Genomic DNA, 144179 nt, shown 5'->3' with positions numbered 1-144179 from the left:
TTAAAGCTAACACACCACTCTTTAACCAAAAAAAATGAAAGAGAGGGGTGGGGTGAGCAGTAGCTCATTATCAATTAAAGAGACATGCAACAAAAGGGCGTTGTTTTACACGACCATTGAGGATTTTTAACCAAAGTATGTTGCAGCCATTCCATTAAGACCTTAAAGAATCATAACAACTTGTGGAAAAGGGTCATCCTAAGTCCCCTTTAACAACTTTTGGTTAGACTTAGTTTAGGTGTAGGCCATTAATCTTTAATCACTCACTGGACATTTGATTTCCAAATTGGCACTTTTCATTAAAAAATCACTCATGGGACATTTCATTTTGAAAGTGTTTTGAAACTTTCAAGAAGCCACTTAATATAATTTAGCAAAAATGCTGCCACAGGTATATATATCTTTCCAGTCAACCCGAGTTGTGGAATTGACTGTTCTAATTGGTGGATCCACTAGGTGGCAACACTCTACCCAGCAAAAAGCTTTTAAAAAATTGTCAAAAAAATAGTTGGAAAACCAATGAAAACAAAACAAGGCAAAAAGGACATAGCAAAAAAGAAAAGCCATGCAAGATGGTCAAAAGGTATTTACAACAATATGATCCAACCATTGTTTCGAGTCCAAAATGTTGCCAATTTCTGGCTGAAAGAACTTTTAATTTGTACTCCATTCCGTGCCTCTTTAAATGTGCAAAACTTATGATTCATTAGCCACTATAAAATGATAAGAAAAAGAAAGTGCAATAAACACTAGAAGTATATGCGCTACAAAGCATATATATTCAAAAGAGCACGAAAAGCTACAATGCTTTAAGGTGGAAAAACAAAGGATGCAGGCTTACAGTAAGAGGACAGGCTGACAAGACTCCTTTACATAAGCAGCAGTCTGTGTGCAATTAATCATTCCCAACTCTCTCATTAATAATGTCACACTTTCTTTGGGAACTCATAACATGACCTTCACCTCATGTAACACCACATTAGAAGGCTGTAGAAGAGTCTGCAGTGTGTGTTGTGGAGTATGCATGTCGATGTCTACATTTCCTTGTTTCTCACTGCTGTCATCTCTCTGAGAAGCTCAGGCACATTGACACCAGCGCCCACGTTACATGTAGCTAAGGTTTGTTTCTGAAGTCTGCTACTTGTAATGACACATGTCACTGAGTATAAGCAGAGACATGATGCTGCATTCTGTAGTGGCTGGCATGAATTGCTCCTCATCTTGACCGCTCCAGTCAGCTTTGTGTAATGCCACTGAGTTACCGAGCATCTGCCCCGTTCTGAATGGGAGGAGTCACCTTGTGTAATTCTTCTGTGTGTACTGAAGCAGATTCTCTGCTCACTCCTGTAGTCTGTCAGAAGACATCAGGCTCACAGCTGACACCAGACTCACTCAGTCAACCTGCTGACTGCAACCTTGCAGGATTTGCCTGCTGCACATTAGTCTAGTCAAGTCTGTTTCACACTGATCCACAGCTAAAAAGACAATGACAGAAGATTCACATTTTGGTGCATCTTTTCAATACTATGTGAAAGCAGCTTAACTTCTGTTTTTTTTTTTTTTTTTTTTTTTTTTTACAGAAAAAAGAAAAACAAACCAACAAATAAACAAACAAAAAACACTGCAGTTAATATGTGGAAATTTATTCCTGGTAGTTGTGAATCTACATCAAACCTGTAAAAATATTAAATTTGCTGCTATGTGCCAAAACTTTGGATTAAAAAAAAAATGTTTTGTGGACTTTTAGAAACTTAACTTTTTAGAAACTAAACTAAAACAGTTTCCACACTCTTGTTAGTTTATTTTAAAATATCTCAAATTATATACAGTATTTATAGTGTTTTGTGCAAGAAATTACAGTGATGGGAAAAATATATACATTTTAAACAGTTTTGGACTGAAATGGCTGAATATTATGTCAGATCTGTTTATTTGTACAATAGATTACAAGTGATCATTTTATTTATTTTTTATTTAAATATCACATGTCGTATTTGATCTAAAGCATGCTTTTGTCTCACACTTGGCCTAAAGAGCTCAACGTGCTGCAAATTTGAAAATTTAGAAAACATCTTAATTGTTGTGCAAATGCTCACAACACAACAAAATAAAGAAAAACACTGCAGATAGGATTTTTGAGAGAATGTTTGCTCTGAAAGGTGAGATTACATATATATATATATATATATATATATATATATATATATATATATATATATATATATGTGTGTGTGTGTGTGTGTGTGTGAGATAAAGTCCTACTACAAACCCAGAGCCCAGCCAGCCATCCCCCCACTGCATGGAGAAGGGAGCATCTTTGTTGATCCTGGAACAACATTCCAATCAACCAATCAGAACTGAGGGATAACTTTACAGGAAATATCTGTTTTAAGCTTAAGATCAGGATTACGTGGGATTGGGTTAAGTCTATATATTTGGACAGTAATGTTGATCCAGGATCAACAAAAGATGTTGATCCAGGAACAAGTCTGTCTTGGCAAAATACAGTGGCCATGTGGAGGATCAGCTAAAACCCGCCATGCACGAGCCATCGTCAACGAAAGCTACAGAGCTGAGAAACGCCCCGGAGCCAAAGCCTCACACGAAGTTTGACCAGGTGCGAAAGCCGGCAAAAATGCACACAATGGTGGAAGAAACTATGGAGAGTGAGGGCATGAATGAATGCCCTGTCCACTGGACCAGCGCTGAGGGTGAGCTAAGGCAGTAACTCCGGAGATTTAATAGATTTGTTCAGAAATACTCAGTCTTCATCTGTCATCATTTGAACTTGCATTCTGCCCTGAAATATTTGTCTGTCCCATCATGTATATAAACACCTGCAGTTAACTTATTGAAAGTCTCTAACTGTCTGTCATCCCTGTCATTCCCCTGTTTGAAGCACTCCCTGTGTTGGGAGTCACAATTTGGTGTGTTTGGGCAGCATACACCATCCTTGAAACTCTGAGAATCATGATTTTCACTACCAACCTCCCTCTCTCGCCTCAAGTGTCCTCTGCCTACTTCTGCCCCACTGCCGCTGCTTCTTGGGAGCCCCTCTGTTCACCATCTGTGCAGTGGAATCGCTGCATGTTAAACTGGTGTCTGTGCAGTTTGAGTTTGTCAGGTCTTGCGTTAAATATCTGTATGTGTCACCAGCCTTCCCTTCTAGATTAACCTTTAGCGTATTTATTAAAGACCGTCAGCCTTCATTGTTTGTGTGCATGTAAATCGACACAGACCGTTACACACACATATGTAAATATTGTCTTTTACATTTATTTTTGTCCTGCTCTGGTTTCTAAAACATTTTCAACCCCAAAAGGCCAAAGCTATTGTTAATGCTGTGTCCCTATGGTCACAGTCGGAAATAAAAGACCCTAAATTTAAGTTTGCCTGTGTTTTGGACCTTTCATTCCTTTGACAGCAAGCGGAAAGGCGGCAACATATATATGATAATAGCCTAAATAAGCTGACAAAATGCGCAGTTACTGCAAATTAAATTATTTTATTTTTCTTACTTTTACTACTACCCTTACGCAAATTAACCATAGGATAGCCTATGGATTTACTATTAAAGTTAATTAATTGATGAATACATTTATTGTATAAAAACAAAAAATGTTTACTAGTTAAACCATGGTGGCCATGGATTTAACCATGGATTCACTACACTAACTATAGTTTAACCATGGTAGGCTATCTGTACAGCTGTATTATACAAATGATAATCAATATGCCAATAATAATAATAATACTAATAAATAAATAAATAATAATAATATTTTTTGTTTTGTTGGGTTAATTTTGTTGTGGTCTGTGCTACTTTTAATATGATGTTGCTGAAAATAACATTATATGCGTTTATGCTTCTTAAGTTAAAAAACAAAAAAAAATCATTATTTTTCACATAATGTACATAATTTTTCTCTTCTATGCCCCGCCTTACTGAAAAGTGTCTATTTTTTTTTTTTTTTTTGTACAAAGCTCATCAGTCTGAAAAGCGAGGTGTGCTCTGATTGGCCAGCTATCCAGTGCTTTGTGATTGACTCAATTCCACAAGCATGTGATGGAACTGTTATGCCCCTTGTCATACTGTGATGCATGTCCCGGTCAGAAAACCGGCACAACAAGAAAAAACAAACAAACAATAAAACTCTTTACAAACGAGAAATTTTTTGCATCCAGTGGGGGACATAATAACGTCTTAAAATGAATAATTCTTTGTTTTTTATGCGTTATGTTGCATCATGCAACATAAAAACCATGTCTGCATTTTTGATCGGAGAAATGACAAACAAGTGTTACACTACACTGCTCAACATTCATGTTTGAATCATCAGTGGCAAATCCGTTACATATGTAAATATACTTACAGACTGAGTCAGAACAGGCAGCATTGTAGTCTACTCTCCCAGGATCAGGAAACAGTCCTCCATAAAATGCATTGCACACATCTAAATATTTGGGTTGAACTGTTCTGGAACAGTGTTGTAAATACAACTTAAACACTGATTTCTTCAGTAGTTGTGTCCTCCTTTGGAGGCCAGCTTGTAACACTCCAAAGAGAAAGGGGAACTTGAAATCGCATCATATGACCCTTTTAAAAAATTTCAGTAAAACTTTATAATAACTTTCTATTAAATGAAAAATGCCTTTAAAACATTTATCTTCTTTTCAATAAATTATTCAAATCAAAAGTTTAATCTAATATTAAATGGAGTGGCTTTATTCAAATATGAGGAAAAAAAGTATGAAAAATAACTATTTTGGGCCTCTGCTTACACATGTAAAAAAATATATATATTTATATAAGTAAGGAAGGAAGGAAAGTTGAAATTGCCACAGCTAATAAAAAGTTTAGAGTTTGTCAACAATAGCACTTTTTTGTTGCAAATTTGGCAAATGTAAGTGTTTGCCATGACTGGAAAACATTTTTAGGCAACATCTTTTGCAAATAAAAATGTTGAATCTGAGACAACAATGACAACTTTGGCACTTCTGGCAGACAGTTTCAATCATTGGTAAATATGCAGTAAATGCCAGAAAACAAGAGACTTGCTGAAAAGTGCACTGTAACTCATGGCTTTGTGGATGGTTGTGTTTAATGCCAAAATAATTGAAAGAGCTGTGGGCGCCTCTGTTTCATGTAGACAATGGCAGCTTTATGCCAACTGACAGTCCGTCTTCATCAGTTGGCTGAAGCATCAGGGCCAGATGAACCGCACACATGGGGTGTAATCAAAAAGTCAGGGTGGTTCTGACAATCACTGGAACAACCCCACATTCCAGTAGTTTTAGAAAGAGCTTTCACATTACATCTGTGGGTGGAATAGATGGAGGACCTCGGTTTTCCATTTCATTCACCTTCAAGACATCAGGTTCTATCATACCAAAAGTGCATGACAAATGGTGAAGATGATCCAAACAATCCATTAGTTCAGTTCTGTTCATCTTATGTTAATACAGACAGAAGACTGTCGGTAGTTGACAATCTTGTTTAAAGGCTTCCTTGTGATTTCCCAAATGTCACGCTGTAGAAGGCCAGTTTAGATGGATCAGTAATGAAACTCTGCATATCCCTTTCACCCCTCCGTTTTGACAGACATCCACTGTGACAACTGCCTCTGGTGACTGGACAAGCTTCCACGTTTCTGATAGAAAGACAGTTTAAGAGGAAGAAACATCTTAGGGCAGTTTGGGGGTGAGCTGCACATACTAACACATGCTAATGTTCATAATAATACGTCTAAAACTGATGTGGTTAGGTTATGGCTTTGTGATATCCTGTCGCATGATTTAATTTTTGTTCATTGTTTGGACCAATATGAATATATTGCCTAAATATAATTTCTAACAGAAAACAGCAAAAAGTAAAAATGTGCCATGTTCTTAAAAATCTGTCTAATGATTTGGATGTTTTTGCATGTTGTTTGGACCACATTCATTTTTGAGACAAACATGTTCAATTATTAATAAGCTAAATATTTTTTATTCTTTTAACCCTCACACATTTCAACACAATAGTACTGATTTCACTGGTGTATATAGTGCCCATGACTTGGACCATTCAGTGGTGATAACTGGATGCAAAGGGGCAGCATGCTAAAAGGTTTTCTCTTCTTTTTAAAGATAGCAAGTGTGAAAGAACTTAAGCTGATTCCTGTACAGAGAGGAGCTTTTGCCTCAAGCAGAAAGGACCGTGTGTGTGTGTGTGAATGCTACAGTGTTTGTCTGAGTCTTTCTGCTAGTCAGGAAACCTACAGCAAAAAATGAGCTTTCTCATGCCTGGAAAAACTCATTATGTGTGCTGTTTCATGTGAAAACCAGAGAGTCATGGTCAGATGCAAAAGTAACTTCAGCAAGGGAAGCTGCAGCACTATTGAGTGAAAACGTAACATTCAAACAACTCCCATGTAACAGAAAGAATGCCACTGAATGGAATAAAAGTCACAGTTAAACATTTTACTGGTCTGCATATTGTGTTGTGTTAATTTGATTAAAATATTGGATTAAAAAGTATTATTTTATGTAAAGCATTTTGTTCAGATCCTATATATGTGTATTTTCAAAGGAAAGTAATTCTTTGTTGATGTTTGGCCCGCTGTTACAGCAGTGGCTGAACTGACACATTTTAACATGAATGACATTTTTTCCCTTGATTTTTACAATATTGCCACTGCTTATTAATAAATGAACAATATTTTTTTTCTCACACAAATGATGATTACAGGGGATAGACTATTGATTAGTAAAGGCTTATTTTTGTGTGGTTATTTACACAATAGGATGTTATGACCTCAAGATGCTTTTGTGTCATTCCATGTCAAATCAACCAAATTCCACAGGTCAAGTTGTTTTGACAGAGGGAAACGAGATTCATTTCTAGTTTCAAGGTTATTTGTTCTTCAGACATTCCTCTTTAAAAGAAAAATGTTATCATATTTTTGCAAACTGACTGAGATTGGGTTTTTGACCACTGAAAATGCATAGAATTCAACAATTTACCCCGGGAGCCATACTGACATTCCAAAATCTCAGCAACGAACCGTGTAAAGGGTATTAAAAATTAAGATGCCAAAAGGAAAGCTTGTTGAGACCCAAAATCTAAAAGGACGCTAAGATATCTTAAATACTTCTTGAGTTACACGCATGCAGACTTTGGAGTAAAAACTTATTTTTGAATGGTCATCATTGTCATATAATGTAACAAAGACTGCTAAAGTCAACAGATTTTACAAACAGACCTACCAATCTCTGTGTAAAATAACATTATGAAATTTTTTTACCCCCTTGTAATCTGGCTCTGAATCTCAGTTTAAAATTTTCATTTTGACCACCCCCCCCCCCCCCCCCCCCCTGCAAAATAGTCGATTACTCATTAAATATACATCCATGACATTTAATATTTTGGCTTTCATCACTATACATGTCTGTCTTTCTTTAGTAAAAAAACATTAGCAAAATCTAAAATTTGAGCCAGGGACCTCTGGTTGAATTGAATTGTAATGACTTTTTAACATAATTTGCATAATTTGTAAACTAATACATTTTGATGATTGCATCACATAACCAGCTCCATATGTAAGCTTTTTCAAACACAAGTTTTTTGTAAACTTGCTCGAAAGCACACCTGGTATAGCAATGTGCTTGTGATGGAAAGTGCTTTAGTATGAGTCCCGAGAACCACAAATCATTATAAACCCATCAGCCACAGTACGTCTATGTAACGTCACATTGACATTGGACATGACATCAGATAGACGTTGCATTTTGGTTGAACATTTTAATCGGGTTGATGTCAATATTTGACATCAATTTGACATTGACTTAACATTGGATTTTGGCTACACAACCTAAAAAACAACAAAATATCAATGTCAGCTGACGTAGGTATTGGACATCAATTTAACATTAACATTAGACATTGAATTTACATTGAATTTTGGTCACCCGGCGTCGTAACTGAAATTTAACCAATTTTGTGCCTGCTGAGAAAGAGCACAGAAACATGTAGAAGCAACCTAAAATGACATGGTTACTCAACCTAATGTATTTTCAATCCCATATTTACTTTTGTTAACACTATCAGTCAGGTTTACTGTAGGTGGTACATAATTTTAAAATGCCATAGACCATTAACATTTTAGTGTCACCCACGGGATATTTTATTTCTGAACTGCCTCGAAATGAATGGGATTTTGGAAAATAATATAATTTTGCCAGATTCATGTTCCACTGTTTTGGATAAAACTGAATCAGTTTTTAGCATAACTCACAGGGAATTGCACTTTGAAAGTGCCAGTAAACGTGTAAAAAGCAGCATAATATTATTTTGAAGTAATTTTGCCACAGGCACGTTTTTTTTTTCCAATTAGCCTGGTTTGAGTAAACACCTTTTTTCTAGGCCAATGATATGTCTTTTTTTTTTTTTTTTCATGTGAGTGTTGTATAAAATTTGTTTTTCATAACAGAATTTGCATACATATTTTAAAGCATGATGCAATTTTATCAACATGAACTAAACTGCAGTTTAATACACAGAGAGCTAAGGCATTTGATTCTGTTATTGTTAAAAATACATGCTTCACCTTTAAGCTCTGTAAAAAATAATTTAAGTGTGTATTATACTCTGGAGAGAAATTAGCATCTCCATTATTCAAAATCAAGAGCACAGCAGGCATACGATCCTGCCTGATTTAAACTCTGGCCATATTACCAAAGCATACAGGGAAATTTAATTGATTGGGTGCAGACCATTGTTCAGTGTGTTTGGCTCTTTTACTGTTTAAACTTAGAAAGTTCACTGAAAAATTAAAAAGAAAAATTTAAGTATCTTAGACCCACTCTTTCCTGGGATGGATAGCTCAGGCAAAAAAATACAGTTTTGTCATAATTTAGTCACATATTTCTTTCTTCATGAATGGAGATGTTTTGAAGATTGTTCACTTTGACATTATGACTTTCGGCTGTCAAACTCCAAAACTGACAAAAGGCATCACAATACTAGTCCATATTCACTATTGTTATTTCGAAAATCAGAAAACTGTAGCAGCATTCACTTTCACTGTTTGGTAGAGAGCAGCATAAGCCACATTCAAGAAATAAACAGTCATACAGGTTTGGGACTAACAGAGAGTTTTCTTGTACTTGCTCTGTTCTAAAAGTAAAAAATAAAATGTGACTCATTCATGGATGTGAAATCTTTTTTTTTTTTTTTTTTTTTGCAATTTTTAAACATGTGCGGCTTATATTCAGGTGTGACTTATTTTCCAGATAACAAGGTAACCCTTAAAGGCATCTAGCCTGTTACCAATTGAATTTATTTCAGCGATTTAAGGTTGATGAGCCATGTTTAAAAGTTTGGAAAGTTTCTTAACTCCATTCCTCCAGTGGCTTGTCTTTCCTTTTTTACTTGCCTTTGTGCAGTCACTGTATAATTGATTTTGCTGTGTCTTTGCTCCAGGAGACAATTAACAGCAGATTAGCCCTTTTTTTCTTAAATAGTGCAACTTCTCCCGAGTCGTTATTAAATCCATCACAACAGAAGAGGCGTGCAAACATTATTATATGGGGGAAAAAATGTGTTTTAATATAATAAGCTTTATGAAAAAGCTAGACTGATGAAATCTTGGTTGATCTACACTTTAATGTGCTTTATTGTCAGTGGCGTTGTTGAATGTCAAATATTAATATTCACCTGGAAATAAAGCAGAAGACTGACACTCGACCTGACATTTAGACATACAGCTGATTGAATTTCTATTAAAATGAATGAATTGTTGTTGCCTAATGACACCTCCATTGCAGATTTCTACAAAGGATCCTCCATATGCCCTCAGAATACCTGTGAGCCACTCAGTCACCGAGATGTCATGCTTCAAGATGAGCATAATACTAAGGTTGTCTCTTTTTTTGTGCTTTGATACTACAGACAGACAGGAAGAGTGGGAGGCCGGAGATCTCCACTGGGATCTCTGACTGTCTTTGGCAATTTAGACAGTACAGAAGTGCAAGACCAACGATTCCAATCAAAACCTCGAATGCTACAATACCGCCAGAGGCATTTCAGAGAAAGCACAAACAGAAAAGAAATGGTACAAAAGTGCAACATGTTTTGATATTTTTATAATTTCATAACCTTTCCTTCTGTACCACACTGACTTCTTCCACACTTCCGACTGATATGATTAGCACTTCAAACAGACTCGGCATCTGCTGCAGTTCTTCTTAAGGACATCATCAGAGAGTACAAGACTAACCCTTAATATTTGATGCTATTTGGGTCAGTCCAGTGTTTTTCTCAACAGTGGCATGACAGATTTTTGGAGACAGATGAGAGGATAGTTGACATCTTGGCAGAGACTGGCATTTTGATGGATGGCACTGTAAATTGTGGTGTGTTTTCACAGAGGCTGGTCATCTTTTTTGGTCATGGCTCTGGGATGGGTTCTTATTACAGTCACTCGGTTCACAAAAATCGAAATGCAAAATGTGTAGTTCTGTTTCAAAACCCTTTAGTATTGGTACCAATTCTCACTATTTAAGGGGTCATATGATGTTGCTAAAAATAACATTATTTTATTATTGTATTTGGTGTAATGAAATGTGTTCATTTTTTTTTTAAAAACACATAATTTTCCACTGCACATACTGTGCATTATTGTTTCTCCTCTTTGCCCTGCCTTTCTGAAATGTGTAGATTTTTTCAAAGCTCCTCTGAAAAGCGAGGTGGGCTCTGATTGGCCAGCTATCCAGTGTGTTGTGACTGTCAGAATGCCTCAAGCATGTGACGAAAATGTTACGCCCCTCACCATACTGTGATGTCATCTCCCAGCACGACCAGAGAAAAACCAATAAAACCTATTACAATCGAGGCATTTGATGCATCCAGTGGGGACATAATTAATTATTATAAACTGACTTTAAAATGACTGTCACGCCACGTAAACAATAAACCATGTCTGCATTTGTGGTAGGAGGAATAACAAACTACAAGCGCTACTCTACACTGGTCAAAACTTGAATCATCATTAGAAAATTATTTCGATATAAAAAAAAAAAACTTACAGTCTGTGAGTCAGAACAGCCAGAAGATCAGGAAACTGTCCTACATAAAATGCGCTGCACACATCTGTGTATTCTGGAACAGTGTTGTAAATACAACTTAACCACTGATTTCTAGTCTTCTCCTCTTTTGGAAGGCCAAACAAAGTAGTTTTGCTTTCACAATGAAACATGGTGTCACACTGTGTTTACAGATTTTTTTTATATATACCAAGAACTTGAAAAAATTTAAATCCCATCATATGACCCTTTTAACAAGATGCTTATTAGCATGCCCAAAATTAACATATTGACTGTTTATTAAAACTTATGAACAGGGGTGCCGGACTGGTGGTAAAACCAGTACTGATTACCAGGGCCCCAAAGGAAGAGAGGGCCCTTGAAAAGTCTTGAATATATATTTCCAAGGGGCGGGGGGGTGGTCATTAGTACTAATACTGCCCATGTATAGGTCCCGGGATCTTGTGCAGCGCCCCTGCTTATGAAGCTTACAAACAGTAATTGTTTGATTTTAACTGTGTTCAACAAAACTACAGTATTATGCTCACCCTAATCAAAATTTTAAGTCAGTTAAGAGTTTAGATAAATGTTTCATTGCAACTACCACACTGAAATGCATTAAAGGAATAGCTCACCCCAAAATGGAATGGACTCACCATCAGGCCATCCAAGATTTAGAAGAATTTGTTTCTTTATTGGAACGGGTTTGGATAAATTTTGCATTACTTCACTTGCTCACCAGTGGATTTATGTATTGCTTTATTTGAGAATAAATCTAATGCCATTTTTTGTATTCTTATTTAGAATGAGCATTATGTAATATTCTGTGTGACATTTGTGTTATTGGCTCTGCTAGATATATTTTAATTCATTATACAGTGATTCCATAATCTGTAATAGAGAAAAAAGAGGGACGATGGGAATGTAAAAAAAAAAAAAAAAAAAAAACAGAGGGAGAAAGAAGGCAAAAGAGGCCTGTCACTGTATAATATGCATTAATACCACAATATTTCTTAATTCATACATGTAGTTGTATACGTGTGTATGTGTGTGCTGCTCAGTGTGTGGGAGAATGTGCTGTTGGCTTGCATGGAAATGTGAACTGAAACAATGAGCCTAAGCGGAGATGTGTTTGGAGAAATTCCAATTACAGCTGCAGCTTGCAAAGGAAGGCTTAACCTGAAATGGTCATGTTGATGGTGGATTTATCATATATAAGACTTAGATCACACATAGAACAATGGAAATGTATTAGTCCACCCACATGTAGCAGGAGTGTTTTTGTGCATGTGTTTGACTGGTAAGCAGTGCAAGGTTATTAACATAAGGCATATTACATTTAAAAAATGAAAAAGGTACAAGTAATTTTCTGCCAAAAAAACATTTAAAAGTTTACAGACATTCCTTTTAATGGTATATTACATAAATATATATATATAAAAATAAATAATAATAATAATAATAATAATAAAAATTACATCCAATTTGTAAATGCATTTATTTCTTCGTCAGAAAAAGATTTGGAAAAATTCAGCTTTCCAGCCCTTGCCCGCCAATGGATCCTCTGCAGTGAATGGGTGCAGTCAGAGTGAGAGTCCAAACATCTGATAAAAACCACAAAAATCCACAAGTAATCCACACACCAGTCTATCAGTTAATACCTTTTAATGTGAAACGGTGCATCTTTGTGATAAACAAATCCTTCAAGACGTTTTTAACGTTTTAACTTTGCTTCCAGGTAACTTCCAGTCCTCCATCTAAAATATTGCATGAGTCGCTTGAATCAGGTGAGACATATGCACAGATCAACCACAGTTTACAAAACTGTTCTAAGCAAATGTTGTGAAAGTGGCTCAGAAGTTAGTTCTAAAAAAAGGTCTAGCATTTGTTTGCTGATAATTGGTTTGACATTTTATCTATTAAATGAAATTCATACATTTTTTTGTGTGTTTTAAATGTCTTAATAGCTCTTGGGGCCATTGTATCTAATGCAGAGTAACTGTTGAGCAAAATTTTCATTTCATTAATAAGTGTGCTAATTGCATTATTTGTAATGTTGGGAAAAACTTTTGCTGAACATTCACTGCATCTGTCTCTTAAATTGGCACAGAGCTGCAAAACACACACTCAACTACTGCGGTCTTCATCTGTGGCCTTCTCTCTGTGCCAGTTATATCACAAAATAAAATGTAAGAAAATGCACCCATGCTCTTGATATACAGTACACTGCATACATCAGCTAATTTTATTTAAAATTAAATAAATAACCTTCAAATATGCCCAATTTTATGAGTGATTGATTGATATTTATTTTTTGTCCAGACATGAATTATGTACACTAGTTAAATAGATCAAATTCTGTTCTAGATCAACTATATAAAAGGGAGAGAAGGTATATTATTGTAAAACTGGCTGGGAATTCTTGTACTTGCTGACTGGATACTCTAGTAGCTTTGATTAATTTGTTTTGTTTGGTCATTTGTTGTTTTCAGTGTCTAGTTATCCAACACACTAAAGCTGTGTTCGTGAATTGCTCATGCATCTATTGTGAGTGAATGAGCATGGCATCATTGTGATCTCACTTCTCTTTTCTGAAAAGAGAGGCACCCTCTGTCATTACCCATCCCGGTCTCTCTAGCTCCGCCGGGCCAGCCCCCACGGACCTCTTACTCCTCATGCAGTGATTGTCCGGTTCAGCTCCCGAGTGACTTTGCTGGCCTGCCTCATGGCGGTCCCAGCATTTCATCTGATGTGCCACCAGAATATCATATGTGGATCACAGCATCGGGGGATGGGCTATTGTCCTCAGAGGATAAAGTTTCATGGGGGCTAGCCGCCTCGGGTGTTGTGACTGCCGCCGAATTGGAGCCGGAGCTAGATTTGTTTTGTTTCTGTTGAGCCAGCGGTAGCCTCATTGTCAAAGAAATAACAATTTCCTTTTTCTCCGGGTTCTCAGGCCTGCGGGCCGACAGTGTGCAACACACTGCCTTCTCACTCACGCCCACAACACCCGCTTTTGCCAACGGTCAAGAGACTGCAGCTGGGAGAAGAAGTGCCTCTCCACGCATCTCTGGTCAGTCCTCCCTTTGGACTTAGTGAGTTCTGCGAGGATGAGTCAGAACACAATGCCTTCTATACCATCCAGCTCTACAGTCCTCTGCTGCACCAGTGCGGGTATGTTGTATGTAAGTTGGTTGTTCCTTTGGTGCCTGGGTGTACAGTGTCTGGGGCCATGGCTAATGCTGCCCAGCCCCTCTCGCTGGCTCATTCGCACAATTAGACTCAGCTATGCGATTCAGTTCACCAGGCGACCTGGTGTTCAGCTTTAGCTGCTTTCTCAGGGCTTTGGTGTCAGTCAGTCAGAGACACTCCTGTCTTATGCGAGGAGATTGCTTACAATTGAGCTGGTCCCTCCAGCCAAAATGAGGTATGGGTTTAACATCCCCTACTTCATCGTACCTAAGAAAGGCAGTGGCCTTCAGCCAATCCTGGATCTGCAAATCTTTAATCAGGCCCTTCACAAGCTTCTGCTCAAGACGTTGACACAGAAGTGCATCATCAGATGCATCCAGCTCCAAAATTTCCCTGTCCCTCCACGTCTTTACGAAAGTTGCGGAAGGTGCCTTTGCACCATTATGGGAAATGGGCATCAGGATCCTCAACTATCTCAGCGTCTGGCTCATCATGGCCATGTCATGAGAGTAGTTGTGCGATCACAGGTACTTGGTGCTCTGGCACCTCAGCCAGTTGGGGTTTCAGCTCAACTGGGTAATCCTCTGTGCAGAGGATCTCTTTTCACGATGTGGAGTTGGACTTGGTGAGTTTGACAGAGCATCTCACCAACGAGCATGCTCAGTCAGTGCTGGACTGCCTGAGTTCCTTCAAAGGCAGGATGGTGTTTCCGCTGAACAATTTCAGAGGCTCCTGAGACATATGGCATACGGAGCTGAAGTCACACTGCTTGGGTTGCTCCATTTAAGACCTCTTCAGCACTGGTTACACTCCTGGGTCCTGATATGGGCATGGCGCCACAGGACATATCGTGTGACCTTCATATCGATGTGTTGCTGCTTCTTCCGCCCCTGATTGTACCTTGCTTTTCTACAGGCCAGGGACCCTGGGAACAAGTGTCCCGGCACGTTGTTGTTTTCAAAACAGATTTATCCAGTACGGACTGGTGCACTACATGCAACAAGCAGACAGCATCGGGGTCCTGCAGGGGCCTCAGCTTCTTTGGAAAACCTACTGCCTGGAGTTCTTGGCAGTGCACCTTGCCATGCGGCAAGTTCTGGCCACTGCTACAAGGCAAGCACGTGTTGATCCGCATGGACAACACAGTGGCTGTGTTGTACATCAACGGGGAGGTCTACGTTCACGTCCCATGTCACAACTCATCTCCTCCTCTGGAGTCAGACGCTGCAAAAACTATTGTGGTGAATTTAGTGGTTATTATTAAGGCATGCACAGAAATATTAACACTCAAAATACAAAACTCAACAATTGTGTAAAAAAAAAAAAAGAAAAGTTGAATATCTCAAGTATGTAACTAAAGTCTGGAACACGCTACACTCTTAAAAAATAAAGGTGCTTCACGATGACATAGAAGAACCATTTTTGCCTAAATGGTTCCATGAAGAACCTTTAACACCTCAAGAACCTTTCTGTTTCACAAAAGGTTCTTTGTGGTGAAAGCAGATTATTAGAAGGTAAGAAAGAGATGGTTCTTTAAAAAAAAACTTTGAATGAATGGTTCTTTGTGGAACCAAAAATGCTTCTTCTATGGCATCGCTGTAAAGAACCACTTAAGCACGTTTATTTTTAAGAGTGTCTATGGAATACGAATCTGTACAGACCATTATACACTAAACGAATGAGGATCATACACTACCAGACTTTAAAGCCATTCCAATCACAAGCAGAAATGTGTGCTTTGTTGCTAGGAGAAAACAAATTAACAAAATATGACAAATAAAAATGTGTTCTAAAATCTGTTAAAAATAGGCTATTACACATGTTTGAGATCCTTTGATTGGATGAAATACAAAATCAAAGTCTGCGACCATCATACACTAGATGATTTTCTATTAAATCTGTCAGTTTAAATCTGCAGGCTGGCTCTGGTTGTAAGAAACTAGCGTCAACGTTTTCTGACTGTAAACCAGGGAAAAATCTGAGCAAAAATCATGCAGTGTATTCCAACCTTATGTGTGCACAGCAACCGACTAACCACAGCAAGTTGCAATAAATGTACTGTGAAAGTACAGCAACTAGTAGTCAACAATATACTGTAAATTCAAATATTTTTAACATTTACAGTTATCAGAGAGAAATATCCTAGGCCAAGATGGATCTGGGGGCATTATAACTCCTCCCGGAGCCTCATGGAATCACAGGCTAGAGGATGATAAGAGCTGCAATGCAGGGGCTAATATCATCAGGGAGCAATTGAGCAGATTCACACTGAGCCTAATCAGCACAGGGAACACTCGCTTTCCTCTTGCCCATTCTCAGTTTCTTAATATTACAGAGGCACAATGCTGAGATACCAATGCCCAGATTTAATTTCAATGATTATAGTTCATTGTGAGGTGGGACAGGTCCATCTTGACGGACACTTGTATAGCTGGCCTGTAAATTAAGATTCACTCAAACACACTAAAGTACTCTGTTAAGCACTAGCTACGGAGGTTAATTCTGCAGTGCTCCAATCACACACTGATTAGCATGATCGTATTATCACCTACGATAAGAGCAGACAAATGCTTCCTGATACATTCCTCATTTTATTCTCCAATTACCCTCGGAGACCTTAATTCAGTTTGAGACGTGTGATGGAGATGAAGCTCGACTTTGACGTTCTGAGTCCGAGGCTCATCGTTGTTGAGTGTCTGTGAGGCTATTCTTGAAATATTGCAGTATGTTTCCTTTAAAGACTGGTTTCTGCCACCATTGCTGAAACAGACAGTTTTACCTTTGATGGGAAGCTTCAATTTAATTTAAATGTAAGTACATAAGGACACAATATTGAGCAAGTCTGTTGTATTAATATCAGCATTTATAATTTTTTTAAGATCAAATGTTGTATTAATTAGATCATTTTCTAAGAAAGAAAAATCTAAAAAGAAAAATATATTTAGAGAGAGACAGAGATTATATGAATATGTTGTTTGCCTTTAATACATATATAAATATTAATATTGAAATCAATATTAACATCTAATATTTAAATTATTTTTTATTGCTGAACTTTTACCATATTTTCAGAATGATCATGGAAAAATAATATTGAGAAAAAAAATTATATGGTTCATTATGGTTCATGGAAATATTTAACTGATTGCATCAGTGATTGTGTCAGTCTCTGATTAAATGTGCAGGTTTTCAGCCATTTTTTTTTTTTTTTTTTTGCATTTGTTTTTTTGCCTCCCTGAGCCCTGGAGTCTTCTGCAGTATATTAGATCAAACAGATGAGGTGGAACTAGAAAAAAAAAATCCAACAACATATGATTATGAAACAGCATTTTTTAAAAATTAAAAATATGTTAATATGACTAATTACACAGCCCAGATACTCATGACAAACAAAAATAATAATAATAAAAAAAGAGTCAAACTTTAATTTAATTTAGTTCTGCAAGACAGTGATTGCATCTTTGTTATTACAAACATCAATGGTTTCTAATTAAGTTTTGGAGAGAATTGCTCTTCCATAACAAAAATAAAACAAACAATTACTTATCTTTAAACTAAAGGAAAGAAAGTATGAAAAGTATGAAATGACTTATAGTACACTCATTTTTGATAATGTTTCAATAGCTGACATACACTCACATAAAGGATTATTAGGAACACCATACTAATGCTGTGTTTGACCCACTTGCGCCTTCAGAACTGCCTTAATTCTATGTGGCATTGATTCAATAAGGAGCTGAAAGCATTCTTTAGAAATGTTGGCCCATATTGATAGGACAGCATCTTGCAGTTGATGGAGATTTGTGGGATGCACATTCAGGGTACGAAGCTCCCGTTCCACCACATCCCAAAGATGCTCTATTGGGTTGAGATCTGGTGACTGTGGGTGGCATTTTAGTACAGTGAACTCACTGTCATGTTCAAGAAACCAATTTGAAATGATTCAAGCTTTGTGACATGGTGCTTTACCCTGCTGGAAGCAGCCGTCAGAGGATGGGTACATTGTAGTAACGATCAAGTGGTCAGCGGCAGACAGTTAATCTATGTTTTTTATTTATTTATTTATTTTTTTTTTTTTTTTAGAATTTTGTATACAAGTAACAAAAGAAAAAACAGGCAGGAAAAAATATACAGAATAGAAACCACAAGCAAAACAGAACACAGACACCAAAAAAAAAAAAAAAAAAAAAAAAAAACACAAACAGAGCATATTTAAAAACAACAATAATTAAGTACACTGCTGCACCACTGACATTAGAATCTCAACACAAGTACTAAACAGAGATGGCAAATGTGGTTGGCACTCTATGAACTCCCTTGCTGCTCCAACTCAGTGTTATATTTGTCAAGGTGAGCCAAAAATAGCTCCCAAATATCTGAAAATTTATTAAGATTGTCCATCATGCCATAGCGGACCTTCTCCATATGCAATATACCAATGAGCTCACTTAACCAGATCCTAAACTGAGGCGCAGTATCTGACTTCCAAAGTTTTAAAATCATTTTCTTTGCAACTACCATTCCATACATAATTGTGCTTTGCATCGAAACTCTGTGATTAAGTAAAGAAGGAGAAACCCCAAACAATGCAATCATTGGGTCAGGTTCAAATATACAGCTGTACATGTCAGAGAACCACTTAAATATGCTACACCAAAAATTATTCAGTTTCGGGCATGTCCAAAAGGTGTGAGTCAGGGAGCCCTCTGCAGATTTACATCGGTCACAAAGTGATGAAATGGTGGGAAAAATTCTGTGCAATTTGGTCTTTGAGTAGTGAAGCCTGTGCATCACCTTAAATTGGATTAACTGATGTCTGGTGCTAATAGAACAAGATCGGATCCTAGCAAGACCCTCCCTCCAAACATCATCGCCAATCTGCATTCCCAGCTCCTCCTCCCAGGAGTTTTTCAAAAAGTGTGTAGCATAAACTGTTCGTTCAGAGAATATATTTACAAAGCCAGAGACAAATTTTCTAGAATCAAGTGGGCCCAACAAAAGCTTATAGATCATTTTATCTTCCGGAAGAGACTCAAAGTTAGGCACACATTGACGAACATAATTCCTAATCTGCAAATATCTGAAAAAATGTGTTGCGGGAAGAGAAAACGTATTTTGTAACTGTGCAAATGTGGCAAACTTTTTATTAACATACATGTCTTTCAAAGTGACCACACCCTTTAGCCTCCAACTGTTAAAAGACCCGTCCGAGAGGGATGGAGAGAATGCATGATTGCGATATACTGGAGCATGGATAGAAGTGCCTGGTAGTCGGCAGTCTTTCCTAATTTGCTGCCATATTTTTAAGCAATTAAAGATAATCATATTATCCATCTTAACAGTTGCAGGAGGTCTGGGTGTTGAGAAAAGAAGTGCTGGAAGAGAGCTATTTTTGACATCACTCATTTCAATGGCAACCCATGGGGGAGTCTCGGCAGATACCTCCATATTATATCCTTCCTGCCAATAAACCAGGGCTCTAGCATTCGCTGCCCAGTAATAATGCAGAAAATTCGGCAGTCCTAACCCACCCATTTTCCCAGGTTTATGTAAATGAGTTTTTGAAATTCTGTGTGCTTTAAAGCCCCAAATAAAAGGAAGAATTATCGAATCCAACGATTTGAAAAAAGATCGTGCCAAAAAAATAGGTAAATTTTGAAAGAGATACAAGAACCTCGGCAGGGAAACCATCTTAATGGCATTTATACGACCCACCATAGAAATAGGGAGAGTCCTCCATTTTTCAATGTCCCTCCTCAGTTTCTCCAGTTTCTCAAGAAAATTCATCTTAAAAATTAGTTTCGGGTCTTTCGGCAAAACTACACCAAGATACTTCAGCCTGTTTGTAATTTTGATCGGGAGATTATGCAAAAATTCAGTGTTGAGATCCGCGCCCAGTGACATGAACTCACTCTTCTGCCAGTTAATTGTGTATCCGGAAACCTCACCAAATGTTTTAATAAGATCCAGCAATACAGGAACTGATTTTTCTGGTTGTGATATAAAAAGAACAACATCGTCCGCGTATAGGGAAATATGGTGATCCACATTACCCAGTCGGATGGGTTCAATAGAAGGGTGATTCCTGATACTAATGGCAAGAGGCTCAATGGCAATGGCAAAGAGCAATGGGCTGAGGGGGCAGCCCTGGCGTGTCCCGCGGTGTAATCGGAACGGCAATGATCTTTCTTGATTCGTGAGAATGGAGGAAGATGGATGCGCATATAGCATTGTAATCCACGATACAAATTGACGACCAAATCCAAACTCCTCCAGGGCCTTTACCATATATTTCCATTCTACTTGATCGAATGCCTTTTCCGCATCTAGGCAAAGGGCAGCCACCTTCGAGCCCTTACTATACTTATGATACATTATATTCATCAATCTTCTGACATTAAAAAAGGAATATCTATTTGGTACAAAGCCAGTTTGATCAGTGTGAATGATGGATGATATATATTTATTTAACCTGTTTGCTAGTAACTTGGTAAAAATTTTAATGTCTGAGTTCAGTAGTGCGATAGGACGAAACGATGAAGGTTCAGCTTCGTCCCTACCTTCTTTTAATAACAATGAAATATTAGCTTCATACAATGTGGGCGGAAATTTCTGGATTCCAAATGAATGATTGAACATCCTCAAAAGAAGAGGAGCAATCTTCATAGAAAATTTTTTATACAGTTCAATTCCAAAACCATCTGGGCCAGCAGCCTTACCATTGGGAAATGATTTTAAAGCATCCAAAATCTCCTGCGTGGTAATGTCAGAATTCAAAGCTTCACAAGCAGCCGCACTTAATTTAGGGAGTCTTAGATGCTCCATCCAGTCAGAAACATTCCCTTTTGCTTTCGACATATATAACTCTTCATAATATTCCCTAAAACGATCGTTTATCTTTTTAGGATCAATAACTAGATCTCCAGTCTTTGATTTAATCTTATGAATCTACTAGCTTGCAAGCCTCTCAACTGTTGGGCCAACAATTTATGGGGCTTATCCCCCAACTCAAAATGTTTCTGCCTGATCTTAAACAATTGATCGCATATCTGATTGGAAAGTATAGTGTTATATTCATATTTGAGTTTAAGAATATTTTGTAAGGTGGAAGGGCTGGAGCTCATGCTGGATAGTAATACATCATTTGGAACTGTAAAGGGTTTACTTTTATGTGTGTGCACTTACAATATCAACAATATATTGTGATTTTATAAAATAAAGAAAACAAACATGATGTGCTTTCTGCCGTCTCGGTCTTGAACAGGAGCACTATAAAAAAATGATCTGAAACTCAGCGAATATAGCCTACAGTACATGCCTCACAGACATGACAAATATTTCTATAGGAAGCTTTAAATTACTTCTCAATGAAACAAAACAAATCCAAAACATATACTCTTATTATAATCATAATCCAATTTTAGAGTGGCCTTTTATTGTGGCCAGCCTAAGGCACACCTGTGCAATAATCATGCTGTCTAATCAGCATCTTGATATGCCACACCTGTGAGGTTGATAGATTATCTCGGCAAAGGAGAAATGCTCACTAACACAGATTTAGACAGATTTGTGAACAATATTTGAGAAAAATGGGCATTTTGCGTACATAGAATAAGTCTTAGATCTTTGAGTTCAGCTCGTGAAAAATGGGGGCAAAAGCTAAAGTGTTGTGTTTATAATTTTGTTCAGTGTATTTCCCAGTGACACATTCATGGACAATTAATTTTGCTGGGGCTTTGCAGCAAGCTTTAGCCTATTGGGTGCGTTTGAACGCAGAACTCTTCAGCTGTGCTGATGGCACGCATGCTGCTCCTGCTGGCGGGACACTAAACACCTTCGAGCCGCTCTTGACAGTCACGGTAGCATGGTCTCATGTTGTTTCTACCAGTGCAGCTTTTTTTTTTTCATCACTAATTGTTGGTTGTCTAAAATATAAAAATAAGGACAATCTTTAAACAGGCCCGGGCCATATGGACGTAAAAAACGCCTGGAATGCAGGGCTCTAATATACGTATATATAATACTGTATATGTACAGTACAGACCAAAAGTTTGGACACACCTTCTCAATCAAAGAGTTTTCTTTATTTTCATGACTATGAAAATTGTAGATTCACACTGAAGGCATCAAAACTATGAATTAACACATGTGAAATTATATATGGAATTATATACATGACAAAAAAGTGTGAAACAACTGAACATATGTCATATTCTAGGTTCTTCAAAGTAGCCACTTTTTGCTTTGATTACTGCTTTGCACAATCTTGGCATTCTCTTGATGAGCTTCAAGAGGTAGTCACCTGAAATGGTCTTCCAACAGCCTTGAAGGAGTTCCCTGAGAGATGCTTAGCACTTGTTGGCCCTTTTGCCTTCTGTCTGCGGTCCAGCTCACCCCTAAACCATCTGGATTGGGTTCAGGTCCGGTGACTGTGGAGGCCAGGTCATCTGGCGCAGCACCCCATCACTCTCCTTCTTGCTCAAATAGCCCTTGATGCCTTCAGTGTGACTCGACAATTTTCATAGTCATGAAAATAAAGAAAACTCTTTGAATGAGAAGCTGTGTCCAAACTTTTGGTCTGTACAGTATATATAGTGTAAAGAGTTTTCAAGGTTAATTAAAATGTTCTTTACACTAAGAAAAACAGCAGAACATTGGAGCAGCATTTTACCCTGGCAAGCTGGCTCCTGGAGGGCCATACAGTACATATGGTTTGTGAACATGGAAAAGGCTTATGAGTGTATTCTCTAGGGTGTCTTCTGTAGGCACTTTGGGAGTATGAGGTAACAGAGCAATTGGTGCTTGCCCTATACAGCCAGTGTGAAGGCTCATTTGCATTCTCAGCAGTAAGTCAAGATTGTTCCCAGTGAGTGCTGTACTCTGCTAGGATTGTCCCTTGTCTCCGACCCTCTATGTAATATTCATACAGGATTTCGATGTGCAGACAGGGGGGCTGAGGGTGTCCAGTTTGGGGTCCTTAGAGTGGTATCTCTGCATGATGTTTTCCTTATGGCCTCCTCGCGCTGTGTCCTTCGGTGCTTTATTAGGTGGTTTGACGGTGAGTTACACCATATAAACATATACAGTGGTGGGAATGAGGGTCAGCACCCACATATCCAAGGTTGTGGTTTTCCAGATGGAAAATTGTGGATTGCTCATTTCGGATAGTGAGTGATTCACTTTGAAATATTGGAATTCAAGCATCTTGGTTTCTTAACCATGAGTTAGGGTAGGTTGGAGCATAAGATCGATGGGCAGATCAGTGCAACCGTAATGCAATCACTGTACCAGATCATGAAGAGTGAGCTGAACCTGCACAAAACTGTTGATTTACAGATTGATCTATGTTCTAACCCTCGCCTATGATCATGAGGTTTGGGTAGTGACTGAAAGAACAAGATAGCAGATACAAGTGGCCAAAATGAGTTTTGTTCACATGGATTCTAGATTATACACGTGGTTTAAAATTTTTTAATTTGCTATCATATTTGTTTAGCTTAAATGTTTTTGTAAATATCATTTATTTTATTCAGAAAAGGAGCTCTTTCGGTTTTTAAGAGTTTCTTAAGGCAAGGTAGTAGGTACGCACATCCCCCTGTGCACAAGATCAACTTAGCTGATTGAGGAAATGCTGCCTGAAAGTCCTCCACTGTCAGTTTGAGGTGAGGACTTCTGAATTACTGAGGGAAAGTAAGATTAATGTGCCACTCAAGTTTAAATGTCTTATCTCTCTAGAGCACATTTGGCAAGACTGTCCACTCAGACCTAAACTTGTAATATGTTTTTTAATTAGTACCTGATGACGATAATGAGGCTTGACATGAATACCTCTAAAATAACAATGATTAATGAGATGGAATCAGGTCAGTAGAAAACAAATATAGAAGCAGTTTTAACTTTAGTTTAAGAATAGTTAATGCATGGCCTAGCAGTGATACCAATGAGCCGTTATGCTGCCTCAAGTTCAATTCTAGCTTGCAACATTTCCAAAGCACTCCCCATAAAAAATAAAAATAAAAAAATAAAATAAAATTAAGTGAATACAATTTGTTAAAATAACCAAAAACCTAAATAAAATAAAAATATGTAGTAAAAAGTATTTAAAATTTTAAAAGTAAAAATACTTGTTAACAACAACAACAACAAAAAAGACTAAACAAAAGAAGTTAAAATCCTTTGTATTTACAGTACAGTGGGCTGTACTTTTCTTAGAGTGCATTTAGTTTTTTCCAAATGAGCTTTCATTAAAGAACAGTTATTAAAATAACAGTTTTGCCGTTTTTTTTTTTAATAAAAATGTTTGGATTTTTTTTAAACCTTTTTTGGAATGGAAATGTACCATAGATTTAATAAGAATAAGCTTCATATTTAACAGTGTACACCAACAAAAGTAGTTTTAAGATTTGAATTTTTGTCAAATCAATAAAATGTTTAAACATCTTTTAGTATATTTATCTGCAATATACTGTATCTTACTAACATATACTGAACCGCCAGCAAATTAATATGGAGATGAATGACTTTCCCATGACTTAAATTTCAGCAGTCTAATTCAGACAATGCTGTAATTCTCAGACTATGTATTCTGACTGAATCTGTCTTCTCTAAGCCTCAAAGATGGCTTCAGAAGCTCATTCTCTGACAATGTTGAATTAATCATTACAGAAATGTATATTTTCCTCCACTGCAGTTCATTAATATATTCTAGTTGTTATGAGACTATGCTTTAACAGCTAAGTACAACTCTGTGCCTGTGATTTAGTTCTGTCATTCATAACAGCTCTGACAGAGTAAAAAATGTTATCTTCACCATTTTGCTGATTGGTGGGTGGGTCAATATATTTTTACAAAAACTATTATTATTATTATTATTATTATTATTAGTAGTAGTAGTAGTAGTAGTAGTAGTAGTAGTAGTATATATGATTTCTGTCTTTGTGCATGGAGTCTCACTTTGAATCAAATTGTGTAGTCAAACTAAAATGATTTTTATGGGCATGGAGGAATATAATATATTAAAGGATAGCTAATGCATATATGCATATGCTTTACATTTAAAGCCCAGAGCACTAGCTCCATTATTAAGTATTTTGAAGTACTGCAGAAGACAAAGGCAATAATTTATACAGTTTGCTTTACATAATCAACAATGGAATACAAATTAAGGCACAGGGATATATTTACACTGCAAAACAAGTCATAACAAATAAAAGCATTGCTTGATTAATGGTTCACAGTGGTTACAACAACCAGGCATATTATACATTCTCATGAATTTCTAATGAAAAGGACAATGGACAATGTAGCATCAATCAAAACTCATATACAGTACAGCCATCCATCTCCAAAACAATTTTCATATAAGCAAATCTTTGGAATATGTATCGTACTAATGCAAAACCAAAGTAATCATGGGAACGTGCACATTCCTTCTTTTACCAAAATCAAAGAGGCATAAAATAAAGTAATTTTTGACAATTATGAAAATCTAGTTAAATGACAGTTTTCACAGAGAAAGGTTACTGATCACCCATTTATAAAGATTAAAGACATTATGGATCAAGCTCATGAAAATGTTGTTCCAAATCCTTTTCAAGAGTTTAATGTCTTGACACAAATGCCTTTATTTACATATATTACACATTCAAAAGGCCAAAGGTTAATGTGGGTGTTCAAACAAAGTTGCAAAAAGGAAGATCAAAGTTGGCACTTCACAGCTCCAAAAGCAAAAAAAAAAAAAAAAAATTCTCACCACTGGTGACGTTTAGAGCCTAAATCTCTTCATCAGAGATTTTATTCACACGTAAACTTTGATCAATGAATGTAAACAAACCTCACTGGTGTTTTCAGAAGATCAAACACGTTGGGATAACAAGTGAGAATAAAGCTCATTGGAGCGTGCTTGAGCTTGCCAAATTTGAACGCTGTAAATATTGTTAGCTGATCAATGTTTATATGTGAAAAAAGGCCTAAATTAAATGATCTCTAGGTTACGTATGTAACCCTAGTTCCTCGAGGAACAAGGGTACTAGAGACGTTCCTCTTCAGGAACTGGAGCTGCGTCGAACAACGCTTTGGGGAACGAGTACCAACGCTGCCAGACTACCAAACCCCTGCCTAGTGTGTATCCGAAGAGCACAGCTTAGGACGAGAGGACTGAAGTGCCTGGAGTGACTGGCATGTCTAAGCCATAGAATCTTGCAAAAGTAGGAGGCGTGGACCACCCCGCAGCATTGTAGATGTCCAGCATGGACACACCTGCCAGAAAGGCTTTGGAGGCCGCCATACCCCGTGTAGAGTGAGCCTTGGCTCCCGACAGCAGGGGACGACCAGAGGGCTCAAAGTGGCGTTGATAGTCTCAACTATCCAACGACTAAAGGTCTGCTTAGAAGCAAGAAACCCCTCTTGGGGGTACCACAGCATACAAGCAATTGGTCCGTTTTTCTTCACAGGGCAGCTCTGTGGACGTATGCATCCAGCCCTTGAGCTGGATACACACAATTTAGATTATCTTGGTCGGGCTCCCGAAAGGGAGGAGGACAGAAGGCCTGCAGCACTACAGGTTGTGGTGTGATAGAGGGCACCTTAAGAACATATCCCACTCGAGGGTATATGAACACTTTGGTCATACCAGGTGCAAAATCAAGATAGGGTAGGGGCCACTGAGAGGGCCTGTAAATCTCCTACCTAGAGAGGTATTGGCCAACAGAAAGGCGGTTTTAAGAGTCAGATGTCTGCAAGATATCTTGAATCGGTTTGAATGGAGATTTGCAGAGAGCCTCTAACACCACACCCAAGTCCCTAAGGGTGTCTTCCCAAAGATTGGCCATCGAGAAGGGCGTGGTAGGCCGCAATGGCCGCCACGTAAACCTTCAACGTGGAGTGGGTCAACCCTGCAGAGACCCCCTCAGGGGCCACACCACTGCTTCCACAACTCCAGGCGAGGGTGAATTATCGTGCCCTGCGCCTGTGAGAGTAGGTCTGTCCTGATCAGTATCTCCCATGGAGAGCCATAGAGGAGCGAGACCAGGTCTGCGAACCATACTCGGCCCGGCCAGAACGAGGCCACTATTAACAGACAGACCCCGTTCCGGCGTACTCTCGCCAGAACTCCTGGGAGCAGAGCAATAGGGGGAAAGGTGTACAGACGAAGCCTCAACCAGGTCTGTACCATAGTGTCCAGTCCCAGAGGAGCTGGATGAACTAGAGAGAACTAAAGGGGACATTGTGATGTCTCTTGAGTCGCAAAAAGGTCTACTTGAGCCCTGCCAAAAACTCCCCATATCTGCTTCACCACCTCGGGTGAAGCCTCCATTCCCTGGGCCTCTGCCCCTGCCTCGACAGTATGTCTGCTCCCACATTTAGTTTTCAAGTAATATGTACTGCTCTTAACGAGAGGAGTTTGCTCTGGGACCACATAAGGATCTGGTGCACCAGCTTGTACAAGGGGCGCAAACACAGACCTCCCTGGTGGTTGATGTAAAAGACCACTGATGTGTTGTCGGTGCGCACCAACACACGGTGACCCCTTAGTCGTGAATATAAGGCTTTTACCTATTTTCATTTCATGGGGCTTCTACAGTGGAGGAACACAGAGCAAGGAATGAGGAAACCAAGAGTTCCGATTCAAGTAGTTTACTCAACATATATAGTAGGGAATCACATGTAGCACATGGGGATGACATATGCAATACCAAACAGAGAACTAGTACCTGGGAACAATATTTAAAGGCATGACTAGATAAGGGGAGGATGAGGAACACCTGGGACTTATGAACACAAATGGGGAACACCTGGAATCAAATCAAGAAACAACATAACTAAGGAACAGGAAGGACCAAATAAGGACATACAGGAACTCAAAACATGAAACATAGACGTGACACAATTATGGTGATAAAAAAGATTTGGCGCACTAGTGAAACAACATGAGACCGTGCTACCACCACTGTCAAGAGCAGCTCGGCTGGTGTTTAGTTAATGGAAGAGGGTATATTTGAGTTATTTATTAATAAACTAGTTTTTTCTGAGTCAGTTTGGCATAGGTGAAGTTGATGATCCTGAATCACCATCTCCTTATTGGAAGCACCTTTAGAGAAAAAAATTATCTTTATGGATAACAAAATGAAAGAGTTTTTGTTTCAGATTTGAATAATCTCATTTTAAAGTAGGCCTAGTAATTTAAAGCCTTCTATAGGTATATTTCTCATGTCTGTGGGGCCACTGAGCTTTGGTTTATTTTTGTGAAGTACTCCTGTTCAAGACTGAAACGGCAGAAAGCATATCTTGAATTTTTTTTATTTATTTTTTTATTTTTATTTTTTTACAAAAGTACAACATTTCACTGATATTGTGAGTGCACACAAATAAAAGTAGACCCTTTACAGCAGAGGTCCCCAACCACCAGGTCTCGACCCACTACTGGACCCTGGAAGAGCTGCTACCGGGTCGCAAGAACATTCTGGGAAAACGTGCATAGATATGACGCTCTGTTATTTATTGCGCATTCATGATTGTTCTTATTATGATCTATTCTTGTTGTATGCGATAGATATGGAGTAGCAATTTGATGATTTCAGTACAAGTACAAGTGACTAAACCACAAGAAGAAGAAATAAAGAGATGCATTACTCACATGCTGTTCTCACAAACAGCCAAAGCGCGCACAAGCATAGAGACGTTTCAGACAGCGTTTGAATACCAAATTGATTCCTCTTTCTCATCTCCTTGCATTTGAAATGCATAAAATTATGTAAAAAAAAAAAAAAACCTTCACAGTAGGCTCATTATTATTCTTTTTTTCCTGTTTAAATCATCTGATATGTGACTCAAAAACCATATGATCCATTAATATGTATATTGGTGTAAAATTGGTTGGAGACCCCATGCTTTACAGTTAATTATGATGTATTACCCCTAACTTTATGAGCAAAATTGACAGCATATTTTAAGTTGTTTCCACTGTTATTAGGAAAAAATGCAAGTGATATCCTGCAAAGCACGTTTTAGCTTCCACTCTCTGCACAAATGTTGGATATGTACCTAATAGCACACATTTGTCTAGGTTAAACATTTAAACTGTGATATGCTTTAAGTGTTTTATATGTATAGATTTTATTTTAGGCAAGTTCTTTGGTTAAACTTTATTTTACAGTACGTGTACTTACATGTACTTATAGTGTACTTACAGTGTATTTATCTAAGAAAGTTCTGGTAATACAAGGTAACTACAATGGGGTAGGGTTAGGTTTAGGGGTAGGTTCAGGGTTACTACCTAGTTATTACATAGTTATTGTAATTACTATCATTAGTACGTAGTATGTACATGGGGAACAGGAATGTAAAATAAAATGCTACCAGTTTTTTTAGGCCCGTCTAGGGCTCTAATCTCTCATATTTTGTTAAGAAATCTTAATTTTTATTCTCTCTATTTTATTTTATTAATTTTTATTCTCTTATTGAACAAAAGCTTTACAGGATTGCAACAACATGAGCGTGAGTAAATGATGACAGAATTTCCAGTTTTGGGTGAACTAACCCTAGTTTAAGCTCTCTTGTTTGCCACTTTGCTGTTCCATGTCATTGGTTTTCTTGTTTAGTTCCTCATCTAGAATTAAGTTCATAGTTTACATTTTGGATCTTCACAGTTGTAAATAACACTTATAATATATAAGAGTCGAATTAGAATTCAAGCACAGAGCTGTCAACACTGCAGTAATTGCGATGCATTCTGCCAAGCATATTTTTAAATGCTTAGGGCTGGAGTCTCAGGTGCATTTGACTGCTCTACAAAACACCCTCCTTCCCCCATCAGCACCTGTAACATACCTGCCGAATGGAAAACAAAGAGAGCCTCTGTTCTGCCCCCACGGCTTTGGATTCCACTGGGAATCATGTCCATTCTCAGCTCAGATTATACCTTGATTCGCTCCATATGCTAACCTGAGCCCTCCTATTCCCCATTGTCATATTGCACTTACTTTGCGCCAGGAATACCTGGTCAGGTTTCTTTTTTTTTTTACTCCTGCTGAATCAGGAACAGAGCTGCTATGTATGTAGGTATATGTGTTAGATTATGGACACGGTTTCATTGGCCCCATCCCCAAAGAGAGATACCTGAATAATAGATATGGGCAAGGGCGGAAAACTGTCATCTACTCGCAGGGGAGGAACAACAGCACTTCATCCAGTTTATTGCATCTGTTTCCCTCTGCAGAAACGAGAAGCCAGCAGCACATGAATCCTTCAAGCAAAACCCACCCAACCTCTGAGAAACGTAAGTATACTGGACCTCCCATGAGTTCAAAATATAAATACTTAATAATATCCACAGACCGTGACCCACACACAAATGCAACACACAAAGTCTACATTTAGAAAATTCACAGATATGGTTCATCTTTCCCCGACTCATCTCATGAGTTTATGATTTGCGTCAGGGCATAAACACACTTGTCAACAAATTCATAGGCCGATCTGACCTGCGCATGAAAAGTGTTGTATAAAACACAGCAGAAGGATCATTTTACAGGGTTGAATAGTTAATTTTACAACCAAACTAAACTAAAATTTTAAATGTGTGTATATATATATATATATATATATATATATATATATATATATATATATATAAATTTCCAGCGAAAAATTTGTTATATGGATTTTGCTGAGTTTATTTTCTTAAATATTAACTCATTTTTGCCTCAAAAAGGTCATCCACAAGCAAGGTCAAAGCTGAAATCACTTTAACTTTGAGTTTTGACAGCAATGTTTCACTCAATAGAGTTCAATGCTTTGAGTAATGATATGAATTTCAGAATAGTAGTAGTTCTGCAGTGCAGTGCTAAAATAAGTAACAGTTCCTCAACAGTGGTTTTGCATGAGTAGGCTGATGTAATGTCATTTCTATTTTGAAAACCAAAAAAAGCTTTGGCTTTGATCATGTTTGGATGGGAGAAGGACACATTGAGCCAGGACACTGCCAACTGAGCGTCTGAATGGAATATTGATCTGAGTGACTCCTATTTAACCATAAGATAAGAGAGACGTGTTGACCTTGTGCTTTGCTGCCCTATGTTTAAAATTAAAGTAAAGATCATATTTTTTTAGAGAATCTAAAGACTGATATGGGTGCACGAATAGGTATCAGCTGACGTTCTTGAAGCAGCGTGTGTGGTTTTGTCAATGATTTGCTATGCACTGTTAAGTTGTAAACCTTTTGAGTTGTATTTTTACTACATGCATAAGATCGTTGCAAATGCAAATATTTCCCAGACTTTTGTGGCATTGTGAGGGTGGTAGAAGTGGATGTGCATGTATATTTAATGGCAAACATCCCTCTGGCCCAGCAGGACTGTAGATGCTAATGAGGACTGGCAAGTTGAGAACAGAAAGTGCCACTCGTCTCTTCCCTTGATACACACCAGAGAGAGAGAGAGAGTGGGAAAGAGTTTAAAGAAAACATCTATCGATGCACACAACTCCCACTACAGGGAGGATCCAGATATCTTTTGAGAATAAAATCTTTGACACGTGAACAGCAAGCTGTTTACCACCACACATGTAGCAACAGTATCAATGGAGTCTTTAAAAGGGATCATTCATCTAAGAATTAAATTTCTGTATGGTATCTGACATGACTTTAAATCATTTAACTTTCTTTTATCCTTGGAAAATGTCTAAGCTGGCTCTTTCCATACAAAGCATACAGTGATCAGGTGCTCCAAAAACACCATAATAAACACCAGAAGGGTTTGCATTCATATTCAGATGTGACGCATCACAACTCATCATGCCAGGTTTGATATCAGTGATTCTAAAGCCACTGGTTGTTTTATCGTGACTGGTCATGATGTGCCAGTTCTGAATATGTAAAACTGCAAATTAGATTTGAGACCTACAGCAGAAGGTGAGATTTTCAATGAATAATAACATAATAACAGATTATGGTTATGGAAATTATGGTCAAATTGTGGAGGAAAATACAGTAACTCATTAGTTTAGTGGCCAATTCTCAATATTAACTAGTTTCTTATTAACATGCATATTACTAGCATATTGGCTGTTTATTAGCACTTATAAAACACAAATGAACACTCTAAAAACTGCTGGGTTGAAAACAACCCAATTTGGGTTATTTTGACAACCCAGCGCTGGGTCAAAAAGGGACGAACCCAGCGCTGGGTTGTTTTAACCCAACCAGTTGGGTTATCATATTTAACCCAGCCTGCTGGGTTGCCTTTTTTATGGTTTAAAATGACTATATTGCAGGGTTTAAAAAAACAGAGCGGGTGTTTTTTTTATCACTGTATTTCAGAAGGAAAACTACTGTATTTAGAAAATGTTCGATATCATTTCGCATGTTCTTGATAAGGCAGCGTTTGTGAGCTCAGTACCGCTCTGCAGCCGTTACCGGAGAAACCTACCTCTCCCGCTCTTAGCGCCTCCTGCTGGCAGAAAATGAACTCGCAGAGTGCAGCCATGTGGGGAAACAATGCATTTCTACGTTAAAATTAACCCACATTGAGCTAGGCATTAAACCTACAAATGTTGTTCATTTTAAATATCACTTTTACACACAAACAATAATTACCAAAAGGAAAATATTTATTAAAAACAAGAGAAAAGTCAAAAAGTAACATGTTAGAAGAAATGCAGAAAAGGATGGCATTAACAGCTACAGAGTTCATAAACAAAGCATTGAACATTTGATGAATATAACTTAAGATCAAATTGGACTTTGTTCAATTGTATATATTGTATAAAAATATACGAAAACACATACAATAAATTTACAATTAGTTAGTTTTTTTTCCAACTATTCTGGCATGACAGTACACAAATAAATCACAACATTAACTTTGATATTATAACCTTTAACAGACGCATGTGTGTGTGTTTGTGTGTGTGTGAAAGAATGTGAGCAGGTGTATGAATGACAGAGTGTAAACTCTTCTACTAAACAACACAGAAAAAGCATTTAACTTTTTTTTTTTTAACAAATTATACACTTACAGTTTGTTTCATTGTCCATGAATACAGATCATGCATCACGGTCAATTTTCATGATCTCTTTAGCATAACTGATGTAATCATGAAGAAACCCCATCAGCACAGCATCTGACATCTTCTACATCATCCAGGGCAGCGTCCTCCTTTAAAACCAGTGCTGTTTAGAGGAAAGAAGATTCTCCTCTATGACCAGCATTCATCCCAGTCACCGCCTGCTCTTCATCAGTGGCCTAAGAGAAACACATTTGAAAAAATTAAACATTTAATTAAACTATTCATTTTCAGGTAGAGGTGTATTCACATCCGTAAGGATAGGTAAATAATCGGTTTTAAAGTTTCAACACTTTGTGCGGTTGTTTAATGTCTCAGTCCACCACAGCGCTCCAGAATGCTATAATGGCAGCACTAGTGTGACATGCGATATTGTTTGAATAAATATTGCTTTCAGAAATCTTCTTTACTGAAACATTAAAACAGACATGACATTCACATACCTCACAATATTCATGTACATGGAGGGCTGCTCTTCAAACCGTTAGTTCACCAAATAATTAAAATGTTTATAATTTACTCTCCCTATGTTTTTCCAGACTCATACAAACTCTGTTCATTTTTTGGAAAACATATGAATATATTTAATATTCTCTTTTTGTGTCCTCCATTGCTGGTCTGGGAGACCAATATTTTATTTTGAACATACATGTTTGCTATCATATAATTTAAGATGTATTCATATATAAATATCAGAATTTACTTCTACAATAACTCTATATTTATGAAGCTTGAAAATACTGATTATCTAAACTATAAATAGATTAACAAATATTATGAGAAAACTAAAAATATATTAATTTATGTTGTAAAGACAAACAAAAGTCTTATAGGTTTGGAATGACTTGAGGGCAAGTAAATGATTTTTTGTGTGAACTTTACCTCTAAGAGCGCAGACCAAGAACTCCAAAGTTGGTTTGAGTTCTGCAATGAAAAACACAGACATCAATGGTCTTAATGAAATGAGCACGTAATCACACTGTTGTTGCATCAAAATGTGAAGTAAACTGGCAGGAGACAACAGAAAAATTTATTTTCTAAAAATAACTTACATAAAATCTCAAAGGAATGATGATCTCCCATGTCTCTTGCTTTTAACATCTACAAAAACAAAAAACAAACATTATTTTACTCTTAGTAAAAAAACAACAACTGATAACATGAAATTATGAAGTTTACTTGCCTTAAACGATCTTTCCCTCTCTTCAGAAGAAGCTGAGAAAACCACCTCCTCACACAAGCAGACTTGTGTGTCCTTAACTCCAGTTAGTTTGAGTTCTGCAAAGAGGGACATCAATGGTTTCAATAAAATATTAACATATACATACATACATATATAAAATCACACTGTTTTTGCATCAAAATGTGAAGTTAACAGGCAGGACACAACAGAAACATAAATTTTCTAAAAAAAAAAAAAAAAGTAATAATAATTTAACTTACATCAGTCTCAAAAGAATGAAGTTATCTTGTCTCTGGATTTCAACATCTAAAAAAAACACACACATTATTTTAGTCTTAGTAAAAATAAAGATAACTTGATGTTATTCTGAAGTTTACTCTCCTTAAACAGTCTGTCCCTCTCTTCAGAAGAACAGCTCCTCCTCATCCTCACACAGGTCTGTGACTCCTCACACAAACAGCTTCTGTGTCTTTAACTCTCAGCGCGAGGACAATGAAGACAGGAGCTCGACAAGTCTGAAACATTACATGTAAAACATACTTTTAACAGTTACCACTTCAACAGCCTCAAAATAATTATGCTAGTCTTTACTACACAATGCCGTTTCCTTTAGGAGACAAACATACATTCAGTTTAACCGCGAAAAAAAAAGACAAATTCACATGAGCGTAACCGTGACCATAACCGTCTGTTAACGCCTCAAAGAGAACAGATAATGTAAAATCTTATGTAAATATGACAAAATACATTCACAGATGTTATATTAAAAGTGCATCCTCCGTTCAGTAACGTTACATGAGGCAGTTAAGACCTCCGTGTCCGAGGCGAAAACCGCGTCCGTTTTTTTTTATATAACGTTAGATATAACGTTAAGCTCCTTTGTTTCCGCCTTTCATAAAACCTTCCGCCTTTCATACAACCGGGTAAACAATAAAAGATAACTTTACATTTTGAATATTTAACGTTACTTACCATAGTCTTTCACTCGCTTCAATCACGCTGAGAAAATGGCGGCTGCTCGCACTGGAGAGACGTACGATTTTGACGTGACGTGCGTGCTCTCCTTCACGTCCGCGTCCTCAACCCACCTCCGCTGGGTTAAAAAAGATAGTTATTTTCAACCCAAACTTGGGTTAAAACATCCCAAAGTCCTATCCAACGGCCTCAACCCAGCAGTTGGGTTGAAAAAACAACCCAGCGTTTTTTAGAGTGAATGCCTTATTCTGCCTGGTCATATTTTAGATCCCTTAATTCTACCCCATCTCTAAACTTCACAACTACATTACTAACTAACTATTAATAATTAGCAGAATAGATGTTTATTGAGGCATTTGTAGTTAATAGTGGAAATTGGTCCCCACAATAAAGTGTGACCAAAAATACAATACTGCTGTATTATATTCATTATTTTGAATTATGCTTCTGATGCAAAGCATTATCATTATTATCACCACACACGTTGCCTCTTCTTCAGTACAAAATTATGGCATCTACCTCATGCACCATTTGTCGTACACCCATGAATGAAACTGTACTCTGAATAGAATACTGATATTACTTTTTTTTTTACCTTGTGGCAACTTCCTAGACCAAGTGCAACTGCCTAGCAATACCTTAGAAACAGGGTGTTAGTCATGTTAAGCACCAAAGTTTTCATGTACATACCTATATTATTATTATCAGTATTATATTGCATAATATTCAATTAATTTAGTTCCACATATAAATACTGTAAATGATTAAGATGAAGTGGACTGTGGACTAAGACACTAAACTGGACCACAGAGCTCTGACTCCACTGGGTTCATTTATGGGTCAGATACATAAGGTTTAAGTTTGGTACTTTACCTATGTAGTATGACCATCTATAAAGACAGACTTCTGTTCTTCCTCTGTTCTGTTTGTTAGAACATGAAAGGCACTGCTTGCACATTTCTGCACACCATACCAAACATGAGCGCTGCTGTTTCAGTGTGATTTCATGCTTTCATTCTGCTAACTTCCATATACAATAAGCAGCAAAATGAGATTCAAATCATTGCTCAAATATTGTTTTCATAATTAAGAACAATATGAATTTTGGACCAAATTAGAGCTTCAGAAAATTGTATTACAACAAAGCACAACATTTCAACCAGTTAGCTCTTCTTCAGGCACAATTTCTGCTCTTGGTTGTAATAAAATAATTTAAGTGTGCAGACATCTTTCTTTTAGTTTAAAACATTCAACTCAAATAAATGTAATAATAATAATAATAATAATAATATATATATATATATATATATATATATATATATATATTATTTAAAGTTAAATATTGATTTAACTTTAAATAAGAGAATCGATTTTATATAAAATAAATACTTTTATCTAATAGACATCTAATATTAATCAAGCGAGCAATGCACCACACAAAACACATTGTGAATGGCACAAACCTTGATTATACCTGTTTTTAATGCAGTCAGAGCCACATTACTTTATTAATTACCAGCTACCTTACTATTAGCAAGCAGCAAATTATTAGTTCATAGAGGCAAAAGTTGTAGGAATTAAAGTGAGGGCAAATTTGTTTGGGCGCACATCTCATATTTTGGTATTGTATCTATATGGTTTGTTATAATTATTGTACTCTGAAGTGTTTCCTCTGATGTCCTGAACAGACCTGTAACCTATTGCATTTTTGACTTGCATTGATCCACCAGTTTAAACCCCCTGCAGTAAAATTCACTGTGATCTTCATGGATTATTTTTGGCGAACAAAACAAGTGCGTGCCATGCATCTGAAGGAACGAACCCTGAGATGTACTCTAGAGAGAGCACATCTGTTCAACAAACCACAGACATGGCGAGGAATTACCAAATCTGTCATTACAACTACAGCTCTCTCTGTTTACAGGAATGATGGTACAAGGTCTTGTGCAGAAAAATGTAGATCAGCAAAACTCACAAATCTTCTTCGCATTTGTTTTTTTACTGCCGTTAATTATAAATACTGAGAATATTTACCATACATGTAGATAGAAAACAGTTGATTGTATTTAGATAAGTTCCAATATATTGGCATGTCCCCAAAATGTACAGAGTTATTTCAAAATAATCTCACCCTACAAACCTGAGACACTAGAAAGAAATACAGCAAGAACGTTGCCAAAGCTTTGCTACATAGTAGCAATTATGGCTTCAGTGTGTGCATTGGAGCGGGTACAACCTTCAAGTCAAGACAAAACCAAGTATACCTTGCACAAAATAAATCTCAGTACAGTGTAGAACCTCAATATACACAATGCAATATCTGCCAAATGTGGCTTATCAGTATGCACAAGTACAGCAGCTAAGAAAAATGTTTAACATTTATCATATGATGTCAAAGTCGAATAGAGACATCCAGGTGCTTAAGCTTGTCATCATTTGTCAATGCAGTCCTCCCTCAGTCTCGATGGTACCATCATAAGTTGCTACCAGGAAACATATTGGTGATGGTCCAGTTCTGGCCAGTGCATTTTTGGAGTGTCAGCTGATATCCGAACTCACTGTCATTGTTCTCCAGGAGTTCAAGACACCGCTTTGACTTTGTATTCTGGATGGAGCCTCCCTGAAGAAAGGAGAAAAGAAAATAGATATATTTCATTACAGAATCCCCAGGCATGTTCCTGTATAGATGGAGCTGTCAGGGCTTCATCCATCTTCCCACAAAATTCCCTTTCATTGTGGGTAACCTTTCACACTTCATGTTGAGAAAAATCTAATCACAGCCTTATCTCCTAAGAAAATACAGTTATTCATACATAACATACATATACATTTTGTATGTTTGGATGGAAACGGAAATATAGCACTTAAAGGAATAGTTCACCCAAAAATGAAAATTAGATGAAAATGTACTCAGCCTCAGTACATTCAATATGTAGAAGAGTTTGTTTCTTTGGAGAAATGTATCATTATGTCACTCGCTCACCAATGGATCCTCTATAGTGAATGGGTGCCGTAAGAATGAGAGTGCAAACAGCTGATAAAAACATCACAATGATTCACAACTAATCCACACAACTCCAATCCATCAATTAATATTGTGCGATGCAAAAAGCTGTGTGTTTGAAATAAATAACTTATGTAAGGCTAAATTTCTCCAAATCTATTCTGATGAAGAAAAAACAAAACAAAAACACGGATGAGTAAATGTGCAGCAAATTTTCTTTTTTGGGATGAACTATTAAAATTATTGACAGATCTTATGAAATCTTTACAAATCCATTATATTTTAATTTAGTCACATTAAAATAATAATGTGTTCACGTTAAACATATTTGTCATTAAATAAATTCAATAAAATCAGCCTATTAGTTCCATCAATTCTGTGAACTTGAAAGGGTTTAGGACATTTGCACATCTCTAAAGTTGTAAATTAATAATATGCTTTTTAGACGCTGCTGACACTGTACACTAATTATGCAAATTATTAGTATTCATTTCATCATACAAAAATGTGTGTGGTACTACTTTACGAAACATGAAAAAAGAAAAAACGTTAAGCATTAACTGGTATTTCAGGCTTGAATGTCAGCCAATACATGTATCAGGGGCATGATTAATTGCATTTATTTTCTATTGCAAATTGTTTTCTAATATATATATATATATATATATATATATATATATATATATATATATATATATATATATATATATATATATATATATAATTATTATTATTATTACAAAGCAAAAGGTAGCTACTTTGTAGAACCTACAATATGACATATTTTCAGTTGTTTCACACTTTTTTGTTATGTATGTAATTTCATATATAATTCCACATGTGTTAATTCATAGTTTTGATGCCTTCAGTGTGAATCTACAATTTTCATAGAAATAAAGACAACTCTTTGAATGAGGTATGTCCAAACGTTTGCTCTGTATTATATATATATATATATATATATATATATATATATATATATATATATATATATATATATATATATATATATATATATATATATATATATATATATATATACATACATATATATATATATATATACATATATATATATATATACATATATATACATAGAAATGTAAAAAGTTAATTTTAAAATGAAGTTGTTTTGGAAGTAATAATAATACTAACTTTTTTGAGGCCCATAAAGAAAATAACATGAGGAGGTGGAGAGTTTGGGTCAAAACATTCAAAACTTTAGAGACTTAATTCATCTTCATCTTTCGTCTTCCCTCTGAAAGGGGCTTGATAGAGTCACAGCTGGTGTATCTGCGAGGGAACAGCAGCGCTGCAGGCTTAGACATGAGAGAGCAGGCTAAGAGCTAGAGGGAAGCATCCACACTGATCTCAAGCCGGGGAGGATGGGACTGCAGGACTGAGATAGGATGGCTGAGGTTTTCACTGCCAGTGTTCATTTTAGCCTGCTTTTCACAGAAGAGAACGCCTGTGGCCTAAAGACCTGGGTCTATTTGGTCTCAGTACCGCAGACTCCTTCTCGCTCTTTGAAAGGTGCTCAAGAAGTCCCACACAGCTGTGGTCAGGAGGTCTTCAGATAGAGGTTTTACATTCTCTAACAGATTCTTTATGAAGGGTTTATCTCAAGCCTATCGAGAACAGCAGTGCATACAGCTACAAGCATTACAGTTTAACAGGTCAGTAGTGTCCATGCTGCAGATACAGCTGGATCTAGTGTTGACTTCCTAAAAGCGTAAACACTGTGACACTCCAACCAGTGTTATTTTAGTAACACTAATACTACTACAGTTATTGTTAACATTTTAAATTTGAGTTATTCTATTTATTTATTTTAATTTTTTGACGTCTATATAGATTTTATTATGGTCCCACTTTATATTAGGTGGCCTTAACTACTATGTACTTACATAAAAAAATAAGTACAATGTACTTATTGTGTTCATATTGTATTGTAAAACACTTTTGCTGCTATTGAGGTGGGATGGGGTAAGGTCAGGGAGAGGGTTGGAGGTATGGGTAAGTTTAAGGGTGGGTTAAGGTGTAAAGTATGGGTCAACAGTGTAATTATAAATGTAATTACAGAAATTAAATACAGATGTAATTACATGTAGTTTTTTAAAAATATAAGTACAATGTAAAAACATGTATGTACACAATAGGTACATTGTACTAAATTATTAATTAAAATGTAAGTACATAGTAGTTAAGGCCACTTAATATAAAGTGGGTCCATTATTATAAATGTTTTAAATGTAGTTTATGTAGTTGTAGCAATGTTTAGTACTTTAAACTAAATGTACTATGTACTACAGTATTACTGTAAGTTATACTGTAAATGCGACAGTACACAACTGAAAGAGTTCATTTGAACAGGCATGTCTGTGAAATCTAGACTAGAGAGTCTATTTGAGTGCAGCAACCTTTCCGCTGTGCTTATGTGGTACTGAGTGTTTCATTTTGCAGTGAGATATTGCAGGTCTTTGTTTGCTTTGCAGTTTATCAGGAGAAACGGACTGAAAGTTTTATCATAAAATCTTTTAAATAACAGTGTATTCTGTTTCAGTTTATCCTTTGCTTATCTGACCACTTCTAGAACAGGTGTAAGGGTTAGATTAAAAAACCAATTTGTGATGACAAATACAGTGCATTCATCAACATAACAGCATTTGCATTAGGTTCTCATTAATGATATCAATCCTTTAAATGTGATTTTAACATTGAATTATGTGTTTTAATATACTGTTGTAAGAATTACAGAAACTTCAAACACGTTGATCTTCTGAGACATATAGACACACAGTGCATTAACATACAGACATCTGTTCCCACATCTCACTGAGAGAAAATGCAGGAAACGCCTCTCTCACATATGCAACAGTTCCTTCTCATCCCATTCATTCCCTTCACATAGCTCACTCAGAATGGCCAATAGTAGAATATAATGGTATATATTAATGCAAGTGATCTTTACAGTCATGTTTGGTGTCATTTGAATTGTCTCAGTGCAACTGGTACAATGGTCTCTGTCTTACAAAAGTAGATTAAAAGATTTCCTAAGAATTAAGAGATATTTTGCCTAGTGTAATGGGAGGGATTGCCCCTTCCCAGGGTCCTCCATGTAAATTACCTTCTGTTCAGATTGCGGTGTAAACTACCCTGGTCTGGGACCTGACGTAATGCAAATTCCAATTGTTAGTTTCTGTCTTCATCTCGGGGGTGTTTGTCTTGGTCTGAGGTAGCAAAAGGATCAGGGCCTTCTGTAGCTGGAATGAGCCCTTAGCATGAAGTGTGTCCACACACTTCATACTATGTATTTTTCTAAAAGTCAGGTATGCATCTTTTATTCTTAGATTCATCTTTGAGAATTTGATGTCTTGTATTGATTTGATAATTGGCTATGTAATTGGCATAATCCTTACCTGACTGATAACAAATTGTTACATTTGATTTACTCTGACTTACTCTGAAATTAGTTTCTCAAGTAGATTAAGTGAAGGCTATGTTTATGCAAATCTGCGTCCAGGGTTAAGTGCATACTAAAACTCAGACTAGATGGAGCATAGGGCACATCAGGTGAGGTTTTAGATTTCTGGCTAAACCGCTTGACTTTAGTTTAGTTGTACTTAGTTGCGTTAAATATGGGGGCTAGACAGGTAGTGCTAGCATAACCGCTGATTATTGTTGGAGCTTTAACTAAGTTTTACATGGGTAGCTGAGGGGGACTAAACCGAAACACTATTTAAAATATGGTAAGTAAGGGTAACCTTATAAATAGTATTAGTCATAACCTCTGACTACTGTTGAGACTGGCGAGTTTGTGATCGTGGGGCATACGTAGAAGAACGGCCGTCGTGGGGCACCGTGAGCGACATAGATTCCTAATGAACAAGTAAAATAAAGTAAAGAGTCAAATTAGAATAATCAAATGTCAGAAGAATAACAATTATAATTAGAGACCAACAAACAACCAATTAACCTTTCAACCTAAATTCAAGGTCATACCAAAATGGAGCCAGATTAGATAATAAAATGGAGTCAGATTTGAGTTTAACCTAAACTGAATAACTCTACACGCTGAAAGACCGAACACGCAGGAAACCTTCATCCAGCACTGGATACCTTCCTTGGGCCGAGTGCCTGGACATTACACTGTCCATCAGTCAGAGTTGGAAATTTTAAGACATGGGGGCAAAAAAGCTCCTGCTTGAGTTAGTTTTTTTTTATTTATAACATGATAGTTCAGCAATATCTAGAGTGCTCTTCTTCGTAATATCGGCACAATTGCAAATAATTGATTTTATACAGCAGTTAATTAAACAAAAAGTTGAAATTAAATTACATTTTAGACACAGCACTGTTAATAACGATGGTTTCACTATGTTTTGCTGATGAAAAGCTACTCTGAACAACACACAGTGGTGGTTTGTTTAATTTCTGAATGAATCTGTTTTTAACAAATCAGGCGAATCAATTATTTACTGAGACATTCTTTAAAAATAGTCAATTGCCTCATTCCTAAATAAATCAACTGTTTTGAACTAATTGTTTGAATAAATGATTCAGTGATTCATTAAGACTTGCTTGTTTTAGAAAAAACTAGTCTGTAAATATGAAAAATTGGTTCATTTTGTATATTTGAATTAAGAATTAACACAATAACATACGGGATCATGATACTTCAGCCAGTACAGTATACTAAGATATATGTATAGTATCATGGCAACCCTACTGCACAGAGTTAGCCATCTATGAAATTTATTTTCCCCCAAATTCTGTGATTTCCATTTTCTTTTCCTGGATTCTGTCTTTTATGATTTAATACAAATGTTTCTTTAAAAACAGTGTCTAATTAAATTAATGAAAACTTAAAAAAAAATGTAATCAATCTTTTAAAATTTAATGAGCTGTATAAACTGAAACTTTGATTATAATATAACATAATAAAATGTATTGGCTGTATGATATCTCTTAAACCTAATACGATTATCATTACTTAGAGAAATACACTTATAGGATACAATAGTCATATATTTCTGTCATAATTTCTTAAAGTTAAAATGAACTTTGGGATCTTTGGGATTCAGTGTGTATTTGACAGTGGTTTTTCTTAAATGAAATGATGAAAAGATTGTAAAGTGACTCTCAAAGCAGCTCCTGAGATGAAGTTCATGATATTATTGTTTTAAAACACAATGAACACCTGTAAGGCAAAGATAAAAGCAATTTTAGTGTAACTCTTCTGACAGTCTTTAAAGTCACCATACTTTTGATTAAAAATTTGCATGACTTAGAATAATTCATAAATCTTGGCAAGAAGCCTCGAACCATAGTAAGTAACGTGGCTCGCTATCAGTTTATTGATAATGCTGACGGTTGTTGAGCAGCTGAAAGTTATGAAAGTCATGGATTTCAAACAATTATGCTCAACTTTGAGCTTAAAAAAATCAAATCTTTTGAGGAACTGAGGGTTGTTTCATCATTAAGGGTTATTTCGACATCTGAAGGTTACTTCATTGCTTTTAAAAATTAAGCTCACACATTTTTTTCTTGACAAATGCAACGAGAACAAAAACACCTCAATGACATGGAAAGAAAGACTCTTAGCCAAGGTTTTTGTTTGAGACTAACAGAATCAGAACAAAACAATTTGAAGTTTTACTTGTCTTAGTATGTCTGCTAAAGCTGCCAGGGCACAAATGTTTCACTCATAATGATGCATAAGAAGTGTGTTAAAGGTTACAGGTTTCCAAAGTCTTTAATGAGAAGTCTAACGTGACGGTGTGCATCCAGCTGTAAACATAGGGTTAATATGAAGGGCAACCCCAAATCAACTCATCACATCAACTTTTGTGCATGGTTGGCTGATGTTGACTTGAAGGATCCCTAACATCAATTCACTATCAAGAATTGGTCAGCTGGCTATGAGAATGGCCTTGTTCTCTCACATCATGTCTAAGAAGTAAACCAACAGGGGCATTTAATATTGATTCAGTCTATGTTAGTGATGATGTGTGCATGTGAGTGTGAGACTGAGATTAGACTGGAGCATTGCCTTCAGCCATAGCTAATGTGAGATTTATACACAAACACAAAAGGCAGTTAGGGAGGCAGCAGAGATATTTCATAATTGGAAAAAGAAGCTACAAATGGCAAGCGATAAAACAGAAACTAATTAATGAGAGTAACCGACGCACATTTCAATGAGTATCTGTCCTACAAAGAGCAAAAATAATCCCAATAAACAGACGCTCTGATACAAATTAGTATTATTAAAAGTTATATATCAGCCGTTTTATTTCTAGTCCCTCACCCCCATATGGTTATTAAAGAAAATAGTTTTTTTTAAGTTATATTAAAACTGTAAAACACAATGACTCTTTTTAAAAGTGTAAACAGCTCATCTATATGCACACCTAATAGATAACACACTAAAATGTAAAACCTAATTGTTTAAACGATTATTTAAATGAGTAAAATCTAATTTGAGCATGCTTTGTTGACATCAAATTCAATTAATTATGAAGAAAATAAAATAAAAGATTATTTCAAGAGTAGAAATGACAGAATTTACTGTAAATGGATGAAAATAAAGATTTTATAACACAATCTGACAAAAATTGGTTTCACTTTTTTATGGTTCTTCTAGAAAAGTTGATATGATTTTCGTATTTAACATGTTAAACTTCAGAAATAAATATTAAAAATAAAAGCAAAACAAAATCTTTATAAATGGTGTATCATGACAAAATGTGTTTAATATAATATAATATACAATGTTAAAGCAACAAGAGACTGCTACATTATGAATAAAGCAATGTCTAAAGGAGACCCCTCAGCCGTGACTGTTTTCCCTCTGCTGGAAGATGACGGCCGCGTCCGAAACCTCAGGCAGCTCCCTTGCTGCCTCACTGCCTTGTCAGTCAATGACTAAACAGACAGCATCTCTGTATGAAAGCACCTCTTAAGTAAACAGCTTTCAAACAGGCTTCCAAGGCACCATAACATCATGTCTAATGATCTTGAACAAATTCAAATGAGCTTTAGAGATAATGGAGCAAATATTTGTTGTGTGCAATGCTTTTTTTCTGGTAGATCCAGATTTGGATGTACCTTGCTGCCTTCTTACCAGTGTCGTTTTAGTATTATTATATTGTTATAGGTTTTATATTGCTCGCATTTTTATATATATATATATATATATATAAAATTTCAATTTAAATTAAATTGAGTATATATATATATATGTGTATATATATATATATATATATATATATATATATATATATATATATATATAGCGAGAGAGAGAGAGAGAGAGAGAGAGAGAGAAAGAGAGAGAGAAAGAGAGAAAGAGAGAGAGAGAGAGAGAGAGAGAGAGAGAGAGAGAGAGAGAGAGAGTTTTTTGCAGTAATAACCCTTACCTCACTGAAAAAAAAAGATGAATTAAAATTTACTAAAAACATTTAAGGTAAGTGTTTGCAATCAATTTATTTTAGCTACATTTAAACAAACAAATTTATTTCACTAACTTTCCACAAAATGTGTTTATTTAAAATAAATTGATTGCAACTACCTAACTTAAAAAAAAAAATAGTAAATTGAATTAATCTTTTCTTTTCATGCAAATGCAGCATTTTTCAGGTTACATAATAAAATAATAATAATAATAATAATTGCCCTAGTTACTATAGAAATTACATTAAGTTTTGAAAATAGCATTTGTCATATTATTAAATATGAAAGTCCTTTGGATCTCAGAAGAGCCCCTTCGTTTGACGTGCCACTTATTTTGAACATGATTTTAAGGATATATTTAATCATATGAACATGCAAACTCACATGATTTGGTCAAATAATAGTGCCGATGATGCGGTTGAGCTTTACGCTTGAAAGGAGTTGAGGAATATACGACTCCATCTGACCTTTCTGGCTCTAATTAGAGGACCGGAAGAGAACTAATGATCAGATACTCCTCCGAAAATATCTAATCAAATCAAATAAACCTTTCGTTTTACTTTTATGTATTATTCACAGTCTTTTCCCTTGTATTACAAACTATTCTCACTCCCGAGGTACCAAACACAGTAGGGCAAAGAGCTCTGAATGTCAAAATATAGACATGCCCCGTAGCGTCTTTAGAGTCACACAGGTTTGTTTTCAATGAAAAACCTTTATTACGCTAATGCAAAGGCATCAATATAAATTTTTCACTTTGGATTCAGCAATATGAATTAGTTTGCAGTGATTAATATTTTAATCTGTTGTCTTCTCAAGGAACTCTGCCCTATTGCAGTGTTGTGTTTTGTTAGCATTTTCTTTTCTAGTTGGATGACTAAAACATGAACTTTATCAACATTAGCTTTCATCACGGCAGTCACTCTTAAACATCAATCCACGCTCAAGGCACTACACTGTCCCTGACAAAACATGACACCCCAGTGGAGCAGAAGTACAAAAACATCAGCTTAAAACAGAAACTCATAACCAAAAGTATCACTACTTTTTCAATTACATACAGCTATATACTACACAGTTTGATTTATAAGCAGGATATTGTGAGAATTAAAGGAATACTTCACCCAAAGAAAATATAAATTCAACTCACCCTTAGGCCAGCCAAGATGTAGATGAGTTTGTTTTTTTTTTAAATTAAAACAGATTTGAAAAAAGCGTAGATGCTCTCCAATGGATCCTTTGCAGTTGAATGGGTGCCGTCAGAATGAGAGTCCAAACAGCTGATAAAAACATCACTATAATCCGCAGGTAATCCACACCACCCATCAAATAAAAAGTTGAATTTGAAGACACAAATCCATCATTGTGGCATTTTAACTTTATTGTCACTGCTGGCCAAAATACTAGTCCATAATAATCTATAATAATGCTACCTCGAGTTACATGATCAAATTTTGGTTGTCCTCTCACATCAAAACAAATGTCATCACTGACATATTTGCTTAAAATGGTTTAAGACTGTTTTCACATCTTGTTTTACTTCATAAGATGATAGACTGGAGTTGTGTGGATTAGTTATTTTGATGTTTTTATCAGCTGTTTGGACTCTCATTCTGACGGCACCCATTCACTGCAGAGCATCCACTGGTGAGTAAGTGATATAATGCTGATTTTCTCCAAATATGTTTTGATAAAGAAATAAACTCATTTACATCTAGGATGACCTGAGAGTGAATACGTTTTCAGCAAAAAAATAAATAAAAAATTGGTATGATTTATTCATTTCATGAAAATATAAAAATTGAAAATAGGAAAGTGTCAGTATTTATCACCTTGGGAGTAAGAAACCTGTTGTATACGTGAGCACAGGCTGTGCAGCATGTGTGTATTACCTGAGTAAACCTCCAGTGGAGCTTCATGCGTTTAGCCACAGCATAGCTGCACTCAATGAGCCGTGGCCGACCGTTCACATCCACCAGGCACTTGTTGTCATCATCGTCAATGGTGGGGCTCAAGATGCCCACGAATAACTGCTGAGTGCTGGTGTAGTATACATTCTGCAATGACAGAGCAGACTCATGAATAAAACCAGGCTTCAGAGGAAGCTTGTGAAAGAGAGCAAGTCTGGCAGCCAATAGTCACTTTACGTTTATAAGCCACTGAGGAAGATTACAAGGACAGGCAATTGAACCGTTCAATACGATAAATGTCTAAATCTCATGTTATGAGACATCTCCATGAAAACACACAAGCTGAAGGTGTGATTTCAAATCAACATAAGATGAAGGGCACATTTTAGTGCTTTCAAACGTATTATGAAGCATTCTGATGCACTCTGAAAGTAAAGGAAAAAGGGCGGCACACACAATAATAGTGCACGTAAAGAATGGCTCAGATAAGTAAGAGATTAATACAATAAAAAATACAGTACATGCAAAATATTAACTATTCTAACTAATTATTAATTATTATTACTCTTTACTAAATCCTTGCATATATGAGTCATCTTTATGTGATCTACTATAGGACAGATTTTGTTAGTTTTTATTGTTTTTTAAATACGTGTACACAGCATTTTAATGATTCAGATTTTCTCACTTCACACACAATTTGAAAAACATTTATTTGACATGTTCATTTTTTTTATATACAGAATATATTTCACATCTGGCTGCTAACAATAAGTTCATTAATTATTAAATAAGGTTTGGGGATATGCTAATACATCTATTCAACTCTTCAAGTGATGGGATACCTTTTTTGCCATACTAGTATAATTCTCTTTGTTTCCTTGCATAATGCATTACACACACTCATACTGAACACTTTAGAACAGATGGTCAAAATTAGCTAAGCTTTTGCAGAGAAAACACAACTTTATTAGCATTGTACTGAAGGGGTCATATCATACATAATCTATGCAGCAAAAAAAAAACTGATCCTTAGAATTAAACAGACTATTTGCATTGTAAATAAGTGATTCTGCCTAAATTATTGCAAAACTGTTTACTGTCTTGGTGTTCATTTTGGCTGAAAACTACAAACATATACCTATATACATACATTTCATTGTGGTTTTCACTAAAGGCAGTAAAACAGCAACAACTTTTAACACAAATTATAATAATGGGGCAAATTGTCAATAAATAAAGACTTATTTGTGCACAGTTGTTTGCACAATACTATGTTATGATCTCGAAACACTCTTGCCGTGCATGGTTTGTAAACTAATCAATTTTGATGTTTGCATCACATAACCAACTGTATATGTATTGCTCTTCTGTTATAGTAAACTTGCTCGGTAGCGCACCTGGTATACATGTAGTATTGCACTTGTGATGTGGAGAAGTGAAACACGAATCAGGACTCTTAACAAAATACCTCAAAGAAGCTAAAATGGTATTGTTGTTTCAACAAATGTGTTTTTGTCTTACCATTCACCATATCAATTTGCTGTGATGCATAAAAAATCTATATATATATATATATATATAAAAAAAAAAAAAACCTTACAGCAGTCATGTATAACTGTTTCTGAGATCATTTATCTCAATATTTAGCACCACTTACTGGGCATTTCACTTTAAAAGTGCCATGAAATGTCAACTAATGGGATAGAACCAGGATTTGATGTGACAGGAAATGACTATTGTGTCACAGAGGGCATGCCAAACCTGTCAAAGATTAAAAAAGAAGCACTGTTAATTGTGTTGTTGATGTAATTTCCTGTGATGGAAGAAGTGGCATCTGTCTAAAGAATCAACGGCAGTCACTCCAGATGGCCTGCAGGAGCTCAAACCTTCAATGACATGTAGGATGAAGAGACTTGGAAGCCGTTAGTGTGTGTAGTGCATGTTTCTGTGTGACTGAACGTGTGTAGGGAGAAGGTGAGCATAAGGGGACCAGCCAAGGGGCTAAGGAACATCTGGCAGACATGTCAGGCTCGCCTCTCCAGAGCCACTCTGGCTGAGGCAAATCGCTGCTTAAGTCACAAAATTAACAATGCTTGTTGTCTCATGCATAAAAAAGTTTTCACCCATGGATGAATTCTTCAAATGTGTCATTATAACAGAAGCTCTGAAGCGAAAATGCAGTAGAAAAATGTGGAGCGCTCCATTTGTTACTCCTTAAGTTTGTCGAGGACACTGAGCAGCGGATTGCAATACAGGTGCATTTTTCTCCTGAAGGATTTTCTCTTGTTTAAGGTTCAGAGAATCATCTGGCAAGCTTTCGTTCCAAAAGATTATATTAACAAAGTTTTGTAGTAACATAAAACCTTCTCTTGATGATATTTGGGTTAAGAACAAGACTTCAGGCTTTTAGACTAGTCCCAGGGTGTATTTTATTCATATAAAGGCTAAAATAATTAAATAAAAATAAAATAGGTTAATGGTAAGGTGATGATTTGCTGATTTAAAATAAACCTGCTCATAAAGAAGGAAAAGGTCTTGTGAAGTCAACACTGAATCAAAATGTCACTTTCTTAAAATGATACTGCATGTTCCTGGACTTACAGTATTATACAACTCTTTAGTTCTCAAAAAAAAAAAAAAGAAAGAAAGAGATTCATTCAAAAACCTAACACTGATACGGCATTTTTGAGTCTGCGGAAGTAGAACTAACTGCAATGCTTTACATGTTTCACATTCCAGTGATCACAGAAGCCATATTCATAATCTCAATTATTATTTCAGTTAATTGCCAAGCAAATGCATGTCAAAAATGATAGCAGGTTGCAGTATCTGTCACCTAGCACCGCTGGTTCACAAATCTGTCCTGAACAGTGTGCTATTCTCCGAATGGAGGGAGCGAAGGGTCTGAACTAATCTCCTCGGGAACAGTTCTGTCTCACCATATTTCACATGTTCAGTAGTGTGTTCATGTGTGCATAGGTTTGAGATGTTTGCCAAGAACTTCCTGTTTTTGTATGAGCTCCATTGTCAAAAAAAAGAAACAAAAAAAAACACATCCTCGCTGTTAAGAGAGAAAAAGCAAGCCTGCCTGCACTGCGTTTTGCACATACTTCAAATATTAATAAAAGTAACACCTTTGGAGAGAACCAGATGCTGTAAATAACATTGAGATGTTAGATATGGAAATAAGTTGTTGTTGTTGAGGGGCCATCCTATCTCTGTCATTAGCATCAAAAGTGTCTTAAGCTATTTATTTTCTTCTTTTTTTGTATCCTTAAGATGAATTATGCTGATGTGGGCACACTTTTTGTGAAATCCCTCTCAAAAGCAATGCTATGAGCTGAGTCCTGATTATAAACTCCACAGGAGCCTTCTAACAGACTAACCCAATCTGGATGTGACAGGAGCAGAACGAAAACCGAGAGGGGGAGGGGGGAGAGAGAGAGAGAGAGAGAGAGAAAGAGAGAGAAAGAGAGGGAGAGATGTCTATTATTGCCTAACTCATAAGCCTAGCACAAATAGTATAATCCACACATCAACAAAGTCCAATATGCTATTATTCATCCTATAAAATAGTCCCTCAGCAATTCAGACTTTTAACTTGATTTCTTTCATAGACCAATAAAAAATATTGTAGGTTTTGCGTTTTTCTTTTTTGTTGTTGTTGTTTTTTTTTAAGTCCCTTGACATTTGTCACTATTTTCTTTTCAACCCAAAATGGATTTTATGATTTCTCCACAGACAAACTGTCATTTCTGCCTGGATCTTTTTCCTCTAGTTTTGTTACAGTATATTTTGAATTTACATGCATAGTCAGGAGTCTCTGCTTTTCACAACCGATAAAATCATAAAAAATTGTCTATTGAGTGTAAAATGTACACTAGTATTGTAAGTCTGTATTTATAACTAAAATTAAATCATTAAAATTGCTGTAATCAGACAGTCACATACTACACTGGTCAGTGCTCACACTGGTTAACAGGTTATTAAAAATTGTAATAGCAAAAAGCATAAATTATCTCTTCATGGTGAACCATTGTGTTGTCTATATGAAGTAAACACCTTTACACTTCTATTGTGTGTTGGAACTGCAGGTTGCACTACAAATAATTATGATCCATCATTTTGATGCACTGATTTATCTATTTAGATAACATGAATGCTATGTTACTCAAGCTCTAACGGTGATAATTAAAGCCTTTGTCATTTTCAAATCATATGCTGCCTTCATGTGCACCAGGGAAATCGGAAGATACAGTTTGTCACGCAGAAGACTAAACAAAATAATTATATTATGAACAAATACTACATCTGGATTCAACATGATGAATATTATTCATGTTACTTACTTACCACGTGGTATAAAAACAATAATTTTTGATACATAAAGCATCAAGAAAGCAGAGACTTGTCTATCAACTGATCTGTACATCATACCTTTAAAATTAAACTACAGCATGCAAAATCATTTTCAAAATTGAATACTACAACAGACTCCTACAGATCTCTCTCTCTCTCTCTCTCTCTCTCTCTATATATATATATATATATATATATAGATTACTGATATTATAATCAACAAAATTAAAAGTACTAATTAACAGAATGTTTTAAATAGACAGTAACCAGGGTTATATATTTAACATTAAATCTCATAAAAAAATAAAATAAAATTATATATACATAAAATCCTTTAGTAATTTTGTGGTTTTCAGTATCCTTTTATGCAGTTAACTTCATAACCATTAACAACATTTTCTTTAACACTGTAACTCAGACATTAATAATCACCATTGTTATATTTCCATATTTTGCTATGATGTTAAGGCCGCCTCCGAATACCCCCAGAGTCTCAAAGATATTGGCAGAAAGCTCTGGAAAATCAAACAGCCACCCCTGCACAAAAACACTTATGACTGTAATCCAGCCCACTCTTTCTGCCGCTCTATTGTGTCTGACATTGTACTGCGTGTTTCTCATTTAAAAGCAACGTTCACTTCTTCAAACTATTTCATGGATGAGGTATTAATATTCATAGTTCAGAAAACATGAAGTCATAACCAACAAAAAGAACATGAGGTTCATCAACTGAGGTTGCTCCTATATACTGTAGCTCAAGAGACTTAAAAGGGTCATATGATGTTGCGTGTATTTGGAATATTTGGTGTAATGAAATGTGTTTATATGGTTTAAGATATATAAAAAAACTTTATTTTCCATATACTATTCATTATTAAGTAACATTATTGTTTCTCTTCTATGCCCCGTCTTCTGAAACGCGTAGTTTTCTACAAAGCTCATCAGTCTGAAAAGTGAGGTCTGCTCTGATTGGCCAGCTATCCAGTGCGTTGGTATCCGAATGAATGCCTCAAGCGTGTGACGGAAATGTTATGCTCTTCACCATACTGTAATGACGTGTGTCCCGGCATGACAAGACAAAAACAATAAAGCCTATTACAAATGAGACATTTGTTGCATCCATTGAAGACATAAATACTGATTATAATGTCTTATTATGCGTTGCGTATTGCGTAATACCATGTCTGCATTTGTGATCTGCTCAAAACTCCATTTGAATCCTGAAGTGCCAAATCCTTTACATATGTAAACATACTTACATATTGTGAGTCAGAAGCACCAAGCAGTTCTTGAAAATATGGAACTGCCCCACTTTATAGAAATAGACACCGGACTCACGAGTTCACGTTGCAGATAATAAAGCGAGAAGAATAGCATGTGTGTTAGACGTGCTGCCCAGGGAGAGGGCTCCGAGGTTGGCTTCAGCCCGAATGCTGAGTGCTCCCCCCAAGGATTGGGTCGATGGTGAGGGGTCGCTGGTGGAGAGATACTGAAAGACTAGAGAGAATGACTATAAGGCTGCTCTGATTATTTATAGTGGTTATCTCTCGTGGTGGTTGGATGGATGGTGCAGTTATTGATATTGAATTGGCCACGTTGATTATCTGTGGGTGCTCCTCCTGAAATTTGTTAATAAAACATCACTTTGTAGGCTACTTTCACAGGAAACATTCCTCAACAGACATCAAATGCGTTGCGTACATATTTGGGTTGAACTGTTCTGGAACAGTGTTGTAAATACAACTTATCCACTGATTTCTAGTTGTGTCGTCTTTTGGAAGGCCAAACAAAGTAGTTTCGCTTTCACAACAAAACACAGGGTCTCCACGACATGCTGCCAGCGGCAACAGCAAGAATAAAAGTTACGCCTCCTTTCTTTGTGTGAACATTTGGATGGTGTTATGCAAATCTTCCCACACCGTGATGTAGACGTGGGGGTGTGTTAGAATGAGCCATTTTAGGGGGGCTTGGACAAGTCTTAACTCTGATAAAGAATATCTCTTTGAATTTGAGACTTTAGTCTTTGTAACTTTACAGATCTTCTTCATGCACCAAGAGCTTGTAACACTCCAAAGAGAAAGAAAAACTTGAAATCACATCATATGTCCCCTTTAATGGTTATTCCTTATTTAATCTCGGACATTTCTAAAATACCTGAGAAGAAAAACATTTATTTGCTCTCCATTTAATCTCAGACACTTAATTAGCTATTTTTGTGATCCATAATTGTATGTTGTCTGGGCACTTAACTGTTAATCTGGATTAGCTAGGATATTTTTCCTTTCTGTTTCAACAGAAAACAGAATTAATAAAACTGATCAAACTAGACGAAAAATGGCAAACACAAGATTTCTCTTTCCTTTTTAGCAAGCTGTTGAAAACATCTCATCTGCTGAAAAGTCCCTGGTGATTTGTGAGCCTAACAATTCATCAGCACTGAAAAACTAATTTCTCACCTGTGAGTTTTTCATAGGCTAATGCTACAGCAACCAAACTCGTTATTTTGTGCTTGTTGTGTTCTGGGAACCATCATGCTTCCATAACCTTTCTCAATCATCCCTTTCTCTGCTGGATCAGGTATTGCAGCACCTTCTATGACTTACTGTTCACCCTTTTCCTGCCCTTTCTTGAGTGGTGGCATCAGCTCGAGTGCTGCTCTCTGACTCTCTCTGAGGATATGAGAGCACTACAGGTCCTTCCATGTCACACATGAAACCTCTTAGTTTCTTTTCACTCCAAGTATTACATTATCAAACTTGACTTTTATTCATTTGACCATAACATTTTGTTAATTTCGAAAGACCAAGAGAAATTATTTGGTTAACGACATTATTGTCTCCTGAAAGAAACTACAAAAACGCATCGTAACTAAACAAAGGGCGCCAGTGTGAGTCTGCACACCAACACGCAAAACATAAGGTGTAAAAGCGTCTTATGAAAAATGCCTCGGGCGCGTTGATATGCTGCATTTAAAACTGGTCGACCAATGAATGTAGAGCTGCTGGTCTCACTGGTGTCACAAAGGGCTTTATGACAAACGCAACAGCGACTACACAAATTTTGATAAGAGGGAAATGTTATGGAGAGAAGTTGCAGATCAAACATGATTCAGTTTTTACCAGATTTTTTCTGTTTTTCGTTAAGCGCCATCCAATGCCAGGGAGTGAATTTGCATGTTTACTCTGTTCATTGCCTGCGAAAATCACTTGGGTATGAACACAAAAAACACGTTGAAAGGTTTCGGCGATAAGCGCGCGCTATAATTGTCCCGGTGTGTACAAGGCTTTAAAGGATAGTTCACCCCCCAAAAAAATCTGTCATCATTTACCTTCCCTCATATTGTCTTCAACGAGTTTCATTCGTTTAAAAAACAGAAAAAAAGAAATTTTGAATCATGTTGGTACCAAACAAAAGATGGTAGCCATCTACTTCCATAGTAAGGAGAAAAATACTGTGTTTGAATACCCACATTCTTCAAAATATTTTATTTTGTTCTTAACAGAAGAAACTCAACATGAGGCTGGGTAAATGACAGAATTATCTTCTTTTGGTGATATTCTTTCAGATATCATTCATTAAAATTATAAAAAATGGTTTAAAAATGTGTATCTAAATTAGTGGTGGGCATAGATAATTCTTTTTTAATCTAGATTAATCTCACTGTGATCTTGAAATTAATCTAGATTAAAATGGCTCATTCGAATTGCCGTAGCTGGGGTCAGCGGGGCCCGTACCAATTTAGAAATTTTTTAATTTGTATTTTCATTAATTTTTATTTATTTGTGCAATTACATAATGTTTACGTTTTTTTTCAAGTTTGTAGGTTTCAAGGTAAAGAAACCAAATAATTAAATGTAAAAAAGCACTGGATAGTCGTCAATGTAAAAATGAAATATACAATCAAACCTACATTTATTCAGACACCTTCAACATCTCTCACATTATTACAGTTTTACTATATATATATCAAAAGTTATATCTGGTTTCTGAATAATTTTTGGTTTGACTGTTAAAACTACAAAGTAATTCAGTCAAGAGCAGTGAGTGATTTTCATTTTCATTTTCTTGGATTAACATTACAGCAGCCAATAGCTAAATTAGGCGTGGTCCCTTTAAGAGACGATGAACGCATCCAATAAAAAATACATCCCATTTTTTTCCTCAACTGTTTACTTTCACTTAAGAAATAACAGTTTTTTCGAGCATAATTTCCAAGGTGGATATTTTGACATATTTTGTTTGCATTTGTCGCAAAAATAAGCAAATTCGGTGTTCAAACGTCTCGAGACGCCTTTCTCTGCGTGAGCCCTGAACACCAGCGATGCTGAATTGGGCTCTTTCACATATTTTTGTTTGTTCAAACTGCAATTTGTATTTGTTCGTTTCATTTGTTGTTCTGGCCTCAGTCAGTCGGTTATATAAAATATCAAGGTGAAAGTCATCATAGCTCGCTTAGTATAGACCCAGCTCCCAACCCAACTTTGAGAATAGATTAACGGCGATATTTTTTTTATCGCCCGATAAGAGTCTCCCATTATCGCAGCACGTTAACGCCGATAACGGCCCACAACTAATCTAAATACATTTGAAAAGCAAAAATGTGTGAAATGATTTAATATATAACAAATATTTTACACATCAATATTTTGTCAGTTTTTCAGACATTTTCTTCTTTGTTTAGAATTATACTAATAAAACACCAACAGAGAAGAGAACCAATGTCACAGTCACTCACTGAAAAGAAACTAACCTGAGGTGTCATCCCATGACAGAGGTAAAGGATGGGAATGTTGTCAGTGTCTGGCCCTTGGTCGAGACACAAGTCAGTCTTCAGAGAGTTTCTCAGCTGAAAGAAAAATAGCATCATCAGAATTAAGTGGACAATCAAGTGCATGTCATTTTTCACATACAGCATACAGCAGATAAAACTCAAGGCTGTTTCTCACTTGCAGCGTAATGCGGTTCAATTCTCCTCCTAATTACAGGTTCTAATTATAAAATTCATTTTCATAAGTGTATGCACACTCATGAATCATCTAAATGATATTCCAGCCAAAGTCCTTGGTGAAGTAAAAGAGCCATACTGTCACACCTTCCACGAATAACTTGAACTCGTTGCACTTCTGTTTACCTGATTCTACCTCCAGAGTATAAAGAGCCTATTAGTAAAATCATTTCATGCAGAGCTTTAAAAAAAGAACAATTTCTCCACAGGCTTCAAAGTGTACTGCAACTGTTGCGTCTAATGAAAATAATGTTTAAACACATGGTCGTATCAGTGACAACAGAATTCCTAGCGGAGGACTTCAATGGATCATATCTCTGTTTTTGGCATTTTCTGTTGGATTCAGCTGAATACTGCTGTGCCTTTTATCACCGCGTGCTGATTTGCCAGCCGACGTGATTGACAGGCTCATCAAATGCAGTCACTCATAGTAAAGTAATGAGGGCGAGAGCTATTTCTGAGCCCTTTACTCCCAGAATTCATTTCAATAAGGCTGACCTATTTTCCACAGTTTCTTCCTTTTAAATTGCATCTATGAAAACACATATGATGAAATCTTGCACAGAATGAACACCTCAACCAGACAGCCTGTTTCTGCATCAGTACTGAGTCAAGTGCATTATTATTAAGTCTAGTAGGGAATAAAAAGCGAATGAATTGTTTGGACTTGACATGCATGGCTAATAAAAACAGTTGCGGGTGAGTCGGGCTTCGACTGCTAGCGATGCGCTGCGCAGGCATCGTTTTGTCAAGCAAATTGGAAAATCCTTTTCAGGCGCCTTGGACGGAACGGTGAGTGGGTGTCACACGTGGCGAGCGCTGCTCTCAAATCCTGCCTCAATGGTACAATATCTGGGCATTCACAATGAGCTGTAGCTTATTCAGCACTCACAGGAGCAGCGGTTAAAGCATTAGCCATGTGGAGAGAAACTGTCTTGCAACTGCCACTGCGCTGACTGAACATGCAGGGTTTTATTACAACACAATCTGATTCCAGATAACACGCACTGCTGGGAAATGAGTCTATCTGACAAGATATAGTTATTTGCACAGTATTTGAACTCTTTATTTGCTCTTTCCATGTGCAAACTGCTTCCGTTTCATTGGGTTTAATACAAATACTCACCACTCCATATGCAATGGTGTCTGTGTACATTCTCATCTCAGGGTAAATGTTCACTAGGTACCAGCGGAAGGTCTTGCACTGCAGTTTCTTCCTCAGTGCTTTCCTTTCTGCAATGTCCCCGATGTCTATCCCTGAGTCCTGATGATACACGAACAATCACATACCAATGAGTTTAAAAATATATGGCTATCAACATTCTTCAGATGATCTTCTTTTGGGTTCAGCAGAAGAAATAAATGCATACAGGTTTGACATTATGGTGATTAAATGATGACAGAATTGAGGACATTTTCACTGCATGATGTACCAGTGACCTTTAGTCATGACTATAATCATAAAACAGCACAACCATTCGTCCTCACAAACGGAGGAAGAGATTATCGGACTGGAGATATAGAATCAGGATGAATTGCGATTGAGATTCATGAAAATGCAGCATTGTGCTTCATGCCCTGGAACTGAAATAGCAAAGCACATCTGAGTCTATATTGCTCTGCACACTAGAGTCATGTCTTTGTTCCTGCGTCAACAGTCACTTCCCTTTCTCCCTTTCCTTCCTCTCAACATTCAGCTTGGGTCTGGGAATCTGCTGCTATCTCACCACGCCTTCCGCTTTCGCCAGATCTTAATTGCTGTCTCACTGATAAATGCACAAGAGGGGCCAAAGCTCCCTAAATAAATGGAGCACTGTAACATATGGTTGGAAGCAGAGCTGAGGGCTGGAGAACTATAAATGAGGTAATGGCTGCTTAATAGACAATAACAACTGTATTTCTCTAAGCATTTTAATCACTTTCCTACAGTCTTTATAATCAGATTTACTTTCCAAATATTCAAGTTATGTATGAATGTGGGCATAATTATTTTCCGGAAAATGGAAACGAATGTTTGTGGGTCAATCCTGTTCCTGTTTTAACCTTTTTAACAAAATGTTTTTTTCATTCTGAGACTGTTGGCAGTTAATCAGAGATCCATTTAAGAAAAATGTTCTTACAGGCAGCATAAGTAAGGAGATTAACCAACCTCCTATTTGATGCAATCTGTATAGTATTGTCACCTAATTTCAGTTTTTACAAATATTATTAAATCATAAGGATATATAAAGGGGGAAGAGGGAATTAAACTCGTTGCCTGGTTGTCCAGCCTGTAGTAAAAACCCAAAAATGATCCAGAATGCTGCAGCACACCTGGTCTTCAGTGGACCCAAAAGGGCTCCCTTCACACCTTCTTTGTCTCACTACACTGGTTGCCAGTATCTACCCACATCAGATTCAAGCCACTGATGCTGCCATATCAAATCTGCACCCTCCTACACACACTCACTTTTACACATCTATGCTTCCTTGGAGACTGCTGGGGTCTGTGAATGAGCAGCGCTTGTGCTGCCGTCACAATGAGGCACTTTCCAGAACACTCACGTTCACTGTTCCTGGATTGTGGAATGTCTCGAATGTCACCAGAACAACCCTATTCACCTCATTCTTCAATGCAGAATTAAGCAGTTTTGCAAGTGAAAAATAGCTGGAGGCGGACAACACCAGAGGTCAGAAACATTAAATTTATATATGGCTGTGCCGGCTCTTACGGAAAAGGTGGATATATCCTTCAAAGCCATGATTCCTGCAAACACTGCAATGGCCATACATTATGTAAAACCTTTTTTTTTTATCAGCAAATAATACAACCAGAATGAAAAAATAAATAAAAAAATGCAAGCTACTCCATTGCAACACTGCAGATTTAAAGTTTGTGTGAATTTTTTTCACATTTGCATCTTGCATTAAAAAGATCCATGCAAATACTTATGTGTAGTGACATTAAACACACATTTTAGACTTAATATTAAGAAATGTGCATTGTGCACAAGTAGTACTCCAAATTAAGTTTCAAAATATTTTGTTTTTGTACCAGTAAGAGTCGAGAGATACAGTACAGACCAAAAGTTTGTAAAACATTACTATTTTTAATGTTTTTGAAAGAAATTTCTTCTGCTCATCAAGCCTGCATTTATTTGATCAAAAATACAGAAAAAACTGTAATATTGTGAAATATTATTACAACTTAAAATAATAGTTTTCTATTTGAATATACTTAAAAAAAAATAATAAAAAAAAAATATATATATATATATATATATATATATTCCTATATTTATTCCTGTGATGCAAAGCTGAATTTTCAGCATCATTATTCCAGCCTTCAGTGTCACATGTAACATCAGTCTATCACATGATCCTTTAGAAATCATTCTTATATTCTGATTTATTAAGAGTGTTGGAAACAGTTCTGCTGTCTAATATATTTGATGAATAAAAGGTTAAAAAGAACTGCATTTATTCAAAATAAAAATAAAAAATTCTAATAATATATATTGTAATAATATATTTTCTTTACTATCACTTTTTATCAATTTAACACATCCTTTCTGAATAAAAGTATTGATTTTATTTTTTTTAAAAAATAAAGAAAGAAAAAATTACTGACCCCAAATTACTGACCAGTAAATTGTTTTTACAAAATATTTATATTTTAAAAACATAGCTTCTTTTTTTTTTATTCATCAAAGTGTCCTAAAAAAGTCTCACATGTTCTGAAAAAATATTAAGCAGCAGAACTGTTTCCACCTTTGATAATGAATCATCATATTAGAATGATTTCTAAAGAATCATGTGATAATGATCCTAAAAAATCAGCTTTGCATCACAGAAATAAATGATAATTTAAAGTATAATAAATTTAAAAACAATTATTTTAAATTGTAATAATATATCAAAATATTCAATTTTTTTCTGTATTTTTGATCAAATAAATGCAGGCTTGATGAGCAGAAGAAACTTCTTTCAAAAACATTAAAAATAGTAATTTTCCAAACTTTTGGTCTGTACTGTATGTCAGTAACATTAACAGATTTGAACTATACTTAGTGCGAAATGTATTTGAAATATATTCCTTTTTTACTTGGACAAATGAATTACAATATAAACAATGCTCCTATGAAACCTAACCCCTAAATCTTGTATTGCAACTTGTCTCCTTTGTGTCCTTTGGATGAATCATGTTTTAGCATTTCTCATTTATGAGACATGTTCAGATAAAAGCATCTGCCACTTAAGTGAATGTAAATGTCAACAGGACTTTCTAGCGGTAAGTCAAGTAGCTGACATAATAGACCTCACCTCTTGTGGAATGTTCCAGGCCATGTAGACGTGGCTTTTAAACTCATCCATCCACACTTCAGCCACTCTCAGAGCATTTCTGCGCACGTGGGCAGTGAGATCCTCGGTGTAGGGCTTGTGTGCGCGCTCAATATGGGCGATACGGGCACAGGGCAACACCTCCACACTTCCTCCACACTGCCACACCTACACAAACACACAAAAAAATCTAAGTAAAAATACATTTTCATGCTGAGATATAAAAGAGCTACATTTTTGGCAAGGCTGGACCAGACTGAAGAGCAGATGAAGTACAGAAGCTTGTATGAAGATCTTGCATAACACTAAAGACTAAAGCTCATTTGGACCTCTTAAAACCACCCGGACCTCCATGAGACCCTAAAAAGTCTGAATAAGAACTTAATATATGGCCTTTGGAATAAAAAGATTTAAAATCAGTAAAAGATAATGAATTTACGCATGCATGTGAACTCTGACTCAGTTTCAAAACTAAGTGAGACAGCTGTCTTTTATGGCAGTATCCTAACACAGATGGAAACTCATAAGTGACTGATTTAGAGCACTCTACACAGACTACACAGAAGGTTTAGAGTTAGCCTGTTACGAAGCTAACCATAAGGTTAATCTGTCCATTTTTTTAAATGATCAGACCAAAGGGTTCTTAAAGGCTTAGTTCACCAAAAAATGTAAATTTAGACAATGCTTTAGTCACACTCTAGGTGTATATGAAAATACAGTCTGAGTTGTATTAAAAATTGTCCCTGCTCTTCCTCGCTTTATAACGCCATAAAGTGCAAAAGAAGTCAAATAAAGAACATCCATCCGTAATAAAGTTATAGAATTAAGAATAAAGGCCTCCTGTAGCGAATCAATGCGTTTTAGTAAGAAAAATATCCATATTTAAAATGCTATAAACTGTTTTCTCTCACTTCTGCTAACTGTCATAGGTGGAAGACATTCCAGCGGATGACGTAGGACATATGACTTTGTGGAAAAGGCATACACTAAAGGTACACTTTAGCATACTCTTAAAAAAAGTACTTATTACCAAAAGAATACATGTGCAATTAAATGAAAATGTACGATAATTAAAAACAATTACATGCATATTAAATGCAATTACCTGAATTGATTTTTTTACCCCCTTAAGTAAGGCTTGAAAGTAAGACTCAAAACTTAAATAATACTTAAAGACATCATTGTGTAATTTCATAACTATGTCTCTGAAATATGGTTAGCGTACTGTCAAATGTACTGACAAGCATGTAAGATAAACTAAAACATAATTTCATGTATTTTCTGTGTGTCATGCATTTGTAATGACACATTTGTAATGATGAAGTTGAAGTTTAGTACATTCAAAATATATTACCTTTAAATGTAATATTGAACAATACACTGCAGTTAAATTTATACATTACATATGCTTTGTTTTTTTTTAGATAACATTAAAATAATTTTACTTCTTTAAAGCATGACAAACAATTATTATAACATACAGTAGTGATTTAAAATGTACTTCAAAGCAAAACAAAAAAAGTGCATACGTGTACATAAGTGACACTCTGCTTAATGAATATTATCTGCATTTGTTTTCAATAATGGATATTTTTCTCAGTTTAACAATCATTTTGGATTGATCTGTTAAGCCCCTTTCACACTGCCATTCCAGCAAATACAGGGGTAAAGTGTTCCGGCAACTGGCACTGCCAGTGATGACCCGGGATATGTGCGTGCTTTCACACACAACCCGTAAAGATTCCATAACGACACGTGACATCAGGGCATGACGTGTAATGTACGAGTCGAAAACGTTAGGCACATTATACTTTCACTGAAGCAAGCAAACGATCTCGGCATTAGCGCGGAAAGTGAGGAATTAACTGATCTCTGCTTCATTAGTTTGCACATTTTTTTTTTGTTGGGGACGTTGGTCTTCCTTCAAAACAGCCGGTAAAAGAGTTGTGCGATAACGCGCATTATCACACAGCGCTCGTCCCGGGTTGAACCCGGCAATGTTACTAAGTCCCCGACCCGGGTTCAATGCCGAAATCAATCCCGGGATGTGTTTGCTTTCACACAGAAGGCGACCCGGCAATATGCCGGGTCCAACATGCAGTGTGAAAGGGGCTTATATTCACATATTTACAGTACGATGCCTCAAATTGACACCTCCATAGGCAGCCAGGAAAGTGTTTAAAATGATCTTTCATGTATATGTCATGCTGAAAAGCAAGAAAATAAATAAATAAATAAAACTTGTAAGTTCTGGCTTATACTACTCACAATACAAAACACAAGAGTCCATTGGTGAAAAGCTAGACTGTATTGTCTTACATTTTTTTAAAGCTGCACAGGGCAGAGAGCTCAATAAAATATGGACCCAACTGCTATCTATATGTAGACAAAACTTCCATTGCCCTGTCAAGATGAGAACTGCATTTCGAAGGCACTGCTGTGGTCAGCCAATTTTCAGCATCCACAGTCTGTGGAAAAATATGACAATCAGAGAGGTCAGGACTTCACTTTGAAGCCAGAGGAAAGATATCAAGATTGTGTCGAGTGTATTATGAGGCTGAGCAGGAGAAGCTATCAAGGATGCCTCACTCCAGCAGGTGCACTCTGCTCTCACTGTGGGGAGGAAGATGAAGTTGTCATTATAACTCAAACAGCACTCCCTGTCCATGTATTGCTCACTTTTAAGAAAGTCTTCACTCCGACAGCCATTTGAAGCCACACAAAGTCATTCTATTTCAATGATATTTGGCCATTCCCAGAAACATGAGCAACTGTTGCAGATTGAAAAAGGTTGACAAACTGACACTACTGAGCCCCACACATAACATGCAGGAAAAAATAAATAAATTGTGCACACGATTTACTCATTTGTTCCCTCAGTTTCCTAAAACGTGCACACGATTACTATTTTGTTCCCTCGATTTGCTTAATCGTGTGCAGTATTTACTAATTCATTCTATTTACTTATAAATTGTGTGCAGGATTTAGCAAATCAAGGGAACAAATTAGTAAATCATGCACACAATTGATTTATTTTTTCCTGCATGCCATGTGCAGGGCTCCGTCAGTTTGGAATAATTAAGACTTTGTTTTTCTAACTTTTCTAAAGAAGTCTCTTCTGCTCACCAAGGCTGCATTTCTTTGGTTACAAACACAATAAAAACAGTAATATTGTAAAATAATATTACAATTTAAAATAACGTTTTCTATTTGAATACATTTTTAAGTGTAATTTATTCCTTTGATGTACAGTAATGCTGAATTTTCAGCATAATTACTCCAGTCTTCTGTGTCACATGATCCGTCAGAAATCATTCTCATATGGTGATTTGGTAGGAAACACCCCTTTATCTTTTCCTTTTTTCGTCTTTTTTTATATGATTATTTCGATTCAGTTGCATTTTTTAAGTAAGCTTCACAAAAACATATACAACAAGGACACATGAATTTGATCAAAAATGACTGTCAAGAAATGTATATACTTACAAAATTCTTATATTTTTAATAAATGCTGTTCTTTTCAATTTTCTAGAATTCTGGAGGCAAAAGAATCAAGTTTTCCACACACACACACAAAAGTGATATTTTGAACATTGATAAAAATAGTAAAAATTATTAATAACTGAGCTCAAATAATAATCGATAAAAAGGAGCAGCAAATCTTAAAATAATTTCTGGAGGATCTTTCAGAAATTCAGCTTTGCCATCACAGGAATATATGACATTTTAAAATATATATAATTGAAAACAATTATTTAAAACTAATATTTCACATTATACATTTTGTATTACTGTTACTGTATTTTTTATTAAACAACTAAAGTCTTGGTGAGAAATCTACTTGGTGAGTGACATCTTTTTAAAAGGCATAAAGTCGTATTATTCCAAACTTTCACCAGTAATATATGCAAATGAGCAGTCACAATGCAGCAAATCTTGTGGGAGAGAAACGAAAAGCGTCTGCTTCAGTCAGACACAGCGATCGAGTGTGAACGCCTACAACAGTAGCATCCAGCAGAGAAGTAACTCGCTGACCTTGAGCGATTTAATCGCTGTCAGTGTGAACACACACTTAAGAGAACAGCACACATCTGGTCAAGCACACATGCCAATCACTCTCAGTTGTGAGAGCACCTGCCTTGACTCGTGTAGCGCTTCGGTAAGTGGCTCTATGAGGTGCCTGAACGGGGCGAAAAGAGTCAGTCAGTTCAAATTTAAAATCGCACCAGGCTTCAGTTATAAACTTCAACACAATTAGGCCTTGTTTTGAGTCAATTACCAGTAACCCTTCGATGAAATCACCAGTTTCTATGACAATGGCACACCACTGACTTGGAAACAGCACAGAACACGTAAAATTCACTCCCTTGGAGATGTCTGAATGCAAAAGGTCCAAGGACAACCAGCTTGGATGGTTTCCCAGTTGAGAACGGTGCAATTAAAAGCACTTACTACTATATACTTAAGTGGCAGTTGTTAAATTGAAAGAAAAGAGGCAAACCAAAATTCTCGGTGTGGGTGGAATTGCTGTTGTCATGGTTTATTGTCGTTGTTGACCGTGGCGTACATTAGCAGTCGCACTGCTCTGATATTTACTCCTGTATAATTTACCCTTGTCAGACTCGATGTTTGACAGTCGCTGCTCTACCGTGAGTAACATGCGCACTGAACTGAGTGGTGGGTGGGTGGTTTAAAAATGTCTGTTTCTCAAGTATGTGCGTATATACTGTATGTGTGAATGTGTGACCGCCTGCTTTTATCCCTCTTTTCTGCCTGCCAATCCTCCTACGGTTTCCAGAAACTAGAGCAGCCCTGCCATTTGTCGGTACTAACTTTTTGTACTAACATTTACTCTCAAATGATCATCCAAACGCTTGAATTTGTTCTGCTGTGATGACACTGATTGGAGAGTACACTGGTTCAACTGAAACCAAATGTCATTCATTTGCTGGTGCAAACATTTGTTCAAGGGTGCTCCATTTCCGTGGAGGGTGCTCACCTCACATCACGGAGAGATGTTTGGGATCGCAAGAGAGAGAAAACCAACTGCTAGTGAAACAATGGCCATGTCTGAAATAGAACATTAGTGTACACTGAATATTGGCTGCTGTTTTTATAAAAATAGCATGTGATACTAAGGAATAATGACCAGTCAGCACCTCAGCTTCAGGGTTTATTTTTGTGATTATGACTGTACATTATCCTGCTTATTATACAAGACAATAAATAATTGGACATGAAAATATTCAATTGTGGTGATTGACAACCAAAAACCATGCTGAAGAACAATGCTGTTATGTTAATTCAACACAGTACAATGCTACATTGTTATCACGTGATCTCATTACTCACTTTTTTTTTACAAGTTTGAATAAAAATGTGTTATTCTTGGAGGTATTTTTAAATACGTGTCCAAAAAAAAAAAAAAAAAAAAAAAGTGTTAGATATTCACAGCTGACAATACTTGTGGTTAATTTATTTTTTCTGGAAATACAAACTCAATTTGAGTGCACTGCATTGTGGGAAACAGTATTTACATGCAGTGTGTCATTTTTGTTAATAAAAAAACCCTAATAGTAATGGAAAATAGTAATGTCTGTCAGTTCATAAATAGTGCAGAAAAATCTGGCATCGATCCTGAAGATAACACCAACATACTGTGATGTGCATGCTTGCACCAAGTATTTTTGTATCTAATTAGCAACCCTGCAAACCTCTAATGAAAAAAAAAGACTTGCAAGGATGACAAGTCTATAAATACTTAGTTTCTGTCACCTCGCTATATTCAGTTTCCCACAGTGAACTAACTGCGTAGCAAGTCAACAATCCACATCTGAGAATCTGAGTCACAGAGAAACGAGAAATTGAAATGTATGTAAAATCACATTAATCAATTACACTACAGCAGTCCTAGACAGTCGCTTAAGACAGCAGTGTGTGCTGACATGACTCTTTATTGAAGCTAATGATAGCTATGTTTTATTTCAGGCAAGAGAAGGCCATCTGTTTCAACTTCTGAGGTGTTCCATAAGCAAAGCCCCATTCCCTTTGGTTAAAGAAGGACAGAAAGATCCCTCACAGACTGCTGCTCGACGCACTTCAGACCTTGGCCTACTGCAAAAATACCAGCAACACGCTCTCATTTTCCTTCATCCTTTACCTCACACCCTCCCAAAGGAGAGTATATACTAAGCATGCTTTGAGTTTACATAGCAAAGAGCAGAATGGTCTCTTATAGAGTGAATGGATCGATGACATTTGATTCGCTTTAGTGAGCAAACAGTGATTCATCAGCAGAATAGCAGGATCCATGTAGACTACTGTAGAATTACATGAAGAACAAAAAGGAATGGGCAAGCAGAGGGACACCAACAGAGAAAAATCAGTTATGATACACTAAAAATATCATCCACTCGACCAATCAAATTAGAGGGCTGAAACACACTGTTATATTATATCAGTCCCACAAATTCCGGGACATATTTAAGTCCATAATGCCAAAATGAGAAAATGTATTTTGAATTAAGAAATATATTTTTACTGTAATGCAAATAAATACATATATCCCTCATTTTCATTTTCAACCAATCAAATCAAAGAACCAAAAAAAAAAATAATAATAATAATAATAGTAAAAAAAAAAAAAAATATATATATATATATAATATATAAACTCGGGGGGAAATGTGGGGGGGGGTTGTTTGTTTGTTTGTTTTAGGAGATTAATACCTTTAGCTTCTTGATTGGTATTCAGCAAGAATATGGAGGAAAAAAAAATGTTCTATCATCTTACAATTAAAATAAAGCTATATGGTCCTAAAGTAGGCTTCATTTCTTTATGGAAACAATAATTATTCCTTATTTTAGTGATTTTTGGATGAAACATGACCTGAAATATAAAATTTCCTTAAGAACCGCATTTCATAAGAACCACACAGTGCTTAGGCCACAATAGTCAGTTTTGGTTGTTTTACACCGAACCATAACATCTCTGCACGGCCTGTTTATTTTATATCTGGTACACTATAATTCGCTCACATGTTCCACATAATGTCCTTTATTTCTTCAAGTGATTCAGCGTGTGAGAGGACTCCATCTGCATATTGTATAAATGCTTCATGAGCTTTATCACACGACGCTCTAATCTCCATTTATCACCTTCAGACATGTGATTCATTTGCTTCTCACCCACTTAGCATTTAATGTTGATCGAGGAAATTGTTCGTCTACCTCTGTATAGAAGGGCAAACAAAGTCTGCTATTTTTATTTGAAACAGTGATATGTGTAGATCTGAAAATTGCCTTTCTCTCTGAGACTTTAATCTGCAAACACATAACTCACCATCTCATTGTCAGCGTAGTGCTGCCGTAATATACTGCAGACAGATGAAACCCAGTGGGAATTATGGGTAAAGTGAGGTAAGAGGTAGTAGCACCTCTAATCTGACTAAAGCACCTCTGCCTTCTCTCAGCAGCCTGTCTTTTCATTGCTTTTACCATAATCTGGTATAAACAGAGACATGAACAAATCTGGCACACTGTGTCTCTGTGTGCCGTCTAGTGCAATCAGAACGATTCACTTTCCATTTATCCACAAACCAGCGAGGGACAGTGAAAAAGTATGTCTCTGAGAAAATTGTGCATGCTTTCAGAGAAGAGCAATCAGTGGCCCATTATCAAGCATAAAAATCTTGAAAGCATGCCATTCACTGAGGGAAAATTACCAGGGAGGGAAATGCCACCCTACTCTCTCCTTTAGCGTGATTGATGATTATCTTTCACTGTGCTTGGAGAGAGTGGTCATAGCTTTGAATGTCAAGCCATTTTAGGGTTGTGCTGACTCACCCAGAGAACAGACGGACAGCAAATTTGCCCTCTAATTTCGGAATATTATGTAATACAGTATACACTAACAGTATGTAAGTGCATTTTTTATTTTGTCATCAGCAATGCCCAGTGTCATTTAAAAACATGTTTTAGTGTTGCTTAATGGAATAGTTCACTCAGAGCTGAATATCTGAAGAAAATTTACTCACCCTCAGGCCAGCCGAGATGCAGATGAGTTTGTTTTTCACAGATTTTGAGAAATTACATCACTTTTTCACCAGTGGATCCTCTGCAGTGAATGGGTGCCGTCAGAATGAGAGTCCAAACAGTTAATGAAAGCCTCACAATAATCCACAAGTAATGCATGCAACTCCAGACAATCAATTAATGTTTAAAAGAGCTAAAATATGTGTGTTTGTAGTTAAAATATGAGTCTTCTTTCCATAATATTGCTATCTATAGTATTAAAAAAAAGGAATCTTGTCTGAATCAGGAGAGAAATATGCACAGATAAAACACTGTTTACAAGAAAAAACTGTTCTAGACAAATATGTCAGAGGAGTTTGATGTGAGAGGACAACAGGAGAAGTGTTCTTATGGTGAATTATAGGGCCCTATTTTAACGATCTGAAACGCAAGTGTCAAAGCGCGAAGCGCAAGTAACTTTGTGGGCGGGTCTCGGCGATGTTGCTATTTTCCCGGTGGGATAAATGGCTCTTGCGCCCGGCGCAAATCTAAAATGGGTTGGTCTGAAGTAGCTTCATTATTCATAGGTGTGGTTTGGGCGTAACGTGAAATAAACCAATCAGAGCGTCATCCAACATTCCCTTTAAAAGCAGGTGCGCAAGTTCCATTATGGATTGCTATTATTATGGCGTATTTACCAGGCGCACGCCAGGAGCGGTTCACAGCCGAGGAGACTGATGTTCTTGTAAGAAAGAGCAGTGAAAGACAGAGAAGTTGTGTTGTATGGGGATGGGAGAAACCCACCCAAAATAGCGTCGGTTAAACAGGCGTGGGAGGAAATAGCCACAATTGTTTCATCGATTTTTTTTCCTGGTTCTTGACGGACAAACCAATTTGTCAGATGTCCTTATATACATATATGTCTTGCCACTATTGGGCAAACAGGTCTGATCCTTAATTACTACAATTAGCCTGAATAATTTGTAAGCTAGATTTATGCCTATTTTTTCACATCTTCGTGGCACACCACAATGATTTCCGTCATCTCATGTGTTAATATTTTTTTAGTATAACAATTTATGATTTGCAAAAATAACTGTTGCATCTGTGTAGATTACATGAGCAAAGTGTATGCGCGTTGTGCACGCTATACATTATGGTCAAGCATGCGCCCTTAAAATAGCATAATGAACAACGCGCAACGCGCCACTGACTTTAGACCAGGTTTTTTCTGGTCAGTGGCGCAATTGTTTAAAGGAACAGCAAAATAGCACCAGGGATTGTTTGCGCCGGAACATGCCTCCTTTTTTGCGCTGAACCGCCCAGGGAGCGCAAGTTCATTCACTAGTTTAGCGACGTGCTTCTGTGGAGGGAAAAGCGCGCTTTGCGCGGGTGCAAAATAGGAATGACACATGCGTCGGTGTACAAAGTCAATTGCGCTGGGTGCAAGATAGGGCCCTTCGTCAGAATGACGGTTTACAGTAAAAACCTTAATGATGGATTTGTTTAACACAAATACACCGCTATTCACTTCACAAGATGTTAATTGATGGACTGGAGTCATACTGATTAGCTATGGATTATTGAGAAGTTTTAATCAGCTGTTTGGACTCTCATTCTGACGGCACCCATTCACTATAGAGGATCCACTGGTGAGCCAGTGATATAATGCAAAAATTCTCCAAATCTGTTCTGAAACAAACTCATTTACATCTTAAATAGCCTGAGGGTGAATACCTGTTCAGTAATATTTCATTTTGAGTGAACTGTTCCTTGAAGTATCTAAAAGCTTTTTGGGGTCACGGTATGCTTGAAGGTTATTATTGGCTGCCTTTAGTGATTATAATGGCTCTCTGCTCAGGTATGGCACATTTATTAAGACTGTACAGGGATGGATATAAAGACACAAACAAATAAACCAGCAAAGAAACGGCAGTATAAATGGAAAAGAAAGCAAACAGGGTCTGAAGCGCGACTGACATAGGGGTCACTGAGTTTTATTGAAGGCTATTTTGAAATATCCCCTCAGAGAGCAATGGATTTTATGAGATTATTTATAATAGAGGAAGGTTATGATGTGTGCCCTGTTCTCTAACCAAATGAATATCTTCCAGCCTAAACACATACACCACCAGTCAAAGGTTTGGATTGTTGCAATGTTTTTGAAAGAAGTACAGTATCTTTTGCTCACCAAATGTTATTACAATCCTTGGTGAGCATAAGCAATATCTTTAAAAATATATATTTTTATTTCAAACTTTTGACTGGTAGTGTACTTTGCATTACTTTACATATTCAGACTATTAATGCATTTTACCTAACTATGAATCCTACTCTGACATTTTGCTCTCAGATATATTTTTATTCCTAGCAATGAAACAAAAAATTACAAAGATACTATTTTATGCTACAAATTATTATTGATTAAAAAATTAACTGAAATATGTATTCAGCCCCCATATCCTCCAGATTACCATATTTTCTGCCTTACACTCCCACAGGATGTTGGGGTTTACAGATCATAATGAGTCATTATTCAGATTGGGAGTTTGAAGGGCAAATGTGAAATGAATACTAAAGAGTCATTCTGTGAAGTCAGAAATTAAGTAAACCAAATGCGTAAGTAAGGACAACAATATCCAAGTTTTTGTGTGTCCCAGTGGGCAATTTTATTTCAATTATAAAGAAATGGAAGCTGCATCAAACCACCCAGACGTTGCCTGGAAAATGTTGCCCTATGAAACTCCTTGCACAAACAGCAGGAGACTTGTGAGAGCAGTCACATAAAGGACAATATATGCTTTGAGAGTTCAGTTTCTGAAAACAGACTAAAGGTGCACCAGTCAGCCATATCAGGAAGCCTGTATAACACCGGCCTGTAGGGGAGGGTGGCACAGAAAAAGAAATATGTGAAGCAAATGTGTGGTGCAAATCTAATACTGCTCAAATTTAACACCTACCTTCAGAGAAAGTGCTAGTTTTCATGCCGTGGGGTTGGTTTTCATCAGCACAGACCCAGTGCAGTGTTAAAACAAAAGTATGAATGGATAATACTAAATATAGGTCTGTACTGCCTGAGCTTTGGGAACCAAAAAATAGGCCCGGAAAATAACTTTTCAATGTTGGATTTGTAAATCGGTAAAAATAGAGAAGGTCTGAACATTTCTGCGAATCTAAATCTAGCAATTCACTTGTAAAAGAATACGTTATAAAGGATAGATATTTAAATGAAGACATCTGCCAAATATCTAAGGTGTGTTGCCGTCTAAGGGTGACTTATATAACAATTAAAGTAGAACCAAAACTTTGCTGTCATCTTATTTAACAAAGTTTTTTGCATGGAAAGTGTCGACATATCACAATAATATAATATAATATAATATAATATAATATAATATAATATAATATAATATAATATAATATAATATAATATAATATAATATAATATAATATAATATAATAATTATGTATGTTTGAATAAATCGGTTTTCGTGAAAACGACCTTATGTGCAACTTAAATGTTTGTAAAAAACAAGTACAACAATTGAATTTAATAATTTGGACTTCATTTTAACATTTAATATTATACCAGTGTACCAAATAAGAGGGTTCCCTGTATATTTTACAGCATTAGTCAGTAAAGATTTGTTTTCCAAAGGAAAAATTGACATGTATTTGAAATTATTCATAATAATGATCATAATTGATAAATAATACATATGCATTTCCAGATATAGTTGGCACTAGCCATTTTTGTGCTGAGTTTACAGTATGTTGGAGATCTGGACATTTGCAGTACTGAAAATGTCTTATAATTCTTGCCACTTTATTTTTTATTTGTAAGGAAAAGTATTTTTATGAGAAAATGTTGCAATAATTTAAGGGGAAAAAAATCATTGCATTAATTAACTAATAAAAAATTATAATAATAAAAAATAATGTTAGTAGCTGCCCTAAATTCAAAAGTGTCTTGCCTTGCTCTACTTCATCTTAAACTATTTAAAACACTGTATTATGGTTGTAGTTTTAATAACCCCACTTAGACTGATCTTGGACGTCTCATTTTTAAAGTGCATAACAATTACAAGCAGATCAAAAGAATGCATTTTGACAAGAGATACAGTAAATGGTGCCAACTTGAACTATCCTGCCAAGAATGGAGCGCCATTAGAGTCATTAATCCTTCAAGAGTGAATCCATTATCTTCATTACCCCATAGCATGCTCAGAATGATATAGTTTCTCACCCTCACACCCAGCTCCACATTCTCTCCTCCGTAAATCTCCATGCCTTCATCCAGCAGACCAATCTCTGCGAAGTACTCCCTGTCCACCACAAAGCAGCCAATCAGGGCCGGACTCCTAGAGATTTACATTGGAGAATAACATTAACTGAATATATATTTATTCTAATATCAGTCAAATCAGACAAATAAATGAAGACATTTATTTAAATAAAATAATCAAAACCTCAAGATTTATATAATTAAATACATGCATACATAAACAAACAGATTTAAATAAAGAGATACATAAACAACTGAATTAAGTGAAGAGATTTATTTAAATAAATACTAAAATAAATACTAAATACTTAAATAAATAATAAAAAAATATGAAGCTTTAAATTAAAAATAAATAAAACGTGTTATAAATAAAGTGAAGAGATTTATTTAAATAAATGGAAACAAACAAATAAATAAATAAAGTGAAGATATGTATTTAAATAAATACAAACAAACAAAATAAAGTTAAAAAAAGCTTTAAATGAAAGATAAATAAATCATGATTTATAAATAAAGTGAAGAAACAATGGAATGGAAACAAACAAACAAATAATTTTTTTTAAATAAATAAATTTACATGAATACAAAATATTTAAATAAATAAATAAATAAATAAATAAATAAATAAATATTGTTTATTTATTTATTTATGGCAAAATTAATAAAATGAACAAAATACCTGATTGGAGCAGAGCTGTTGTTCAAGTTCCACCAGGATTTTGGTGGGTTCAGATACCGGCACCACAGTTCCCAGTCAAAGCCCTGAGCGGAGAGTGGGTACTCTTCAATCTCAAATGTGTCGTATTTGATATTGTCAAAAGATGGAGATATAATTCTGGTTCTGTCTTCTTTGATCCTTTGGAGAATAGGCTCAGCCCTGTAGAAAATAATAATAAAATTGATTACCAACCAGTGAACATGATTTTCCTCCCGTCCCCTCCACCCCACAAAAGGCAGTTTTTAAGTATGAAACCTGTGGCTGAGCATGCAGTGCATTCTCAACAAGATTTAATAACAAACAGTGTCTATTCAGTCAGCTCATCCTCAGTACTATTTTAGGACTGATTCTTCTAGAGAGATGCAAATTGAGCAGTACAGTATGGCTTTAAAATCACATCAAAGCTGATTAAAGGCAGAAAAATTCTGGGTGTTATTCAAATTGCACTGACATATCTGGGTCATTGCTATGAGAGAAACCATGGTGTGCCAACTCTATGATCAAGAACTTATTTTGATGATGAAGGGCATCTACTGTATATGATCTATGTTCATACAGGACCAGGTTAAAGGAATAGTTCATCCAAGAATGAACCTGATGTGTTGCCAAGTTTGAAAATGAAGTGTGAATGAAATGTAAAAGTTAGAGATGAAATCCACTCTACTTCACAAGAGCAAAGCTGCACCAGGTACGCTACCGAGCAAGTTTACTATATCAGGAAAGCCATAGATAAGTATATTATGTGATGCAAACATTCAAATGTATTAGTTTGTAAATTATTGTAAATATTATTATAAAATACTTTCAGGCCCCAACATAATATTGTGCAATCTTAACCAATAATCTTCTCCATAACCATAATTTGTGTGAAAAGGAATTCAAGTTGTTGGTGTTTTACAGCTTCTAGTGGTCATTTCAGCTGGAAACTGCTGTGAATTGGTATAGGTAGGCCTATGTTTTTGGAGTTTTGCATAAAAGGCATGTTTTTCCAGCATGTGCTGCACAATAAGCCTTCATATAGATTTAATAATAATAATAATAATAAAAGAATATAGAACACAAGTAATTTAAAAGTAGTTTTAAGGTGCATTTTTGTCCTATTTGTCTTTTGCACTGTGGTAAAGAGAATTGTATGCATTCTTAAAAAATGCTTTTATGTTTCATGGAAGAAAAAGACTCACATAGGTTTGGAGCAACACGAAGATAAGAGAAAAATTGAAGCAGTGAACTAGGCTTTTTTCTTCTTCAGATCTTTTCAAGAAAAAAAAATGCCCCTCAGATCCTGTCAGTGCTTGAACAAGTGCACTGATGCTTTAGACAATTTCAATTGAAACAAGCAGTAATTACAGTCTGGCTATAAAGCACTAGGAATAGCCGGAGTTCTCATATCACCCACCAGCCAGTGTTGAACTCTACGTGGGCGTCAAACAGGGCCACCACAGGGGCAGACGCAGCTCTCCAGCCACTCACACGTGAGCGGATCAGCCCCTCCTGCTTACTGTGCCGCACCATTTTAATGAAACCGGGCTGCTTGCTGTTGGTCTCCTTGACAAAGTCCTGTAATTTCTCCTTTAACTCATCTGGGAGGAAGACAGAGACAGAGAGAGGAAGAGCTGTAACATTACAATGCCTCCAAGAGGACTGTCCTCATTATTCTTGGTCACAGCAAAGAGGATGTTGTTGTTACTGTGTGTGTGTGTATGTGTGTGTGTCAATAAGGACTCTTGGGCCTGTCAATCATGTTCATTTTAACAGAGAAGCAATACTGAACAAGGATGTGGAACTGTATGCATTTCTTGAGTTAGAAGGTGTGCTCTCACACCAAACAATACAACATTCATGAAGTGCATTCATCACAGTTGACCTAGCACCCTTCAGCAGCTTACGATATATACCAATACTGCATGTACATAAAGCAAAACAAAAAAAAATATTATATATATAGTTTTTGTTAGTGTTATTAGTGTTATTTTATTAGTGTATTAGTAGTATATATTAATAAAGCATACTTAAATAAAAAATTATAATGATAATAATGCTATTTACTCAATTATTAATCATGATTCTTATTATTATCATTGTTAAAACTATATAAATATTGCTTAATATTTATGTGATATATTTATGATACGTTTTTGTGGTAGATTTTTCTTTCATGCATAGGAAGTTTATTTGCATTTATTTTAAATAGAAATCTTTTGCAACATTATAAATGACTTAAATGTCACTTTTGATCATTTTAATGCATCTTTGCTCAAGAAAAATACTAATTGGAAACACTTTATTTTAAGGTGTCCTTGTTACACGTTGCCATTTCTTACTCCCATAGTAACAATAAGTTATGCATAATTACATGTAAATAACCCTAAACCAAATCCTAATCCCAACCATGTAGTTAGTACATGCAGTTAATTAATATTACACAGTTATTAAATGTATAATTACACTGTAATAAGCACACAAAATAAAGTGAAACCTACTAATTAATTTACTTATTTTATTTTTACTTATCCCAGACTTTTGAATGGTGGGGTATCACAGTTATTATATCAATATAAAGCAGTACAACTGTTTTCAACATTGATAATAATAAGACATATTCCATGAGCACCAAAACAGCAAATTAGAGTGATTTCTGAAGAATCACGTGACACTGAAGACTCAGAAAACTCCTTTGCATCACTAAATTACACTTTCAAATATATTAAAATAGAAAACAGTTATTTTAAATTGCTAAATATTTCACAATATTACCATATTTTTACATCTGATAGAAAACAGATGTTTTAAATTGTAATAATATATCACCATATTTTACAATATTTTTGTTCAAATTTAATGCAGCCTTGGCTAGTATAAGAAACTTACTTTAAACACACACACACACACACGCAGGCACGCACACACACACACACACACACACACACACACACACACACACACACACACACACACACACACACACACATATATATATATACATTGCATTAGAAAAATGTAAAAAAGAAAGAATTTTCACTTGTGGTCTTGATTGTTTATTCCTATTAATAAATGTTAGCACACAATGTGAATGCCACTAATACAACACTGATGAAACTTTAACAATCTGGCAACAAGTCAAATGAAGGTGCCTCACATGAATATATAATGCAAAACCAAGAAGAAGTGTCATTAAGTTTTCATTTGGGTCCTTCATGTGTTATGCTTCACTGTTAAATTGAATTCTTATGATTTATTTTTAATTCCACCTTTTCTCCCTCTTAGAGAAGAAACCAATGTGAAAGAGGGAGAGATCTTGAAGAGATAGTAGACGTTGATGTGAAAAAGATGAAGACAGACATGATTCCACATTGCATGCAACACATTCATTACTGTATGTCATAAAATGCTGGTGTAGAGACTGCAACGGATCAAATTTTAAATGCATTCCTTTAGAGCATTCTTGAGATCTCAATCTGCATGCAGTGCAAATTCTCTTTTAGAGAACTGCTACAATGGTATGATATGTTATATGTTGGCAAGTATATGAATATGGTATCATGCTATATGTCAAAAAAGCATGGTAATGCATCTGAAAGAATGATTGTATCATGGTACCACCGTGTTATTTTTTGGTAAGGGTTTGTGCAGTTTATCCATTCGAGGGTCTAATCGTCTTATTCCCTATTTGCTGGGGCCAAATAGATTTTTCTATTAAGTTTGCATGACAAACATGCTTGCTGATTTCGCAGATGGTGTATAGCCATGGGATAGGGAGAGAATTAATTCCACCAACTCAATTATCTGTTGCTGTTAAAACAAATAAATGATCAAAAAACCTTTTAACAGCGTAATAAAGTGAAATGGCTCATCAACTCTTTGAGTAGAAAATTTGTTTGTGCACATGGAAGGATTTTTATTTTATTTTTTCAGTGTATGTTTTGCATCCACAGTCAATCCTGCTTTGTCAGTTTGGAACTATCTGACTTGCAAACCAGGTACTATTATAAATATTACACTGTAAAAATAATGTTTCGATATAAAGATTGTTGGATTAGAGAACATTTTACAAAACGATACTATTTCAGTCTTTTTATTCTTTAAACATTTAATTTCGTTTAAATTTTATTTTACTTGATGTATTTTTGTAATTATTTGCTAAATTTAGCAGCAATTTCTGAAAGATTTTTCCCCAGTGTATGTTTCCCTCAACGGTCAGATTCATCCTAAAGCCCTATGATTGTGATTTTTTTTTCTTTTTTTTTTTTTACAGAAAACCTGTTAATTGATTAATTGTAGTGTAAGTTACAATACTTTTCTACAGATGGTGAAGTAATTTAAATATTTTTAAATATAATAATTCACATTAAAAATGATGGCTTGCTGTAAAATTATGCAAGTAGAAATCATTAACTAGTTTATAACTTACAGGTACAGTAACATTATATTGGCTAATGAAATATACAGTTATCAGTTATAAAATATTCAGTGCAGGCACCCATATGCCTGTCACACTACTATTGCTAGTAAATTGCTAGTAAATTTCACAATAATTACAGAGACAATAACAACACATTAAATTAAACTTAGATTAAATTTTAATTATTTCCAAATCAGCATTGCCAAGTTGCCAACCACCACCAGCATTTTTGATAATTTTTACACAACTTTATTAAGGCCAAATATCTTAATAATTAATTAATTTATTTATTTATTTACTTATTTATTTATTTATTTATTTATTTATTTTTATTAGCACTTCGATGTATTTTCTTGAAAAAAAAAATCTATATTTTGAAACCAGGTTTCACATGGGTGAAATTGCATAAAAAGAAAATGAATAAGAATGATAACAGCAATTAGCAAAAGAAAAAAAAAACAGAAAGCAGAAAGCACACAAGTAAGCTACAACGCAGCTATGCTAATGATGTCTGTATTTTGTTTCTATGTTTCGCCACGGGATTCACATCCCGTGGCAACTAGGATTTACACAAGCTCCAGTCTGGATCCAGAACACCTGAGAAGAGATGATGCTGACCCTCAGAGGACCTCAGATGATGCTAACCCTGAATCAACAAACAGAACTAACAATTATTGCTAAATGTGTGACTGAATCATATAATAACTTAATTAATAATACTGATAGTTCATCGTCTAGCTGACTACGTCTTGTATTACTATTATTATTATTATTTTTTTTTCTAAAATCCTGTCAAATGTGCACAAACTACTAGCTACTACTAAATATTGTAGAAATATAATTTTCTGTAAAGTTGCTTTGTAACGATTTGTTTTGTAAAAAGCGCTATACAAATAAACTTGAATTGAATTGAAACTTGAACGCAACGTTGTATAATAGAGTGTTTACACATTCCGCTAAAGGTTTGAAATAGTTTTGTCTTGTAAAACATACTACAATAATATATAATTTATAAAAAATTCAGTGTATGTGAAAGAATTAAATCTCTGTTAGAAAGAGATGATGCTATGCAGTAAGAATATTCTTCAAACTGAATGTTTCCAGTGTAGGCGTCGACTGCCTGAACTTGTAATATCAGCCAATCACAGCGTTTGTTATCCAACAGTTGTTCCTTTCATTTAAAGTTCCTGACACTGGCCACAGGTATGACAGAAGCTAAAGGTCAATGTAATTCACCTTGCCCTTGAGTGGGATGTTGTGCTCACCCGGGCTCATGCCTATAGAGTTTATCCTTGAGCGGACTGCGTCTCTCATCGATCACTGAGATTGTGGAATTGCACGAGTGAACGTGAAGAGAATGTCTCTTTCAGAAGCCCGAGAACATTGGATATGAACAGCTTGTGGCTCTACAAATTGCTCTAATGCTTTACCCCCGCCTGCAAATATGAGTTTTATGATTGAACCGGGAGACACTAAATGAAATCTGTCTTCTGATTTTATTTGACAGCGAAAATCCCTCTATCCTCAACCTCACCAAAAACTTTCTTCGAAGCTTATTAGAGCAGAACTTTCATCTCCATTGAAAATGACTGATTAACATACATGAACAAATAGCAATTGATTGGAAGAACTGGTGAAGATATTATCATAATAAAACAAAGGATAACAGGTCCATTATCTCGGAGCTGCTCATGACTGAACGCATCAATCTTTCATCACCATTATCTCAAGTGCACTTCTTGTTTCAGTCAATACAAAACATTAAGCTTGACTGATCCTAACACTGCTAGCTATTATAATATGATAACATAAAGGAAGACTGACATGCTGAAGGTCTCTAAGCAATCTTATTAGGTGTCAAAGCTTTTGAGGAGACATTTTAATTAAGTCCTTGATATTAAACTGACTTAAACTAGCATCAATTTCTAACAGGATCTACTTTATCCATTCCCTTGTGAAAACAAAATACACTTTAGCATGCTTTTCTTTTTTTTAAAGAGCACTTATTACTAAAACAATATAATTTAAAAGAATATTTTAAGTGTGAACTGAGTGTTTACAGACACTTAACTGCATGCTTACTGCAATTAAATGAAAGTGTATTATAGTTTAAATTAATATCAAATGTAATTAGCTACATTTTAGAGAGCTTAAGTACATCTTTACATCTAATTTCATAATTACTTTTATTGTCTTTTAAATATGTTTCAAGTGTACTGCTGAATGTACTTAAACAAACTGTAACTTGAAATGAGAAATGAGTCTCATATTCCATGTATTAAAATTTTATTGGTATGTTAAACATTTGTAATGATGAAGTAAAAAATCTAAACTAGCTTTAGTATGTGAGCCAACATATTAAAATAAGTGTACTTCTTTAAAATATTAAAATATACTTCAATATTAAAATAATACTGTTTACATTTTGACATTACAAAGTGCATTTAACAGGGAATAAGTGTGTTAAGAACATAAAAAACATCAATCTTTTTTCAGATTCTGTAAAGAAACCTGGTGCAAGGTGTCTTTATTATCCCTGGCCATTGAAAGAGAATAATTCAATCTCTGAACTTCAATATGGACTCCAGGAACTGAACGTGAATCTCTCAACCAATATAATTCAACTTTCATGAAATCAATTCATCACTCCTTCTAACAGCTCAAAACTTACAATGGCCAGCCAAGACAGCCCTACAGAAAGTTCCCTTCCGAAAGCTTCAGTCGATGCTGCGCTGCTCAGCGCATTGGGAAATGTCTTATCAATAGAAGTGTATAGAATTGACCCGGTGGTAATATAGCCTCGGTTGATGATGTCATCAGGCCATGAGCAGCCCACCTATGAGCACATTTTGACAGGTATTGAAGAGGCATTAGTCAGTTCCTCCCTTGCCGTACTCAAGGGGAGGGGCCATTGGCACCGCATTACACGGTGCCCGTCTCTTCTCAGTGCTCTCAGGAGATCGTTCTTCCAACCCTATCAGTGTTGCAGGGTGCAGCAATCTCCGGCGAGTGATCGTCTCAGTTACAGCCTGGAAACTAGCGGTGCTAAGAGGCTCGCTACCTCTACGGAGGTCTCTAGAGCAGCTAGTACAGTCATCCCCTGCCAGTCCGCCACTTCAGGGCATTGAGCTAGTGGCTCTGGGCACACAAGGAAGTGGTCCCTGAGCTTCGTTGAGACATGAATTTGTCTCAAGGGGAGGGGCCATTGGCACCGCATTAAACTGTGCCCGTCTCTCCTCAGTAGCCTCAGTTCTGCCAACCCTGCTGGTGTTTCAGGATGCTGTGATCTACAGTGAGCGCTTCTCGCAGTTACTGTCTGGAAACTAGCGGTGCTAAGAGGCATACTTCCTCTATGGAGGTCTCTAGGGCAGCTAGTACGGTCGTCCCCTGCCAGCCCGCCGATTCAGGGCACTGAGCTAGTGACTCTAGGCACACAAGGGAGCGTTCACCCCTTCCCGTTACCCTAAAAAAAACCTCCATCCCCGCCACTTCTTGTGCTTCGGGGGGCATTGGTTTCCAGCAAGATGTTGAAGGACAACATTAGTTACGTTACGTTATAGGACACCTAACATCTAACATCCCCTTAAAAGGAAGTGTTAAAATTGGTACCACTCTCAGAGAGTCTGGCAGCGTGGAGCTTCTGCCGAGCTTTTCTGCGAGGATATTGAGCACAGTACGGATAGGATACAGGATCCAATTTATTCGTCATCCTCCACATTTCAACGGCGTGGTCTCCACTTCCGTGAAACCAGAGCTGATGCAGGTACTGTCTTGAGAGCTACAGACTCTTCTGGGCAAAAAGGCCATAGAACATGTTCCTTGTCCAAGGAGAGAGTCGGGCTAATACACCAGATACTTCCTGGTTCCCAAGAAGGGTGGGGGAGTGTGCCCAATCTTGGATCTTCGAGGCTTAAACTGTACAGTCAAAGCGTTTAAGGGAGATAATATCTCTCCTCGACGGGTTGCCGTGGGCAATTCCGGAGAGGACGGACCTTCTGTCTCAGACAGGGGACACGATATTCCATCCCAGGCCCGACCTGTGGAATCTTCACGTTTGGCCCCCAGAATGGTACCAACTGAGGAACACAGGGCTTTCGCCGGAGGTTATTGATACCATTCTTAGTGCTAGACCTCCCTCCACCAGACAGAGGTATGCCAGTAAATGGGGTGTCTATGACAGGTGGTGTGTGGTACACAATGTTGATCCAGTCAACTGCCACATTGCTTCAGTTCTGGACTTCATGCAAGAAAAGTTGTCAACATGCACATGCCGTGCTACTCTTAAGGTTTATGTGGCCGCTATTTCGGCTTGCCACCGCTTGATTGACGGGATGCCACTCTGGATACACCCTCTGCTTTCTCGCTTCCTTTGTGGGGCCAGACGACTGAATCCTGCAGTGAAAACCGAGATGCCCTCTTGGGACTTAGCTATAGTTTTCAAGGGTCTGGTTGAAACCCCCTTTGAACCTTTAGAGTCAGCGACTGATAAACTTCTGACTTTTAAAAAAAATGTTTTTTTCTCATGGCAATAACTTCTTTGAAGAGAATTGGGGATATGCAGGCTCTGTCTATCTAAACACCATCATGCTTAGACTTTGCCCCAGGCAGGGTAAAAGTGATTTTGCATCCTCATCCTGATTACCTGCCTAAGGTTCCATTTTCGGCTGCACATCCAGTCATTCTAGAGTCATTCTGCCCTCCGTCATTCACAACACCAGAGCAAGAGAAATATTATAGACTGTATCCAGTCCGTGCTCTTCAGGCTTACGTCCACCGCACTAGCCAGTGGCGTAAGTCGGAGCAGCTGTTCGTCTGTTATGGTGGTGGTAACAGAGGAGTAGCTGCCACCACCAGGCAGACCATGTCTCACTGGGTCAGGGATGCTATTGCTTTGGCTTATGAGCCGCGGTCAAGCTTCACCTATAGGTCTTAGAGCTCACTCCACAAAGGGGTCGCTTTCTCTAATGCTTTAGTAAAGGGTGCCCCTTTGCAACAGGTTTGTGATGCGGCAGGTTGGTCCTCTCCGCACACATTTATAAGATTTTATAGTTTGGATGTGCATGCTACTCCAGGCTCTCATGTCCTTTAGTCAACATCACAAGCTAATGTCTGAGGCCTTCTTCTGGTTTGATAGCACACCTGCACAACCTTAGGGGTCCAGACATTTTTCAAGCACGACGGCGTGGTTATTCTCGTTCCCAATGCGCTGAGCAGCACAGCATCGACTGAAGCTTTCGAAAGGGAACAATCCCAGTTACTTAACTGTAACCTTGTTCCTTGAGAAAGCGGAATGAGATGCTGCACTGCTCAGCGCATTGGGAAACGTCTTATTTGTGACCAGCTGTGAATAATGTGTGTAACACATTGATAGAATTGACCCGGTGGTAATATAGCCTCGGTTGATGATGTCATCGGGGCATGCACCCGCAACACGGGGCTATAAATAGATACGCCACAGGTGCATCAACAGGACATTTCATCTGAAGAGCAGTCCTGGGACATTTTCAGTACGGCAATGCAGCGCAGAATCTCGTTCCACTTTCTCAAGGAACAAGGTTACAGTTAAGTAGCAGAGCAGCATCGACTGAAGCTTTCGAAAGGGAATGTTCCCAGTTACTTAACTGTAACCTTGAATATGTCCCAGGACTGCTCTTCAGACGAAATGTCCTGTTGATGCACCTGTGGCGTATCTATTTATAGCCCCGTGTTGCGGGCGCACGCTCCGATGACATCATCAACCGAGGCTATATTACCACCGGGTCAATTCTATCGACGTGTTACACACTTTATATACAGCTGGTCACGAATAAGACGTTTCCCAATGCGCTGAGCAGTGCAGCATCTCGTTCCGCTTTCTCAGGGAACAAGGTTACAGTTAAGTAACCAGGAACGTTCTATGACAGTTCCTTTGGCTGCATGATTAAACTCTGATTCTGACAGTACCCAGTCACTGCAGAGGATCAACAGGTGAGCAAGTGATGTACTGCAATGCTTAATTTCTCCAAATCTTTTCCAGTCAAGAAACAAACTCATCTACTGTATATCTCAGATGGCCTGAGGGTGAATAATTTTCTTATTATTGCATGCAATTCTGCATTTAAGACATTTAACTTAACCAAATATATGTTTTCTGAAAGTAATTCTAAATTAAGCATTTTTCTTCTCAAGTAAATTTATTTAGAAAAATGTTTAGATATTTTTACTGACTAAAATGCTCAGCAAGGAATTGTTTTTTTTGCAGTGTAAGTCATCTCTCTCTCTCTCTCTCTCTCTGATGATAAGGTGGTTATTCATCATTTGTCCACTGCAGAGGCATAGAATATTTGTCAGCTCATTCTCGGGTTTTGAGGAGAGTGGGATTTAATTTTCTTTGGCCTTCACTGAAGGTTGACAGATTCTCTGTCGGTCCCACTGTTGACATAAAGTCTCATGTTGAGTGGCCGCTTCACAACCTTCATCTCTGAATGTAAAGATAAAGCTGTCAGGACTCACAAGATTATGCCAGCTGAGAGAGCAGGCCGTTGGTCCTTTAAAAATGGTACAATTAGTGAGGAATCATCTGGGTCACTTTACCCTCTTTCTCTTCATGTTGGTCATGGTGTCTGCCCAGTAGAATAAAGAATAAGCTGAACCCAGAAGTAGCTCTCACATTAAGGAGAGATGTTGAGAGATAATAATCACAACTGAAAGGGCCTAACAGTCCTTTTGTTTTTTCTTATTATAAGTTTTTTTTCTTATTATAATAAATTATAATATATTTTCTATATTATAATTATATATTTATATACATTATATAGATTACGCTATTGAACCTTTGAAATGATAGACACATCTTTATATTTAAACCTGCTTTCGCCGCAGAGAGCAGCTCATCATGTAAGCTTTATGTTTGAAACAGCTTCACAGTCTACTTACACAGTAGGCAAGGATACATTTCAGTTGCAGATGTTAAATAATAACAAAAGAATTGGGATACAAGTTTAGACCGGACATACTTTGTTTTAAAAAAAAAACTGGACGAAACAAGTCTTCATTCAATGATTTTGTCCATTTAAATAAATAAATAAATAAATAAATGTTTGTGTTTGTTCCTCTGCATTTCGAAGATGCTTGTTTTACAAACAAGGTCCAGTTTGACGCCGAATTTGCACATTGTTTATTTCTTAAGGATAATGCAGTCCCAACGAAAAAGGGTCACGATCGTGTGTTGGAACCCCATGCGGTGAGTAAAACTGCTTCAAATATCTCTGTGTTGTTAACTTAGCTATCGGCGCGTAAGTACATCAAGTAAACAACATGCGATGTTGTCATCAAACTGCAGTGACTAAGTGGAATTTTTTCCAAAACCGCTAAGCAAATATATACAGTTTCAGTACATACCACATAGAGACGTTGTTGCTGATGCTGCTCTTGTTAAATTTCAGCCTCTGGATCTGATTCTGGATCATAAATATACGCTGAATCTGACTGTTAGCCATGGTTTGTTTTGGTTGGTTTTTTCCTCACGGTGTCACAGTTTCCACATGCTCTCAACGCAAAAGCCTACTGGCGCTCGTGATTCTTTAGCTCCGCCCACATGTCACGCCTCCAGCCGGTCGTGTTTTTCCGGGAAAAATCGTTACAGACTATCTTTCTCTTATGAATATAATAAAACTAAAGACTTTTTGGAGTTATGAAGGATGCAGTACTACTCTATAGGTACTCAAGATTGACAGGATATTGAGTGAAAACGAGCATTTCACCCTCCCTTTAACAATTTGATAATGAATGCAATAATGACAAAATAGCCAATAGCCAAATAAATTTACCAGCCTGACCTTTCATGGTATTATTTTCTTTTGATTCATGTTAAATATAACCGGAGCTGTATTCATCAGTCTGTCAATTAATGATCTTACTACAGCACCAAATTGGTGGAAATTAAAGTAATAATGAGCAAAGAAGGCAAGCAGACAAACCAGCTACATGCAACAACAGTCCAGAACATGAGGTGCATGATGTTGGAGAAACAGAGTAATTCATCATGTTTCTTAGGTTTAAGCTTTCTGGGGTAAATATTTCTCAGTGTGCAGCTGATTAGTATTCTATCACTAGTCACTTTAATCCAATGAGCAGAGCGGCTAATTAAGCAGACGGAAAGGTTTGATTGAAGACAGAATGTTGAGAAGCCAAACAGCAGTAATTATTAAGACTATAAGCCTCACACTGAGAACTAGCAAGTCCAACACAAGAGAGCACTAAAAAGAAATGCATGAGGTTGCTGCTGCTTTGTTCCAGTCTCACAGGAAATAGTTAGGCCAATGCTTCACATTAATGGCACTCACTACTTAGAGCTTGTGAGACAAAGATTACACAATTGACAAACATTTTAAGCATTTTGTGCTGTGTGTTAACCTACCGTTATTGCTGTTGTCATCTACCAGTATGATCTCTTTGAGCAGGTGGTGCGGGGTTCTGTTCATGACCGAATGGATGGAGCGCAGAATGACTGAGAGCGCCTCATTCACAAAGATGAAGACTATACTAACCTGCGGAAGGTTGGACGGGTAAGACTTGTTTTTGCACCTGTGAAAAGAGATGAAATAAAGGAGCACAAATGTCAATGTGTCAAGGCATTTCCAAGAACTGGATACAAAATCGATGTCCTTTTAATTTCTAAAACACAAAGTATTACTAAAATAGTTTTTTTTAGCAAGCTTGCAAAATAACTACTTTTGAACAGCTTACAATGTTGATGTCCCACCTTAAAGTTTTTTCATAATCAGAATTTTAAAAAATCTGCTGAATGCAAATTTAGTTAAATAATCTAATTTCAGTTTATAATGCTTAAATATTCAAACCTGTTATACCTGTAAACCAATAATTCAAATATATGATATACTGTATATTTGATAACTATATATAAATGATACTATTAGTACTGAAAACATTTTTTTCTGCTTAATATTTTTTTGGATATGCATTTAAATGTAAAATACTAATGATATATTTATTTAGCAATGATGCATTAGATCAAATGTGAATCAAAAGTAAATACATTTTTAATCTAAAATATTGTTAAAATGTTTTTGTTTATTTGATCTTTTCTACTACTATTATGTTTTCAAAACTGATAATAATAAGAATCATTGTTAATATTTGATAGCAGTTTACAATAACTGATCTGCAAATTAGTATATCAGAATGACTTCTGAAGGATCACGTGACACTGAAGTCTTGGAGTAATGATGCTGAAAATTCAGCTTTGCCATCACAGAAATAAATTTTATTTTAAAATGTATTACAATAGAAAACTATTATTTTAAATAGCAATACTATTTCACAATATTACTGTTTTTACTGTATTTGTTAGCAAATAAATCCAGCCTTATTGCAGAACAGACTTCATTAAAAACATTTAAAAACTGTAATGATTCCAGACTTTTGAGAAGTATTTTATATTCATATAGAAAATAATGTACTTTAAATGGTAATAATACAGTTGTAATGTATTTTTGATCAAATGAATCCAAATTAAAAACTGTAGACCAGTGGTGTATATACTTCTTACATTATTCTAAAAATGTTTACTATTTAATTTTTGCATATTTAATAATTATTGCCAAAATAATAACATCACACAAATCGGTGTTTAAGATATATTTAGACAGTTTTAGCAACCAAACAGTTTTAGTAACAGAGTTGCAAAACTGCATACCTCATGCAAAATTTATAGTAAATAAAAAAAAGCTCATATAATATTTAGTTTGACCTCCAGAGGTTTACAATCAGCATTTTCAAAAGTTTAGGCAACTTCTTTGCTGACCATTTATTTAAACGTGACTTCATCTTCAGTTTCACACCCTATTCTGTTTCCTTTATATGGAAATCACCGGAAATACTAATGAGAGACAAAAGGCAATAAGACACATAGGACCTTTTGGTAAATATGGTGGTCTTTACAATGATAGGTAATGTTTTGATGTTCTTGGCAGACTGGAGTTTATAACAAGTGGGTTTTGAAGGTTTTCAGACCCAGGTACTCAATAGCAATTTGGCTTCACGGAGAGAAAAGAACAGATGTGATCAGACGTGAAGGAGTTCTTTATGTTGCTGCCAGCAAGACACATCCAGTAATTACAGGTTATGGAGTAATTATGTTTCTCCACACACACACCTCTTTCAAAGCCTGTCAAAATAGAGTCGTTGGTGTAAACCTTATGTTGCCATGCTTTCAACTCATAACAGACTGCAAAAAAAAAAAAAAAAACAGTGTATGCCTTTACACTAATTTTCAGCAGTATTTTTATACCCTACTGGTCAAAAAATTGGATTTTCTTTTAATGTTTTTTTTCAATATGTTGTATTGTGATTTTTTTTTTTTTTACTTTTTTTTTTTTTACATTTTAAAATAAAATGTAAAATCTAATTATATATATATTTTTAAATGTAATTTATTAGCATCATTACTTGCTACCTGCTACCATCAGGGAGGAGACTGCGGAGTCTCCAGGCCAGGACCAGCAGACTGAAGGACAGCTTCATCCACTAGACTGTCAGGAAGCTGAACTCACTCCCGAACCTACACCCCCCCCCCCCTCCCCTCTTCTGCCCCAGGCACAACTGATCTATGAACCCCCCCCCCCCCCCCACACACACACACACACTAATTAAATGATGCACCAGTCACTTTGTGCAGCATTGGTCTGCTCACTACCTCATTCAGCATGGAACTGACGTCATTCCACTACCTTATCAGTCAGTTAAATAAAATAACTGCTCTTGAGCCCTTGGTCACTTGTCACTTTAATCAGACTTAATAAGATATTTTTAATAAGGGATTTTTTTTTTCTCTCTCTAAAAATCTCTTATCTGCACTGTTGTTCACTTCATTGATTTGCACTATATCTGTCATTTGCCTTGCACTGCTTTATTTAACTTTATTTTTAATTTTATTATATGCCTTTTTTTACATTCCCTTATTGTATAGTTGTATCTACATTTATATTTGATCTAGATTTTTTTAGGCTTTAATGTTAATGTTATCTGTATGCACTGGGGTACTGTACATGTGGAAATTGACAATAAAGCAGACTTGAACTTGAACTTATCTTCAGTGTCACATAATCCTTCAGAAATCATTATGATTTGCAAATTTTTATAATAATTTTCTAATAATGGGGATTTGTGGCCTAGTGGTTAGAAAGTTTGACTCCTAATCCTAGGGCTGTGGGTTCGAATCTTGGGCAGGCAATACCACAACTTAGGTGCCCTTGAGCAATGCATCGAACCCCCAACTGCTCAACTGGTGCCACAGCATAAATGGCTGCCCACTGCTCCAGGTGTGTGTTCACCATGTGTGTGTATTTCACTGCTCTGTGTGGGTGCACTTTGGATGGGTTAAATGCAGAGCACGAATTCTGAGTATGGGTCTCCATACTTGGCTGAATGTCACGTCATGTCATAAGTGGTGTGGAAGACAATTTTTACTGCTAAAAATTAAATTTGTAATGTTATTTCACAATGTTTTATGCTTTTTTATTGTATTTTTCATCAAATAAATGTAGCCTTGGCAAGCAAAAGAAACATATGCGCAAGTATATGAAAAAAAAAGGGAAAGTCGTATACTTGGGATCCGTTGTAAATACCATGCTACATGAATATGGTAGTTGTTTATATATATATATATATATATCAGTTCATATTGGTGGTGATGGGCCAGAGGAAACAAAAAGAAGGCAATAATCTTCTCATCCAAATTTGTTTTTGAGAGCACACTGCTCTTGTTTGCCTCCTCCGAGAAAACGCCATGGGAATATATCAAAATACTATTATATTACCATCATATTTCAGTGAGAAATGACCACAAGGCTTTTGCTGACTACAAACATTTATTTGTGCTCAGAAATCACATTAGTTCATGCAGGCATTCGCTGTGACAGTGAGTAAAGGACAGACAGACTGTCAGACACTCACCCTTCAGGTCTGTAGTCTGGGATGGGTCTGTCCATAGAGAGGCGGTCACTGAGGTAACCGTTGTAGCCGTAATACTGGAACATCTTAAGGGCCACTCTGCGGCTCTCTGGCCCCAGATCCTGACCCCAGTGGTTGAACAAGGACGAGTCAGAAAAAGATCGATCTAGCTGATTGTCATCTCCTTTCAGCGGGGACTCTGTGAGGGTCAAAGAAAGAGAAGGTTGGCGTCCCCCTGATAATGAAATGTGTCAGAGAACAGAGGCTACAGAAGGAAAATGGCACTGAACGCGTTTACCTGTACATTCACCGATTGTGCTTAATAACATGACAGCTCATGAATGAATGCCTTCACTGGTGTTCTTTTATTAGGGAAACCCTTGAGAAAAAGAGTTGTGCTTAATTGTATTGAAATATTCAAATCTTAAAAGTATAATTTTACAAAACTGTACTTGCCTATAATATAAGAATAATGAAATGAAGGAACACTTAAGTTTACTTAAAAACATTACACAATCTTCTTAACACAATTTCTAAAAATGTCAAACTAAAGGTTTTCCTTAAAAGTACATTTTAAGCAAAATCGAATCGATACATATACATTTTTGCCCATTACTCTATTTATGTAAGCACAGATGTTGGGAGATTTTTGTTCATTCCTTTTTAAACAGGAGGTTGAGGTTGGCTCAAACCAACAAAATAACAAATCACACTTTGTGTGTGTATGTGTGTGTGTGTGCGCGCACGTTTTTTTTTACTCTTAACAAATACATTTTGTTGTGGTGACAAATGTGATCTTGCAAATTTTATGTTATCCCCTAAATAAAAAAATAAAAAAAAATCTTAAACCATATGTATTTTGAAACTTCACTGACATCTCTATTAGGTAATATGTGTGACAATCTAATGAAGTGGTAACCAATGCTTTAACTAAAAAGCTGCTTCTGTGGGATGGTGATTTGCAAATGATTTGCAAAAAGGAGAATATTATACTGAGGGAAAACAATGTTCCATGCAAACAACATCCTTACATAACACTCACATTGTGCGTGAGTCTCGGTTTTGTTTGGGTTTCAATGTCACTTTGATTGACCTTTGTGCTTGACTGTCGCCTGTGACCTTTCCACATCTAGCAACATCAGCCACGCACTAACATACAGCAGTTTGTAGCTATAAAATAGAAAGCAGAGCTCCACAAATGCATATTTATTTGAATATATACTATATTAAAGAACAATTTCAGCTCAAGCTCAAGTTCCTTCCAACATAAGACTAATAATAAGCTAATATTAATAATAATATAATAATAATATAATATAATATAATAGATAAAAATATATAAGCTGTAAAATCCTTCTAACAGATCCAAATTTTTCATGGTTAGTTCATGCCATATTTAACAAATGGAAACTTACTGTAAAGTGTTAACAAGGTATTTTTATATTGACATTTTATTGATCGACAGTCGTTCAAGTGTGAAAACGATTTCAGGTGGAGCATATAACTTTTATTTAAAGGGGTCATATAATGCTTTTTTTCAAATACTGTACATTATTGTTGGTCCTCTATGCCCCACCTCTCTCAAATGTGTAATTTTCTACAAAGTTCTACAAAATCCGTTGTTGTTCTGTTGCAAGTAATCTTAAAGATTCTTAAATGCATCTACTTTAGGATCTCTCTGACTTGGGTGCTTTAACACTAGCTGCAGTTACTGAAACTAGTCTTCTTTCTTTGTGTGAACATTTGGGTGGGATTGTGCAAATATTTCCACATAGTGATGTAGACATGTTGACGTAGCGGGCGTTTTTGAATGAGCCATTTTAGTGGGGGCGTGGCCGAGTCTAAACTGTGACAAAGAATATTTCTTTGGATTTGAGTCTTTACAGATCTTCTTCATGCACCAAGACCTTGTAACACTCAAAAGAGAAATGAAAATTTTAAATAGCATCATATGACCCTTTTAAGAGGAAAAAAAGTAATTTCCAACTGACTGAGAAAAATAAATGCAAAAGAAATTTAACATGCTGCTTTCCATAAAAAAAAATGCAAATACTGTAGTTACATTTTGCAATGAGTAACACAGCTCTAGACTGCAGTGGGATTTAAGCACTGGCAGAGGAATGTGGTTTATTGGACCCTGTGCACAAACACGCAACATCTGACTGCTGAGATGAAATATCAATATACTGTACTTCTACTAGCTAGTAGAAAATGAATTCTGTTTTTTTGTGTGAAGGCTTTCTCAACTTTCCCTTTCCAGTCCCCTTTATTGGGTCACTCTTGACATCATGTCATTACTGACGAATTGGGATCTCCCCAGAGAGACTGATCCATTTAGAGTGTAACTAAACGAGCCAATGGACATTGGCATGTGGAATCGCATCTGGAAGCCACACCGTGCAGCATGGGTATAAGAGGCAGCAGGTGCACTGCATTTATTCGCTTCAAAGCTAAAAGGTGGTGTATCACTACTGCTCTCCCTCTTTGAGTGATTGACGATAGCAGGTGTTACAGCAATCAGCAGTGGTGGTCACAGTCTTACAGGAAAGAAAATCATCCTTCGTGAAGACAGCCATACTAGGATTGTGTGGTGGCCTGCTCCCCTGCATGCTTCAGCACTAAAATAGCAAAGAAACGTGAGTGATCGTGTCTTTTTAAAGATATCTTATCACCCGTGCCTTTCTGAATGTGATCGTTACCTGACGCCTCAGGATGGTCACGATCGCTGCCACACGTGTCTGGATATTAAGCACACTGAGGAAGCTTTTGTGGATTTTGTGGACCACTTCAGAGTTGCATAAAAGATGTCAAATGTTTCCCTCTGCCACAATCCATCATTTGTCATGGTTCATCATCCCTCGACCACTGCTTTCCGGTAGAGTCAGAAATGATTTGATGATCACAGTGAAGGGTTCTCCAGAGGAAGATAATCACCCCTCAAGCTCTCTGCAGCCGGTGGAGCTGGCTTAGGTGCGCACTTGGCACTCTGTAAGACAGAGTGTACCGCTTGTATCCATTTTGCTCCACCTGATGACCAGATGTCGTTCTCTGCATCGAAGGATGAGCTCTCTCTCTCCGGTGGATGTCGACTCGGCTGCATTCCCCCGTTTAAGAAGAGTGGCTTTACACAAGTCAGACCCAGAGATGACTTCTATGCTTTCTCGGGCGCAGAGAATGTTGGGCTTGTGTGGAATCCTGCACCATGTCCCAGTTTTTTAAGGCTGGATGAGTGGTTAGTCGGTGGGGGTCATGCAGGTCCCATCTCTGTGGCTCCTGTGGACCATTAGACTCCATCATGCTACACGATTCAATTCACCCAGCGTCCCACCAAGTTCATGGGTGAAGGACGCGATAAAGCCTGTCCCTCCAGCCAATATGATGACAAGGTTTTACTGCCCTTACTTCATTGTGACCAAGAAAAGCAGTGGATTACAAGCAATTTTGAATTTTGCAACCAATCTGCGAGTTCTGAATTGCACTCTTCACAAGCTGCAATTCAAAATGTTGACACAGAAACACATTTTTGAGTGCATCTGTCCCCAAGACTGGTTTGCAGCAATGGACCTGAAGGATGGATGCGTACTTTCATGTCTCGATATTACCACGACACAGACCATTCCTGCATTTCACTTTCGAGGGTCTGGCATATCAGTACAAGGTCCTGCCCTTCGGGCTGTCCCTCTCACCTGTGTCTTCACCTGTTTGCATACTCATGTCTCGCACAGTCGATGACTCACAATTAGTTGTGCGCACACAGAGATGGTGTTCAGACACCTCAGTCAGTTGGGTCTTTGTGTCAACTGGGAAAAGAGAAAAATCGTGCCAATGCAGAGGATCTCTTTTCTTGGGAACGGAGCTGGATGCGGTCAACCAGAAATTAAAACCCTACCCAGGAACATGCTCAGTCAGTGCTGAACTCTCTCAAGACTTTAAAAGGGAGGACAGAGGTCCCACTGAAATAGTTCCAGAGGCTCTTGGGGCATATGGCTGCAACCACTGCGGTAGTTCTGCTCGGTCTGCTCCATATGAGATTGCTTCAGCACTGGCTCCATGGACGAGTCCAGAGGTGAGCGTGGCTACACAGCACTCTCCGGATTCAGATTACACCGGCCTGTCACAGAACCTTCATCCCATGGTCAGATCCTTCATTCCTTCTGGCAGGAGTAACCCTGGAACTGGTATTCAGGCATGCAGTGGTTTCCCCAGATGCCTTGGACACAGGCAGGGGAGCCACGTACAATGGGCACACAGTGTCAGATGTATGGACGGGTCCCCAACTGCGTTGGCATATCAATTGCCTCGAGTTGCTGGCAGTGAGCCTTGCCCTGGGCTGCCTCAGAGGGTGCCTTTAGGGAAGGGATGGACTGGTCAGCACAGTCAAGCACAGTCCAAGAGATGGGCCTATGCTTTGAAGTGGAACTTGTTCATCGATTGGTGTTCCTCTTACTATGAGGACCCCCCAGAAATGTTCAATCAGAGGTGTGCTTTTCTTCTTACAGCAAGGGTTGGAGCTTAGGGTGTCACCTTCCACCCCTAAGGTTTACATTGCAGCTATCTCCGCACACCACAACCCCATAGAGGAGAGGTTGATGGGGAAGGTTCCTTAGGGGGACCAGATGGTTACATACTCCTAGGCCCCTCTGCTTATGTTCTTGGAATTTGCCATTGGTGCTAAGAGCCCTACAAACTGCTCCCTTCAAGCCTTTGGAGCCAGCTGATTCCAGTGCAACACTGAGATCCCGGCCTGTTGACGTGCCCAAGGTTCCTACCATCAGGGATCAGGTGGTGAACCTAGCTTTGCTCTGTCACTTTATGACATCTCTGTTTCCTCCTTTCAGGGACGAGGGTTACACATGTAACTGAGATGTTTACTATATTAACCTGTTAACCTGCACCTGGATGCGGGCACACTGAACGCTCTTTGTTTGCTTGTGTCAATGTTTATGAATAGATTAAATGCACAATCAAAACGCAGTACTGTACATACCAGATCTGTTGTAGTAACGAGCCATAAACTAATCCACAGCTCTAAATACCGGTTTAGGTTGAAAGGTAAGGGTCTTCTGAAAGACATCTCATAGCGCACTTTTAGTCCAACAAAGCTATAATGTTGTAATATGGATGGTAATTCCTTTGTTTATGTCTCATTTCGGGGACAGTATTGTTTGTATCCATTATGGAATAAATTACACTAAAGAAAACTGCATCATGGTTGTTAAAAACAGCTTTTTGTAGCCTACAGTGTCACCAACAAGATGAGACCATCCATGACCTGAGGTTGCTAGGTAGGGGGTGTTCTCAACAAATACAAGTTGTTTTACAACCATGAATATAACTAAAGTACATATTATAAAAATAACAAAATTAACTAAAAATGTTAAAAAATTAATGCTAATTTAATTTTAAACTTGAAAAAAGTCATATTTAGCTAATTTTTGCCAATCAAAATAATTTTTTTTTTAATTATTATTATTTTATGTTTTAATTTTAGTTACACTTTTTACTAGAGATGTTGACAATTCTTTATATATTATCAAAATGTTCAGTACGATATATACGGTTCAGTATGCACCTGTGAATTGCATTTCTTTTTTTCTTTTTTTTTGCATTTAATTTTTTTTTTTTTTTTGCTTATTATTTCTCTCAGAATTGGTGGCATGAGGAATTGCCTCCCTGCTAATAACGTGTTTTTGAAAAACCACATACGCCAAACACCTTCCCTTGTAATGACTTGCAATGAGAAGTGTTTCTAAACCTGCTGTCCAACAAAAAAGAACAATTATAACTTCACAACATTAGTGGAGTGTTTAAAATTACTTCTTTTGTGATCTGATTTGGCTTCTTGTCACAGAATGAGGCATGTCAGTTAGCAATTGCTTAAATATATTTAATCATTATGAAGATAAGGATTGATGGCTTGAAGAACACAAGATGGCTTGAAGAACAAAGATAAACCATATATTGTCGCAGGCAAGTGTTTATTGTCCTCCGTCTACCATGTTTGAATGATGCACACATTACATGTGTTTATACCACTTAATAATGACCAGTCCATCCTAGTTTGGGTAAAAATCAAAAAATAATAAAAATAAAAAATACCACTGTACAAATACATTTTAAGTAGACATACAATAATCCACACTTTTTCCAGTGTACAAAGGTTTACAGGAGTTATTTTGTTGTTAATTTATTGCTAGGCTAACTGTATTGTGCTACATCCCTCCTTTTTACTTAACATTTTTTTGTAAATATGCATTTCTTTATCTGTTTGTTTATTTGTTTAAGCTTTAGTTAGCTATAATAACACCATTAGCAGACTTTTTTTCAAGCTAATGCAGTAAATTAAAACTGATTTGTAGATTTCTTGGGGCCCACTGGGAACCCTGAACTAGACAATTATATACTAGCACTCAGATATCATTTCTTTAACACTACAGCTTTAACTAACTGCTAAGACATGATGTGTGTGTCAAATCAGATTGGGAAATCCATTAAGGAATAATCAAGAAGTGATGTGTACATCAATATATTGCTCATACAGGTGACAAATAGCTAATTTATCTGATCACCCCAACTGTGTGGTGACTGCTTCAGCTATAATGTGCTTGCTAATAAAACGTTTAACTGTCATTTGGCAAATGTAAGATTTTATGGCAATTTATGCATTATTCTCACGGCAGAGTAATTGCTTTGACAAACAAAATAATAGATGACTGGCCTTGTTCAGAGAAATATGCTGCTGTACGTGTCGTGAAACCAGAAGCAGCATTGACACAATGTCTTGTTAAAATGCTTTTCACCTGCATTGTATATTTATTTTGGCAGTGTTTGGTATACAAGATGGACCAAGGACTGCTTTTAAAAGCATTCACTAAAGAGGCCATTCTTAAATTGACAAGGTCTTTGCACACCGAGAGTGAACAAAAAAGCATTTTCATCAGTCAGCTTTAATACATGAAACACTTTCGTTAATGCAAGATACAACTCGTCAGATAATACAAATTAAATTCTATCATGTGCACAAAATTACACATACACATTTGCAAACAGCTTGGGTCCGTGCAAACCCTCTTTTTGCATTAAAAACTACTGTCAGGATTTACTTAAGACATGCAGTGAAACATTAGTAATGACAAGTCATGGTCAGTTTTTGCTTAGGAATTTGTACAAGTTTCTCTTGTATACTTAAAATGTATGAGAATGTTTAAATGATTCATGCAAGGTGAATTAAACCATATTAAACCTACTTTACATTTATAATGGACTATATATCTTGACATTGTTTAAGATCTGCACAGCATCTTACTTAGTAGCGGCAACTGACCGTACGTTTTGGTGGGGCAAATTCTGGGTTGAAGTGCTAATATTAGAAAAACATTTTGTAAACTTTATATTCTAACTTCTGAACCCATGGAGACTTTTGTCATTGCTTTATCCTGTGGGTGGCGCGCTAGTGTTGATTGACAGGCTCAAAGTAACGTTACACACTGCTGTGTGTAGCAACACAAAATGCTGTATAATAATTGCCTTAATATAGCATTTATCACCTCCAAATGTTGATTTAAAAGGTTACAAGTTGTGGAGCAATCTGGGTGATGATAGATATAGAATATCATTTATCTATTCTCAGAATAAATAAAAATACAACAGAACCATATAAAGACTATTCATGGAAGCTTTAACGAATAGCCTTCTTTGTTAATTTGATCCACTACTTCACATACAAAAAAAAAAAAAAAAACACAGACATGCCAACTAGTTACTGTCCTGATTTAGACAAATACTGTTGCTGAAGCAGATTTATTACAGTCTTGGTAGAGCTAGATTCATGTAAGTTAACGTGAAAATAAGCGTTGCAGTCTCAAATCTGCCCCAATGGCTCTCAATTAGATAATGATGGGTCGTTCTTGAACGATTTGTTAATTTTGAACGAATCTTTAATATGACTCAGGAAGAACAAGTCATATCAGGGAGTGATTCGTTCAGTCGCGCATGTGCAAAATTCTGTTCTGTACTGGAATTCGAATAGCAATTCACCTGTTTCATTCAATTCAGTCTTGAGCCGGAAAAAGAATTGCGTCTTCGGGTTTTTCGAGACTTCATTCATTACATGACAGACCCATAAGCTTTAACCTATGCAGTCCGAGCCAGAAAGATACTTAATAATAATAATAACAACCAACTCTCTATTACCTTTGTTCATTCATTGTATGGAAAATAACCATCATGACAGAAATTCACACATTTATAAATTGTAAGAACTACAATTTGAGACCAGAAACGCAGTAACTGTAAGCGTAAATAATAATTATAATAATGATGATAATGATGATGATGATGATGATGATAATGACTATGCACCTTCATTTCTCTATCCAATGCTGTCACATCACATGACAAAAGAACGAATGATAGGTTAAAGCCTTTTATACAGTCTTTTTTTATTTTTATTAAACAATACAAACATTAAAACTTTAAGGCAGTACACTTAAAATCAAAAAGACAAAAATATAGACAAAGACTTGTTGCCTGCGTAACTCCTTTTATACAGTCAATGGTCAAAGCTTATGGGTCTGCCACGTGATGAAGGAACGACTCAAACCCGATGACTCATGAGATGAACTAATCAATTCTCTTTCCGGCTCAAGACTGCATTGGTCAAAGTTTATGGGTCTGTCACGTGACGAACGGAGCCTCGATAAACCTGAAGACTCATGAGATGAACTAATCAATTCTACTTCCAGCTCAGACTGCATAGGTTAAAGCTTATGGGGCTGTCATGTGATGAAAGAACAACTCGAACCCGAGGACTTGTCAGATAAGAGGTGAGGTGAGCTAATCATAGGCAGAAGACCCAGGTAAACAATGAATTCATCTTTTCTGTTTCTCATAGCACTATAGTTTTGTATTGTTTGTTGAGTGATCAACGCTTGCGTAAGTACTAGTAGACATGTTAGGGAAGTAACACAAGTAACATTTTAATTATATTTTTATAAAAATGAACAAAATGAATGAAATGATTCGAAAAAAGATTTGTTCAATTTGCTGAACAAGACTAAAGGTTTGAGTCAGTGAAATTATCCGAACATCTCATCACTTCAATTAGAGCGCACGCTGGGGCTCATATAGATGATCCGCACCTGGTATTACTAAATCTTGCAAGTGGTTAGGTGTGGAGTGCTATTTCAGTGTTCACTGTGAGGCTTATATTCATTTTGATGTGAGCGAGTTAACTTAAAGCAATCAATGAACACTTATTAATAATAATAATAATAATAATTTTCCCTCAAACAGGCATAAGATCAGATGAATGTGTAATATGTGTAATATAATATATTTGCTTTGAACTATTTTAATTGTAATATCAGCTTGATTATTTCTATTGCACTCTTTTGACAGCTGTTGATAAGTAACTCTGCAACTACATGTCAACTAGTGGTCATTAGAGTATTAGTAGTATGTTTGTTAAATATATGTTAGCACTTTATTTTGATGGTTCCTCAACAGACAAACTGACAATAAGTTACTTTGCAAGTACATCAACATTCTTTCTACCCTAACCTTAACCTAAGCCTACCAATACTCTAATGTGAGTTAGTTGACGTGTAGTTGCAAAGTTGCTAAAATCAATAGACTAAGGGGACCATCAAAATAAAATGTAACATATAAACATTGCATTGTTTCTTTTTTTTTTTTTTTTTCAGTTTAAATTATTAAGCAGCATGAGAAAGATGGCAAGATACGAGACTTATAATACATTATAACTATGAGAATGTAAATGTAAATGAATACTGTAAAGCTGCTCTCTGTTGTAAAAAGTGCAATATATTAAAAAGGTGACGTGAATTGACTTGTTGCTTTTGCATGCAACATGTATGTTAATAATATTTTATTGCATTATAGTATATGTTTCACCAATGCCTAATTCTTTCTGGAGGCTCTTAAAGGGATAGTTTACCTATAAAATAAAAATTATATCATTAATTACTCATCCTCATGTTGATCCAAACCTCTAAGACCTTCATTCATATTCAGAACACAAATTAAGATATTTTGGTTGAAATCTGAGAGCTTTCTGAGCCTGCATAGACAGCAACACAACTAACACTTCAAGACCCAGAAAGGTAGTAGGAACATCATTAAAATAGCCCATGTGACTTCAGTGGATCAACCTTAATTTTATGAAGTTACACAGAATACTTTTTGCACGCAATTTTTTTTTTTTTTCATAAATAAAACCCATGTATCATGGTACTTTCGTGAATGCATGGTGAAAAATGACACCATGTGTCAGAAAGTAAAGAAATTGCTGAATGAAGCTGTTTTTTGTTGTTGTTGTTGTTTCTTTGCACCCTTAAAGTATTCTCGTAGTTTTATAAAGTTAATATTGAGATACGGTAGTCCCATGGACTATTTTAACGATTTCCTTATTACCTTTCTGGGCCTTGAACATTTTAGATGTGTTGCTGTCTATGAAGGGACCGAAAGCTGTCAGATTTCTTCAAAAATATCATTATTTGTTTTCCAAAGATGTAGAAGGTCTTGTACAGGTTCGGAACGACATGAGGACGAGTAATTAACAACATCATTTTTATTTTCATGTAAACTATCCCTTTAAGAGTATTTTATCATAATACATTTATGTCATAATGTTTTTGTGGTGACATTGGCCAATGTTATATTTAGTTTTTAATAAACCATATTAAACTGGCATGGTGTTAAAATAGTCAAGTAAGCTATAAATGTACAAATATAGGATAGTGCCGCATAAAATCATGCTGCCCAGAACATTTTTATTACGACACAATCATAAGCACACGTGTCCTAAAACCCCATTATATGTGCCTGAGGGTCAGTGATGTGACAGTATGTCTGGCTATTAATTAGAGTCTCCTCCCTCAGAAGAGATAAGAAACCACACTGGTGCGGTCAAGGGTGGCTTTTGTAGACTTCGTAACCTAGGCAACATGTAGTGGCTCGGTCTGCTCAGCATGTTGTCCCAAAGGATCTTTGTTGACGGAGGAATTTGGTCTGCAAGCATGCAGGCCAGCTATCAGAGCCTTTCAACTCAACAAAAGAGACATAGGGCTTCAAGTAATGGAAGTCCTTTCACAGAAATTAAACACAGCTATGAGAAATGGCAGAATTTCATAAGCAGTCTGAGAATGACCCCACATCAGTGTGTGCTGAGCGCATCACAGCAAGTATACGTTAAAAAGGTCAGGAGCTCCACCGCAGCCAATATACTGCATGACAGCCATGAATTCTTCAGGATAAAATCCACATTAAATGGCTTTCACGAGCCATTTTATTTCATAATGTGATGCATTTCTGATTGAAACTGGATCTTTTACTGGTGGAAGAAATGTGGCACAGGCTGTAGGTCAACTTGTATGATCGTTATTTGCTTTTATTGCCGCAGCATTGATTAACAGGCATTACATTAATGTGTTCACTATCGCCGTTTATTCCAGAGGCTAAAATTAACTTACACTGCCAGTCAAAATATTTTTGAAATCTCTTCTGCTCACCAAGGCTGTATTTATTTGACCAAAAATAGAGTAAAATGTGTCCAAAAATGTGTTGAATTTCCAGAAGAAGAAAAAGTATATAATATAATATGATATAGCCTAATATATGTACTGGTACATATATAATAATGCAATAATAATAATAACAATAGTAATATGTACTGGTAAAATTACAGCCACTTTCAAGACACTTTATATAAGGTGGCTCAAAAATTACTCATGGAGTTATATAAGATTTTGGTCAAGTAGTCCACGGCCCACCACACTTGACCTCACATGAACAGGACCCAGCCCTTCCTGAAGAAGGTGGGCCGCCAAACACAAGCACTGAAAGAGGTCCAGAGGAAGCCAAAGAAATAAATGTGACTCCCTCAACCAGAATATGGATACAATAAGAACATTTTCACAAAACCAGGAAGAAAGTGTGTGAGACATAAAAAAGGGACACAGGGAAAATTACTAAATAAACAGGATTTATAGACACCGCAGATTGTGGATAATTGCTACAGGATGAAATTACACCACACCGAACGAGTGGTTCATATTTTTATCCGAGCTCCTGTGACTCCTCTGCAGAGTCAATCAGATTTCCACGCTGATGACTCGTCTTGTTCTAGCAGGTTGATAAATCTAATCACATGCTCTCTGTGAGGGACATTATCAAACACAGTCAGATGGGCTGAAACAGGATGGACTTCTACAAAAGGACACCTGCATATAGAGACGTGTCTGATGAATGAGGTGCCAACAATGATTTGGCTTCACACAACTAATGTGCTCACATAAATCAACAACAAAAATCCTTTTCCACACCTAAATATAACAAATCACATGAATGATATTAAACAGTGTGTGTTTTGAGATCTTTACTCCACAGTAATCCATTCAGCTTGTGTTTGTTTAGCTAGCCATAAATATATTTTAGAGCAATGCTTTAATGTTGTATGTTTGAATTAGTTTCCTGAAGAAGTCGTCATGAGACTGAAAGGACATGGGTTTTTAAGACAGGCTTAACTGGGGACTAAGGAGATACACCTGGGAACCAATCAATTAAAGAGGGACAGAAACTGGGTCACACAGAACATGGGGAATGGGACATTTGCAGGGAAAGCACAACATTATGAGTCCAAGGGTGTGACACAGTTTAAACACTGATAATAAAGCAACAGATTATGATATCTGAATGATCATGTGACACAGAAGACGGGAGAAATGGCTGATACAAATTTAGTGCTGCATCAAATAAATAAATTATATTTTAAAGTAAAATAATACGGGAAACCAATATTAGAATTTCCAATAATATTTCACAATATTACTGTTTTTTTTTTCTGTATTTTTAATTAAATAAATACAGCCTTGCTGAGCATTACAGACTCATAAAAACATAAAAAAACGAACTTATCCCAAACTTTTGAATGGCAATGTCTATATAAAAAGCTATATTAACTTGACGCCACTTGACGCACACACACATACCACTCGCACAAAAAAAGAGAAAAAATCAGAGCACAGAAACGTACACACTGTCCTGCGAATTGTATTAATAAAATAGCATGCTGGATCGCTTATCGCACATATGCAGGTAATTCACAAACACAACTTTCAACTCTCTCTCTCTCTTTCTCAGAATAGCCATATTTCTGACATAAAAAAATCTGCTGTTAACTAATACTAAATGTTTTGCAACTTCCATATCTTACCTCTGTCTCTAGTTTCAATGTTAAAACTGATACTGTGTGCTCTGTTTCTGTGAACGGTGTGTGTGTGTTGATTTTGATTACACATAGAATCTTTAAAAGCACTAATAATTATTACTTGTTTATTACTTGTGAACCATTTTTCAAATTGTACATTATAGTGCTGTGCCACTTAAATTCATGTGCAGCATTAAAACCAATATAATTTTAATATCAGGCTTTTTGTGGTGAATATTCATCTTGGGCCAGAATTTTCATATTAGTGCATTCCTAATCTAATTATTTTTCTCTCTCCAATACATCGGTGAACAGTGTAAATGCATCACTCTGATGCATTAAATTACCAGTGGGAAAAAATAATACAATTAGAGAAGGAACATTTGTACCAGTGCATGGAAAGTGCATGGACTTTTAGTTCTGCCTGCGGTACTGTGAATGTTTCACACTGGAAACACAGAAGCAGGCAGCTCTAGACATGCAGTTTAAGAGGTGGGATGTTACAGGCAGGGGCAGGCCAGTTTGACATGGTGAAAGAGGTGCCAGGGTGCTGGTGTAGTCATACTGTACAGTGTGCACTGCAAGAACATGTGACCAACTGCATGTAACCAATAATGAGTACAAACAAAGCATGCTGCCAGATCACTTCCCACACAGGCATATTAATAACATCTGCTGTGCAGAGAACATTTTATACTGCGCTGCAAAACAAAGGCACCCATCTGTGTTACAACACGTTTATCAGAGCTGCTCACAGACGAGAATGAGAAGAATTCAAGCCCACCCCTAACTCTCTCTGACTCTATCCACCTTTCCAAATGTCCTGCCCTTGCTCTCTCCCTGTGATGGCCAATACAACTTGCACATCTAATTTCAAGTGCATGATAGCATAATTCACATCTGTCGCCACAAATCCACTTATGGAAAAAAAAAAATGCAGCAGAACTGCAGGTGTTCAGCAAAGTGCTGAAGTGATTTTAGTGTTTTAGAAGAAAATAAGAGGGCTTTTACCAAGTATCCTTTAGCCCCTTAGAGAATAGCATGTGTCATGAGAAAATGTCAAAATGTCATGTCAAAAAAATCTTCAGAAATAATTTTTAATAAAAATTTGAAAAGAAATAAAATCACTACAGGAGGACTTTGTTCAACCCCTGGAGCTGTGTGAGACACTTTTTATTAATTAAATTAAATTAAATTCAATTCGAGTTTATTTGTATAGCGCTTTTTACGATACAATTCATTGCAAAGCAGCTTTATGGAAAATTAAGTTTCTACAATATTTAGTAGTAGCTCATAAGTGGTGACTGTCAGTTTATGTACATATGATAGGAATTTTCTGAAAAATTAAAACAAGACATAGTCAACCAGATGAAGACTATTAACAGCAATTAGTATGTGATTGCTTAGTAAGTAAGGATGGGCGCTTTTTATTTAACTTCTTTTGGACTAATGCACTGCAACACCCGATGATTGCTATCAAACAGCTTGAATGAGCAAAGACAATTTTTGATATAACTCCGACTGGATTCATGTGAAAGAATAAAGTCATATATGTACACCTAGATAAGTAATTTATGGGCCAAATTTCATTTTAGGGTGAACAACCCTTTAAGTGAACAGTTGGGGTACTATAGGGGCAAAACACCAGATGTGTAATATTATATTAGATCCACGCAATACAGAGTAACATTTTATAATAACGTTTATAAGGTTATAAGTGATTAGTTAATGATGAACTAATCATTTACAAAACATGACTATGCATTCATAAATGATAAATAAGTTATATGTTAATATTTTTATCTATGTTTTGTAATGTAAATGTTAATTTGAACTTAATTTTTGGGACTTTATCTATTTCAGTCAGGTTTGGCTCAGTCATTTTCTGTCAAATCCAAAAACTCATCTATCATTTTGGAGGTCTTTTAATGGAGAATATAAACATCAAAATAGAAACAGCAAATATTAGAAAAATTGCACATTGTCAGTCATTTTGCCAGCACGAGTTACAAATAGTAAGGTTTTGTAAGCACCATAAGGAAAAGGAGCATTTGAAAAGACTGTTTAAAAATATGCTTCATACATTTTTGCAATTCCGCTAGGTGACAGTAGTAGTGACACAGAAACCACATTTTTCACCTTCAAAACTTTAAATTACAAAAACAACTACTTATAACATATTAGGGATGTCAAACCAAAAAATAAAAATAAAAATAACTCCAGATGTTTTTTTAATGAGTGTTGTTTGTGACTGCAGTGTTTCAGCATTTGTGTGTGATAAAATATGCGGAAAGATAAATATTTTTGCTAAAAACAGTTCATTTTTTCACTCTGAGGCTTATGATGCATATAATTATAAAATAATAACATGATCATCAGTGTAATAAAACACTCAATTTGACTAAATCTGTCAGCACTGTAACGGCAACAACAACAAAAAAAACAGGTAAAAACTAACTCTTATCAGTATCAGCCTTGTTATTAATGGGTTCATTTTTTCTATTAAATGTCAAATAAATGATTGACTGCACTTGATGAACTAATTAACAAGTCGGTTGTGAGCAGTGATATTAGGAAAAACCACAAATTCACTCAGATTGTCTGTCGCAGCATGTAAACAGTTTTCCAGAATAACAAGACAATACTAAACAGAGCAGCCACTACACTAATACAGCAAGACTCTTCTCAGGATCATTACTTATCATTTCTAAGTAAGGGGTTGCTGCGTGCCTGCACACATATGCATGACAGCACACGCTATGTAACAGCTAAGAGGCAATTAGTGTGTTGCAAGGACTGAGGGTGTGCATTCATTTACTCAGAGACCAAGCACTGAGAGACAGTCTACTAGTGAAATTTTAAAGGAACAGTACACCCAAAATGTAACTCAGTAACTTAATCATCCTCATGTGACTGAGAAATGCAAGTTGATTTTTCATTCAACAAAAAAAAAGAGAAAATAATTTTCTAAACTTCTAAATTTCTTAACTTCTCCATTTATTTCTTACAGATTACTTTGTGACAATGTGACAATAGGAATAATAAATACGACCTCTTTCGTGAAGCTCAGTTGGTAAAGTATTGTGTTATACGACTATATGTGATCGCGCGATCATAGGCTCATAAAATGTATATGCTCTATTTTGCATGATTTCTGTGAGGGGTAGGTTTAGGGGTGGGGTTAGGTGAGGTCTTTCAAACGAATAAGCCACCTAGTAAATTATGTACAAATTACTGTGAGATCGGTGTAAAAAGTCCACACATTGCAGTTAAATAAACGTGCGTTTTGATTGGTAATGATGTTATACGTCATTTCGTGACGACAGACGCAACACGATAATGTCATTATTTTTACACTCACTAGAGGGCACTTAACTTAACACTTAACTAAAATGTAAATAAAGGTCGTAATAAGATGCTTGCACAAACGACCTATGTGGTTGTTTTTTTGTTGGAGGACAGGCTCTTGGGATCACAATCGTGTGAAAAAGTTATGTGCTCATTCATTTCTAAATTCTTTAAACAATATTTGAGATGGTGTGCAATGAGATTGATGCATTGGTTAGTTCAGCTATCGCATCACATGATCTGTTTCAGCAAATTACTCTTTTTTGAAATGCATTAAGAAATTTATTCAGCGTTTCCGCCTGTTTATTCACGACTAAGAACTATCTGACTCATATCAACATTTTTAGAATCTATGGACATCTTGGCTTTTGCATTCAGCATTTGTGACTATATCGGCAATTGTATAAAAAAAAATATATATATATATATATATATATATATATATATATATAAAAATTTTTTTTTTTCAATAAGAATTTTACTAATGTTACCAGTGAGTTATGAAAACAGTTATAACGTTCAAAATGTCCAACTTTTACAATGCTTTATGAATGTATTTACTTGCTTAAATACAAACGTTAAGGGAACATTCCTAATATTGCAAACATAATGGGAAAGTTACTTTTTAAATGTGATCTGAATGTTTTGATACAAATAGTAACTTTTAAAAAATATTACACAAAATCCAACTAAAATGTTATTTTCAAATAATGCTGGATAAATATACTTTTTTGTGTTAATGATTTTAGAACATTATTAAAGACCAGATAACTGTCAGTCCTGTGTTCCCATGTCTTGTGTTTTTCTCCCCATGTTCTCCCCATGACCTAGCTTCTCCCTTGAATCAATTTTGTTCATTAGTTCCAGGTGTGTCTTGTTCATTTCTTGATTAGTCACATAATTTAAGCCCTGTGTGTTGCCATCTACAGTGTCTGGTATTGTTCGTAAATTCCTGTGCTACATGTGTGTTCCTTGGTGTTAATAATGTCTCTATTTGTTCTGGATTCCCTCCGTCTCATCATCTCCTATAGTACACAGTAGACTTATCGTGACAATAACTTTAAACAAACATTCAATTATTGTTAATAAAGTAATGTTTGTTTGTAACTTTGAGAGAACCTTGTCAGAACATTAGCCAAAGTTCTGAGAATCCTTATTAGCTGAGATCATATTATTGTGATTTTATATCTCACAATCATGAATCTTTTAATGTGGCTTTTTTTTTTTTTTTGCATTTAGACAAAAACAGCTTCAATTCTGTCCATTCAAACAGTTAATTGTGACCACAAGCTCAAAAGACACCTTTAACAATAATAAATGTGACTTGTGTGTTAAGTCTTCTGAAACCAAATTAAAGCTTTGTGCGAGAAAGAAAATCAAATGCAAATCCTTTCAAATGCAATATGCCAGACTGAATATGCATAATGAAGAATGGCGTTTGAGCTTTGAAGCAATCTCAGATTTTCAGTAATAAATACTATAAGTTGACTGTTCCTCACACAAAGCTATCATTTGGGGTCAGAAGGCTCTTAGTCTTGTAAACTATTTATAATGTGTATTTGCCCTCTTCTGAGCCTGACAGCCATCAGAGTGAACTATGAATGCCATTATTTTGGAAAGAGCGTGAAGATTTTTCAAAAATTCCTCTTTTGTGTTCCACAGAAAAAAATACCAGCATTTGCATTTGGAACAATGTAAAGGTGAGTAAATAATGACATAAATTTCATTTTTTGGTGAAATAACCTTTTGCGGAAGACATTCTCTCATTAGAAGCAGGAAACGTGGCTTCACAATAATGAAACAGGGATGGACCTCGAGTCTCATCTTTTCAGAGAGAGAAAATCAGAAGTGGACAAATTTTGGTGTAACACTTCATTTTCCTCATTGAGAAAATAACATTTAAGTCTTCAAAGGTAACATCTCATAATGCAATTCCCTTGTATATTTCTAAATATAGTTCAGGCAGTTCGGGCCCCAAACACATGGAGCAAAGTAAAGGGGTGGCTGTGGGTGGTCTTCAAGGTCTATTTTCCGTCTGTCCAGAGGCAAACCACCTACGTCAAATCAGGTTTTGTTCTGGTACTCAGTGTTACAGTTTTTCTTCAACATGGACAATTGTTTTTCAAAGCTCCTTTAAAGCTGAGTTCCCTTTGAATGCTGTAATCGCCTACAGCTCGTGTAAGGGGCAAACTCTCTGAGAGATGTTTAAAAGGTTGCCGCTTTCAGTATTTTTTTCCTTTCTTTCCAGTGCATGCATTTTCCTTTGGGGCTTCTGATGAATTTGTAAGCAGGGCTGGAGATATGGTCAGGTTATGAGGGAGCCACCGTAAGAAACAAATCAAAACATTGCAGCAGTGCCCCGGAGGGAACTTCCCTCTCTTTCCTCTCAGTTTCGCTGATAAGACATCACACTGACACCGGCTCACCTCATTAGCTCAGAGAGAAACTTTTCAGAGAGAAAATCTCTCATCTCATCTGCATGGTCGAAACCTGACAAACATGATTATAATGCTATTAAACCCTTGCATTAGAACAGATCAAATGAAAGCAATGAGTCAGATCAAAACAGGAATATAAAACAGCATATTTTACTGCACTTGCCTAGCGTGATATTTTTTAATAATTTAATATTTAATAAAATGTCATTCCTTGATGGAACAAAACGCAGGGGTCTTGAAAACGTGTCACACTTGGTGGGATGCTAGAAAATCCCCATATGAGGTGATGGCTAATAGCTACAGATATCTGTCTCTGTACAGCATATGACTGCGGTGCTTTAAAGATGATGAATTTATAGATGCAACTTTTCTGAGAGTATTTTACAGTGAATAATACTGTGTAACACTTTAATACACAAGTCAGAATCTCCCATTACTCTAAAAGAAAGGCACTTGAGGACGCTGCAAATTCCAAAAAGTTTGGACACTTAAAGACTTTCAGTCAGTTCTCAAATATTTGCATCCACTATTTCGAATGAAAAGCTTATATGTGACCCTGGAACATAAAACTAGTCTTAAATCGCTGGGGTATATATTTAACAATAGCCCAAAAAACATTGTATGAGTCAAAATTATCCATTTTCTTTTATGCCAAAAATCATTAGGATATTAAGTAAAGATCGTGTTCCATGAAAGATTTTTTGTAAATTTCCTACTGTAAATATACAAAAACTGTTTATTTTTTATTTTATTTTTTATTAGTAATATGCATTGCTAAGAAATCATTTGGACAACTTCAAAAGTGATTTTCTCAGTATTTAGATTTTTTTTTCACCCTCAGATTCCAGATATTCAAATAGTTGTATCTCTGCCAAATATTGTCGGATCCTAATAAACCATACATCAATGGAAGTTTCTTTCTTGTGCTGAGCACAAAAGTTCATTCTGAAGAATGTTTGTAACTACACAGTTGATGGTAGTATGGTAAAGCATTGAAAAAATTACTATGGAAGTCAATGGCAAACCGAAATCTGAGTAAATGATGAAAGCATTAGAATTTTTAGTTGAACCATTTTTAACAACTTTCAATATGTAAAAAGTATGAGAGGAATGAGCATGGCCTAATTAATATTCATGAGCTCAGCTGTCATCAAAGTCTGCCCATCTCCATTATCCATACTCCGTACTCAAATCTCCATTAATAGACTAGAATTTATTTACTTTTGGTAGTAAATAAATATAAAGATTTTTGTATTATTATTATTATTATTATTATTATTATTATTATTATTGTGTAGGCATGTTTTGATTTCAGTAAACTTTCATTTTAATTGGGTATGAGTTAACACTTATTTAAGTTATCAACTAATGAACTTATTATTTAATAAAAAATGGATGCAAATTGGATGTGCAAATGTATAATTTTGTCAAACAAGGCCAAAAAAGGCACGGGGGTGGGAGGGGGGGGTATGTTGAAAATGTAAATATGGTCTGACTTTTTACTTAAAAGTATTTGTCAAAAGGTGATAAATGCAGTGCAAAATCTCTACACACATTTCAGTTGGCATAATGGCATGTGGCAGGCATACACCTACGTAGACAACAAGTACAATATGACACCTGCTCACTTGTGCTCATGAACGTATAAAATTAACATCCCATCCATTGCATAGGAGAGCAAAAATGTGGACGATCAGTAATGTCAGCATGAACTAATTAAAATTCATGAGCTCAGCCTACATCACAACCCACCCATTTTTGCCCCCTCCCCCGTCACCTTTACAGACAAGTTTTATAAAAAAAAAATTCTTACAAATAATTTGAAAAATATCAATTTTGTTTATTTTTATTTATTTTTGTGCCATGTTTTGTCAGAATGGCTAAAAAGTGGATGGAATAGATAATACAATCTGAATGTCCCAAACATGTTTTTTATTTAAAGGTATGAACACTCTTGTCAAAAAGTGGAAAATTCAGGAAACATGCAGTGCAAAATCTCCATTCACCTAACATACGAAAACTAATTGATATTCTTCAGCTCAGCTTTCATCACAGCCTTTCATCATGCCTGCCTGACATTTCACAGACATGTGCCATCAAAAACATCTTAAAATGTTAAAAAAAGTCCATTAGCAATTAATTATTCAGAAGATTTACTTTTTTTAAAACTTCAATTTTAATTGGGTACAAGTCAACACTTTTTCAGCTTATCAACTAATGAACCCTGTACTTCATTGAAATTTGGTGCAAATTGGATGCACAAATTTTCACATTTGTCAAACGTGGCAAAAGTGTGAAAAGTAAAACATTCATGTTTTGATGTTTTAGCAGCAAAGCTTTCATTAGCATGCTAGCAGTGTGCTGTGCTTTAACTGTCAGACAGTTTTCATGGGAAAAAGTCAGTTCAGAAAAGTTGCATCTTAAAATTCATCCCCTTTAAAGCATCTTTGGCTGTTGTATCTCTCTCTGTTTTTAAAGTGCCCTGGCACAAGCGCTGCATAAAAATGTCAAGTTAACAGTGTTATGTTTGCTAAGAAGACACCTACATTCTGTTCCATTCCATCTAGCTGTTTTCCTACCGCAAGAGCACCTTTTATGTAAACGGCCCCCAGAAACGTGTCTGATTGCCAGCCTAATTATACAGGGCTTCCCGAAGACAACAATCCACAGACTAGTCGATTTGAATACCTGTAGTTTTTTGTTGATCCCAGGCATAAACCTGTTGTACTGTATGTGGACATGCAGTGTCCTTCAGACCTGAAAATCTTGATTGATGTGGAAAACAGGGCCGAGAATGTGATCGCTCATCACTGAGCAGTTATTTCAACTGGTACATAAATAATTCACGAGCAGAGACCGTTTCAACCTTTATGAGGCAGAGAGATGGTGAAATTCTGCAGGTCAGTCGCAGCACAAGATGCGAACGTCACATATATGATATAAGCCTTTCACTGTGCAATGCGCCCGTGGCCATGAATCACCTCGAATGCAATAAACGAGACAGAGGAGATGGCGTGTCATACTTTTGAATCACGTCCTGTAGAAGGTTGCAGAAAAACCAGCTATTTATTTCTTTATCTAAGGGTTTTGCTTTATTTTGTCCATAGAATCAAACACTGATGCCACTGATGCCGATTTATATGTATGAATTGCACTGATTAACCACAAGAATGAAAAATCCGCTCAAGTTTAAACTTTGAGCTTCCTTTTTCCAAAGTACAGGAACAAAGGGCCCTCTGAAATAACCTTGAACAGGTAAGAAGTTTGCAATCGTGTAAATCTAATTCCTCGGCTTGAGCCCTGAAAGACTGTCTAAGTCTAAGAAATGGATCTTGAAGGGAGTGGGAAATCTTAGCCCTCTAAATGAGCTTTCCACCCTCCCAATGTCACATTGAGCTTGAAGGAAATGCTCGGGTGGCTGTGGATGCTCCCCTGGGAGGGCCCATGAGCACTTCCATTTTCCCAGATGAAGCCTCCTGCTTTCCTCAATGAGTACGGTATCTGCACTCTGAGAGGCCATTAACTCACTGGCCGGTGACGGTGGGCTGAAGAGTTGTTAAGGATGGGCATTACCGCAGCTTAATGCAGACCTCACTGAGCATGCTCGATGTGGCAGAACCTCATATGCTTTTCCTTGCTTGAGCAGTCTGGAGATGTCCACACACACAACGAACCGCCACCATTACACAGCCCACAGATTTACCATCAGCAAACTGCAGCACGCATCTTAGCAAAAAAGTGGGTACGATGTATTAAAGATAAAAGGAATAGTTCACCCAAAAGTACAAATTTGCTGAAAATTTACTCAATCTTATGCCATGCAAAATGTAGATGAGTTTGTGTCTTCATCTGAACAGATTTGGAGGAATTTAGCATTGCATCACCAATGGATCCTCTGCAGTGAATGGGTGCTGTCAGAATGAGAGTCCTGATAAACAGCTAATAGAATCATCACAATCATCCACAAGTAATCCACACGACTCCAGTCTATCAATCAATGTCTTGTAAAGTGAAAAGGTGTGTTTGAAAAATAAATGAATAAATAAATTAAGTTAACTTAAACCTCTGTTGTCCCCTCACATCAAACTCCCCTGTTATATTTGTTTAGAACTGTTTTTGCTTGTAAACAGTGTTTGATCTTTGCATTTATAGCAAGCAGTTACGCTCTTCTTTGTCAGCTGTAACCCAAGGATGCGTGTATTTCTGCGTGTATTTACGCTTTGATTTGAACGAGAACAGCGCATCCGTGCAGCGTGGCTGACACAGAATAGCGTACGCAGTTTGTGTTCAGCGGATATCCTCCAAAATTGCACATACGGCGATGAGGAGAGACGCAGGGGAGACAAATTGTTGAATAAAGTCGTTATATTTGTTTTCTACATGTACAAAAAGTGTTCTTGTCGCTTCATAACGTTACGGTTGAACCACTGATGCCAAATGGACTAATCTGCTGATGTCTTTGATACTTTTCTGGACCTTGACAGTGTAATTTACTTGACAGTCAATGGGACAGTCACTATCTTCACAGTTTTCATCCAAAATATCTTAAATTGTGTTCTGAAGACGAATGAAGCTTTTACGGGTTTGGAATGACATGACATTTCATTTTGGGGTGGAGTATCCCTTTAAGATTCTGCAATGAGGTTGAGTTTACGTCTACCTATTTGATCACTATTAGATTTAGATTAAAGGGGGGGTGAAATGCTCGTTTTCACTCACTATCCTGTTAATCTTGAGTACCTATAGAGTAGTACTGCACCCTTCATAACTCCAAAAAGTCTTTATTTTTATTATATTCTTAAGAGAAAGATAGTCTGTACCGATTTTTCCCGGAAAAACACGAGCGCCTATATTTGCTTAGCGGTTTTGGAAAATGACTAAGTTCCACTTTATGTCGTCTTTTTTTTTTTTTTTTTTTTTTGTAAGCTGTAAGTTATATGTGGAAAGTGCAGTTTGATGACAACATCGCATGTTGTTTACTTGATGTGCTCACGCGCCGATAGCTAAGTGAACAACACAGAGATATTTGAAGCAGTTTTACTCACCGCATGCGGTTCCAACACACGATCGTGACCCTTTTTCGTTGGGACTGCATTATCCTTAAGAAATAAGGGTCAAACTGGACCTTGTTTGTAAAACAAGCATCTTCGAAATGCAGGGAACAAACAAAAACACTTGCACAACTCCGTTGATGCTCTGTAAAAATAAACTCCATCCACTCTTTTGGTAATCTGTGCAGGGTTGTCTTGCCCTGGCAACCAAAAACACACTTTTTTGTGACTTTTCGCGACGCTCTCGCTCTGCTCTGATCAGTGAATCGCTCTGATCAGTGAAATAAAATGTTTGTGCTCAGCCTCGCTATACGGGAGCGCGCGCTCTTCCGGCAGAAGTGCCTTAGCACCCATATAAGGAAATTCCGCTCCATCTAACGTCACACAGAGCCATACTCGAAAAAAACTTTCCGAAACTTGTGACAAACCGGAAGAGGTTTTTTTGGAACAAAAATACTCCTTCAAACGTACAAGTTAATTTTTGAAACTTTGTCCATGTTTAGCATGGGAATCCAACTCTTTAACAGTGTAAAAAAACTCAGTATGCATGAAATAGCATTTCACCCCCCCTTTAAACAGACTAATTTCAAAGATTAATTGAAAATCTTATACGTTTGGAACAGCATGAGGATGAGTAAGATATTTCTAATTCTAATGCTATAAACATGCCCTAAAAGAAAGGGCTGAATGCAATTCACAAGGGACAGTTCTGATATTTTGGGTTGGTTATGAGTGCACGATAATGGCAAATGCAAACGTGACACAATTCAGCCCTTAAAGTGTTTGATAAACAGCCTCCTATCAATCTGTCAAGCGTTTCTGACTTCCTTAAAATGTTCTTACAGCGCCTTTTTGACAGTTTCACAGACACATGAAGTTTTTCTTCCAGGACATCACAAATGCTGATAAGTGCTGATGGCATATCAGACAAGTTGTCTATCAGCACTATAGAGCACTAGGTCGAGTGTGGAAAAGATGAATGAAAATGCCAGATTATGCTACACTGACAGAAATATTCTACTAATATTCCATCTTTTCTTCTCGGTGGAAGGAATCTTGGCACAGAAAGAGAAGAGTCATTCTCTAAGGTTAAAAATGCTTGATTTTGCAGAATAATAAAACCCTAGACTTAGATTTGACAAACTGCAATTGACATATTGAGAGAGAGGATTGGCAGTACATCAGTATGGCATTGGCTAACTGGACGGGGAGTACATTTAAAGATATGTTCAGTAATTTGCTGATTAAATATACTGTACACTTTTTTTTTTTGGTATTGTGTTTAAAAATAGAGTAGATAAAGTTATCTGTTTCTGTTTCTTCTGAAAAGAGGATCAGGAGCAAAGAAAGCAAGAATTTTGTTTACTCTTAATTGTTAATTAGTAGTACAGATTAGTTTTCCAGCTAGCAGGGAAAATTCTCAGAGCTTTGGCTAACATTCTGGCAAAGTTCTCCCAAAAGTAATGTTCATAAAGAGAAAATTTGTTATCTGGTTATCTGGTCTTTAATGTTCTCATAACATTAGCACAAAAATATTATTTATATGTTGTTTAATTTTTTTTTTCAGATTTTTTTTATGTTACTACTTGATTTAGAACTCATTTTAAAAGCATCTTACTCTTAGGTTGTAACAACAGATGTTCGTCATACTTATTTTCATTTTTATTGTTAGACTTTGTTTAGAGGACAGCAGAGAATTGACAGGAAACACTTACACTGTCGTCAAAGCAGAGCAGATTCAGTTCTGCTACTCCACCAATGCAGAGCCACCAAACCATGTAACACTGCCATTATCCTACTGCTTCCCAGGCACTGCCAGGTTGGAAAAATCCCTGCTTGGTGACTGCACACCTACAAAGCTCTGCTTTCTCACACACTATTGCCTCATAGACTCGATGCATTATGTTTCTATGAAAGAAATCCTGAGAGAATACTTTTAGTACTTTGAAAAATAATGTGCCGCATGTCCTAGAGCTATTCATTTAAGCAAGTCCTTCTCTTAACATTATTACCGTCTTGTTTTTGCTCTGCTATACAAGATCTGCTATGTGCACAATTTGATTTAGCCAAGTAGGACATGTTCCTATATCAACATCATTTGTTATTCCTGAAACAACAATCCTATTGAATAATCATAGCCCAACCCAAATGTACAAAATGGTCAACTGATATATTGGTGCGGCTAATGAATCAGCCAATATTTGTGATACAATACATTTTTCACTTGAACCAAAACTTATAATGTTATACAATACAGTGATGACTGAGAGGTGAACGTTCCTCAAAAGCCTGGTGTAATATTTGTATCCCCATTAACATGATATTTTAAAAATAACTTATTGCTATGCGATCTCTAGGGTAGGGCCACACATAAAAAGCAATATATTGGTAATTTTGTGCCATTTGCAATTAAAAACTCTTTTTTGGTCGACCACTAATCCTAAAACTTTATCAAAAGCCTGGATGATAGGACTTCCAGAACCAACAAGGATACCTGGGTAGATTAAGCATGTCAGATCTGATACTAGTTGTTTTATGTCGTAGTTCAGTAATGTTGCAATTATATTCATGAAACCCCAGGAAATAAATGACAAACAAGTACTACAGAGTTTGGTGTGAGGTACGTTAGTCATTCATGGCTTTGTTGAAGAATAGAGGTGATGGCATCTGAGTTCAGACGTAATTAAGCATGAAAGATATATCACAGATGTCACCCCTCTCTGTAAAAATATGTCAGCTGTTTCTTCAAATTTGCAAGCACAAAAAAAATGAGGCCAATTTTCTGAACAGAAACACAAGCACTGACAGTATCCCCAATGCTAAAACTGTTTATTTTAGAGGCCTCTATGTTTCAGCGGAGGTGCTGCATTGCAAAAATAAACAGCATCTTTTGGGTGAATGCCTAATGAACTCCAGTCAGAGCAACAGAAAACATGAAATAACGTTTATTTGTACAATATGTTTAGATTTGCATTCTAAGAGCAGAGAGGGTTGTTGGAGGCACTGATTCCACATTGACCTTGCCTTCTACTGCAGTGACCTTTTTGAGTAAAACATGATTCAGAGCATAAAGTAGAGCTACCGGCTATGCAAAAGCAAAGTAAAGAGAAAGAAGAAAGAAAACAGGGAATTGTAAGAAAAATTAAAAACTTTGACGTTGTGGCTGTATAAGGTTTGCCTATAATATGTGGTGCTGCATAAACACATTAGGGCTGTGTTCCAGAACTGTTGAAAAATGAGCAGCATAGCTATATCTACGGTTTACGAAGGCAGCTGCTTACAGTGTTCAGACAAAATAAAACCCCATTAGAGACTGATCTGAAATGCTCTTCTCTCCACAACACACACACATGATATTCATTAAAAAATCAATACTTTCAGCTAGTTTGATGTTAGCAGATGTTGCTACGCTAACAATGCAATAAAAGCATAATACACACAAGAGCAGTGTCCCAATTCAGTGGCTGCATCCTTCAAATGCTGCTTTCAAAGCCAGCACACAACAATGGCTTTCACATTTCTAAGGCTCCTTCAAATACAGCCTCAACTATATATATATATATATATATATCAAATATCTAGCCATGAAGGATACAATAGATGGATTTTTCCCAACCTAGACAATCCCAAGATTCATTGCACAATGTGCACTGCTGACGACAGAATTATTGAGAGAAAATACCAGATATTTTACTTTTGAATGTAAGAATTGGGTTTCACCTGTTAAAATAGCCTTCATGTCCGGAACATGGCTATAATGTCAAAATGTAACCTAGATAGGCAGCTTACTAAGGTTTTGGCACAGAGCCGTGGTCAGAATTATATTTTCTGCAAACTGTGCTGCTGTGCCATTCACTGTCCTCAGCTTTCTCAGCGCATTATAGAAAAGAGCTTGTTTAAATCTCAACCCCTATTCAAAACATATCTGACCTGTGTCAGTCAAGCAGACTTAGGGGAATTGACGGGTCACTTGGATTCCTGCCACTAGAGATGCTGTTATGTTTGGAGACAAATCTGAAGCTCTGGTCTCAGCCTGTGTCTATGATGGGCTAACAGACTTCAGCAGTACTAAGATGTAAGGTTGCTAGTCACAGATTGGCGGCTAAAGTTTTGACTAAATACTAGAAAGCATCAGAAATGGAAAATGTTAACAGTACAGTTAAAACAAATTCATAATACAAAATGGATCATACAACACAAATCTGTCCAAATTAAAATCTTAGAGGCATGAGTTGTATTTTCAGCTGCTCTCAGCAAATAGTTTCAGAAAGACTCGGTAACAATCGTGCAATATTTCACACTTGTAAATGTGATTATTCAAACACGCTCACAATCCAAGTGGAACTGATGCAACCAAAGTGAAACGTTGTGCTTCAAAAGGCTGTTTATCAGCTCCGCTCTAAATAGTTTGGTGCTTATAAACATATTAAATAATTACCTTTTGATAACATTCCATGCAAAGCCATAATACGTCTCAAATCTCAATGTGTCCAGGATGGACAGGATGAACAGATGATCTGCAGTACTGAATAACAGAATGTTCTCATATGAAAATCACTTCGAAACCAATGAATAAAAAAGCATCTGTAGAACTCATAAGTGCAGTATTTTAAAATCTCCATTAATAGAACAACTACTTATGCAGTTTAGTTGTAAAAAGATTTCTTTAGATGTGTCAACTTAATAAAAAGTTATATTCCAATAGTTTTTATTTTATTTTAAGTACATGCTTCATCTCATGTTTTCATCTGCTTCGTTTCTGTGCCTGCTGTTACAGAGAGAAAATGAAACTGAACCAAAAAAAACATTTTGTTATATGGTGTAGGTGTATTGAAACTCAACTTCACATGGTATAGTGATTAAAACCCCCCAAAATCAAGTTACTATATGGTTATTTTCAGTATAATTTACTTTTTTTCAAATACTGGACAGAAAGGCTTTGAGTTTTTATTTAAAACGCACAAATGCTACTCAAGCCAAAATCACTAAAGCACATTTATCCCTGAAGCGCCAACAGCATCCTAGATATCTAATCACAAACAGCTGTAATGAGGTTGGAAGACGTTCTATGAAGCAATTCCCACTTGGACTCGAAACAGAGATGCTCAGAGAGATTGGCATCATTCTGTTTGTTGAATACACCTTGTGGAAAACCTGATAAGACATCTCAAGTGATTATGTTGTATTTTCTGAGGATAAACGTCCCCATGCTTAAAATGGTTGCCATTTTAGATGCTTGGCTGAAAACTTCAATATTTAGAAAGGCATTAAGAGGTACAGATGTTTGTCCAGTCTTCACCCACAGATGAACTGTTCTCATCCTCAAACATCATTGAGAGCAAACTGAGGTTAAATGGGAGACAATTTGTATACATGTAATTGAATGCACTATTCTTCTATTGTTTCATTAACTAAATAAAACAGAACAGAAAATGACATAAAATCCTGTACTGTGAGTTTGTGGAAAGACTATTTGTGTACATTGCATCCTCTAGGATGTTCAACGCCTTCACTGTAATTTCAAAACAAGCAGTTCAATTGTCATCAAACAGTGTAAAGATGTGGGTGATCATCACGCCTATTTACTGCTTTCATAATATTTCCTGTTGAGTCACAAGACAGCACTGCTCTTCAATTTCATTTAAAGGAATAAGCAGTCAAACGTAAAGTGACATGCCTCTGAGGAATACGTCTGATACACTGTAAATCTTAAAGCACAAAAGCTATAAATGAAAGACTGATTTAAAGGGATAGTGAAAGAATTACTGTAAAGAAAAAAAGTTACAATATACAAAAGGCATGATGCGTTTGTGGTCATTTTGGGGTTTGGTGTTCCAGATCCCCATTTATTTTCATGAAATGGAAAAGAGTGACAAGTACATTCTTCAAATTTTCTCCTCGTGTTTGACACAGAAGAAGGAAATCTTACAGATGGAATGTCATGTGGATGAGTAAATGATGACTATTCCTTAAAAACAGCCCTGTGAACAAGGACCATTTGGTCTAAATATCAATTTATGTATGGTGACCTTGAAAAACGTATTTAATGTCAACCTGCAGTCAATAATTGTATCCCTTAAAACTCATATTTATTAATAAAATGACATATTTAAACTTTTTCACAGGAAAATAATTTATTTTGTGTCTTAAATTCTTAAATGCAACTCTTACCTCATTCAGTATTTCCAGACAAATGAATATGCAAATTAGTCTCCGCCTCTACTCAATCACGCCAGCTCAAACCTGCTCCACGTTCACTCAGTTAGCAGAAGTAAATGTTGTAGTAAATGCTACACAATGGCAGTGACAATCTTGGATTAATGTTATTGATTGCAGTTGCAAAAATGAATCCATGTATTCAAATTCTGAATGGATTATAGTCTAGAAAGTGTTAGGGCTGTCACTTTTTATTCGATATTCAAATATGCATTCGAACATGACGTGAAATATCCGGATTCGAACTATAAATAAAATATCCGGATTTTAAAATGCCATGTGTAGCGCATTTTTTACAGTCTGTGATTAGACCGTTTGTTTTTTATTTTATCCTTTGCCATCTTATCCAGTAGAGGGCACTCTAGACGTATTGTAGCGTAGGCCCATGACCAAATCAAGCGAATAATAGCTAGTAGCTAGGCACGTCTGTGTGCTCCGAACGTGTGTTCTCCACCGCGGGGAACATTGTAAATAAAGCTTTTATGGAGAGCTTGTCTGTTTCAAAAGCGGCCATCAATAGTTCAGTCTTGTTCCTTGATTGCCTGTTCCCCGTGTCTTGATTCTAGTCTGGTTAACTCGTCTTGTCTGTTCCCTGCCTATCCTGGAATTTAGGCTGTCTTGGATTATCCCTTTGTCTAGCCATTTTTGATACTGTTTGCTCCTCCTCTGTACTATAGCCTGTCTTTTGGATTTCCTATTTGCCTCACCCTCTGGAGCACGTACTTTGTCAATATACCCATGCCTCTCTCTGATCTCTAGATTACTCTTGTCTTGCCCAAGCTATATCTGCTTGTTGGTGTTCAACCCTGCCTGTTTTAGACCATGTCTTTGTATAAAGCTTTGCATTTGACTGAAGGTCTGCAATTCATTGCAGCTTCCATTGGCCAAAGCCCGCCCATGAAGCCATTTGACGGACATGTCAAACAAATAATCAGTTTGTTTCGTTCATCAACACATTTCGAGGCATGAAAATGTCGCCACAATAACTTACCAGTGTGTAAAACTCTCAGACATATTTTAAAGATTCTATGCCATGAACTTTAAATATTGCACATTCTTTTGAAAATACAGCGTTTAGTTGATCCTAATAAGCGCTCGTCATCACAGTTGTAAACACAGCATCTTTCTTCTTTCGTGACCAGCTACTGTTTAGTATCCCACATTCTTCAAAATAACTTCAACAAATTTCATTTAGGTTTAAAACAACTTAAGATTGAGTAAATGATGAAACAATTTTCATTTTTGGGTGAACTTTTCTTTTAATGTTAATAAAATAACACACAAAGAGAAAAATAACAGTGCTCTTCACTGTAAGAAATGATTCTGTGGTCATGTAGATTTGAATGAATGTTTTTGATTAAAATGTATTCAATATAATTGTGTTTTTGATTTTGAGGCAAATATTTAATTAAATTTCAATTAAAAATGGTTGGAATAAAATCTACCCATTGTAGTTAAATAAAATTTAAGCATTATATTTATCTAATCCCAAATGGAGAGAATATTGAGTTAATTCAAATTAATGTAATCGGGCTAATTTTAATTGAAAAGCACTTCCTGTCGAAGTGAGCCTTTTTATTTAAAAAATGCAGCAGGCCTACAAGGCATTTGAAGAGAGTAGGCTACAGACAGTGAATGTTCGTTTTCTTCCACATTGCTCATCTTGCAAAATTTGACTGGTTGACTTAGGTAAGAAAACTTATTTTGTTATCACTGGGCTACTAAGAAAAACGCATGTAGTAGTATATTACAATATAAAATGAGTTATCACAGAAAAAGAGACTCAGCAACAACACAAAGTTGGCTTCTGTTGGAAGGCTATGTGATGTTGTTGCGCTATAATATTGACACAGCATCATACATTTTGGAAGAATTCTTATGTATCGAAGTCAAACGTTTATTTTGAAGGATGTGGGTTACCTTTTTCTCTATCATGGTTCCTAGGTCTTTTGTGTGTTAATATCATATCCTAAGTATGTTTTGTATGAAATTGCGTAAATAAGTACATCGCGTTTAATTTTAAGGTTCCATAAAGCGCAATATTTGGGGTTTTCGCTGGATGAGAATCTTATATTTCAGACGGCACTTGACGCAGTTCCGTTGGCTTTACTTCTCGTGTGTGGAGCTCATCTTCCAGAGGCAGGTAACTTAACTTCTCTCTTTGTTTCACTGTTTTGTAAGTTAACTTAGCTAAATCCACGTGAAGTCAGTCTATTAACAGTGTTATGTTTAAGAGCCACAATTTTATTTATTTTCATGCATAAATCTGTTAATTTTAATGTGGTAATCTTACATTGGCACAAACTCTATAATTTTACAGCTAAACCGTACACTAAAAATTGAAAAAAAATATTCATACTTTGATTAATAATTAGTCTAACACGTTTTTTTTCTCCCACAAAGTTTCAATAATGTCATTAAAATCTTTAAAATTACATTAACTCTTCCTCATTTACAATTCCAGAATGATTAAATTGGCAAATATTGTGGAGGAGGACTTCAGTACTCTGACAGTGGCAAAAAGTATTGAATGTTAGACAGTTTATATGAAAGAGGTTTAAAAGGCTAAGAACTGATGTGATATCTTTGTCGCCTTTGTGTTTCAGATCAATGCAGAATTTCAAAGAACAACTACTGTACTTCTGGTACCGAAATTTATGTCTGTGTTTGACTGTCACACTCCCAAGCTACTGACGCCATTTTGTGCCAAAGATGGAGCACTTGGAAGAAGACTGGAGATCATAATGGAAATGCTGCAGGTACAGTAGTTTTCTAAATTAGAAGTAGCTTTGTTCCATAAGATTTCCAAATTATATCAATAAGGACATCAAACTGAATGATAGACAATTGTCCTCCAGAGATGCTGTACTATTTTAGAAAAGGAAAAACTAATAATAGCTCATGCCTTTAAGATGCTGTTTTTTGCCTTACAAATTGATCAGAGACAAGGTTATTTTATATGTATAGCCCATTTTACAAACATTTTGTCTCAAAGGGCTTTGCATAGCATCATGACAACAGCCTCTGCCCTTAGACCCTCACACTGACCGAGGAAAAACTCCCAAGAAAACCCTTTTTTACAGGGTTAACCCTTTTTAATACCTTCAATTGCTCACTGTGAATCCTTCGGATAATTCCCTGTTGTATTCACACATGGGGTAATTCAGAAATGACACAGACTTTGTACTATAGAGCTGACCGGGTTAAATCCATTTGATATCAGATTCGAAAATTCTCCTTCAGGTGATGTCTTTGTAATTTCAGGCTTGCAGTGCATGTGTGGAAGGGGCTAATGGATTATCATGAAATCATAAACAGTATTTTCTACTTTAAAGCATTATGAAGCTCTGCCTTATGGTCTGACGAAGCTTTATACATTAAGTAAAGCAGACATGTAAAGTATGATCAGAATTGATAGGTGTCATGTGTTTACTTTTCTAAATTACAGAAACATCCAGTTTTTTGTTTTTTTGTTTTTAGTGATTGACTTCCTCCCCAGCACTCTTCGATTGAGAGGACCAGAGAGATTGTTCCTCGGTATCTTACAAAAAATACCTTGGAGAACAAGGGGGACATCTTATCAAAGAATTCAACGTAGGTGAACTTAATATAAATTTAACTTAATTCCTCAATTTGCTGATTAATCTAGAAATGTGACCTTTACATGTAAATTAAATTAATGATTTTTTTTTTCAGAATTTCTTTGATTTGAATTTTTTTTTGGTAATGCATCGTGTAGGTCTTAAGGTCTAAAATTTGACTTATTGTAACCTACATGAACACTGTACAAAAACATCAAAATAGAGAAGAAAACACAACAAATAACAATTTGACACCAAGGCCTGCAAGAAAATATTATCTACTAAAATAGATTCATAAGCTATGAAAACAATAATGAATGTATTTTCTAGTAATTTGATATGCTTGCAAAATATTTCTGACAGTTTCATACTAAGACAATGACAATTTCATGTTGCAGGACACTGAGAACTTGGAGGAACAGCTCATAATGGCCATTAATGTGACCCCAAAGCGTGGAGCTTCTACAAGCAACTGCCCAAAGAACATTGGGATCCTCATTAAGGGCGTGGAAGTTATCACAGGACTTGGAGATATTGCAAGGGCTTGCATTGTCCTCTTTGGCTTGAATCGCGCTGAATCTTGATTATCCCAGACTACTGAAGTACACCTTTGAGGTGTTCCAATTTTTTTTCTTGGAACTGGATGATTCAAAGCTTTCTAACAAAGTCCAGTCCCTCAAGAACAAACTTCAGGCTTGAAATGGGACTGTATTGCAGTGCAGACTTTTGTGCTACACAATGTTCATCTTCTACAGAGCTTGGGAATTGCACATTTGAAAGTGCTATGTTTGTAAGTTGGCACTGTTTTGTCCAAAAAATGTCGTACATTTCAATTGTTGTAAATTCAAAGTACAAATGTATTTTACTCCGTACAATTTGCACTTTTATTATTTATGTTTTGGCACATGCCATTATGGAGTATTTTTCTTTAAGATCTTTACTGCTTTTTTAAGTTGAAGTCAGCATTTTGTCCTTTTAAAAGTTCTGAAAAAGTTTGAAATGCTTGAGCAAACTTCTGGCTTGAAAAAAGAGACAGTAGTAGTTGCAGTGTACATGATTTGCTACACAATGTTTAGCTTCTACAGAGCTTGGGAATTACACATCTGAAAGTGTTATGTTTGTAAGTTAGCACTGATTTGGACCTTTATCCCACGAATGTCAGTGATATTTCTAGTTCAAAGTACGTAATGTTTATTGCTCTGTACAAATTACACTTTTCTGCTTTTTTTTTTGTACATGCACCTCTGGAGGATTTTCCTTTAAGATCATTATTGACCCAATTTAGTGGGATGTGAGATGAGAAAGCATGGAAACAGGTTTATAGACACATCACATCATTCTGTATGTAATTTATTTTTGTTTTTACAAAATAGTTTAAAGTCAGCATTCTGTCCTTTTCAAACTTCTGGCTTGAAATGAGACTGTGGTTGCAGTGTACAATGATTTGCTACAATGTGTCTAAAGCACAAAAGTGAATTGTTAATAAAATTCTTATTTGAGTATTTACCTTCTGTACTTTCTGGGCCATATTATTCATAAGAAAGAAATATTTCGATTTAATTAATTGCATTGATTAAATTCAAATCAATGTGCAGATTGATGTAGATGATGATTACTCAATTATGATATGTAAAATCTAATTAATATTTATTAGTACTATTTACACATTACACATTTATCTTTTTCAAAACAACTCAATATTTTTATTTGGGTTATACTTAATTCTGTGCTGTTTTCTATTCAAATCTACTCATATTAAATGAATAACTATTAAGGGTCTCATTTAATTAATATTTACTCAATACTAAACCTTGTGAAATTTAATTAATAATATTGCTTGTAATCTGTTGCCTCATTTTTATTGAGTAGATATGGTGTATTTTTTTCTTACAGTGTTGACTAAAGAACATTAAGACAGTTGCTAAAGTTCAGCTGTAATAAAAATAACTTGACATTTTCAACAACTTCATCTCTTTTTGCACCAAATAGTATCGATAATAATATCGATAAGTATCGGTAAGCAGTATCAGTATCGGTATCGACAAAATGTAAACGACACCCATGAAAATCAATGCCCTCCACGTTAAAACTTGATATTCAATACATGGAGTCTTTAAAACACAAACAGAATGAGAGATGAATAGAATGATAAACAGGATGATAAATAAAGACATATAGGCAGATAGAATCAGATGTGATGATAAAGCTTAGAGCACAGGCGATTAAAATGCATTTGGGTGGCATACAGATCAGTGGTAATCAGTTATTATCTATAAATCCCTAGCTAAAAATAAAAAGATGAGACAAGCTGATAATCAAGCGTATCTGTATCAAGTGCATTTCTTCCCTTCCAGCTGCACAGCGGTGAATAGCGCCGTATGAGCCCTTGGAAAAGACAGTGAGCTCATTCCAACCGCATGTCTCTTAAGTTCAGAGAGTGACTGACTTCCTTTAGCTGTGCTTACTCAGAGATACTGTGCTCTGCTTGGCTCTGTCTTAATTAATGACTAATTACATCCCATTGCTTCTAATTAGAATCACAAATTCAAGAGTGAAGAGGACAGAAATCGAGTCTGTGGCTGTCTGAATCACAGGCATCATCTGCCACTTCTCTCCTCTTATTCTTTCTTGCTAAAATAAGAAACAGAAAACATGTTACCTGCTAATCTCCGTTTGCTTGTTTTGACAATCCCAGAAGACTAATTTAGGACTAAAATGTATTAAAAACAAAAAGATACAAAGGTATATAATAGAACTAGAAATTAATAGCCTTCATTTTTTGATATGCTAGATAATAAAGGAATAAGCCTTTTAAGGCCAGGCCTTTCCATATTTTTTCTAGGTTAGGGTGGTTTTAGGGGCTGTGCGTCATGCCTAACAATACCCCTAAGCCCTGGTAAAGTCACGATTACGCACAGCTGCTAGATTTGATAAAACAGCAACAACAGCATTATATATATAAAAAAACATCAGTAAAATGTTAACAAAATAGAACAAAAATCACAAAAAATAACATATTAACTATAACTATTGCCATGCAGTAGATGATAGTGCTGATATTTATTTGGTTTTAAAAGAATATAAAAAACACCAAGGCTACAATTATTGGATTAAATAGTCTGAAATATTATTATATATTAAAATTACTGTTTTCTATTTTAAGATATTTTGAATTGCAATTTATTCATGTCATACCAAGCTGAATTTTCAGCATCATAACTCTGGTCTTCAGTGTCACATGATCCTTCAGAAATCATTGTAATACGAGGATTGCTTAATTGATATTATTTTGTTTATAATAGTTCTTATTATTTTGAATGTTTATTTATTTTTTTTTTGTGGATTCTTTGATGAATAGAAAGTTCAAAAGAACTAAATTTATTTGAAATATAAATATTTTTATAAAATTATAAATTACTTCACTTTTTAACTATTCAATGTATCCTTGATGAATAAAAGTATTCATTTCTTCTTCTTTTTTATTTTATTTTTTTACACTGAAGAAGGCTTTTAGCTGAAATGTATTTTTCTTGTTGTTGTGATGTTATCCCCTGTTTTATCCCCTGCTTAAATAAAAAAAAAATATTATTTAGAGTGCAGACCTCACTAAGAACAACTTTTTATCGATATTCAGTGACCTTCCTTTTAAGGGGAGAAGTGAACCCAAAAATGCCTGCTTTATTCTGATAAACCAACTTTTGTTGTTTTTCCCAGTACCATGACAAGCAAAATATTTATAGTTATGATGTGTTTCTTCAAAGCATTCTCAAAGGCAGGCGGTGACTGTGCTATATAGTGAAACATGACCTCAATTTGCACCAGCGTGCCAAATGTTCCTTCTGCTCCTTTGGGAGTTCGGATACAAATTCCTAAATAAGAAAATTTGCACTTGTGCATTTTTTTCGCAGTGTGGAGGACCCTGATATCAGCAGGTTACGTTCTCTATTAGAGATACAGTCGACATTGCAAAATAAGGTTGACTTCAGTGATAGCATGTTTTGACTCTCTTTAAGCTTTCCAAGCATACCGTCGTTGCACATGGATAAATATTTAATGGACTGGATTTTTTTTAGTCCACAAGACTGTTAAATCTGGGTTGAATAGACATGCAAATCCAATCGCTTCAGAGCGCTATAATTAATGCTAATTTTTACTTTGGTTACATCAAGGTGTGTTTACTCCGTCCTGTTTTTTGTAGTTAGGTCAAATTGTTTATTCCAAAAAAAACCACATGCACGGCACAAAACAAGTAGGTATTTGCATTGCGCTGCTTTAATTCGAACCTATTCAAATCATCTCAGCATGAAAGCTTTTGAGATACTGTAGCATAACCTTCATTGTGCATGAGTGTGCACTTCGAATGAAGAGAAGGAATATACTGTAGTGTGTTTTTACAGAACTCAATCAAGAAGACAAGCAGGCAGAATAAAAGCATTTGTCTTGCACAATACAATCAAAACCGAGCAGCATTACTGCTGTAGTTATGACTACAGATGGAAAAACCCATTTAAGGCTTATACCCCTGAATGACCTGTTTTAAAAGGGTAACAGATCAGCCAGATAAAATGGTTGGTTTGATTTTTGCTGCAAAGTCCAAAGCAATGAACACTTGCAGAGGAAATGAAACAAGCAATTCCATTCATTAAGTCTTAATGCGCCACTCTAACATACAGTTACACTCAAGAGTGGCTTTGGATTATATTAGATGTATAGCACACATTTTCTATTATTGTTTTTCTTTATCATTCATATATATATATATATATATATATATATATATATATATATATATATATATTTTTTTTTTTTTAAACCACTACAAAGTAAATGTATAGTATTAACATGTTTACAGTTTATACAAGCCAATTTGTGACACTGGACCACAAAACAAGTCTTAAGTCGCTGGGGTATATTTGTAGCAATAGCCAAAAATACACTACATGGGTCAAAATAATAGATTTTTTTCTTTTATGCCACAAATCATTAGTACATTAAGTAAATATCATGTTTGGATGTTTCCTATAAGTAATATACAATGCTAAGAACTTAATTTGGAAGACTTTAAAGGCTATTTTCTCCATATTTTTCTTTTTCTTTTTTTTTTTTTTTTTTTTGCACACACAGATTTTCAAATAGCTGAATCTCTGCCAAATATTGCCCTATCAAAACAAACCATACAGCAATGGAAAGCTTATTTATGACCCACCATGTATAAATCTCAAAAATTACACTTATGACTGGTTTTGTGGTAAAAGGTCATATTTATAGTTTAAAGAAGTAAATATTAGACTAAAACACAACAGCTGAATAGAGTAATTTTTTACTAATACATAACAGCATACTTTCCCCAGCCGATTAATCACAGTAAATTAAGGTAATTGTTTTGTGCTACAAGTTTTCTGAAATGTTATGTTGAAATATGCAAATGAGGCACTATCTAATTAAATATACACTAATTTGCATAAATCCGAGAACAGAAATCAAAACAAGTTCAAAGCCAAGTTGACATATTAAAGTTATAGTTTTTTTACAGAGGGATTTTAGATCAACAGCCAGGAAAAAAAGGGGAAAAATGCATTGTTCCCTGTTCTCAGGAATAAAATGTAAAATACATATCAGGCAAATTATATATTTGTAAATCCATCTGTTAAAAACCTTAGATAGAATTAAAAAGAAAGTATGAAGCATGGTGCATGTATGTAAATGCCAGAGTGGAGAATTCTGACTCAAAAATCTAATTTTGTCAACAACAAAAAAATATATATGTATGTAAAAAATATTGGTAGTACTTTATTTTACAGTCCTGTTCCTCATGTACATACTATGTAATTAATAGTAGTTACAATAACTATGTAATAACTATGTACTAAACCTGAACCTACCCCTAAACCTAACCCTACCCCATGTAGTTACCATGTATTACAGAACTTGGTTGCACTTTATTTTACAGTACATGTACTTACATGTACTTATAGTGTACTTACAGATTATCTAAGAAAGTTCTGGTATCAAAAGGTAACTACATGGGGTAGGGTTAGGTTTAGGGGTAGGTTCAGGGTTAATACCTAGTTATTAGATAGCTATTGTAATTACTATAATAAGTGCATAGTATGTACATGGGAAACAGGACTGTAAAATAAAGTGCTACCCAGAACTTTCTTAGATAAATACAATGTAAGTACACTATAAGTACATGTAAGTACACGTACTGTAAAATAAAGTGCAACCAAAATATCTCTCTTTCAAATAGTCTGAAAATGAGTTATGAAAGCAAAAATAGCCTAAAATCTCTAAATTGGCCAGTGCATGACAAAAAAAAAGTTTTGCTTTAAGGTTTTATTCATTAGTAATGCACTCGTATTATTTCTGGCCGATTATAATGTGATGATTTACTAAAGAGTAAAGGGTGTTGTTAGATTATTTATATTTTTAAAGATTAACTTGTCAGCGTTACATGGCAACAAAATGTAATTTATAATAATATGAGAAATAAGAAGCACATTTAAATATTGACCAATAAGCATCAATTTAAAAAATCTAATGCTACTTGGGTTTATTTCAGAAGAAATTGAGATTTAGAATATTTTGCATCTTACACAGATTTATTTGACAAGGCCATATTTACCATATGGGCATTTGATTTGGACACGTGTCCAAGGGCACCACGTCCAAGGGGGGGGTGAAAGAATGTTTTCAAATAATGTGAAATTCAGCACAAAGTCATGTCGAATCCACCAAACCAACACAGTGACCAGGGGGTACCCAGATTGGGGCGTCCAGCAGGGACAGCAGCATCTTATTAGACTGAATAGACTGTGGCGCTTCATCATGCTAAATTACAGGACATCGACTTATACAAAACACACTGAGAGACCACAGTATAAAACCCAGTAACTACTCTAATTTACAAGTTTTTCAAATACCAAGCGAGTTAAGGCACTATAAATTCAAGCACCTACGTGTGGCGTGTGAGCTGTACTGATTAATAGCCTGTCTTTCTGGATCAGAGGCTTTGCCGTGTCTTTGTTTAACAGAGCTCATTGTGATTATCACAGGATAAACCCTCCAGCACGGCCATAAATCAGCCCTGCCGAGGCTCCTCACTCACACAGCCATCTGTCAGTCAAGAGGACAGTCGAGGGCAACTTGAAAAAGTTTGAGTCTCTTCCGAGGGGTGCCAAATACAACATCTCGGCTGTGTTTCCATGCCTTTCTGTTGAGGTAATTAACCCCAACCCGCTGCTTATTAGAGGAGACTCATAGGGAGCGGAGGATGAGAGGAAATGGAAAATCACAGCTTCTCAAAGAAGCAAACGCAGTCCTCGGAGACGGTGTCATCCATTTGACTCTTCTCAGATCACGCTGTCATCAAACCATATATTCCATAACATACATTCCTACACATGTTCATAAATAGGCCATTCTTTGAAATACACCTAATAAAAAAAATTACACTTCAAAGCATCTGTAGATTTCTAAAACACACTTTTACATTAACATGAATAATATTATTGGCTGCATAAATATATGTCAAATCTGAATAAAGACAGACAAAAAAACTAGCACTAGGCTGCTTGTCATTACCATCACATCTCAACTTCTCACATAAATCCCAACAAGACCTGCAGCTTTTCCGGCGGCACTTGTGTCTGTTGCAACAAGGCATTTCTTTAATGAGCAAACTGTAAGTTTCAGTTTGTTCAGTTTATTCATCTCAGTTTCTTTGGCAATAATAGTAATAAAAAAAATTAAAAGGTGTTTCTGATCACCAAACAGATCAGCCTACAATGAAATTCCATTACTACTGCTAATTGATGTAGGCATTTTTAAAGAGGCAGGTGGTAATATCATAAATAATTTCTAGACTAGCTAGACATATTCTCTCTATGGTGTTCATGCGCTTGAATTCAGTGCAGTTGAACCGGAAATATGAAACAATGAACAAACAATGGGGAGAATTCATCAAGCTAGCCAACAAACCCCCTGAACAATTGGACTAACATTCAATTGCCAAGTACAAATATGATGGGTGTTGGTTTTCCTATAATTACTACATGCTGACATAAATAATCAAAATATTAAATATTTTATTACATCTCAATGTGAATAAAAGCTGGAAATGTTTAATCAAGTGTTTTGTCAAGTTAGCCCCCCCAAAAAATGTAATTAATGCGGTAGGACATGAATTAGTTAAGTCCAAAATATTATTGTATTAAGGAATTAATTATTGTCATTATTATTTACTACATAACAGCCACTTGTGATAAATAATCAAATCAATTCCCAATCGATAAAATCCATGTCTTGCTCTGCATTTTTCCTAACTCAAATTCCTTTTTTTTTTCATTGTGGAATTTCATATTAATTTCAACATTACAGTTAGAAAACAAAGACTTTTCTGTTCTGCTTCAAAGAAAACAGTGTTTGTCATAATCAATAGTGAGATCTAAAACATTTCAATTCCTATTCCACAACAGAAATAAATTCTTATTCCTGCTTCTTCTTCCGCACAATGTATTCCCATGAAATGCTATTTTCTTGATTTGTCTTTGCACACGGTGCAGTGCTTTGCATAAAGCTAAATGCAAATAGTATGAGAGCAGATAAACAGAATATGAGCTGAGAATCTGTTCGCTTCACTTCGCTCCTCTACACAATGTAACCACACAATTGAAAGAGGAACTAAGTGATTCTGTTGTTATTTCTCTTTGGCTTTCAGCAGAAAATCCACTACAGCGCTAAAGAGCTGCTGTGCTGAAGCGTGCTGCATTTTCATCAAGTTGAGGATGACAGGGAGATCAGGCAGGCCATCCTCCAGGCTGTTTGTACCAGGTGGTAGAACCACAGCTGGCATCTACCTCTTCCACATAAATCATTCATTCTGGAAAACACTTGTATGCTACAGAGAGAGAGGCACTGTAAAGTCTGCAATGATGAAGTTTAGAACAACCTTGTGGTCAGTACTGTATCGTAAGATACAGAGCTCCACTCACAAGTGTACTATAGTTATCCTGCCTTTGGAAAATGAATGTACTCAAAGGAACAGTTCATCCAAAAAAAAAAAAAAATGCTGAAAATTGACTCACCTTCAGGTCAGTCAAGATGTAGATCAGTTTGTTTCATCATCAGAACATGTTTGGAGAAATTTAGCATTACATCACTTGCTCACCAGTGGATCCTCTGCAGTAAATGGGTGCCGTCAGAATGAGAGTCCAAACAGCTGATAAAAACATCACAGTGATCCACTAGTAATCCACATGCCGCCTTTCTACCAGTAAGTGTTTTGTGAAGTGAAAAGCTGGGTCTTTGTAAGAAACAAATCCATTATAAAGAATTTATATATTTTTTTATTTATTTTAAACTGCTGCTTGGCTACAATACAAGTCTTCTGTCCATAATATTGCTTTCTCCAGTGAGAAGGTCAGTTCATCTGAATCAGGAGAGACATATGCTCAAAACAAGCACCGTTTATAAGCAAAGGCAGTTCAAAACTGACCAAATTTTTTTTTTTACTTTTTTCACTGGAGAAGTGTTATTATAGATTATGGGCTGGTATTAGGTCCAGATTTATATCATACAAACATGCAACTTTTGACTTCACAATACATTCATTGATGAACTGGAGAGGTGTGGATTACTTGTGGATTATTATGATATTTTGGACAGCTGTTTGGACTCTCATTCTGACGGCACCCATTCACTGCAGAGGATCCATTGGTGAACAATTGACATAATGCTAAATTTCTCCTCATTTCATCTGAGGTTAAGTATATTTTCAGCAATTTATTTTTTTATTTTTTGGGGGGAGGGGGGTGGATTATTCCTTTTGAGTAATATTCTGAGTTCAGTAAGAGTTAAGCTCAATCAATAGCACTGTGGCATATGTTGAATCTAACAAAAAAAGACTCATGCTTTGCTTTGTATTTTTTTTAAAAGCAAAAAGCAAAAATCGAGGTCACATCGAGGCATGATGGGGCAATGGGGTTTATTATTTTATAAAAGCACTTACATTAATTATTCCGTTAAAATGTAAGTAGTTCTTGCCATTTTGGGTTTTAGGAATTCAGTTGTCATTATTAAAGATCATAGTAAATTAGTAAAGATCTGAATTATTTTTGAGATAATCAACATTGCAGGTGCTTTCAGTTGAGATTAAATTGTACTGAACCCACAATATTACATTAAAAATAATTTCCAAACTACAAAGATCACAGTATCTCAGATACAACCATAACAAAAGAAAATAATGTGTTGTAACTAAAAAATGCTCCCTAACGCACTCACTAAGTCCTTTCCTGAAGCCCTACAGAAGGTGCCAAACAGCACAACGTGTCTGAGGCTGCAGCTCGCAAATGTTTGCTCAAGTAATCATCTGTAGCCGCCTCTCAGCTCAGTGAGGTTTGTTTGCGCCCTTGATTCAGTTTGAGCGCTACATTGGCTGTCTGCAACCCATATCAACATACACCCAGTTAGTAACTATGACAGAATCATCTCGCTTACAATGAAGTGTGTCCTATATAACAAAGCACAAAAGGAGGCCATTAATAAAGTTACATTAAAGACAATGCAAAATTTGTGTTCCTTAAATATTCAGTGAAGCAGACAAATCATGCTGTGCATGGTGTTGTAGACTAATAAACCAGAAAGAGAACAGCAAATTGCTTGTGTTTTCAGTTCTGCAACAAATTAGTGCTTTCTGAAGAAGCAGAAAACGAACCTGGAATAAAGCTTGCGCAACAGTGAGAAACAACAAAAGCTTTATTGTTGTATACTGCTTGGCAGATGCATTTCGGGGGAAGATGGGTTAGGCTGTACTAATTATAAGATGCTCTTTGTAAATAAATATTATAAAGATCACTCAATATATCCACAATCAACCAAATATTAATGTAACTGTGATTCATTAAATTATACACTCTTAAAAATAAAGGTTCCAAAATGGGATTTTGACAGCGATGCCACAGAAGCAGCATTTTAGGTTTCCCAAAACACCTTTCTGTAAAAAGTAAAAAAAAAAAAAAAAAATAGTCTCCTTAATGGAAAGAATATTTAAACTATCTAAAGAACCCTTTTCTGCTATAAACAACCTTTTGTGCATTAAAGCTTCCATTGAGTTTAATAGCTCTTGCATAAATTAAAGGTGGGGTGAAATGCTATTTCATGCATAATGAGTTTTTTACACTGTTAAAGAGTTGGATTCCCATGCTAAACATGGACAAAGTTTCAAAAATTAAGTTGTACGTTTGAAGGAGTATTTCTGTTCCAAAAATACTCCTTCTGGTTTGTCACAAGTTTCGGAAAGTTTTTTTCGAGTATGGCTCTGTGTGACGTTAAATGGAGCGGAATTTCCTTATATGGGTCCTAAGGGCACGTCTGCTGGAAGAGCACACGCTCCCGTATAGCAGAGCACTGAGAGCACAGACATTCACTGATCAGAGCGAGAGCGTCGCGAAATGTCACAAAAGGAGTGTGTTTTTGGTTGCCAGGGCAAGACAAACCTGCACAGATTACCAAAAGAGAAACAGCATTAAGGGACCAGTGGATGGAGTTTATTTTTTACAGAGCATCAACGGAGTTGTGCAAGTGTTTGTGTTTGTTCCCCTGCATTTCGAAGATGCTTGTTTTACAAACAAGGCCCAGTTTGACGCCGGATTTGCACATCGTTTATTTCTTAAGGATAATGCAGTCCCAACGTAAAAGGGTCACGATCGTGTGTTGGAACCACATGCAGTGAGTAAAACTGCTTCAAATATCTCTGTGTTGTTAACTTAGCTATCGGCGCGTAAGCACATCAAGTAAACAACATGCGATGTTGTCATCAAACTGCACTTTCCACATGTACAGCTTAAAAAAAAAAAAGACGACAAAGTGGAACTTAGTCATTTTCCAAAACCGCTGAGCAAATATATACAGTTTCAGTACATACCACATAGAGACGTCGTTGCTGAGGCTGCTCTTGTTAAATTTCAGCCTCTGGATCTGATTCTGGATCATAAATATACGCTGAATCTGACTGTTAGCCATGGTTTGTTTTGGATTATGTTTTTTTCCTCACGGTAATGTCACAGCTTCCAAACGCTCTCAACGCAAAAGCCTACTGGCGCTCGTGATTCTTTAGCTCTGCCCACACGTCACGCCTCCAGCCGGTCATGTTTTTCCGGGAAAAATCGGTACATACTATCTTTCTCTTATGAATATAATAAAACCAAAGACTTTTTGGAGTTATGAAGGATGCAGTACTACTCTATAGGTACTCAAGATTAACAGGATATTGAGTGAAAACGAGCATTTCACCCCCCCTTTAAAAATTACTTTTTAAGACTGTATCCGATAAACAAGAGCATAAATGATGATGCAAAAAACAGAAATGTGTGCTAAGTAGTGCTGAAAGATCTAAACTACCTTTACAGATACTGTAGCAATCAGCCACTTTTCACAATTAATGTTCAGCCAGTGCCAAGTTCATTAAAAACAAGAGTCTCCAAAGAGAGAAGAAGAGGAGCTCGCAATCATCAGTGGTCTTTGTGAATCTGCCAGATCGCAAATTGGAGATCACACCTGCATAAAAGTGTCATTAACAATAAGGAGAGGTGCAATCAACCTGATTCGAACAGGACCGGACACATATACAATCGGTATTCAGGTCATGATGATGAAACTCTATAGATTCTTTCTGTATAGCGGAATATTCTCTCCACAATGGACTGCTATGTCCCTCACCCGAGGTCATGTCTGTTCACAGTGCAGACAGAAATTTACTATGGTAACCAAGGTAAAGTTACTATAGCTACCATCACAACAACAAAACATACAGTAGTATAGCCCACTACTGTATAGTATGGCTACATACTTGTGATAAATATTTGTAATTTTGTTTGTTGTTTATTTTTGTGATGACAGTGCCTGCTAATATAAGATTACTACAGTATTTTGATGAAAGCTCTGGTTACTAAACAGACAATTCTGCACAGAATGAGAATGCTTCTTATACAGCTTTAAGTATATGCAATATGGATATGTTTTATTTCTTAGTGCAATAATTGCAATACATTTGGCAAGTAACAGTGGTTACCATGGTAAGTCATTGTGAAGATTGTCATTTAGTTTCATTAACAATGAAAGTTTTTTTCTATATAAATGCAACAATTTGTGCCTCTGCATCAGCAATCAAATATCATTAGTTATATAATATAGTTTTTTATATAATTTCTGTTTCTCATCCATATTTCGTTTTCTCATAGGAAAATAATTCACGAAAGGGATATAAAATAGCATAGTGTTTAATGGTGTGAAAATGTGTTTTTTAGTCTATGAGCTCTTTGGCCTGTCTCGGGTCTCGTAACCTATTATTGGACCAGTTTTTGATTATTTTAATTGTTAGTTGTATTTATTTATTTATATTTTAATGTTTGCACTGTTGACTGCATCAACCTCAAAATGTAACCCTGTTAACCAAGTTACTGTTGGAAAAAAATATAACATTGTTTATTATTTAAGCGATTTATTATATGGTCCAAAATTATCTAGCCAGGCTGTAAAACAGATTCATTTAGGCTACATATGCAAATGTGTTCCCTATTGTGATGAATTGTATGTTTTTTATAAAATCCATCTAATCAATTCTAATGTTAATGCTTATTTAAGCACCCTTATTTAATCAACATTTGTTAACAAATACGCTCATGGTCCATTTTGTACTCTTTTTGTGGAAAGTGGCATACCGGCTCATTTTGGCACACGATTTGTGCTGAATTTATGGTTTGCACCTCTATAAACGTCCTTTCTAACGTAACATTTGTACGCACAGTAATTAAACAGACATTCGTCTTACCTTGAATGTGTTGATTAACTACATTCTCCAGCCGATCCAGTCGCTCTATAATCCGCAGAGTTTCTCCTTTCCTGTCGCCGTCCAACTTTTTGGCTGGGACAGGCATCGGCACTTTGATGTACACATTAGCGATGTAATTAGTGACCCATCCGACGTACAAAAGACACACTATGTTGGTCATGCCACTTAGTATCACACACGTAGACACCAAAGTTTTGGTTCTCCTGGTGCAAGCCATTCCGACATCCCTCCATATAGAGTCCGAGCCACAGCGGACAAGTGCGCCTGTCCTCAACTCTGTATGTGCTCCGATGGAGAATCACGCGCGCGACGCTCCTGAACACTACAGAGCGCGCTTCATTCCGTTCAGCTCTGGCAGATTCCAGCGACTTGAAAAGGGCAGCTATCGGCTTGTTCCAACACGAAGCGCCGCGTCCTGCATCTACAGCGGTATAGCAAGGAGAGCGAAGGTGCGCGAGTATGTGTGTGGTTTGATCCTGAGCCTGCTGACCAATGAGATGAGCTGGAATCTGTGGGACCAATTGCACAATGATCCAGTAACAGTAAGGAGGTGCTTTATAAAGGCAGAGACTCCGGCTGTTTCATAAAAATAAAAAATGTGTAGTTGTAATAAATGTGTAATATGTGTAATAAAAGACATGACATGCCGTGACTTGACCAAGCTAAATAAATGAGTAGGCTACATTGCATTTAAAGCTCTAATACAAATAGTAAGCTAAGCGGAGGAGACTGATGAGTGTTGTAGCAAAGCATGGGTTTACACCACTTACAAATGAACAGAGGTCTACCTTATCAATACCCTCCTGATTACACGAGTTGTAAGGCTGTTTGAAAAGTATATAATAGCATTCATAATAACTTAAAATTAATTTGAATAGGTATTTTTCAGGGAGTCATTTGGCAAGAAAGTAATTAAAGGATTTAACAGAATACAGAAGAAAAAAAAACACAGAATACACATTTCTGTAATCGATTTGAATTTGATTTTTTGTAGTTGTTGTTGTTGTTTGTTTGTTTGTTTGTTTTAAATATGAACACACATTCACTATGCATTCGTCGCCGATAATGCAAAATTTTCCTATTCTCATTACATTTGGTTATGAATCAGGCTACGTGAATTGAGAAATTTGACAAAAAGTAGGCCTACAAGAGTTTACTGTACAGTTGGTCATTTAACCTTGTAAAACAGTTGTCAAATATTAGCTGTTCAGCTACTTGCATCTTACAGTACCTTGCACTCTTTCACCATTAAAGACATATTTACCCCAAAAATGAACCTGTATGAATTTCTCTCAGCTGCTGAACACAAAAGAAGATATTATGAAGAATGCTACTAACCAAACTGTTGACAGAAGCCACTGACATCCATAGTATGTCAGTGTCAGGGGGGTGGGGGGTGTCTATAGAAATCAGTTTCCGATGACAGCTACTAATGGCTATTGATGACAGAATGTTCATTTTTGGGTGAACTATATCACTTTAAAAACCGAAGGATTGCTAGAATTCAATATCGGTATCAGTAGCAATTCTGTATCTGAGCACTAAGGCCCCACCATCTTTTGTTTGACTGGCTCTTTTAATAATTTGTACAGGTAAGTTTAAAATAAAAGAAATTAGGTTTACATGCATTTACATAGATCAGGCCTTTACTGATATTTAGTACAGCAGCACTTATATTCAGCACTGTATTCAGCAGTCCGCTTGTTTGTTTTTTTTGTTTTGTTTTTCAGGAATATATGGCCTCTTGGCCCACAGTTTCACAAATTCATAATGACATGGCAGATAGTTCTGTCTGCATTCTATGATATAATGTACAATGCCAATCTCAATGCATACCCCAAATCACAAATACTTGAAACATCAATACAAACATCACCAACAAGAACAAGATCACCTACGTATCTCTAATGCAAATCCTCATGTAAAAAGCAATCATATACCCAAAATGCTTCTCATCTTCTATCACTGAAATATTTATTGTTAACTTACAATAACTAAAGATTCTCTCTGCCACTAGTGTATTACTCCATCTGTCTGTTTCTATAGCAAGATGATGACTTGAACATCTAAAAGGAACAATGATCGTACCAGTAGCATGTTATATAGAATCTTCAAAAGATTTGGATTGTGAATATACATTTAACTTCCCCTTTTTCAAAACTGATGTATACCATGCCTCATGTTCTTTTTCTTTCAATCATTTGTTAAGGATTGCTGTATATGTTCTTATACTGAATAACCTACTATTTGAGCCTTCCATGAAAAACGATAAAAACAAAGGAAAACTCTTATACAAGTAACATATGTTTTTCTACCTACTTTATCTAATTGAAAAAGCTTATTATAAAATTTTCTTGGAAAAATTATGCTTAGACATAGACACTAATTTGATCCAAGACATGATGCATCTTTTCATATAAGTGGACAATACAACAAAATCACCCAAGACAGCTACATTGCTCACACTTGTACTGATGTAAGGAGTTTTTGGTTGCACTTTAATTAACAGTACTTGTACTTACATGTACTTGCAGTGTACTTACTGTGTATTTATCTAAGAAAGTTCTGTAATACAAGGTAACTACATGGGGTAAGAATAGGTTTACGGGTAGGTTCATAGTTAGTACCTAGTTATTACATAGTTATTGTAATTACTATAATAAGTAAATATGTAGTATGTACATGAGGAACAGGACTATAAAATAAAGTGCGACCAAGGTTTTTTTTTTTTTTTTTTTTTTTTTTACAAAAATATACCTGAACATTTTTTATACACTCCACTGGTTCAAAACCCCATATCTAACATCCATAATAAAGTTTATGTGTAACCATGTGATCACTACAGAGATTGATTGCAGCAAATTTTATAATTACAAACAAACCTTAGCAAGGAAAGCAGTACTTTCTTGTCTTGGCTTGCTAAAAGTTGTCGCCGGGTTGTCCAGCATGACAATCTTGGTGTAAACCACAATTACCCACTTCAATCTGTTCACCAACAAAATACCATTTTTCATCCTTATTTAGAGAGCCCCTTCTTCTAAAAACCATCATTTTAGTTTTACTCAAATTCATTCTGGCAAAGATTACAAATGTCACTTGTGTCTGCTAGTCATATAATCAACATATAACATATGTTAGTGTATTACAGACAGACAAGGCCCATTCACATCAAAACAAATGTACAGTAAGCGTTTTCATTTGAATAAACGCCTGAAAATTCATTTTTATGCAAATTGCATAAAGTTGAAATATAGGGGAAGTTGTGGCCTAGTGGTTGGAGAGTTTGACTCCTAACCCTAGGGTTGTGGGTTCGAGTCTCGGGCTGGCAATACCACAAATTTATGTGCCCCTTGAGCAAGGCACCGAACCCCAAACTGCTCCCCGGGTGCTGCAGTATAAATTCAGAGTATGGGTTACCATAGTTGGCTGAATGTTACTTCACCTTTCACTTATTGGTGGGGATTTTCAGGGACTCTTTCTGCACGTTACATCATTACTCCAGTAGGTGGCGACACATGTATCATGAGTGAGTCACTGAATTGTTCACTCTTCTTCAGTTCATTAAAATAAATACCGATTTGTTCAGGAATGCAACAACACTGCTCAAGGATGGCATTATGTTTGTTTTGAGCAAAGTAAATTCGATTATCACAATAATTTCCAAACTTTGATTAAACTATAATTTTTTTTTTTTTTTTTGTAATTCCGAAATTCCGACAAAGATGAAAATGTCCCTGTTTTAGGTTGTAACTACTAGCAGTCTTCATTCTTGACATTCATTTACACAGTTTAAGAATAAGTTGTAAATTAATTGTATACTTTGTTGTAGCTCACAAATACAGGAATAATTATATCAACATTTGAGATACATATCCTAAAGAAAAAGAAAAATACCTTTCAGATACTGAACCAAAGCACAATTGTTACTTATCTAAGCACTTTACAACAGTGGGACCTTATTTTTGTGACAAACAGGATTCTGGCTCTTAGGAAGTGGGGTGGAGGAAATCAATATTTATACTAGCCAAGCAAAGTATATAATGCATACTTGTAAGCAACAGTATGTGTAATTGTATGTATTGTATACAGTATGTAAACCAACATCAGTAGCTTCTATTTTAGAATATGGCCATATTTATGAATACGATACGATGCAAAAGCACTGACATGTAAGAGTAGGAGGAATAAAGACCCATTTGTAAGCTTGTATTTTATATCACCCCTGTGGGTATAGTCTGAGGAAACTCATAAAGAAACAATATTGATTTTATCTCATTAAATAAAGCCCATACACACATGAGCATATAATGTTAGATTCTACTGTGACAATAATAATGGTGCTTTAAATAGCTTCAAATAAATGAGAAATACCAACAAAAATCATAGACAACGCTATAACATTTAACCACACTGTAAGCAACAGAAAAACACTGGTCACAACAACTAGTACAGCTAATGTGTTGCAACTGCAAAGTAAAGTAACCTTTAAAAGTAAAATCTAAATATATAAGCCCATAGCTGTGACAATATAGGCTTATAGTTTCTGACAACCGATCAATCCAAAATACTCCAGGTATTTCATCAAGCAGTGCAATTTACATGAATTTATTATTGTGTGTGTGTGTGTGTGTGTGTGTGTGTCTGTGTGTATGAAAAAAAAAAAATTAATAAATCTAAAAAATCTTGATTTTTTTGTATAGACTTGATCCCTAAATAGCAACATGAAGAATTATAGCTCTCTCAGAACAAAAGGTACAAATATGTACAATTTAGGTACTAACATGTACAGTTAAGGTACTACTAATATTATTCAAGAGTAAATCATGTACAAAAGTGTACCTTTTGAAAAAATGCTGCCCCGGTGATAACTTCTGTACTTTCTTTTTCTGAGAGTGTATGGAGAACGATTTACATATCTCTATATATGCAATAAATTTCTAGGTACACAGTAGAAACCTGCAAATCCACTTTTGTGGTGCTTCCTAAGCCGCATTGCTTTTACGATCAATGTAATAATCAGCAGTCAACAGATGGAGCCTTTCACAGAGGACCTGCTGCGGCCCAGGATCTCTTCTCTGTAAATCAATCAGTAAAAATGTTATTTCCACAGAAAAAAATAAATAAACAGACACTGAAACAGCTACAGTATGCTAAAAATATGACTTTTTGTGGTTTAAACTGCCGAAAGCTTTAAAAATGATGAAGCATCTTTGATCGTGCTCACTTAAAATGCACAGCAGGACACAGTCTCAAAAACCAAACAGTCTACTTAAATATCTTGATTAATGTATTTTCTGCACTGAGGTGATCCTTAATCCGACTTTTTTTTTTCAGTATATTTATTTATGTATGTACAACAAAACAGGATTCTCCAGGAAAGTTTTTATTAAATTATTATTTTTACTAAAATATTACTATTTATTAAATAAATAAATAAACAAACAAAGTAGATTTCACATTGCCTGAAGATAATTTAACTGCTGTTTGCCACAGCAATACAATTTTTAAGTGTGGTTACTAGCATGTTCAGGTGGTTGCTACGCTGCTAAAAGTGAGAATATGCAGT

At 36.2% G+C, this 144179-nt stretch overlaps 1 protein-coding gene and 1 long non-coding RNA gene across 2 annotated transcripts; one reads left to right on the top strand and one right to left on the bottom strand.

The window, feature by feature from the left end:
- Nucleotides 1-37058: 37058 nt before the first annotated feature.
- Nucleotides 37059-139102, bottom strand: galnt18b (UDP-N-acetyl-alpha-D-galactosamine:polypeptide N-acetylgalactosaminyltransferase 18b). The gene is made up of 11 exons (XM_026268417.1): nt 138593-139102; nt 90903-91098; nt 87346-87512; nt 75945-76128; nt 74510-74707; nt 73792-73906; nt 61515-61700; nt 58339-58476; nt 56958-57053; nt 47828-47992; nt 37059-38096 (listed from the first exon to the last, which is right to left on the bottom strand). Exons 1-11 carry the CDS (start codon nt 138828-138830, stop codon nt 37950-37952), a joined length of 1830 nt encoding a protein of 609 aa, XP_026124202.1. The 5' UTR covers nt 138831-139102; the 3' UTR covers nt 37059-37949.
- LOC113106473 (uncharacterized) lies at nt 122495-125177 on the top strand. Its single transcript, XR_003292486.1, has 3 exons — nt 122495-123939; nt 124661-124774; nt 125160-125177. It is a non-coding gene; the product is annotated as an uncharacterized LOC113106473 (long non-coding RNA).
- Nucleotides 139103-144179: the final 5077 nt, after the last annotated feature.

Source organism: Carassius auratus, chromosome 7, assembly GCF_003368295.1.
Source record: "Carassius auratus strain Wakin chromosome 7, ASM336829v1, whole genome shotgun sequence".
Classification (NCBI taxonomy): domain Eukaryota; kingdom Metazoa; phylum Chordata; class Actinopteri; order Cypriniformes; family Cyprinidae; genus Carassius; species Carassius auratus.
The sequence above is the reverse complement of the archived record's forward strand: the minus strand, read 5'-3'. Positions and strand labels throughout refer to the sequence as shown.

What these genes read in the sequence shown, in the direction of transcription:
- galnt18b (XM_026268417.1), bottom strand. Translation starts at nt 138,830, where the DNA reads ATGGCTTGCACCAGGAGAACCAAAACTTTGGTGTCTACGTGTGTGATA. An exon ending in AGTTAATCAACACATTCAAG is followed by an intron (nt 91,099 to 138,592) that starts GTAAGACGAATG and finishes TGACCCTCACAG; the next exon opens with AGTCCCCGCTGAAAGGAGAT. An exon ending in GTCATGGGATGACACCTCAG is followed by an intron (nt 47,993 to 56,957) that starts GTTAGTTTCTTT and finishes CTGTCATTGCAG; the next exon opens with AATGTATACTACACCAGCAC.